The sequence below is a fragment of the Nelumbo lutea genome, chromosome 1 (genome assembly GCF_056320005.1).
Source record: "Nelumbo lutea isolate HS-2025 chromosome 1, American lotus-T2T, whole genome shotgun sequence".
NCBI classification, from domain to species: Eukaryota; Viridiplantae; Streptophyta; class Magnoliopsida; order Proteales; family Nelumbonaceae; genus Nelumbo; species Nelumbo lutea.
In genome coordinates, this window is record NC_142684.1 from 3,252,849 (window position 1) to 3,362,287 (window position 109,439).

At 39.2% G+C, this 109,439-nt stretch overlaps 2 protein-coding genes and 1 long non-coding RNA gene across 6 annotated transcripts; 2 read left to right on the forward strand and 1 right to left on the reverse strand.

Annotated features, from left to right (window-relative positions):
* The first annotated feature begins 13,775 nt into the window (after positions 1-13,775).
* LOC148873228 (clathrin interactor EPSIN 2-like) lies at positions 13,776-35,610 on the forward strand. Of its 4 annotated transcripts, none has more exons than XM_088964414.1 (14): positions 13,776-14,131; positions 15,489-15,608; positions 15,974-16,025; positions 16,161-16,240; positions 16,326-16,404; positions 16,556-16,639; positions 16,804-16,949; positions 17,279-17,650; positions 18,259-18,300; positions 18,441-18,536; positions 18,607-18,758; positions 33,367-33,554; positions 33,745-34,594; positions 34,726-35,610. In XM_088964414.1, the coding sequence occupies exons 2-14, from the start codon at positions 15,574-15,576 to the stop codon at positions 35,220-35,222; spliced, it is 2,673 nt and encodes an 890-aa protein (XP_088820540.1). In that variant the 5' UTR covers positions 13,776-14,131; positions 15,489-15,573; the 3' UTR covers positions 35,223-35,610. The 4 variants fall into 4 exon arrangements, with proteins under 4 accessions (XP_088820540.1, XP_088820542.1, XP_088820541.1 ...); XM_088964416.1 differs by having other exon boundaries at positions 13,792-14,104; XM_088964415.1 differs by having other exon boundaries at positions 13,796-14,131; positions 15,477-15,608.
* Positions 35,611-43,879: 8,269 nt separating this feature from the next.
* On the forward strand, positions 43,880-99,929 carry LOC148873229 (Phosphoenolpyruvate carboxylase family protein). Its single transcript, XM_088964418.1, has 8 exons — positions 43,880-44,451; positions 45,085-45,296; positions 50,095-50,376; positions 58,098-58,220; positions 88,782-88,932; positions 89,208-89,440; positions 99,553-99,589; positions 99,681-99,929. Exons 1-8 carry the CDS (start codon positions 44,088-44,090, stop codon positions 99,794-99,796), a joined length of 1,518 nt encoding a protein of 505 aa, XP_088820544.1. The 5' UTR covers positions 43,880-44,087; the 3' UTR covers positions 99,797-99,929.
* On the reverse strand, positions 98,109-105,575 carry LOC148873230 (uncharacterized). The gene is made up of 3 exons (XR_016104965.1): positions 105,417-105,575; positions 105,264-105,304; positions 98,109-98,731 (listed from the first exon to the last, which is right to left on the reverse strand). It is a non-coding gene; the product is annotated as an uncharacterized LOC148873230 (long non-coding RNA).
* Between the last annotated feature and the right edge of the window lie 3,864 nt (positions 105,576-109,439).

Below are 109,439 nucleotides of genomic sequence, written 5' to 3' on the forward strand. Positions count from 1 at the left end.
CTAAGAAAATATCTTTATTTACTTCAAAGATTTTTCAGGGAAATATTCTAACTAATGCAACCATTCAAAAGCTGGAAGTCTCTCTAGTCTCGACTTGCAACTGTTTTGGATCTTAGGCTATGGAGAATATAAACCATGTTATTGTTGATGGCCTAATAGCCACTAAATTCCGGACCCATTTTGCTGTAGTGCTAAATGTGCCTTTAATCTATTACCATTTGGCCCGGTCAAGGCTGAAACATTGGTTTCAACTCACAGGTAGCCTAAGTTATAGGAGTTACAACTATGTTGATTATATGGCAAGTGTGAAAGGAAAGATGCAGAAGGTGAATAGAGGATAGTGCCCATCCTACGGCTTCTATAATTTTTGCTATCAATACTTTGTTAAAGGAAATCCAGTGGAATTTGTTAGCCAACAATCCTTCACTGTTGGCTATGGACATCTAGGCAAATGAAAAAGATATCCACCTAAAGGTGGCCATTGATGAGGGCGGATTTGGCCCTCCAATGATATTGTGACATATGACACCTCGGAACAAATAGGTGGTACCCGAAACCACTATGACAATAACTTGTCTTAGCCAAGTTGATGGTGTCTCACCTGGCAGCCTGGCACAGGCACGAACTGGCAGCCTAGCACAGGCGTGACCTGGCGGTCTGGCCCTGGTGCGACCTAGCCCTGACGCGAATTGGCAGCTTGGCACAAGCGCCTAACTTGCCCAGCTTGGCCCAATTAACTCAGCACCTAATCTGCCCCCAGCTCAAACCAAATGACGAGGTACTTAGCACAAAAAATTGATACATCAGCCATAGACATTCTCAAGGGTAAATGTTTATATTTGTGGCATATGATGGAGATTTTTTACTCCATCCATAAGGATTCTTCTCAATTTGATATCACTTTCATTCATATTCTAAGAGAAGGAAACATGTGGGGAGATTCTCTTGCAAATTTTGGTTGCAGTGAAAAAAAAAATTGTTTTTCAATCGAGGCAAGAGCTTCCAAGAAGTACTAGTCTTGCACTCTACGTTGAAACTACTTATATTTGACGAGTATACTGATTCGTGGCCATACACTAGACAATATGGAGTTGCTTTTGTCCACTTGCCAATAGAGGTTATGTATGCCCATAGTGTAATAAAGAGTTTCTCTGCCCAATCTTGTCCATGTTCGTTCACCATGTTGCCTAGCAATCTTAATTATCTTTTGTTTGTGGCTCAACTTGCCACTCCCTAGGTTGTTGACATTCTAAGGAATGTTTCGTATTGTCCCGAGAGGTTTTTAACTTCTTATTTTTTGATAGATAGTGCATTATTAGTCAGGATTCTCACGAGTACCCCAAATGTGTTGGTACAAAAATTTGGTTGTGTTTGAGGTTTTTATTATTTTCAAGGGGATGGCATCGGCCCACTTTGTGAAATAATAAATGGTGATTATAATAAAGCAGTAACATCTAGAGGGTGGGTTTCTTTTGCCAATTAGGTATATTCTCCATGTATGAAAAGGCCAAAGTGCGATTACTGGGTGTTCATTGGCTAGTTGATGGATTTTTTTCGCGTGTATTTGATATATGTAACACTTTTTCACATGCTCAGTTGCATCATTAAGGTTTATCGGTTGATAGCACCTTAGATGGAGCTTGTGGTCGCACAAGGCACTCTAACCTTGGTGTGTTGTCGGCTCCCTATTGTGGGCTAGAATTTGTGGATTTTGTCCCCTTCTATGCACTTTAAGAGTCTGTCATTGAAAGATCCTCGATAAAGCAATCCATCCTATTGTGGGATTTTCTTGGAAGTCTTGTTTGCTAATAGGGCGCCTATTATTAAGCATGCAATGTAAGAGGCCCTACCGTCAGTCACTTCGACTGCCAAGCGTTCAAACTTGTTTGTCTTTGGTATGCATTTCTCGTACCTTCATTGCATCTAATTCCATATTTGGCTAGCATTACCCCATTCTTATACAATGTCACGATCACACTTCCCTAGCATGCTTCATGGGTTTCTCTCAAATACAACCTTACTTTCTTCAATGCCTAAGCAGCGAAAGCATACCCTGTCAGCCATATTATATTATAGTACCTCATTCACTAATTGACATCATAAGAAAACCTTATTATCTTGTGGTTAGGAGGTAGGGTTTTTAAGCTTCTAAAATATGGAATGTATCCAATCCTCTTTCTCGATTCCATCTTGTATTTCTACTTAATGGGATAATTTGTCTTTTGATGGTTCCCCTTGAATTTGGACATAAATCACAATCTTCTCTTAACAGGATTGGAACTTGAAGCCTAAAGTAGCTAAGGCATCTATGTAGCGATTCTTGGTACGATTTAGGTGTTGGTTGTTGATGGTTAGGTTTTGGGTTAGCTTTTGGATGAGGGTTTTATAAGGTAAAAGGGAAATTTCTTTCACTATGGTTCTTCCATCCATCTACCCAATGACTAGCTATGAGACACCTACTATCATAATTTTCTTTGTGCCCTATCTTGCTATGGTCAACCCTAGGATAAATGCCTCATATTATTGAATGTCATGTGAATAGGGGAACTAGAATTTGAGGGAATTGGTTGTAGTTGCTCTGGAGAGTGAGGTTAGGGTTATTCTTGCTCCTGTGCACTGGAATTAGCGCAACTCCCATCAAAGGCTAATTCCCACTCCCCATCTTCAACAACTACGATTAATCGCATGTCTCCTAGTATCTCTTCTAAATTACTAAGGGGTCTTCGGTGGGGAAGGTTGCGAGGAGGTCTACCATTACATAGCATTTGATGGATCTAGGTTGGTATTCTAAGCTGAATAGTCACTCAATCCAAGGCAATATTTAGAAAAGTGTAATAATAACTCTTAATGCTTAATATGTATAAATCTTAAGAACTTTGATTCTTTGAATTGTTAAGAGTCTAGATTTTATTTCAAGGATGTAACTCACTTGTGATTAGAATTCTTAAAAGCACCTGGAGGTCAAGTAGAACCTAGGAATGGTTAAGGATTTAGAATGATTGCTGCAAGCAGTCAACTACCAAAATTAATGTAGTAAGTTACTTGCGTGAAAGTTGTTACAAGCATTTGACTAGTAAGTCTTAGCATTCAGCCACTTGCATTAAATAACCTCAAGAGAAAAATGACTTTACCATTCTCTCTACAATGTGTTAAAATCCTAGGAAATGAAATCTTGAGTCAAATTGTTAGGTAGTTATGTCCTTAGCTCCAATCAGATTGATGTATCTTTTGATATTTATTATAAATGAATAAAGTACATAATTGATTCGTGTCATTGTGGTGTGTTTCTGTATAATACCCTTAAACTAGACACTTATGATATTCATGTTAGTTTAGAATCTTCACAACCGTTGGATAGATCTGGGAAGATTTATTTTGTCAAGGCTGAACTGATGTACTATCAAGTTGGTTGGGGTGGTTTGTCTTAGCTGTCAGGGTGAGACCTGAGATACATGTAGTGTGGGTTTTCTTGAAATCCTGAACCAGACCGAAATTCTAGAATTACCCTGGACCTTAGAGATAGATGGGCAAAACTGGAATGTTACACCTGACCCCTAGACTTGATTATGGTATTGCACTATGTGTCAGATTGGGTTGTCTTTGATATGACAATCAATGAGATCCTTAGAGGGGGTCAAAACCTAGGTATGTTGGGACAGTCCAGGAATTCATCTGAGTGGGTGATCATAGTGACAGGATCAACCCCTTTGTTGGACAAAGTGAATGATCGGGGATGCACTCTCTCTGATGAAAACCTAAATTGTCGGCAGTTGATTTCAACCGTTGAAATTTGTTTTTGTAAAATATATTTATATAAAGATATACATATATATTATGGTTTCAAAATGTTTGCAAATGGTTTTAATTCCCGGGATCCATGTGAGTAGAGAGTGCAGCATTGTTCATTGCAACCGAGGGAGAGGTCCTCTGTTGTCGGATAGTGTTTGATCATTATGTGCTGAGAGGTAAAGTGTAAGACCATTGAGGGTAATACCTGGTGGGCTAATCTTGCATTTGCCCACAATCCTTGGGTTTTCATAAGGTGACTGGACTCAATGATCATTTAGTGTAAATGTTGGGCCCATTAAGAGCTCATGGTGATGGACTCAGGGGTTCACTGTTTCCTACAGTGAATTCGGCCAGACCTTATAACAAAGGCTGGGCTGAACCCATGTGGCTGATGTGTAGATCAATGTTTGGGTCCCACGCACGCCATTTAAAGAGAACCAACTGGGCAGCTGGTTAAGAAGTTAAGTGAGCACATAAACTTAATGGGCCTAAAACCCAATTCAAACTGGGTTAATTAGATTAATTAAATAGGGGCAAATCTAGGTTTGAATCAGCGGATAAGGATAAGAGGATAAGTCTTATCCACTTAAAGAGTCCAGATCCAAATAAAGATTTGGATCAAGAAACTCCTAATTTGATTAGGATCAAGCTGATCTTAAACTACAGATAAGATAAGGGATTATCCTTATCACTTAAAGAGTCAAGATCCAAATAAAGATTTCGATTAGGAAACTCCTAATCAGATTAGGATATTGTCTCTTTAAGGCTATAAAATAAGAGAGCAAGCGGACATGCAAACACACACAACAGACATTACAACAGTATATAAAGTTCTTCCCTGTTCTTGTCGCCCTACCCAGTTCGATCTCCAATTGTGGAAGTAATCAAGAATTGTTCTTGATATTGCTTATTGGTAGAAGAAGCAATCTGAAGTCGTACTCACCAGCCCTCTACCCCATTCTTGCTAAAGAATTCGGTTATTGCTGAAGAGCTGTCCTATTTATTCTACTTCACCTCTCATTGTGTCATCTTCAGTGGAAGCAGTTTTTGGTTTTCTCCTTAGGTGTGAATACCTTCATTAGGAGTCACTGTTACTCCGTATCAAGTACATCCCTGTCCTCCCTTTTGGTTTCAGTTCTGGTCCAGTTTGGTTCAAGATTGATCATTGAAAATGCAGTTTTCTAAAATAGAGAAAACAATTCCCAGATGGGAGAGAGAGAATTTTTTGAAATTTCGCCCAACCTTCCTGCGGGGTTCGGCCATCCATACAATGGATCTCATCCCTTCACAAATACCCTTAGACTAACATTAAATCTATAAAATTCCCTTCCAACGATCACGATTGTGCCACCCTCCCACACCTATCACATGATCAGACTCCACCAAATCAAATGAAACATTTAAACATCTAGTCATATCATGTTTCACCCCTTAAATTCCAAGTTTTCATTATCCATCCATTAATGATTCTATTTTGACAAATATGACACTATGTCGGTTCTCAAGCTTAAATCCTATGATCCATACATCCCTGACATAATTGAACCCTTCCACTAGTCTGGTAACCCAAATCCTTGCAACTCTACCAAATTATAATCCAAAATTCCCTTATTTATTTCTCTATCAAACTAATATTTCAGTTCAAGCTCTCTCGCTAGTCGAAATACCCACGTCACTCATTCCCACGATTCCAACACCTCTAAATCCATTGAACACTCCCATTAAACTCCAAGTATCCTAAAATACTCATTGCCCAAATTTTAGACCCAAATACCCATTTTACACTTTCCTACAAAAAAATTTCAGTTCAATTACTTTCCTCATCCGCCACTTTCGAAATTATAGATCTTTATCACAACACACCTCCCAAGCACCCAAACCTTACCATCTTAATCCCCCCGATTGACCCCCTATTAAATTTCAAACTTAAAATACCCATTTTATCCCTTGTACACAAAGATTCCAAATTGACCATTCCCATTGGTCATAATTATCATAATTTCATATTGTTATTGTGACACACCTTCCAAGAAACCCAAACCTTACCATTACCTTTATAAACCTTTTGATTAATCACCCATCAAGTTCCTAACCTATGAATACCCATTTTACCCCTTATATAAAAAGATTATAAATCAACTTTCCTCGTTGGTCATAATTATCCAAATGCAAGATCTTCATTGCAACACACCTCTGAGGACCTGAATTTATCATTACCTTCCTAAACCTCCCAACAAATTTTAAACCCAAAAATCTCCATTTTTGTGTGTTTGCCCCCACTCATCCTACACATAATATAATATAATGTAGTTTTAAGTATACATTATATATTATATACTATATATTATTTCAGTCTATACAATTCAGTTTTTAATTGGATAAATCGAATGCCTCCTAGTCCTAATCCAAGACCTTCATAATGACACCCAAGACCTATAATTAACCACCCATGAATTTGAGACCCAAAAATACCCATTTGCCTTACATAAAAAAGATTCCAAATTAAGTGCTATAATTGGCCACCACTCTCCTAATTTAAGGTCTCCATGGCAATACACCTTCCAAGACCCCCAAACCTTACCTTTACCTTCCTAAACCTCCCGATCGACCCCCCATGGAATCTCAAAACAAAAAATATCCATTTTACCCCATATAAAAAGATTCTAAATCAAGCATTCTCATTGACCACCACTCTCCTAATTCAAGATCTCCATCGTGGAACAACTCACAAGACCACCAAACCGTACCACTGCCTTCCCAAACCTACCGATCGACCTCCATCAAATTTTAAACCAAAAAATTTCCATTGTACCCCTTATATACAAAGATTCAAAATCAAGTGCTCCCATTAGTTGCAACTATCGAAATTGAAGATCTTTATCGTGGCACATCACCTACTCCCAGGACACATATTCCATGACTCCAAAACTAGCAACACCCTTTTAAACCTCCTAACCGGCCATCGGCCAAAATTTGAACTTAAAATATCCATTTTACCACTCCATTAAGGAAATTTTTGATCTGTTAGCTTTCGTTGTTCGCTATCTTTGAATCACCTATTATTGCTTTAAGGCATCCTCAAAACTATTAAAACCCATTGACACCTCATTTGAACCCCGCAATACCCCAAGTCAAATCTTATCACAAAATTCCCTATTTTGCCCCTCTATCAACAGAAATTCTCATTTGCGCGTTCTTATTGGCCGAAATACCTGATGTTCACATTCCCCATGATTCCAACACCTTCTGCCCCTCCAAATGGCTTGACTACACCTAAGTACCCTTCCATAAAAATCTCGCATGAAAATACCCCTCGTACCCATGACAAAATTCAAGATTTTGTTTCCTTGAATCCTATTCTTCTACCCTCAAACCTAGATCACATATTAGCCATATGGGTTTAATTTTCCACCCTTGGATTTCCATGGAAATGGTTCTTCAGATCTTGGACGACCATTCTTTTTTGAACCCTTCAATATTCCCAAAATTCATTTTTAGACCCTCTCCATTAAGTCCCTCATATCTTTGGATTTCAAGTAGGCCCCCTACATATAGCACTGCCTTAGCCCTTTGGTTTCCCCAACTTAAGTCTCTTCCCTCTACTAATTCTCAATTCAAAAATAGTTCTCTCCGTAGGTTAAAAAGGTCCCTAACAAAACTAGCCTCATTCTCTTTCACCTCTCCTCATTAAGAGACTCCATTGTTAAACCCCCACCATCCTAACCGAATTTCTTCTTCCCATCTCCTCTCCTCTTTCATGTGACTTGTTTTTTTTTTCTGGGATTTTTTATCAATTTACATATTAAAATAACCTGGGCCAAATTTCTATAGGGTGCGCTTGCTCTATGTTGATGTACTTGTTGTATGCTTTCCCTGAGAATGCATGAAGATAGCATATAGACGTGCATGAAAATACATTGTTAGGACCTTGTATGGATTTGGTTTTAATTTGTTTACGTTAGTTCTCTTCCGTTTTTTTTCTTTCTAATTTCCCTTTGTCACATAGAGTGATGTAGGAAGTGATTCTTCGATATGTAGGGTAAGATTTTAGTTTGGCATTCACCGTGGCTGAATTAATTTGGATTAGAGTATCCATCTTTTCATTTGATGTTTCTATATCTTGTTTCCATTGGCCCCCTTCTTGCATGTGATTGGAAATGCTTTTTTCCATTTTGTTTCATATTGTTCACTCTATCCTAATTATTGTATGTTGGCGAATTCTCCAAGTGAGGCATGATGGTTGAAAATTACTCATCTGTGGACGCCTATGAGTAGAAAGCCTATAAGGCTGCGTTTGGAAATGATGCAAATGGTGCAGGGTAAATTTGTACTCTGGTTCACTTTTGCCTGTATTTGGCAACATTACATTTATGCATTGACAAATGACAGACCGATGCGTATTTACATTGATAATAAGATGTAAAAGTACATCAAATAAAATACAAGCAAATTTGCATTCAACTGGGCTTTTGATAAAAAGAAAAGCATATGCTTTATTGAAATTCATGTTTGCATCCATTACGGCTAAAAGTCTGTTTGGTAAGAAGGTAAATTTGTTAATGCAAAACTAACCCAATTTTGCAATTTATATGAACCGTTTTACACTCTACATATTTGCATTCACACTTATTTGCATCATTTCCAAAAACAACCTTAGGGAATAAAAAAGGATTGGGAGATCTCCCAATCACTTTGATTCCCTCTAGGAATTCCAAAAGGGGTGTTGCTTGTAGGAAACTCCTTGGATATAAAAGAGTAGGAGCAATAATTTTTAATAGATTGCCACTCATAACGAGAAAAATCCTAAGTATACTTGCTGGAATTGTTGGAGCTTTTCTTTATATTTCTTTAATTAGTATTTGAGGGGATTTGCATTATACACAAATTAAATTATGCGACAAGGGTGCTTAACACCTTCCCTCTCCCCTCCCATGTGGTGCCTAGAGATTCCATTAGGGTATGTCAGTCTTGTTTCTTAGTGTTTTTAAGCATGGAAGGCCCATCACTCCCATGCCTTTCAATAGATGAGTGGCAGCTCCATTAGTATTTAGCAATGGAGTGAGCCCCAAATCAATTAGGTGCTCAGAATTGGTGACTCAATTGGGGATGAGAGAAGGTGTGTGTATGCCATTCCCTTCTTCCCCTTGAGTGGAGAAAACACACACTCTTGAGCCTTCATAATGTTCTTGTCTTTCTCACAAAAAATTGCTTTCTATTGTATTTGGATTCTTGTTTATTGTTTTTTATATATATTTTTACCTTTTGGAAGGGAGAGATACATTATTGAGTTTCTTATTAACCCCCATGCTTTACACTAATTTGGATGCATGCACATTTACCCTCTTGTCTCTACCTCTTTACTTGTTTTTTCCGATTGGTTTCTCAATTGCAAGTTATGGATTTTATATTTATTTACTTTTTTCCCTCTTGTCTTCTTGAATTTGGGGTTGGGAACGTATTTTCAAGCATGAGAAAGATGCCGGTTGGACTGTCGACAACTAGCTGCATTGCTAACTCTTCCCTACCCTTTTTTGTTTTTTGCAATGCAATTACCTTTTTGGACTCCTTAAGTTGTTTTGTTTTTGTATTTCAATTTGCGGATGGATTGAATGTTAGGAGTGTTAATGGGTGGTTGAATTGAAGTGCCTTTCATAAGTTTGTTTTTTTTTTTTTTTCCTTTTGCTCTAAAGCTTGAATTGTGCTTAGAGTGCATAGTTGTCTCCTCCTTTCTAACTTTATTTGAACATTGCACTTGTTAGTGGCTGAATTCACTTATAGGAATGCTAGAATGTTGTCATGATGCATGTGTACTGTTAATGGATGATTTGAACCCCTCCTTTTTGCCCTTTGTTTCTCTTGAATGTGGATTTTGAGAAAAGAAACATGACTTCCCCTCTTGGTTTGGACATGCAAGCATGCATTGTGACAATATTATCAATGGGTGATTTAAATTGTGCATTCCTGTATTCCCAATAAGATATGATTAGCATAGTTTGTTTTCCCTATCCTCACTTGCATCTAATGAAGGGAAACTTGTTTTGGGAAAAGAATCAGTTGTTTTCTTGAATATATATTCCTTTTTGTTTCCAAACAAGATAGGCACTATCAGCAAAAGTGGTGTTTACATAGTATTTTCTAGTCAATAATGAGTCAATATTGCTTTGTAAAGCCTCACTTATATCTATATTGTTTTATGGCAATCCATTAAATATTTTTACTTAAGGAGGGCTGTTCATGTGTTTTTTTGGAACAATATCATGTTTCTTGAAGTGTTCTAGGAACTGTCAATATTTGAGGCTGAATTGCATATCGTTCTCTTCCATCATTTCTTTCCTTCTATTCCATATTCATGTTGTTATATCATCACAAGTTTCTCACATCTCTTCTTCAGCACATAATATGGGCATATTTTGAATTGCCAATGAGTGGCTGCATTGTGGACATTGTACATAGCATTTGGAGAGTTTTGGGTCTTCTTCACTTGTTGCTTTTTGCTAGTGCTTTAGGGCTGCTAGAAGGTAAGCTCATTTTCCCTCAATAGTTCTTCTGCAACTTGAAATTTTGAAGAAATATTGGTATGATATGAAACTCCTCACGCATCAAGTTAACATGGGTTTAGAGGGATAAATATCAATGGGAACGAGACATTCAATTGATGTTTTAGAATCTCAAATCCATGATGACTTGATGATTTGCAATGAAATTCCTCATTATTGCTGAAGTTCGATTCATGCTCAACTATGCAAGTGACGCATGCTTGTTTATTTGAAATGCTTGAATTGTCTGTATGGTATGGGGTTTTTCAAGCATTAAATTGGCATGGGTTTAGGACATACATGTCAATAGGAATGTTATATTCCATGAATGTTTTATGGTCTTAGATCCATGTTAGTTTAATTGCTTGCATTCCCTTATCATGGACAGGTCATTTACTCATGCTCAATTGTGCAAATAGCATGTTATCAAGGGTAGTTAAGAATTATGATTATGCTGAATTGAAGTTTGTTGGATAACATGTGAATGGTATGATGGCTTGATTGAATGTTTTTGTGTTGAAATTATGTATAATGTACAATCATTTGAAGTTAACATGTTAGAAAAAAAAGCATGACACTTGGTACTTAATACATGTTGAAGTGAGATGCTTTTTGTTTTCAAGACTCATAACATGAGAACCTAGTGACATATAGCATTGACTTGATCACCCTTAAGTCTAGCTTCCTTGGGAACATAATTTTGATACATATGGCTGAAATAATCCAAGAGAATGAGCAACTGAAGAAGGTTAAAATGAAACAAAAAACCAAAAAAAAAAAAAAAGAAAAGAGAAAAGATAGAAGGTAGAAATTAAGAATAAAATTGGATAGATTAGGAGTGAGTTTTAGATATTTAGTTAAGCAAAACTGTGAAGAAAGTAGGGGGTAGGTTAGGATGTTCTAGGTTTTTTTTAGTTCATTGATCAAGCTTGAGGCTATTAGGATGTTATTATGAGTGAGCTTTAGGGTGTTATTATCTAATTGATCAAGCTTGAGACTATATGCTCAATGTCGTAAGAATAAATCATTAAGAAAGATGTTATTAGGTTGCTTGAAGCAAGTAGTTGGCTTATGTTAGGATAGTATTTAACTTAATTTTTTGGTAGAAAATGCAAAAATAAATAAATAAATAAATAAATAAAAGGGAGGCTAATTCAAATTGGATTTGCTTAAAAAGAGAGAGAAAGAAAACAAAAATAATTTTTGGATCAATCATTGGTTTTGGGAGATAAGAGAGGCGTCTAGAGCTCATTTTCTCTTTGAAAATGGGTGAACTAAAGTGTTTGGGTATAAGGATTCCTAGATCGTGAGAAGGCCTTGGGAGCTTAATTTAATCAAATTTATTTTGGTCCTTATTTGCAGGACAAAGTCACATGATATGGACTGAAACCAATCCTAATTCTAACATTAAAAATAAAAGAAAGGAGTGAGAAAGGGAATAATGAGATGGCAAAGTAGGGAGGTAAGATAGGAAATTAGCTAGTGTGTGAGGTGGAAGAGTCATTAAAATTCTGCCATGATTAGTTCTTTAGGATTTCCGCCCCCCCCCCCCCCCCCCAAAAAAAAAAAAAAATACAAAATAGAGAAGAAAAACGAAGAAGCAAAGTAGAGGGTTAGAAGGTGAAGATCCAAATCTAGACCCAGGCCCATTTAAATTATGAGCCCATAGCATTATAGAAGCCTAACATAGGTCAAAACCAAATAGGCTTAGGCCCAAGCCCATTTCCCCTTATTGTCAAACTAAGCCTTGACCCAAACCTATAGCAACCTAGAAGCCTAACCTAGGCCAATGCCAAATAAGCTTAGGCCCAAGCCCATTCTGCCGTAGTATACAATTAAGCCTAGGCTCAAACCCATTACCACCTAGAAGTCCAATTCAGCCAAGGCCAAATGGTCCCAAGTCCAATCCCATCTCAACTTAGGGCCCAGCCCAAGACCAAAGCCAAGAAAGCTTACGCCCAAACCCATCTCAACCTAGTAACTCACTAAGGCCTGAATTCGTTCTAGCCCAAGCCCAATTCGAATATAACCCAATTTAAACATTGAACAAACTAAACTTAGGCCCACTGCCATTTCAACCTAGCATCCAAGCAAGGCAAGACCCTAAGCCCATCCCAACCTAGGGCCCAACTTAATCCCAAACCCAAACAAGTTTAGACCCAAGCCCATTTCAACCTAGCACCCAAGCCCATCTTAACCCAGGGCCCAACTTAGTCCCAAACCCAAATAGGCTTAGGCGCACGCCCATTCCAACCTAGCATCCAAGCATGCCAAGACCCAAGTCCATCCTAACCTAGGGCCCAACTTAATCCCAAACCCAAACAAGTTTAGACCCAAGTTCATTTCAACCTAGTATCTAGGCAAGCCAAGACCCAAGTACATCCTAATCTAGGGCCCAACTTAGTCTCAAACCCAAGCAAGTTTAGACCAAAGCTCATTTCAGCATAGCATCCAAGAAAGCTTAGGCCCAAGCCCATCCTAACTTGGAATTAACTTTGTCCCAAACTCAAACAAGTTTAAATCCAAACCCATTTCAACCTAGCATCCAAGCAAGCCTAGACCTAAGTCCATCCTAACTCAGGCCCAACTTTGTCCCCAGCCCAATCAATCTTTGACCCAAGTCCATCCTAACTTAGAACTCAACTTAATCCAAGTGCAAATAGATAGATAGATAGATATTGGTTTAGTTAGCCACCATTTTTTTTTTAGGTTAACCAAAAACCAAACTAGTTCATCAATTTTTCAAAATACTGAGATGATCAATTTGATTAACCGCATATTTCTGCTTGATTTTCTCGGTTCAATTTGGTTTTTGGTTTTTCAATTTTTTATGAAGACAAACAAACTCTTGACTGAGAGAAAGAGATATAGCAACAGAGAGGTGAGGGAAAGGGAAGGAGGGAGTGATTAAAATAACATGGCCGAATAGATAGTGCTAAGAATCTAGACATGACATTTATTTACCAAGAGTGTGAAAGAGATCCCACTTGCCTTTTCACAGTGAGAGGCCACATGTCAGCCTTTCCGAGCCCCCTTTCCCTAACTCTATGTTTGGTTTGAAGGAAAAAACAGGAAAAGGAAGGGAATTGTAGAAAAACCTTTACAACCCTATTTTCTTCCTTCAGCCTAATAGCGGTGGCTAAATTGTAAATAACCTATGAAATCATTATATGATGCCATTTGCTGGAAGAGCGCACCCCTCGTGCCGATGTATGGTTTCATATTAGGAGGGTGTTGGAACGTAATTTGTTGACAGGTAATATATAAGAATTACGTATCAACCAAACACTTTCTAACACCCTCCCAACATAATATGAAACTGCACATCTTGTCATGAAACTGGGACCGATCATAAAAGTGAAGATGTTAGGTGTTCGATTGTGTTGGGAGGGTGTTGGAATGGTATGTACTCTAGACTATATCTATCTACTAATGTATATATGTATATTTACATAACATCTCAATTAATCTTTTTTTTTTGGTAGAAAGCCTAATCAATCAAAAAATGAGATGTGCCCTGCTGCCCAAATCAGACCCCTAAAAAATTTGTCTTAATATTCCGCATTCACAGTGCGCTGTCTTGGTCGCGTCTAATACTTCATTCCATCTCCGAATTCTATGACAGAGGAGAGAAAAAAAAGCCCTTAACAATACGATTTGGAGAGCTCTTACGCGATTTTCGCTCACTCCTATTAGATTCTGTTTCATACGATCTCTCTTCGATCTCCACCGGCAGATCTGTCCTTCGATCCTCTAATCCCACCGACGCTTGTTTGCAGGTTTTGATTCTCGCAGTCTGGTCTTCTGTGAGTCCGAATTCGATCTCGTCTTCTTTTCTTTTTCTTTTTTTTTTTCGGCGTTGGGTTTGTTTTCTGCATTCGTACACTGAGAATTTCTAGGGTTTTGATTGGAAAAACAGCTTCTTGGAGGTTTAGCTCCTGATGTATTGCTTCTTGTTCGGGGTTTGGTACTTTGTTATGATTTCAATTCTTACTTTTTTGATAAAGATGTGTGCTGTTGTTCATCTCGCAACTGACTTGTTGTTGATTCAAGGGGTTTGTAATTACTTCTTTGATACGAATATTTCAAATTGCGGTTGAACATGATTTTCCTTTCGTGTTGCATTTCCCCAATGATATTTTGTAGATTTTGCTCTGGATTAGCTAGCTTTAGATATTTTATTCTTGATTTGTTATGATTTCAATTCCCATTTTTTTGATAAAGATTTTTTCTGTTGTCCATCTCGCAACTGATCTATTGTTGATTCGAGTGATTTGGAGTTCTTTATTTGATATAAATATTTCAAATTACAGATCGGACATGATTTTCCTTTTGTTTTGCATTTCCCCAATGATTTTTTGTAGATTTTGCTTTTGATTAGCTATTTTTAGATGGTTTTGATTCTTGATTTGACCTTTCTATTTACATTTTTGTTATTTCTACCATTTCATCTTTAATCTAGGTCGTGGATGGGTTTAAGTGCTTGCTTTTTATAGTTTGAGGTGGTTTGTTTTAAACATTTGGTAGATTTGGTTGGTATTGGGGTTTCTAAACTTGTGGTTACTGTAATTTTATGTAATTCAGCTAAGACTTATTGTCTGTGAGTTGGTTGCAGTAAAAACTATTCATAACCTTGAGACTTTGCTACTTTCCTTCAGGTGCTTGTTTGAGGATTGGTCAGAGTTGTATTGGTTTTCAATAGATATCAGTGTTTTAACGGGATCTAGATTTATTTGGATCAATATATTAACAAGGCTATCATGATTTTGGGCCGTTTTAAATTTACCTTATAATTTAGCTTCTATAATGATGTGGTTAAGATTAGGTATTTGTTTGTTTATTTTGTACAATATGCTTTCTTTCACTCCTCATTTGTTTTTTGATTGGAATTATTTTCATTTTGTTTATTCTTATCTAGGAGTTGTTTTTACCATATTTTCTTTTGTAGTTTCTTTTTCTTATGCTCTGTTGTAGATGAATTTGTCTGTCTGGGGATTTACTATATGTTTTTGTTTTCTTCAACAACACTTGTTTCATTTCTCTTTCTGCAGCTTTCTGTTCAACATTATGGTGCTTGTAGGAAAACCTTTTGTTGCTTGTTGCGTCTTTTAGTCACTTGGTAATTCTTTCTAGTTGCTTAATTGTAAATAGCTTCTATTACAGGTGATACTTTGAGATTGTATTGCAGCGCACAAAATTTCTGGTGATATTCAATTCAAGGGATTTGTGCAGTTAGATTGCAGTGACCATGAAGAAGGCATTTGATCAAACTGTTAGAGACCTGTAAGAAAATCTCCTCATAATGCTTACTTTCTTAGTCTCATTTGCTGCATGATATTGAATTTTGCCTTACATTGAGAATATGATATGTTTCATAACCCTAAAACTGGTGCTTAGACAGAAAAGTTGGAAATAGAGAAAGGAAAAAGCAAGGAAGAAATGTATCAGATGTGCACTGATAAAATAATGGATTTTTAACATGGAAATACCATGCTAACTAAATTTCTCATGGCTGGATTGGGGACCGTCCATTTTTTTTATTTATTTATTTTGCATGTATTTTCTTTCTTTCCATCTTGGTATGACTGTCTATGTGGTGTATAAATATGTCCAGCAACATTAGAACTAATGGTATTCTTTGTTTGCAGCAAGAGAGAGGTGAACAAGAAAGTTCTGAAAGTTCCTGGAATTGAACAGAAGGTAGAACCTTGAATTTTAATTGATCCATCTAAGTTTATTTATATTTCTGTCTAATCAACAACTTTTGCTTCTAAGTTATAGTTCTTCGAGGTCAAAGGCATAAAAGATGGATGTTTTTCTTGTTTTATTTTGCAGGTCCTTGATGCTACTAGCAATGAACCATGGGGTCCTCATGGATCTCACCTAGCAGATATTGCACAGGCTACCAGAAATTAGTAAGTTTCTGCAAGAAAATATTTGCCATTTGGCCTTTCTTATTGTTTCTTCCTAGAGGTGTTTATTTTCTGTGAATCTATGCAGTCATGAATACCAGATGATAATGGCAGTCATCTGGAAGAGGATAAATGACACTGGCAAGAATTGGCGGCATGTGTACAAGGTTTGCAACATTGGACTTTGTTAATCTGCATGGCCATTTAGTGAATTCTTGTTATTACTTAATCGTTTGTTAATTTGATTATACAATCAACAAGCACAAAAGATATATATTTTTTTGCTGGTGCTGAATAACTCTTCATATGGGGCTTCAGGCACTGACTGTTTTGGAATACCTAGTGGCTCATGGGTCAGAACGTGTCATAGATGAGATCAGGGAACATGCATACCAAATATCAGTAATTTCTAATTCTTTAATTCCTTTTATTGATAAATAATTCCTTAGCTCCTTTTTGATAACTTTAATCTTATAATTAGAGTTTTCTGCAACTTTTGCCTATTATATGGTGATAGTTGTCTACATACTTGAGGTAATAATGAGAAGTTATTCCTCATTTTGCAGACATTGTCTGATTTTCAATACATTGATTCTAGCGGGAGGGATCAAGGGAGCAATGTCAGAAAAAAATCTCAGAGTCTTGTCTTACTAGTGAATGATAAAGAAAGAATTCAAGAAGTTAGACAGAAGGCTTTTGCTAACAGGGACAAGTAAGTCCACTTTTATGGTTGACTTTGATGAATGTTTTTGTTTATATGCTTTATCAGAAGCTCCTACAAATTTCTAAACAATGTCTAATTTAAAAATGATAAAATACTTTCACAGGAGATTTGTCGAAGATATTGATTCTTCTCCCCATTAAGCATTCTATAGATATTAGGAACTGTTTGAATAATTTCCATGATTTTGGTGTCTATAATGTAATGAGTAAACTACCTATGTTTTTTATCTAATAAATGGCTTCTAAAGTGTTGCTTGAATTTACCTTACTGGCAGTTGTCTAGAGAGATATTTCTGACATTATGTTCATATTTCGTAGGTTTCGCAGTGTATCCTCAACAGGTGGAATGTATAGGCCCAGTTCATATTCGCCTACAGGAGGATATGGTGATCGTTATGATGATGACCGTTATGGAAGTAGAGATGATGACCGAAATGGCTATGGGAGAGAAAGAGAAAAAGAATGGGGCCATAGGGATGATGACCGTTATGGTAAAGGTGGGGACTCATATAGGGATGGAGATCGTTATAGCAAGGACTATGATGACCACTATAGTAGAGATGGTTACAGGGACGATGATTACAGGGGTCGAAGTCAAAACAATGATGACTATCAGTACGGCTCAAGAAGTAGGAGTTCTGATAGAGATAAAGAACGCACCTTTGATGATGATAATCGCTATTCATCTCGGTATAAATATACTTTCCATGATCAGTCTCCATTACTGTTCTGACAAAAAAAACATTTGCATTTATGTTTATAGAACTACTTAACTCTCATTTGCAGTGTCATTGTGGAGACCAATTCTTTTTTAATTCATTGATTGCAGCATAAGTATCTCATTAGATGTGTTTCATGTCATTATTAGATCTGTTCATGGGCCGGCTCGGGCCGGGCTTTCACTCTTAACAGATTTTTTTAAGGCCCGAGCCCGAGCCTGAAGTCTAAAGTTCATGCTGCTGTTATCGCTGAAGCGGCTGAACAGAGAGAGAGAGATTATAAAGAAAAAAATAAAAATTGTATATATTAAATTATTAATATATATTATGATAAATATTATATATTTTATATTATATAAATTAGTCGGGCTTGGTGTTTTGGGCCTGAGGTCAGGCCCACGGACCTAACTACATGACCAAGCCCAACCAGGGTGTGGACCGGGCCGTCGGGCTACCTGGCCCATGAACAGGTCTAGTCATTATGTTGTGGTTTCTTTGAGTCAATAATATGCTTACTGTTGCTATTTCTATTTTGTTGACTTTCATGGTCATTTCAATTGTTTTGTTTTCTTATTATAGAAGCAGTGGTGCCAGGGCTGAGGATTATTCTCAAGATGTAAGGTGAAGCTCTAACTAGAATTGCATGCCAACTACCATTTTGCCTACTTTCTTGGATGTTATGTTTCCAGTTTTCAAGGTAATTATAAATGCAATTAGATCTTTCAGCGCATATAATTTCTTTGTATTTTTTTCCTTAACAGGCGGCTTGAGAGGAAGTTCTCTGAACAAAATATCGGTGCTCCTCCTAGTTATGAAGAAGCAATAAATGATGCTCGTGGTCCTGTTCACACTGAAAGGTATGTTATCTTGCATTATCTTCTAATTTCAGCCATTCTTAATTATTTCTAATGTTCTTCTCAATTAAAGGGATGGAGAAACTGCAACAGCAGCCCTTCCTAAAACATCATCTCCACCTGGAAGCACAAGTCAGATTCAAACCAGTGCTGCTGTGCTGGGTACTTCTGCAGACCAGAAAGTTAGTGCTTTTGATGAATTTGATCCACGTGCTTCAGTTTCAGGTAGTGTTTTTTTTTTTTTCCTGGGTCCTTAAATTTACTACAGCTGGAGAATGGCCACCGTAAAATTTTAGTTATATGAGACAAAGGGATAATGGTTATCAGTGATTTAAAAGGCATGCCTAGGCCCAGGAGCAGCCCCTTTCAAAAGCTGTGAGCTTGGTGTGCCTAGGCATGTGTGTGGTGTGACTTGTGCCTCAGACCAGGCATGTGCCTTGGTCTAATTTTGCACTTTTTGCCACTTTTGTTAATGCTGTTCCTTCATCCTTTAATACAATAATTTTTTTTTTTCAAAAGATAAGGAACTATAGTTAAAATTACACAGTCAATGTTAAATGTGTGGGTTAAGAATTTTAAACTGTAGCATGAACTTGTTTGGGCTTGTCTTAAGGGGCTCAGTATAAAACAGCTTGTAGAATCAGGAGTACAAGATGTTTAACATCACATTAGCTATTTAAAGTAATGTGATTGGAAAAGAAATAAGGAGATTAAAAGTTTCACATGCTTGAAATTCTTTTTACATTTTCACTTTGAATATGTTTAATTTTGTAATGTTTATGTAATTTAATTTGAGGCAATAGGCTCATGGTTCAAAGAATCGATATGCCTCTGTGTATCGGCAGAGGCATATCGGTACTTTGAACCATGCAGAAATATTTTTTTTCAAAATTTAGTTTTTGGGTAGTTTAATACCCATATTTTTCATTATAAAATAGTGGGGTCCCAAAACACCTGTAAACAGGCGTATTGGGACCCCAAAGATACGATACGATACACCCAATATGGGGCGTATCATATTGATTTTTTGAACCTTGAATAGGCTTTTTAAAAGATTTAGTTCAAATTTAACTTTGCATTTTTCTTGATTAATACTATTTTAATATTTCTATTTATTTTATTTTTTGCAATTTTCTTGAATTTTTAAAAGAACTTTGTGCCTTGCTTCAAAAGGTGCATTCTCGCCATGTACCTTGTGCCTTGGGCATGAAAAACCCTTTGCGTCTTAACCCAATTTCCCATATGTGTTAACCTCAAAAATCTTCCCTTCCCCAAAGAGAAAAAAGTACATAAATGTTGAAAGAGGGCCATGGACCTTAAACCCAAGCCTGACTTGTTATAGAACGTAGAAAACCAATACTAAGAAGACATCTATCCCATATCAGGGAGACCTGAATTATCCATGAACATGGTTCCTTTTATTTTCTATGGCAAAAGTAACCAATTCCAGAAGGTTTCTTAATTTTGAGGTTCTGCCCCTTGCCTGGATAGACCATCTGCCACCATATCCCCATTGTCTGAAGTCATGTTAGTTACTCTACTTGATTCTGTTTGGGAGCATATATATCTTCCTCGTTTAGTGGGTATGTACTGTGTTTTTTTTGTCCCCTTCGCAAAATCTACCAAGAAGCTTTAGTCTGTTATGATGCTTTCTGTGTGCTGGGATTAGATTTGATAGCCCATCCAGGAATGCTCTGCATTTCAGTGACCTGGTTGGTAGTGTTACTGTAACCACTACTAGAGCTGCTATCACTCTTGATGCATTCTCCGACTAAACTTGGCCTGGTTTCCACTTGAAGCCTCAGCAACATTGGTGCATAACTTTCCTGTATGTAAAATCAAGGTTCAAAGTATCGATACAATACACATTTCGGCCATATCGTATCAGTACTTAGAAATGGCCGAAACACCTTTTTTTTAGCTTTTTTTCTAAGTTTGGTTTTTTGGGAAGCTTAAAACGTGCTTTTTATTATTAAAAAAAGTTGGGGGTCTAAAAACCTGGAAACAGGCATTTCAGACCGTATCGTTTTCAAAAGATATGATACGATATGCCCGATACGGGGCGTATTGTATCGATACTTTAAACCATGTGTACAATAACATGGTCATTGTGGTATGTGGGATTTGGTGAGGTTCTCTCTATAGAGGTTGCTCTAGGGTATCCATCAAAAGTACCTAGTTTCAGGCATTGATGTTTCTCTGTTTGCTTTTTGTTGGATGCTATGCCAATGTTCGTTATGCTGTCCATGTCTCCATGATTGATGTCTCATCTATGAATTGTCATCATGGAATTTATGCTATTTTTATGGAAAGGTGGAAAGCATTTTCTCTCTCTCTCTCTCTCCGTCTATATATATATATATATATATATATATATATATATATATATATATATCAGTAACAAAATCACTTTCATTTACTCATCAAAAAAATAAAATCACCTTCATTAATTAAGAAGAAATTCAGTACAATAAAAAAGAAAGGAAGAGGGAAGGGATAAACACTGTTAGCCCTCCCTAACATAAAATAGAGTTACAACACAACCCAAAATAAACTATTCCCATTTTTTAGCTAGTGTATCAGCAAAGGCATTTGCATCTCTTTTGACCCAATTGCAAGCCACCTCTGTTGTAACAATTTAATGGCTTTCTTCTTCTCACATGTATAGCACCACCATCCTGCCTCCTCTTCTTTTTGGAGCCAGCTTATTTAAAGCTTTAAACACCTTCAGTTAACAATTTCCTGATATTCAGCTCCTTAGCCTTTTGAATCTCTTCCATAACCACCACAATTTCAGCCCTTAAAAGAGTCCCCAATTCCAATTGGACCTGAGTAGAAGGGAATGACATTTCCCTCCTCTTTCCTAAACACTCCACCTATGCTAGACGGACCTGAATTGCCTTGATTGCTACCATCAAAGTTGAGCTTAATAAAACCTCTAGGGGGTGGGGACCACCTCCATAAAGAGTGCAGAAACAACTGCCTCTCCCCAGAGACATCCTTGAATAGACCCAAGGACTTCACCCAGTGGACCACCATGGTAATAGCTTTAATGATAGTTTCTCCACTTCTTTCTTTTTAAGAAATATTCTCTGGTCCCTCTCTTCCCAAATTGTCCAACAAACCACTGCCCTTGTACACCTGCAGAGCATTATTCCCCTCTTATTTGACCATCTTACAAACGTAGGAGCAAATAAGCTTTGTACATTAGGCGGAGGGTTCCACCTACACCCAAACAAAGAAAAGAACCATTCCTAAATTGAAGAAGAAAAGGGCCAGGAGATTAGTAAGTTATAGCAATTCTCACCATTAACTTTGCAGAGGGAGCACTAGTGGGGGGAAAAGGCACGAATTAGGTCTTTTTCTTTGCAGCATTTCATAAGTCATAAATATTAATTCTATCCAGGTGCCTTTCCCGGCACAAACCACCCACCCTATGCGGGGCAGGTTTACTCCAAATCTTTGTATGTTTGATAGCCGAAAGAAATATATCAACATACAAGGTACTTAGCCTAATGGTCTCTCCTAATGAAAATGCCAAGGTCCTTAATGAATAGTCTTTTTGTAGATTGAATTTATCTTTACAAGCACTCTTTTATGCTTTTCTTTTCAGTGGCTCAACTGGTTTCTCATTGTTCCTGCCAGTTATACCGGGGAATGTCTTGTGTAAACCTAGTAGACAACATTGTTGTGATTATCTATCTAAGAAACTTCAAGATTCTTGTTAAGGACATAATAATCAATATATCAGAGATCCATATGCCCAACTGAACATAGATCCTGGCAAAAACTATGTTGAGTTTGACTTTATGAATTTGAGATAATAGTGGCAATGCAGTCTTTAGTTTCTTCATTAGACAGGATAATGTTATTCTAGATGCGCTATTTTAGTAGGTTAGAGACAATTGCTGAGCCAAAGACTGCTGTTGCATAGTTATCCTATAAATGCATTGTCTAATACGCTATTTTGTTCCATAGGCTAAGTGTGATTTTGCAGAATTAACTGTCGATGAGGCAATTATTTCACTTTTTTTCCTACTATCTTGTCTAACACATGTTTGCACCACTTGTTACTGTAGCACTGCATGATTATGGGCCTTAACCTCAATTAAGAAAAACCATCTATCCTTTGCAGTTTTGACTGTAAAGCACAACAATTTTAGTTGTAAATATTTCCTCCATGTAGGAGACTGCCTGACCTTTGAAACTGTTAAGATAATTTCTCATTAAGGATCATGCTATCTTTCTTTATTCACTAGTGAGTATATAATTTGGAGCAAAATTGAGATGTCTTAGCTTTGATGTCTTTAATTGTAATTCTACACTGAAATAAGTTATGTGCAGAATATAGGGGTGGATTTGAGCTGAACTGAACCGAACATCTGGCCATTCAAGCTCAACTTGGTAGAAAAACATCAGGCTTGAATTTGGGCTCACGCTCAATTCGAGCTTGACATGAGCTTGAATTTGGCTTGACTCAAAAGCTTGTATGTTCGAGCTCAGCTTGGCTCAAGCATGATAGTAAGCCAAGTTTCATGTTATGATTCAGTCTGCCTTAGAATTCTATCTGTCTGAGATTGGTTAGGTAGAAAGAGGTAGAAAGGTGGAAGAAAGAGAAAGAGAGAAGGGGAAATTTTGGTTCGAACTGGAAGTCTCAACATGACCTTCGCCCAGTCGGCCAAACAGAACTTATATTATTAAAAATGATTGAAAAGACATATGTGCCCTTATTTAAGTTAGGAGCACTGGTTCCAATACAACAGTACAAATCAACAACATTAATTTAGGTATAAAGACAGAAATACCCCTACGCTAACACTCCCCCTCAAGCTGGTGAGTATATATCATATACTTCTAGCTTGTTACATATGTAGTCCACTCTTCTCCGACTCAAGCCTTTTGTAAATAAGTCAGCCCACTGATTTCCTGTATTAACATATGTAGTGTCTAGTTCTCCATTCAACACCTTCTCTCCCTCACAAAGTGGCAGTCAACTTCAATGTGCTTGGTTCTTTCATGAAACACCGGATTAGAGGAAATATGAACTGCAGCCTGATTATCACAATAGAGCTTCATTGGAGTGTTGGTGTTGTACCCTACTTCCTTTAGAAGGTTCCTTAGCCACACTAATTTACAAGTGGTGTGCGCCATAGCTCTATATTCTGCTTTTGCACTGCTTCTTGCCACAATCGTCTGCTTCTTACTTTTCCATGTCACCAGGTTACCTCCCAGGAAAGTGCAATAGCCTGTAGTAGACCGCCTATCAGACATAGAACATGCCCAGTCAACAGCAGAATACCCTTCTATTTCAAGTTTTCCGCCACTCTTGTATATCAGACCGTGACCCGGAGCCCCTTTTAGATACTTCACAATTCTCAGAACTATATTCCAATGAGGAATCAGAGGTTTTTGCATGAACTGGCTTACCACACTAACCGCAAATGAGATGTCTGGTCTTGTAATGGTTAGGTAGTTCAGTTTACCCACAAGTCGTCGGTATCTGCCAGGGTCTTCAAACACTTCACCCATATCATTGCTTAGCTTGGTATTTGTGTCCATGGATGTTTCAGCTGGTTTGGCACCCAACAAGCTCGTTTCTTCCAGCAAATCAAGCACATATTTTCTCTGGCACAGGTTAGTACCATATTTGGATCTTGCTACCTCTATCCCCAAGAAGTATTTCAGCTTACCAAGATCCTTTGTCTGAAAATGATCCTGCAGATAAGTCTTTAGCCTGTCAATACCCATGTTATCATTTTCAATAATAACAATATCATCTACATACACCACCAGCAGTATTTTTCCTCTCGGAGAGTCATGATTAAATACAGAATGGTCAACTTTGCACTGTTTCATACCAAATTTCTTTACCACCTCACTGAACCTACCAAACCATGCTCGAGGAAACTGTTTAAGCCCATATATAGCCTTCCTTAGTCTGCACACCTTACCATCCTCCCCCTGAGCAACAAACCCTGGAGGTTGCTCCATGTAAACCTCCTCGAGTAAGTCACCATGCAAAATGGCATTCTTGATATCAAGCTAATATAGTGGCCACTCATACATGGCTGCAAGAGAGATCACAACACGAACTGACCCTATCTTAGCAACTGGTGAGAAGGTCTCTGTGTAGTCAATACCATAGGTTTGGGAGTACCCTTTTGCAACCAATCGCGCTTTCAGGCGTTCAACACTACCATCAGGCAATTACTTAACCGTATAAACCCATTTACAACCAACAATTTGCTTCCCAGGAGGAAGAGCAGTGAGGTCCCAAGTATGATTATGATGAAGGGCAGAGAGTTCTTCTTCCATGGCTCGGCACCACCCTGGAGAGGCAAGGGCTTCCTGGACATCCTTAGGGACAACAACTGATGATAACAAGGTGACAAACTGGCGATGGGAAGCGGAAAGGTGAGTAAGTGAGACATAATTAGAAATAGGATGAAGGGTGCAAGTGTGTTTACCTTTCCGCAAAGCAATGGGGGGTCAAGCTTAGATGCTAAGTGCGGGTCTGGTGCCGGATCTGTTGACGGAGATGTAGCCGGAGTAGTAGCTGGTACGCGTGGGCGATGTGTATACACATTGACGGATAGATGGGTGTTCAACAGGTGGTGGTATCGGAGGCAAGGGTTTGGTCATGGTTGGAACCAAGGGAAGAGGGTCGACAACGGGAAGTGGAAGAGGAGGTGATGAGAAGGAAGAAGCATCACCGGACCCCAAAAAGAACGGAGTAGACTCAAAGAATGTGACATCAGCACACACAAAGGACTGTCGAGAACTAGGATGGTAACACTTATACCCTTTCTAGGTCCGAGAATAGCCAAGGAAGATGCACTTAAGAGAACGAGCATCGAACTTGTCATTCCCGGGACCCAGATTATGAACGAAGCAGACACACCCAAATACCCTCGGTGTAAGAGGAAACGGAGACAAAGCGAGAAACAAGACCTGAAACGGAGAATGACCATCAAGGATGAACGTGGGCATCCGATTAATTAGAAAGCATGAGGTAAGCACTACATCACTCCAAAAGGGTTTGGGAACATGCATGTGATGCATGAGGGATCTTGCTGTTTCCAGGAGATGGCAATTCTTTCTCTCAGCCACCCTGTTTTGTTGTGGGGTGTAGGTACATGAGGTCTGATGTATAATGCCGTGTTGGTCCAGGTATTCCTGAAATGATGAGGATAAATATTCGCGGCCATTATCAGAACGGAAAACTTTGATGTGGGTACCAAATTGGTTACGAATCTCAGCATAGAATTTTGAAAAATGGTAAACAATTCACTTCTTTCTTTCATTAGATAGAGCCACGTCATCCTTGAAAAATCATCTACAAAAAAGACAAAGTATATGTATCCATTATATGACATCACTTTATAAGGACCCCAAACATCTGAATGAATTAAAGAAAAAGGACTTGACACACGGCTATCAACCTTAGAACTAAAGGGAACACGATGGTGTTTCCCAAATTTACACGACTCACAATCCAAAACAGACAATTGACTCAATGACGGAACCAAAGACTTCAAGACTTTTAGCGACGGATGACCAAATCGGCAGTGCCACTGGAGAGGAGAAAGGGATGACTAGAGAGCTGTTGAAGTTCTACCACCACTACCGTCAAGATAATACAGTCCACCAGCTTCATGCCCTCCACCAATCTTCATCCCCGTCTTGAGATCTTGAAAAACACACATAGAAGGATAGAAGGTAATGGAACAGTTAAGTGATTTGGTCAGCTTACTGATAGACATAAGATTAAAAGGCAATTTAGGAACCTACAAAACTGAGGAGAGGGATACATGATCTAGGTCAACATTACCAACACCACAAATTGAGGATGTGGAACCATTAGCAAGGGTGACAGATTGTGATGTTGAGCAATGAGATAAGGAAGAAAACACACCTGGAGTTCCAGTCATGTGATCGGAGGCTCTAGAGTCAATGATCCAGGGATTGGGTGTGGATGCCAGACAAGCCATACCTGAGTGAGTGAAAGTTGTCGTGTTCTGCTGTGATTGGATAAACCTCTCATATTCATCACAGGGAACACTCACCATCTCCTTCACGGGACCATTTGTGGGTGTAGGAGGTATCTGATCAGATGAATGATTCTCTTGTCTAAAGCTGGAACTTGAGTCACCAGTCACGACATGATTGGCCCAGGTTGAGGGTGGACCATGTAGATCATAACAATAGTTAATGGTATGTCCATCCATACCACAATGAGTGCACTTCCTCGGGATCCCCCCTGAATCTCTGCCCCAGTATGACCACCACCACAATTATAAGTAGGCCCACCATTGCCACTTCGCCCATACACAGAACCACTACCACCACCACGGCCAGACTGAGCTCTTCTAGCTCCACCTCTAGTATCACGGCCTCTTGATACAACAAAGGCAGATCTATCTGAGATATTAGAGTTCTCAGTAGATCCGATAGAAATCCTCCGGAGTCGAGCAAATACCTCTTCTAAGGAGGGAAGAGAGGATCCTCCTAATATCTGAGCCCGTACTGGTTCATATTCAAACTTCAGTCCCACCAAAAATCTAGTCACATCAAGTTGTTCTCTCTGTTTCTGTTGAATCTTGACATCAGAAGTGAGAGGGGGATAGACATTCAACTCGTTACGTATGTTTCTCATGTTGGCATAATACTCCTCAAGACTCCGATTGCCCTGTTGCATGTTAAAGTACTCCAGATACAGCTAATACACTCTGGTTGTATTGTCCTGACCCGAATACAATTTCTTTGCATGGTCCCACACATCTTTGGTCGTGTCAAGAAACATGAAGTTTACAGTAATCCTGGGTTCCATACTATTCCACAACCATGTGATAATCTGAGCATCATCTTGCTCCCAGTCTTCATACTCGTGAGAGTCAGAGTCAGTGGAGGGTTTCTCCTCTCTTATGTGTTTTACCTTCTTCTTTGCCTTCAGAAAGACTTTGACGGATTTAGCCCAAGGCACATAATTCTCTCCATTTAGTTTAATAGAGATCATCTGAACATTCAGGTAGTCTGTAGGCACCATCACACTAGGTTTACAATCACTGTTATCTCCCATTATGTTATTACCGATTCTGCACACTTGTTGAATTCTATTACCACTGAATTCTGCACACTGCACACAACTAGATCACACCTGTCACACTGGTTTCAGCACTTGTTGCTGAAAAGTGTGCTCTTTACACCACAAACCCTACTCCTACGACTACCTGAAATCTCACAACTATATGATAATAACTCTTTCTTCGAAATACACAAAAACTAGCATAAGCCCTAGCACATTACTGTCTAAAACCCTAGCATATGGTCTGAAACACACTTCATATTTGATCCATAACAGATATCATGCACTGAGATCTCTTACCTTATCACTGAAGTAACAACCACACGAACAGGAAATCAGTCCACACACGACAGCCACTGCACCACACAGATTTGCCCTCTATTCTTCTTCATCGTTCAGGGGAGGGCGATTTTAGAAACCACAGCAACCGACCACACACGACCTGACTAGAGGCATAGAAACTTCCAAGGGAAGAGGGCGATCACTCCTTTTCAGCCCTTTCCCTTATCTCCAGTCGAATGCAGAAAAAAAGGGAGAAACCCTAGATAGGGTGTGCAGAGAATAGAAATCTAGGCAGATTCAATCAGCTCTGATACCATGTTATGATTCAGCCTGCCTTAGAATTATATTTGTCTGAGATCAGTTAGGTAGAAAGAGGTAGAAAGGTGGAAGAAAGAGAGAAAGAGAGAAGGGGAAATTCTGGTTCGAACTGGAAGTCTCAACATGACCTTCTCCCAGTCGACCAGATAGAACTTATATTATTAAAAATGATTGAAAACACATATGTGCCCTTATTTAAGTTAGGAGCACTGGTTCCAACATAACATTACAGATCAGCAACATTAATCTAGGTATAAAGACAGAAATACCCTTACGCTAACACTTCATATAAAAGATAACAAAGTATAATTGTAAAAAATTATACATATAAAAATTTGAAAATTATATATATGTATATATATACATATAAAAATTATTTCTTGTTATACATATAAAAAAGTAAAAAATATACATATATTTTTTTTGTTATTATATATATATATATATATATATATATAAATTAAAAATGTTATATATAATATAAGCTCAGTTAGGTTTGTAAACCTCATGTGCAGAGCTTCATTAGGCTTGAGCTTGGCTCGATTAGCAAACAAGCCTACATATTGGGCTTGGTTTTGGCTCGAAGCTCGACTTAAATCGAGCCAAATCGTGCTTTTGACGAGTTGAGCTCGATTAACTTGTGAAAAGCTCGATTCGTGTCCCCTAACAGAATATATTTTAAACTAATAAAATAATTATGCCTTCAAATTGACATTCTGAATAGGATTTATTATTGAACTTCTTTCTTTCTACATAGGAATCGAACCTCCATTCCTTTTTCTTTTTTGTATGTTATATTACACTCTTCATAATGGTATGTGGTCTACTGGTCCTCGATACCAGAGCGATGGGAATGCTTTTTTTTCATTTTCTTATTTTACTTTAAACAATTAAAGGAGAATGAAAAACACTTGTAAAATTGACCGCAGGGTGTTTAGTATAGTCCCTATTTTTTGTTGACTAGTCAAAGATCTACATTGCATCACCCCACCCTGTGATGCTCTTGTGAGGATGAAGTGGGTAAGTTCTAAGTAGTGTTACTAATGTGGTAAGGCGATGACTAGTTGTTTTGGTCTCTCTAGTTGATGTGATGGCTAGTCATCACTTAGAATCAAAACATTGATACCCCTTCGGGTCAAACTTCACACAATTAGGACTAGAATTGTGGACTAAACATACACAACCAAAACTCTTAGAAGCAAATGGAAAGGATGATCATCTGGATGCAAAAGCTGATGCGGGAACTATAGCTACAAAACTCATGATGGCAATTTGTTGATTAAGAGGTGTTTGACAAGTCTTTTTAGTTAGACCTTTGAAGAGCCCAGTAGACCAAAAGATTTACTGATCTTTTTGGAACTTGTCTTTAAAGACCAAGACTGTTTTTTAAGTATCCTGGTCTACCAGGCAATTAAAAATGGAGTTGAAGGATATTTGAAGTGCGGAAAGACCATAATGCTTCATTTTAAGCTTCTTGATTTTCAGTTGTTTTTGGCTTCCACAAGCTTTCTAGGGAGCAGGTCTTTCTGGCTTTCTGTCTTTTATTGCCAAATGGATAATGACCAAATTGTGGTCTTCCAAGGTTTGAAAAGCTTGAAAGACCCCACGGGAAGACTTGCCAAATGCCCTTTAAGTAAACTGCAGTTAGAATTGCATCCTCACAAAACCTTAATGTGTTAGAAAAGTAAACTCCTAGCAGCTTCCAGAACATGCCTATTCTTTCTGCCTGTTTTCTGAGTGTATGGCCAAATGAGGTCTGATGAAGAGTACCGTTATCCAACAAAAAAAGACTAACTGGCATTATCATATTCTTCTCCTTTTAAAGTGCATTTCCACCATATTATAAAAATTCCTAACAATTCTCCCTGCTCTTCATCAAATATAACATATATCTTGAGAAATCATCCATATTATAAAAATTTCTAAAATCCTTGGATAAATGGTACACTTCATATTGGGCATTCTGACTAGAATAAGACAAAAATAAACTGGAAAGAAAGACTTTAAGGAGTCAAAAGATATAATACCAAGAGAAACAGTGCCATAATTTTATTAGACCAAAAGGAAATGTCAAAATTGACACTAGGAGATTTAGACTGATGCCAAAATCTGTTGAAATGGTTGATTCAGAAGATAGACACCATTAAGTTCATGCTCACTTCTGATTGTCTTCCCCATGTTTAAGTCCTGAAAAACACACAGTTTGGAAAGAAAGTTACACAACAATTTAGATTTTTTGTAAGAGAATCATTAGATAAAAGATTACTGTGGAACTGTGGAACATGAAGAATGAAGCTAATAGAGACACCATCACTTGGCACTTCACCCAGACCTGATATTGGGGTATGAGATCCATCTGCCATAATGATTTTTCCCCTATTAGAGCATACTTATAAGAAACAAAATGAGAAGTCATAGTGGAGATATGGTCTGAAACACCGTAATCAATTATCTAAGGTTTAAGTGTAGAGGCATGAGAGTACACCCAATAATTACATTACCTGAGTTGGCAAAGGCAATTGGAAGAAGCACTAGGTCCAAAAGAGGTGGAAGCTCTCTGAGCTTCTCCAACAAATCTATAAATTTCCTATAACATACCAATTATGGAATGAGTAGAGGCAGTCTGAGGCCATAATTTTCAAGGCACCAAGGCGAGACCAGGCGACAGTGGGGGTGCCTACGTGATGGCTTTTTAAGTGAAAAAAATATATATCCTAGGGTAATTCCCTAGGCTCCATAACCATATTTCCTTAATAATTATCCATAATTTCCATAAGAAAAGTATAAACAAGAAAAGGAAGAAAGAAAAGAAAATTCAAAAAATATAGGGGCTGAACCCTTATTTTTGTTATAGGAAAAGAAGAAAAGATAAGATGGAAGAAATATGTTGATTAGACAAAATTTTAAGTTCTTCCTTATTGGTTCAGGTTTTTGAGTGTTCGATACAGCAGTTAGCAATGTCTTTGGTGATTAAACCCTAATAAATAAGAAAATAATAAAAAGAAATTAGTATATAAATACACAAAATGAATATTTTAGTTTACTAATGTCTATTTTATAATTATAATCTCAAAACTTAAAAATATAAGTATTTTATAACACAAGACAACATGCAAAACTGTTTGGTGATTAGGTGAGGCTAGCCTCCAAGGGTGTCTTGTCATCTAGGCGTCGCCTTGATAACTATTTCTGAAGCGTATCAATATTAGCACTAATTTCTTCCTACTTTTGAACGATTCTAGTTTCAAATGGGGATGAGGCTACCATGAACAATCTCTAATGTGCCAGGGCTTCTTTCAATGGTCCAACTCCTGCCTTCTTATTACTCTTTCCTCAAATTCTCAGATTGTATGTAGAAGTGGCAAGAGCAGGGTGATCTTTCTCAAGAAATTGGCTGATGGCAGCCTTATGGATTTCCTCCCCCTAAACTATAGAATAAGCTTAGTGCACTTAGAATATGTTGTGTAGTAAAATCAAACTTCGGTTTTACCCTCCCAAGAACTCAAATACATGGTTTTTATTCTTAATGTCTCACAGATACTGATCAATATCCACATCCTCCATTCAATAGCCTTTGAATGATCCACCTCCCAAATTGTCTGTAATGAAGAGAGCACATACTTGCAAATCTCTCCCCGTGTAATGCTACTTGCCTCCTTCCTTAGCTGATAAATCCAGGCAGTGTTATCATCCTGAGAATAGGTAGCACTAATCCTTATTATATGTATGGGGCTGCATACAACAAATCACACATAACATAACCAATAAATTTTCCTGCTCTCATCAGGAATATGCAGGATCATCCACCTGGTTGGGTTCCTTCCTGGTAAGATACCCCAACTTTCCTTGGCCTTCAACAGACAATTTAGCTGACTGTGTCCATTCCAAATAATTATTACCAATCTACCATTTAACTTCACGGTTGTATCTGGACAGTGGAACTCTTACCAGTTCCTACATGGCTACAGTTTCCTAACTTTATGTCTTTTGAGGCATCCATCTCCAAGAACCACAAGGACTATGAAACACAATAAAGGGAACACATAAGGAGGGTGTTTGGTAATGTGGGTGTTTTTTCATGAAACGTTTATGCCTTGGAAATCGTTAAAGTGATATTGGATGATGTGCACATTTTTTATTATTTGTTTAAGCCAGTTAGGCACCATTAGGTGCACTAGGTGCCGCATAGACAAAAAGGTAAAAAACGGTAACACCATTGCAAGAAACACCAAAATAATGTTTCTTGCAATGCTAGCTTCCACATAAACCAAGGTGTTTAAAGTAGGCATTTATTTTTACAAACACCCCAACCAAACAGAAAAGGTAGGTGGCGAAACCCCATGCTTACTTAGTGCTGATGTGGAGTGTTTATAAAAATAAACGCCCATGGTTCAAAACACCTATAAGATGAATTAGACCAATGCTGATGAGTAAGGAAACCAATTACAGCTACCAGAAACACATATGAACACCACCATTGTTGTCCAAATGACACAGTACCAAGTAGTGATTTTAATGCAATTAAAACAATACAGTAAACAGATCAGAAAATAAAGGTTTGAAGATGAGAAATAAGGAAAAAAATATGAGAAGGGTGAGAGACTGGGCTGTGAATCTGCCTTGGATCATGTGCCCCATCTATTTCACTTATATAAGGATGGTGAAAATTACAAAAGAACTCCTATAACTCCAGCATAATTGCATTTATCTAAAATGAAAGACTAATTTGATTGAATTGCTCCTAAACCTCTTTCTTAACACTAAAAGAAGCTAATTGATCAGTAATATGTTTAGTTTCACAGTACGAGTGAGTGATCTCCCAAAAAATCCAGCTGGTCCAAAGGTGTGTCTGCTTTTGCCAATGATCTCTTCTTCCCTCCAGGGGCATGACATATGGTTGGGGGGCACTTTTCAGCATGAATTGTGATTTCAGAGAACTCGATATTATTTGATTAGCTGATCATGTTGCAAGCTAGGATTTCATCAGTACAGGATTATTGCATTAATTATATATTAGGCTAATTTATTGTATTTAATTTGGTAAATGTTTCTGGTTTTCATCATTTTATGATATGCTATTTCAGCATGTATAATTGCACAAAAAGCATTCTGCAATTGGTAATTGATTTATTGTTTCTCTTTGCTTAGCTGTCACACCTACTGTAAGTAGTGCAGAGGTGGACTTACTTGGCTCCTTATCAGAGTCATTTTCATCAAACTCATTGGCCCTCGTGCCAGTAACTTCAACCACAATCTCTGAAGCTGATCAACACTTGAATTCAAATTCTGGATCCACATTTGTGGCATTGTCTTCTGCATCAACTGTCTTGAACCAGGTATTAACAATAGGTTTTTTAATATATGGGTTTAGACCTTTTATTGCTTTCTCCAAGATTCTCTGTGAGGTTTGAAATCCATTTCTGATGAGGAAAAATCCTACATTTTGTTGTCCTTGACCTATAATGATTTCCTTTCCTTTTTTTTTGTTGAGCTAAAATATGTTATCATCTTTCAACTTTGTTACAGCCTTTTGACGATCCATTTGGTGATTCTCCTTTCAAGGCTACACCATCTCCAAATGGTGTCCTAGAGCAGCAGCCGATCACCCATGTAAGTCCTGTCCAACCAATCACGAGTCAAGGTGCTGAACCTCTCAATCCAGTTGCTTCAAAGGTGGAAAATGCTTCAAACTTCAACTTTGGAGACACATTTCAAGGCATTACTTATGCACCTCCTGACATCTCTACCAATCAGCTCCCTTCAATAACTCCACAATTATTGCCCCCAGAGTTGCAACCTTCAAACCAGAATACTGATGTTTTGGCAAATATCCTTTCACTATCTGGACCTACAGCCCCAATAGCTCCACAGCCAGCTTTCACTGGTCCAATAGGACTACCTGCACAACCAAGCACTAATGTTGGAAGCTTCCTTCCACAGTCAGGACCCACACCACTAGCACCACAGGTAGCTCTTAATGTTCCAACCGGACCACCTGCATATCCAAGCAGTAACATTTCTGGGAACTTTGCCCCTCAGTTGGGATTTGTATCACCAGTAGCCTCACAAGCAGCTCTTCAAGCTCCAGCTGGACTGGTAGACTCACAAGCAGCTCTCCATGCTCCAACTGGACCAGTAGCCTCACAAGCAACTCTTCAAGCCCCAACTGGACTACCTTCACAGCAAAGCAGCAATCTTATGGGGAGTGTGCTACCACAGATGGGACCAACTGCCTCAACAAGTTCACAGGCATCTCTTTCTGTATCAACAGGACCGACAGCTAAGCCTCAACCATCCAAAGACAAGTTTGAGACCAAGTCTACAGTTTGGGCTGATACACTAAGCAGAGGGCTTGTCAATTTGAATATATCTGGACGTAAGTGCTTGCATCTTTACTTGGGCCAAATGTTGAATGTTTTCAATCTTTTTTGTTTCCTTTTCACAGCTTTCCCGTTTTTTAACATTTGTTTTGTCCACAATACTGAATTTCAAATTCTGTCACTGCAGCCAAAATTAATCCTTTGGCAGATATAGGGATCGATTTTGAGTCCATTAACCGGAAGGAGAAGTTAAAGGAGAAACCTGCTGCAAATCCTGTAACATCTACCATTACCATGGGTAAGGCCATGGGATCTGGCTCTGGGATCAGCCGAGCTGGTGTAAGTGTCCTTACGCCGCCTCTAAACCCTATGGTGAATTCGGGCATAGGCATGGGCATGGGTGGGGGTGCTGGAATGGGCGTAGGCATGGGCATGGGCATGGGCATGGGCATGGGCATGAATGGTCCTAGTGCTGGCATGGGAATGGGAGGCTATGGTGGTGGTGGCATAAATCAACCTATGGGAATGGGGATGAACATGGGCATGGGTATGGGGATGAATATGGGCATGGGACAGCCTATCCAAATGCGTCCTCCTACTGGATTACCAACCATGCCAGGTGGCTACAATCCAATGATGGGGACAGGTGGTTATACTCAACAACCATATGGTGGTTACAGATGAGTTCTTGTCATCTTACCCATACACCTAAAATGTTGGTTAAAGGAATCGATGTTGTTGACCCCTTGTGAGTTTATGATAACTTCATATCCTTTTTACGATGCTCCTCCAGTCGTCGGGCCTTGCAGCGCTCTTCCATTCCAAGCTGTAATTCTTAGATCGCTAGTTGAAGTTGTAGAGAGTTATTGTAAGAATGGCATATGCCGATATGTTTATTCATCTTTGTGCTTTCTTTTTCCTCGTAATAAACCATTTTGGTTTCCAAAGTTTGTAGGGTTGCTTGTTCCTTACAGCTGTTATTGTGTACGAACGACGATGGCTTTTCTCATTGTGACTATAAAAAATTATATTATGGCATACTTAAACAATAAAATCCGAGATTCTTTTGATACCTCCTTGCAAACAAACTTGGCGCTTTTTTCTTCTGTTATATGAATGAAATTTGCCACTTCCGATTATTGTCTCTGTCTGCATTCGCGGAAATCACGATAGAATACGTACCATTGATGGACGTACCGTCGCTAAACTCAAAGGAAGCGGATTTCTTTGTTCCGGTTTTGTCCCGTGTAACTATTAGTACAAAAAACAATGGGAGAAGTACAGCCCAATGCTGAATTCTGAAATTACAGCCCCCCTCCTATAAATTGCATCCTGCCCGTGGATTTGGCATCCATCTCCCTTACAGTGGGGCACTGGGGCTAAAGAATTTTGAACTGGACTGATCAGTCATTCTCTCAAAAACAATCTCATCATACATGGCTGAGGATTCACAAGCCGCGGAGGCATGACCGGTACCGTCCCCTCTCCAAATTAAGCTATTATTTGGCATTGTAAGGTGAGGGGAGGAGGGCGCATGCAACCCCATATTTGATCTTTCCATAAAAATGGTCAAGCCCATTTTAAATTTGGACGAAAAATCATAACATCTGATTACAATTCAGACAAGATCAAGAATCAGATGTTGCGGTTCTCGTTTGTTAACCGTTTTCTTATTTTAATGGCAATCATGAAGTGGGGGATTGTGTTCATTGCGGCCGTATGCTGATTCAAGGCGATTGTTTGACAATCATCAGCGTGAAGGGACCAATTACTTAAGATCCATCGCGGAGGAATCATTTATTAATGGATGGCTTTGTCTTTAGAGGTTAGGGATATGACTTTTTTTTATTCGTACATAATTCGATATCTCAGCTTATACTTTTACTGTTTGGTGTCATTGTTCTGGACTTGAAGGGGTTGGGTATCCACAACCCCTATTTGAAAGTAAAAAACAGGGTGTGTTGAATCAACCCACATTTGCTGTAATATTGTCGTAGCCCAATATTGAAACAAGTAAATCAAAGCCTTTGATTTGCTGATATTGCCCGTTCGCCCCACCTTGAATTAGATGGAGTGACTTCTTGGAGGGGCCACTGCAGTAGATCCTAAGTCATGATTTTTTGTTTGTCTTTCGCTACGACAGTGTCATAGCAAAAGTGGATTCGTGTTGAATGGGATGAATGGTGTTGATCTGAACAACTCATGGGTACTATCTCTTGGACTTTTATCTCATTAGAGATTAAATCGATTGGGAGTTTGCTTGATTAATTATATGGCAAAGGACAACTATACATCTATTTAAAGAATTGTTCTAATGTTGCAACCAAAATTCTTTATTTTAACTTGCTTTCTCTTCTTTTAAGATTTTTCTCTTCTTGGATCTTAAGCCAAGTGGAGGTGACTTACAGTCTATCCACCCATGCCAAAGGGTGGGCTGGTCTTCATATGTTGCCGAGGTTCATGTCAGCTCAGTGTTTCGGTCCTTGGGCTCTGAGTGACCCGTGGTCTGCTCAGTGACTACAGGTAATACTCCCTTAGATTGACAATATTCCATGCCTGATGTACTCGTTTCCCTTCAAGGGTTTTGAGCCCATACGTTCCCTCCCCGAGCACTCGTTTCACTCAGTAAGGTCCTTCCCAATTAGGCCCGAGCTTGCCAACGCCGGGCTCAAGTACCATAACTTTACGAAGGACCAGGTCACCAACGCGGAGGTTCCACTTCTTGACCCTGGCGTTATAGTACCGAGCTACTCTTTGCTGGTAAGTTGCGGTCCTGATGTACGCAAGGTCACTTACTTCGTCGAGTAGGTCGAGATTGGCACGTAGCTCATCTTCATTTGTCTTGTCATTGTATGCTTCCAGTTGCAGCGTAGGTACTACGATATCTGTCGGGATAACTACTTCAGTGTCGTAGGTGAGGTTGAAGAGAGTCTCTCCTGTGGCAGTTTTCTCCGTGGTTCAGTAAGCTCATAGAATACTAGGTAGCTCGTCTGCCCACAATCCTTTAGCTCAGCCCAAACGTGCCTTTAGTCTGCGGAGGATGGCTCTGTTCGTGACTTCTGCTTGATCGTTTGCTTGAGGGTGTGCGACTGAAGTGAAATTTTGTCGGATCCCCATGTCTTGGCACCAGTTCCAGAATTTGATGTTCTCGAACTACTTGCCATTGTCAGAAATTAGTACCCGAGGTAACCCAAAGTGGCACACAATGTTCTTCCAAATGAAGTTTTGGACGTTCCAAGCTGTGATTGTTATGAGAGGTTCAGCTTCTATCCACTTGGTGAAGTAATACAATGCTACTACTTGGAACTTCCTTTGGCCTGTCACTGACGGGAACGGTCCAAGTATGTCGATGCCCCATTACGCGAAAGGCCACAGGCTGGTGAGATACTTGAGGTCAATAGAGGGCTGATGGTGGATATTGGCGTGCTTCTAGCATTTGTCACACTTTCTGACGAACTCAACAGCGTCCGCTTTCATCGTTGGCCAGTAGTACCCCCGTCGCGGTGCTTTTTGGGCAAGGGCCCTGCCCCCCAAGTGTCCGCCGCACAGACCCTCATGAATGTCGCGAAATACAAGCTCGGCTTTGGAAGGCCGCAAGCAGCGCAGGTAGGGGAGCGTATAGGATCTTCGGTACAACTGTCCATCTATTATGGCGTATTTGTCCGCTTGGCGCGCTACCCTTCTAGTCGCATTGGGATCTGCAGGGAGGGTCCCGTGTAGCAAGAAGCTCGAGAATGGGTCAATCCAACTCGGCTCTGCTTGGATGATAGGAGCGACCTCCTCTACCCCCCCGAGAATGCTAGGCCAAGGCAGATCCTCTATGTACACGGTTCTCATCGTGATATCGCTGGTGCTGGCTAACCGGGACAGAGCGTCGGTCTCAGCATTCTCTGACCTCGGGACTTGCCTGATGAAGTGTGACTGGAAGTTGAGCAGAGCCTCTCTTACTTTGGCTAAGTAGGCAATCATGGTTGGTTCGCGAGCTTCGTAATCTCCTGTGACTTGGTTGACTACGAGCTGGGAACCGCTGCAGATGACGATATGCTTGGCTTTTACTTCTCTGGCTAAAGTTAGCCCGGCTATCAACGCTTCATACTCTGCTTCATTGTTGGATACTGCGAACTCGAAACGTAGTGCGTACTCCAGTTTTGTGCCACTTGGACCGTGTAGAACTATTCCGGCTCCTCTACCCTACTGGTTTGAGGAGACATCTACGTGAAGGATCCAATGCTCCTCATCTGAGTTCGCACTTGGCCTAACTAGGAGAGATGTCGCACTGGCTGCTACCTCACGAGGCTCGGACTCAACTGGCCTTGGAGCTCCCGACTTGCCTGAACTTGGGGCCTCGTGCTCAACCGGCCTGGGGACTTCGGAGCTGAAAGTGCACTCCGCAATGAAATCGGCTAAGGCTAGGGCCTTAATAGCGGTTCGTGGCTTGTATTGGAGGTCGTACTCGCTGAGCTCAATGGCCCACTTCGGCAGTCGACCAGAGACCTTGGGCTTAAGTAAGACTTGTCTGAATTGTTTGTTGGTGAAGACGATAATAGTATGAGCTTGGAAGTACGGGCAGAGCTTTCGAGCTGTGATGACCAGTGCGTAGGCTAGCTTCTCTATCTCAGGGTATCTCGTCACTACTCCCTACAATACTTTACTAACATAGTAGATGGGTCATTGGACCCGATCTACTTCCTTTATCAGTACCGAGCTAACCACTTCGTCACTTGCCGAGAGGTACTACTCTAAAGCATCGCCCTCTTCGGGCCGGGTTAAGATTGGTACACTAGCGAGGTATTTCTTGAGCTCGTCAAACGCGAGTTGGCAGTCTTGGGTCCACTCAAACCCTTTGCTTTTAATTGCCTTAAAGAAAGGTAGGCAGCGGTCCACTGACTTGGACATAAAGCGGCTCAGGGCGACTATGCGACCATTCTACCTCTGGACCTCCTTCAATTTTCGGGGTGGTCTCATATCTAGGATGGCCTTAATTTTATCCGGGTTGGCCTCAATGCCACGCCGGTTGACGATGTACCCTAGGAATTTACCTGAGGTAACACCTAAGACACACTTGGTTGGATTTAACTTCATATTAAATTGTCGCAGAATTTGAAAGACAAAAAGTAAGTCTTGTATTAATTCATGTGAGAATTGGGTTTTAATGACCATGTTTTCTACATAACACTCTATTTTTCTACTAATTAATGGCTCAAATAATTTATTTATAAGCCTTTGATAGGTTGCCCCAACATTTTTCAATCCGTTGGGTCCATCCTGATCTGGTTGTAGCCCTAATAGGCGTCTAAGAAACTCAGCAACTCATGCCCCGAGGTCACGTCCACTAGGCGGTCGATTCTGGGGAGGGGGAAGCAGTCTTTTGGGCAAGCTCGGTTCAGGTCGGTGTAGTCGACACACATGCACCACTTGCCGTTAGCCTTCTTTACCAGAACGGGGTTGGCTACCCAACTCGGGTAGTGGACTTCTCTTATGAAGTCGGCTACGAGGAGCTTCCTGACCTCTTTGTCGGCTGCTTTCCATCGCTTTGGGGCTAGGTTGCATTTTTCTGTCTAACGGGCCTAATAGTTCGGATCACAGGGGTTCCTGGACTGAGACACTGATCTGAAGTGTCCGAGCTGGGTCTTCTGCTGAAGTCGGAATAGCAACTATTTATTTTGTGGGTGCAGCTCATTCCTCGCCTTGCTCCGTAGGTCGCTCCAGTTCGAGGTTGTCGGCCACTTGGTCTTTCCTTTGAGTGTGGGGACATAGCACTTGCGAGACTCAAGCTGGTCGCCTTGCGCTACCTCCACTCCAAAGTCTGTAGGGAACTTCATCGCCAAATAATAAGTGGAGACCACCGCCCGTAGGGCATGGGTAATCGGTCGGCCTATTGTTGCATTGTACGGGGAGGGGTTGCGACCACTAAGAAGTCATGGTTGAGCCTTACTATGCTGGGCCATGTGCCGACTTCCACAGGTACTGTTATTTTCTCCAGGGGCCTGACTTCTTCTCCGTTGAAGCCTACCAAGGGAGTATTCACCGGCCTCAAGTCACTTCCCTGCAGCTGAAACTGGTCAAACGTAGCTTTGAAGAGGATATCCGCCAAGCTACCTAAGTCAACGAGGACGTGCTTGACCTCGAAATCATTGATCCTTTCTTTTATGATGAGTGCATCATCGGGGGGGGGGGGGTAGTAGACCCCGCGCGTATCGTCATTCGTGAAGAAGATTGGTTCCTTTGTATTCGGCCACTTTGGAGGATTCTGTTATTCTCTGGTAGCTTTGCGAACTGATGTTCGAGCTGCCGCCGAGGTACAACCCACAATGATCGAGCCTCCAACTATCATGTGGATGGTGCCCCAAACTGGCCTTTCTTCCGGGGGGCTGCCTCTATGACTGCTCTGCCGGCCTGCTGCTAGACTTGGGAGCATCCTTACCGTGCTCCCCTTGCCGACCTGCTTTATTATTATTATTGTTATTATTAATATTATTTTGTACAAAATTCCTTAGATATCCGTGACGAATGAGTTCCTCTATCTCGTCGCGGAGATTCTTACAGTTCTCGGTACTATGATCGTGGTCTCTGTGAAAGCTACAATATAAATTTTTATTCCTTTCATTAGGATTCCCCCTCAGGCGGGGTGGCCACTTCACGTACGGGGCATCCTTGATTGCCATCAGGATTTCGGCCCGCTTAGCATTCAGTGGGGTATAGTCAGTTCGGTCCACTATAGGGGCTCGAAATGGCTGACTCGGCTTTGCCCCCCCGAGCTGAGTCCTTCTTCTTTCGGCTGTCTCCTTGGCTGGAAAGTTCCCCTTCTCTCTTTCTCTCTTCGGGCGTGCTCTCTCCCTTCTGGTTTATCTCCTCTTCCGTGGCTATGAATTTGTCTGTGAGCTTGAGGAATTCAGTTATGGTCGCTGGCTGGTTAACAACCATGTGCCACTTGAATTCCTTGTGCATCACGCCCTTCTTGGCTACTGCAAGGCGCACTGTGGGGTCTAGGCGCGGTATCTGCATGCATGCATCGTTGAACCGCTTGATGTAGCCCCGGATGAACTCTCCCTCTCTCTGAACTTTACTGAGAAGGCTTTCCTCAGTTTGCAGACACCGCTTGCTGGTGACAAAGTGGGACGTGAAGATTTGCACGAACTGTGCCCAGCTTCTCATCGATCCGGGTGCAAGGTTTCGATACCATGTGCGGACCACTCCTCTGAAAGTGGTGGAGAAGGCCACGCACATGCAAGACTCACTGGCCCTTGCCAGGTGCATCTGTGACTCGAAAGCGTCTACATGATCATTTGGGTCGAACGACCCGTCATACTTATCAAGAGGGGGGAACTTGAAGTCATTGGGCATTGGAACAGCCAGGAGCTCGGGAGATAAGGGGGATGGAACAGAAAGGAGAGGAGCTTTTACTTCACCCGAGCTTACCTCTTCCCTGTCTCTGAGCTCGGGCAGGTTGTAGGTGACAGTTCGGCGAGCTCTGCGGTGGCGTCTTTGCTTCTTGGTGGGCTCCGCGTTGGTACTGCTCGCCTCCGTACTGTCAGGGATAGTTTTCACAGGAAGCGACTCAGGCTGCTGGTGATAGCTGCGGACGAAGGGGTCCTGCTTAGAGTCTGCAGGCAGGATCTCGAACCGGTTCTCCAGAAGTGGGGCTTCGAACTTCGATTGTTGGGGTGACGTAGGCCTGGCAAATTGGGATCATCTTGACCTGACTGCCCGCAGCGAGACCGGAGTGGCTGGTCTTTCCTTCCTGCAGTGGGAGGAGGCTTGGCTCTTAGGGAGGTTCTGGCAAGCCTCTTCTTGGCGAGAAGGGCGCTCATTCTGGCGATGAGGCCTAGTTTGTCGCGAGGCCAGGTGCCGAGGAGGGAGCTGAGGCTGAGGCTGAGGTAGTTGAGGGAACTGCTGCTGATAGTGATATTGAGAGAGTTGGTGCAGCACCTGCTGCTGTTAGAGCTGAAATTGCTCAAACTGCTGCATCTGGGCTTGCATGGCCCGCATGGACTGCTGCTGATAGTGATATTGAGAGACTTGGTGCAACACCTGCTGCTGGTAGAGCTGAAATTGCTCAAATTGATGCATCTGGGCTTGCATGGCCCGCATGGATTGCACCAGGTTGTCGAGTTGGCTCTGGCCTATCATCGGGGGGACGATAGAAGGCTCAATGTAGGTTGTCCCGATTGAGAAAGGTAGGGGGACGCTCAAGGGTGCCGTTACGTGCGGCACGTTCAGGTTGGGGACTCCATCCGCAGAGAGGGGAATAGTGAGCTGCCCAATGTAGACCACAAGAACCTAGAGTTGTTCCCCGGCGATGTCCATCTCCATGTTGCGTCTGACGTTGCCTGAAGAAGCCATGGGTGCTAAGTCTTAAAAAGGAGTTGCAGAAACTAAGGGGAGGCTTTTGAAGCGTATCCCACAGACGGCGCCAAATGATGGTGTGCGATCTGGTCACTCTTACTAGCGGTTGCGTGGCTCCTGGGTGGCACCTGAGATGGAGAAGATGAGGAATTCCCGGGGGACTTGCCCGGCAGGAACACTCCGATGCTTAAGTTAGAGCTTTTGTGAAAAATGCAAGAAGAGTAAAGGGGACTAAGAGTGCAGATAGCATGGGTGTCAAGAGATCACTTGCCCTTTGGGATTGGGACTACTTATAATAGAACTTTGCCAAATCAGGCTCACCTGCCTCTGTCAGCGCAGGTATAACCGCCACTATTGTCCTGCCGTAGCCGTTATAGCCAGGGCTGAGGTGGCACGTACGAGGCTGTCGCTGCAGGGTACGTACTTGTCAGATGTAGGACATCTTCCAGAGGTGACGGACACGACACCGTCTGACAAAAGACGTGGTCGCAGTCTCTAGGTTTGCCAGATACAGTTGTCAGGCAGGAAATCTTCCTGTGATAGGCCGGACTGATTTTCTGTGAGCTACCCTGTACCAAGCTACCCTGCGAGCGACGAGATGCCTGTGGCGAGCTACACCAATGGCGCTGACCCGAGGTGTCGCTACCTCGGGGTGCTCCTTTTTGGGAATGGCCTAGAACCCATTGGGAGGAGCTCGGGCATTAGGAAAAGTCAGGGGCCCCGAGCTCAGAGGTAGCTCGGAGCGCCTCGGCCTTGGGAAGAAGGTGCAAGCCAGACGACTCTCGACGAATAGCCTAACCCACCAAGTTGCCAGATTAAACTCGGTGAGCCTTTCCCACCGAGTTGCGGCTACGCTTGCTATGCTATCACGCTGAGTCATTGCTTAAGCAAGGTCACACTCACATGTCCCTGTACTACGAGGTCGGGTCAAATCACCCTCCATCAAAGCGGTTTATCTTTATCGTACAAATTGATTAAAAACTTAAATTTCCAATGGAGATGCTTAAAAAAATAGGGAGAAGTACGGACATGCCCAATGCATATTTTTCATTTTCAATGCAGAGTTATAAACATCCAAAATGTAAAAACCCCCTATTCTATTAGCATCAATTCCGAGCCGACACGTATCGGAGCTTACCAATAACAGAGGCAGTGTCATTTGCTTTACTGATCTCTCTTTCGTTTTCCTTCCTGGTATGGAGGATGATGGAACTTTCAGTACTCAATCAGTTTATCATCTCTACTCACATGGGTCCCTTCTCTTCTCCCCATAAGACCTACCGATTAACAGCAGCTCCGGTTTCATATTTTAGAGCTGGTTCACCGTTCCAACGGTTGGTATCATTTCCAAATCCCTCAAGAGAACAACCTAACAGGAGTTCTGCGAGATGGGGCATCAAAACCACCGTAGCTTGTTTTGGGGAAAAGATGGCTGATGGTTATTCTCCAGCAAAAGAACTCCGACGGATTCTTGAGTCTCCAGGGGTTCATCAGGGCCCAGCTTGTTTCGATGCTCTCAGCGCGAAGCTGGTGGAAAGAGCAGGATTTGAGTTCTGTTTTACAAGTGGTATGTGTTTGGTTATACATTTTAGTGCTCTTCCAGCCTTGTTTAGACAAGGAACGGAAAGACTTTTATTCCGGTTGTTTCCTAAGATAAAGTTTTGTGCTTGATTTTTATTCTAGTTTGATATTTTAGTAACTTTTACGCATGACATCGCGGTTCAGGGATTTGTTTTTTTAGTTTCGTTGTTTATTTTTGAAAATCTTGGGGCTTCATTTATTTCCTTGTATTTTTATACTGTATTTGATGAACTTTCTTGACTTCTCTCTAAATTTTTACCACCATTTCCCAAAAGGAGGGACTGTATTTTTTATGTATTTTGGATTCTCTTTTAGCGATATAAGGGGTTAGACCCAGAAGAAATGTGATCACGTGAAGAAGCAGAAGAGAAAGTAGGGGTAGAATTTCTATTAGAAGAAACTACCAAAAGCAATAATTTGGAACATTTAAGTTTGAAAATGATATTGTTAGGGAAATGAAATGTCTTCCTCCTAATGGTACTTGGACGAGATTTATATTTACTAGAAATTTTCATCTTCATCTTGTTTGCGCTCTCTCTCTCTCTCTTGAGGAGAATAAAAAAAGAAATAGCACAAAGTTGAAGCTCAAGTTTCTTATTCTGGCTCTTGTTTACTTCAGGATTTTCGGTCTCTGCTGCTAGGTTGGGATTACCAGACGTGGGCCTTATTTCCTACGGAGAAATGGTTGATCAGGGGCATCAGATCACACAAGCTGTGTCTATCCCTGTAATTGGAGATGGAGATAATGGATACGGGAATGCAATGAATGTCAAGAGAACTGTCAAAGGATTCATAAAGGCTGGCTTTTCAGGGATTATTCTCGAAGATCAGGTTCATATTCTGTAACTTGCATTTCTTTTCTTTGAGTAGCTATTGTAGGCTATGTTTAGTGTCGGAGTGTGAAGTTTGTTTTAATCTGAGCCAGTGGTATCGACCTAATTGTTCCAATGCACCTACTGTAACCTGCTTTTCATTTTCATTTTCCTTTTTTTAATATAAATGTGGTGTTCAATCTCTTTAGAGGCAGATATGCAGTTTTTCATGTTGTATTGAAGGTATTTTGGCAGGTGTTTACCAGTGGTTCGTTTCATATGGATTATGGGATTGTTTAGTAGTTTTGGACTCCACTACAGTGTAAGAGTTATATTTGGGAGTTGGTGAAATTTCCATTTTAATTTTATCAACTAGGATGATGGTTTTGTTAAGGGCTTTCTTTGGTGCATGAGTGAAGTGGTAGGCAAAGACTGAGGGAAAAGATTATGGGATGAGTGAAAAGGACAGAGCATAGATATATGTTTCCATTTATGGAACATATGACAAAATTTCAATGTGGTCTCTCTTTATCTCTATATCTCTTGGGGGGAGGGATGAGGCAGGTTTTCTTCTAGTATGCGTGAATTCTCTGCTTCTTGGACAATTTTCTGGAAGGGCCACATTTTATGTAAAAACAAGAATCTGTCAGTAATGAGAATATTGGTGAGTGTTGTAATTTTGCCATTTTTCTGGGGCAGGAGCGTCCATCACCACAAGCCATTTTGAGGGTTATGATTCTGTCTACCCTCTCTCTAACTAACATCCCTTCATTATGGGCCATTTCTTTTTTCTTGAGAATATGTGGTTGGAGGAATAGGAGTTTGTGACCCTATTTGAAGGTTCAACGGTTGGCTCCTATCTTGCATTTCGAAAAGAAATATGAGAATAAACTAAAGGTCACTAAGGAGAGTTTGAATGCATAGAGTTTGGTGTCATTTGGAAATTTTAACTGAATGAAAATAAAGATTTCAAGGAGATTGAAGAACTTAATGGGAAAGTAAGTGGAAGAGCAATTTTCTGCGACTGAAAAGGAGCATATGGTTAAGGTTGTGCAAAGGTAGAGACAATATCTGAAAGGGTGGAGGAATGAATTAAGGTGTTAGGGATTTTGCATAGGGCTTAAATCTCATGAATCTAATTTTTTCTAGAAAGAAAATATGAAGTACAGAATTAAGGACCATATTAAGTACAAAAAAGGTATATAGTTGCATTAGTCATCATATAAATTAAGGACCATATTTAAATACAAAAACAGTGTATAGTTGCATTTATCATCATATAAACAAGGAATGCAGTGATTTTTTATTCTTCTAAGTCCATTAAGGAGAGTTTGAATGCATAGAGTTTGGTGTCATTTGGAAATTTTAACTGAATGAAAATAAAGATTTCAAGGAGATTGAAGAACTTAATGGGAAAGTAAGTGGAACAGCAATTTTCTGCAACTGAAAAGGAGCATATGGTTAAGGTTGTGCAAAGGTAGAGACAATATCTTAAAAGGTGGAGGAATGAATTAAGGTGTTAGGGATTTTGCATAGGGTTTAAATCTCACGAATCTAATTTTTTTCTAGAAAGAAAATATGAAGTACAGAATTAAGGACCATATTAAGTACAAAAAAGGTATATAGTTGCATTAGTCATCATATAAATTAAGGACCATATTTAAATACAAAAACAGTGTATAGTTGCATTTATCATCATATAAACAAGGAATGCAGTGATTTTTTATTCTTCTAAGTCCATTAGAAAACTCTTGGTTTGTAAATCAGAGCATCAAATGGGTGATAAAAACCCCATGTATTTAAACAAGTTACAACATTATCGTAAAACTTAAATTGGTATTTAACTTGATTTTGTGATGAGAAAAAACATGTTCTTGACATATGATTTCTCAAGGTGTGAACTTCAAGATTAAGCCTCAGGTTTTTTCCTTAAGCTGTATACTTTTTTAAAGAAGGCTGACTGAGAGTAAAAATTGGAAATAAGAATTTCAAGTTCTTCAATGTGTATAAAGACATGTAGACTCTGTGAGGGCTGAACTCCTAGCTGTGGCACAGGGGGTACGGATTGCTTATCAACTTGGAGTGCAGAACTTAATAATTGAAGGAGACTCCAAGGTGGTAGTAGGATTGTTGGCTGACCCGGGTACTGTCACTTGGAACTTTAAGGATATTTTAAAAAAGGTCAAATGGCTATTGAGGGGCATGACAGTTAGATTTCAGTGGTTGGGTAGATCGGCTAATGCCTTGGCTGATTACATCTCCTCTCCTTAAAGGGGAGGTAGCATCTCGTGCCTCTCCCTAAATTGTACTATCTTTGGCTTTCATTTAATAAATCTGACAATTCACTGATAAAAAAAAATGTGTATAAAGACATGTAGGAATGTTCAAGCTTAATCACTGTTTTACATGTTGGCAAATGGGTAGGGAAAGAATGAAAGAGCATATTGTCAAGGCAACAAGCATCCTTGAGCCATGAAAAAAGAAGAAAAAGAAAATTGGCTATTCTTAGCTGGGTTGAACCTTGAAAATATGTTAAGGAGTGTTAGATGTCTTAGATTTCTGTTTTTGTGGTGTTATCTATTACTCTTTGAGCGGCAGAGTAGTTTTGTCTTTTTGATGTATTTAATAAGGAAACATCAGTCCTTAATTCCTTATTTCGTCATAAAAAGGGATGTTAATGTAAAAAGGTCTCTACTGAACTTGGGGCTTGGGAGATTTTGTTTATCTCAGCTTTGGTTCTCCCTCTTCTCTTTTCTCGTGTTCAGATCTACTTAGAGGTGTTTGTCCCTACCCCTTCTTTGTACTGAATTACTTCTTGTAATAAAATTGGTTCTGTTATTGATAAAAAAGGTCTACTTACAGGTGTTTTTTTCGGTATCAGAGCCTGATCGAGTGGCCTGACAACATCTTTTTTTTTTTCAGTCTCTTTCCTCTCTTCTTCTTTTTTTTTTTTTGATCATTGAGTGGCTCTCTTTCTTCTATTAGCTCTTCCTCTTATGTTACTTTATAAAAGGGGGGCAAGTGACCAATAGGAGCTTAAACAGGAGGGGTTTGACTCTTGACAATTCCGCATGCCCTCTATGTGAAGAGCAACAGGAGTGAGCAAGTCGTCTTGCATTGTCCTTTCTCCATCAAAATTTGGCATCATTATTGGAAAGCTTTTCAGCTTTGGGGGTGCTTTCCTCGGATGTTGGACTTCTTAGAGGGTGGCAGGTATTGGGTATGAGTAAGAAGGGTAGCATGGTGATTCCAGTGCCTGTTATTTTGCAGTTTAGTTAGAAATATCAGAATTTCTGAACAGAAAAAAATTCCTGTATTGACTTTTGACTTTATTAGGGCTCGGCTCTCCATGTTTAGAGATTTCTGTGGAGACATAGGACAGCCTTTTTTGGGCATCCCATGTAGCCAATTGGGCATTGGCGTTGATGTGCAGAATCTCTTTGTATTCTGAAGTGTACTTTTCAGTTAAGGGCCTGTTCCAGAGGGATGAGCTGAAGATTCAGCTATGCTGGTTCAGATGCTTTGAAGCACTCCAAATAAACTATTCAAAGAGGCTGAAGAGGAAAGTCCTTCAAATGACCGACTGACATCAAATTTGGGTTCTCCAGATTTTCACTAAACATACTTATAGGCTGTCCGTGTGGGCCCACCTCTGAAAGCCAGAAACCGCTGTGCTTCAGCCCTCCCAAACGAGCATTAAACTTGTTCAGACTCCAGATGCATAAATAACATAAGCTATGTTTGTTGACAACTGGCTTAGCTACCTAGGAAGTTTGATATTCGTCAGAGAAGTCAGATAATCTTGGCAAGTTTCTTCCGTTAAGCTATTAAAAGAGGTTGAGGCAATGGCTCTTCAGCTAGCTAATTGTCATTTGATTTGTCTCTCTGGATTTTTCACCAAACATAGCTTATAGTATGTCTGTAGGCCCCACACACGGACAGCCAGAAGCTGCTGTGCTTCAGCTCTCCCAAATGGGCACTTAACATGGACCGGCTATCAAAGGTTGGGTAAATCTTCTTTCGGTTCTCTTACCTTAGTACAAGTTTAATTATATTAAAAAGAAAAGAAAGGTACAAGATGGCTTAAAAGAAATCAAGAAGGCCCTTGGAGGTATAGACTATAGACATGTGATAAGGGAGGCAAAGGAAAGATTGAATTCTCTTGGTGCCACAGTGGCTTGGGTACCAAGATCTGCAAATGCTCTAGCAGACTCGTTAACTAAGCAAGGGGCTTCAAGAAATCATTTATATTGGGGAACTATTCCCCAAGGGAGTGAACTATAAACTTTTAAACTTTTCTTTTGTTTAGGGGACTATTTCCGCAAGGGGGAGTTGTTAATTTTTCTTTGACCATTATAGTGTTGGTTAACTGTGGTTAACTAGGCCCCTTCTCTTGTAATTAAAGTTTCTCATTCTTAATAAATTCTGTTATTACTGATAAAAAAAAACTGTGGTTAACTAGGGGTGCAACGTAGGCAGGCCCAACCCGAGCCCGAACCGGCCCAGCCTGAAATTTTACACGGGCTGGGCTTGGATTTTTGGTCCTTAGGTTGGGCTTGGGCCGAAGAAGTCGGGCTTTTTAATTTTTTGGGCTGGGCTTGGGCCTAGCTCTTACGTTAGCCTAAGCCCGGCCCAAATATATATATATATATATATATAGGCGGGAAATTACTAATATTCCTTAGTATATGCATGCATGTATGGAAAATGATTCTTTTATGTGACCTAAGGGGTTTATTGACATGCTTTTTGAAGCCTAAACAAGTGGTCTCTGTCATGATAGTTCATTGATGCTTATAATTCTCTCGTCTTAAAAGGTATCTCCAAAAGCTTGTGGCCACACTCGTGGTAGGAAAGTGGTATCCAGGGAGGAAGCGATAATGCGGATAAAAGCAGCTCTTGATGCTCGAAAAGAGAGTGGAAGTGACATTGTTATAATAGCAAGGACTGATTCTCGTCAGGCAATATCCTTCGAGGAATCCCTTTGGAGATCACAAGCCTTTGCTGATGCTGGAGCAGATGTTCTCTTCATTGATGCACTGGATTCAAGAGAAGAGATGAAGATCTTTTGTGAAGGTTCACCTTTTGTTCCAAAAATGGTATGACATCGTTTTCTATCTGCATTCATAAAGTATATATTTGGATTAAATCTTGGTATTTTCAAATTTCAAGATAAAAGTTCTCTTCTCTACATTAATCAGATATAAAGTTTCTAAAAATTTTTACATGTGGCTGTTAGCAATTCATTGTGGATATGGTTAATAGTTTTACTTTATTATAAACAAGGATCAAAGTATTGGTATTAGGTATTGTATCAGACAACTTGGATACTGATACGCACATGAATACGGACAAAAGCTATGGAAATGCTTGGATACGTTAGGGAAATGCACAAATCACATAAATATATTAATAACACTAAATTTAATGTCAAAATAGCCACAAATAATGTATAAATGCATAGAAATGTACATTTTAATGGTATATATGTAGAAATACGTTACAATTAATATAGTGGAATGCATAGATATCTTGTAATTTTATTGATAATGCATCAATCAAGAGTTCAAGACACATAGTAGATAGATTTTTACAAATTACTACATGCACAAATCCATTATTTCTCAAATGTTTGGTAAACAATATTTTTATTATTGTAAGCAATAATAAAAATATATGCAACTATTATATTTGAATTATTATATCAATTATTTTCTATTTTACTATATTTAATTTTTAACATTAACAAAAAATTCAACTAAAAATTATTTCTCAAATGTCTGGTAAACAATATTTTTATTATTGTAAGCAATAAATATGTTATTATAAAATGTAAATTAAAACATCAATTAATAATTTATAACAAACATATAATCTTAATTTAAAATATATCATTATCTATTAAAGCTTCTAAGATATATATCACATGTAAATTCATAATTTTTAATTACTAAAATAATTGTTCCATTATTAATATTTTTATTTCTATAAATTTTCTAAAATATCATTTTTTTTGTTATAAATATAGATTAGTGGATTTGATAGATTCATTTTATATTATATTCTTGGATATTTTGTAAACAATACTTTTATTTTTGTAAATAAAAAATATGTTATTCTATTATTAATATTTTCCTTTGTATAAATCTCTTGAGATTTTTTTTGATATAATGTGGATTTCATAGATTGTTTATTCAATTAGTTTATAAAATACTAATTTTGAATATTATTTTTATTTTGGTAGAAAAAGAATGTTATTCTGTTTAATCATTTGTTGGAGTTTCTTGACAGTATGGCCGGCCATAAATAAGAGGAGGAGAAGAGGAGAGAAGAGGAGAAGAGAAGAGAGGAGGGAAGGAAGAAAGGTTTTGCAATGTAACAGTACTTGCGGCGCCAACCTTTATTTTAATATATATAGGGCGCCAGAAATAACAAGGGAAAAGACCCTTGTGCCCCTGAGTACAATAACAGACATAACAGAAAGAAAAACGAAATAAAAAAACACTTTAATTAGCCAAACAGGCTCTAACATCTGCAACTAAATTATTTTAACATTATTCTAACACTCCCCCTCAAGTTGGAGCATAGATGTCAATCATGCCCAACTTGTCACACAAATCTTTGTGCCGCACATGATGGAGACCTTTGGTGAAGATATCTGCAAGTTGTTCTTCTGAGCTGACGTATGGTGTACACACACCAGGAAACTTCTTGAGATATCTCAAGATCCTCTCTGCAATCTCAAAGTGAGTTGTCCTAGGGCTGTGCATGAATTGACAAAGGACACCCACTGCATAGGCAATATCAGGCCTGGTCATAGACAAATACAAAAGTCTCTCCACGAGTATCTGGAACATCTTTACATCTTTCAAAAACTCTCCCTGATTGTCTCCCAGATGGTGATTAGGTTCAATAGGTGAATCAAATGGTTTTACCCCCAACTTGCCTGTATCTTCTAGTAGATCTAGTACATACATCCGTTGGGAAATAAAGATGCCCTTGTGAGAGCGGGCAACTTCAATTCCAAGAAAGTATCGTAAGAGGCCTGGATCCTTCACCTCAAATTTAGTGGCTAATAATTTTTTTTGTCTCTGGATTTCAGCCTCCCAATCTCCTGTGATCATTATGTCATCCACACACAATAAGAGCTGCAATTTTACCTTCACCTCTTTTCACAAACAGAGTATGATCTGACTGGCATTGTTTGAACCCCATCTGTTGGACTGCTAAATGGAGCTTACTAAACCAAGCCCGAGGTGATTGTTTCAACCCATATTGGGATTTTTTTAACCTGCACACCTTTTGTTCACTGCCTTTGGCACAGAACCCTGGGGGTTGGGTTATGCACACTTCCTCTTCCAAGTCATCATTCAAGAAGGCATTCTTGATGTCCAATTGGTGAAGATCCCAGTCAAGATTTGCTGCTAAGGAAAGGAGAATCCGGATAGAGTTCATCTTGGCTACTGGAGCAAAAGTCTCTACATAGTCCACTCCATATACCTGTGTGAAGCCTCTTGCCAGTCTAGCCTTGTACCTTTCAACAATTCCATCAGCCTTGTGTTTCACTGTGAACACTCACTTGCACCCCATTGGTTCCTTCCCTTTAGGAAGGTCTACCAACTCCCAAGTGCCATTTTTGTGTAAGGCATTAATTTCTTCCTACATTGCATCTGTCCATTCAGGTTTTGACAACGCTTCTGCCATAGTCTTAGGAACGGGGGCACTATCCACAGAAGAGAGAAATGCACGGTACGAAGGCGAAACATGCTCATAGGACACAAAATTAGAGATAGGATGATTAGTGGTACAAGATCTAACACCATTTCCCTTAGCAATAGGAATATTAAGATCATTGGTGACAGGGGAATCAACATTTAAAGGAGCAGATATACCTGGTTGATGAGACGGATCTGCCTCGGGTGAATTTGATGATGTTGGTCGCATAGTGTCTGGCTCCACGGCTCTTGAACTCTGCTGGCTCTTATGGCGACGATGAAAAACCCGGAATGGAGGAGGATCGGGTAAAGGAGGTAGTTGAATTTGAGTCGTCACCTGTTTCTCCTCAACCCTACTCTCCCCCTGAGGAGAAACCGAGAAAAATGGTTGACTCTCAAAGAATGAGACATCAATGGAAACATAGTACTTGTGGGCAATGGGATCATAACAATGATACCCCTTTTGAGATAAAGGGCAACCAAGAAAAACACAAGGAATAGCCCGAGTATCAAGCTTACCACGAGTAGGGGACAGGTTATGGACAAAACAACGACACCCAAAAACATGCATCGGAATGGACAGCGGGGCTATAGGGAACAAGAGCTGATGTGGGGCCTTATACTCTAGTAGCCGAGAGGGCATGCGATTGATGATATATGTCGCACACAAGACTGCATCCATCCAGAGCTGTTTTGGCACATTCATATGAATCAACAAGCCACAAGCAACTTCGAGAAGGTGATGGATTTTCCGTTCAGCCACACCATTTTGTTGTGGTGTCCTGGCACAAGAGCTTTGCTGAAGTGACCCCACTCGAAGCAAAGAACTTCGTGAGATCACTATGGAAATATTCCTTGGCATTGTCCGACTGGAAGATATGGATTTCCGTTTGGAATTGAGTGAACACCATGCATTGAAAATCTTTCACAATTTGTGGCACTTCATCTTGAGATCGCATAGGGTAAACCCAAGTATCTAGAATAATCATCAATCAAAGTAACAAAATACTTATAGCCAGCCGTAGTAGGTAGAGTAACAGGGCCCCAAACATCAGAATAAACAATATGACATGGAATTCAGATCTTTTATTTCGTAAAGGTAAATAACTTCTACAATGCTTACTCAACTGACAAGTTTGGTATTGTAACTGACTCACTGACAAGGACTCAAACAACCTTGGGAACATAACTTTTAACGACTCAAAAGAAAGGTGACCTAAATGACTATGCCATAAATAGGCTTGACACTCACTTGACGAACTTGTGGATTCTGTCGCCACTAGACCAGCATTATTCTCCAAAACGTAGAGGTCATCCACCATGCTTCCTCTACCAATCGTCTTCCCCGAGGTCAAATCCTGAAACACACATGAAGACGGAAAAAAAGTGACTGAGCAGTTCAAAGAGCGAGTAAGACTACTAATGGATAACAAATTAATAGGTAATTTTGGAACGTGCAGTACATTAGAAAGAGTAAGGCCAAGTGGGAGAGGTATGGTGCCTCGGCCAGCTATGGTAGAAAAAGAACCATCATCCAGTCTTACCTTATCTCTCCTAGAGAGAAGGTTATATGTCTGAAACAAATTAGTCTTACCGGTCATGTGATTTGAGGCTCCGAAGTCAATAATCCAAGGAGAATCAGTAGTATGAGATGACACATGGAAGGCTATGGCATTACCTGATGTAGACGCAAATGAAGTAGAAGGAGTAGGCCCAGAATCCATCTGGCGGAGAGTCCTACCATACAATTCCAAATGTTCACGGAAGGAGTTGATAGTATCTTCCTTAGGGTCAGAACTGGGATGTCTCTCCTGAGTTACTGAAGGACTAGTCTCTGTCGATGCCACATTAGCTGAATTATACCTTTTTTTATTCTGCTGGCCTGGTTTCTTGCCCTGATCAGGTGCTGACTTCTTACCCAAATCCTGTGCCCATTTAGGTTTTCCATGGAGATCCCAACATGTATCTTTCGTGTGTCGTGTCTTCTGGCAGTGAGTGCACCAAAGCTTGCTCTTATCATCTGATTTTTTCTTAGTGTCACCCTTTTTAAAGCCACCTCCGACATTTGTATCTGAATTTCCCCGAACAACTAGGGCAATTGACTCCCCTTCTACACCATTCATCACACTTCTTATGCTTTCTTCTGATTGCACCAAGGCATACACCTTCTGGATTGATGGCAACTCTTTACTACCCAAGATCTGCACCCTGGTGGACTCATATGACGGATTCAGCCCTAGGAGGAAGGCAAACACTCGTTGCTGTGATACCAGTGACTTATAGGCCTTTGCATCTTTATCACACTTCTAATTCACATTCTGATAGTGATCAAGTTCTTTCCATATTGATGTCAAATCAGAATAGTACGTCGAGAGACTCCTCTCCCCCTGCTTGCAAGTAGAGGATTCAGCTTGTAGTTGATATATCTTGGCATAGTGTCTCTGCTCTGAATAGGTGGACTTCGCTTGTTCTCATATCTCACAAGCAGTTTCAGCCCACATAAAAGTCTTCCTTACTTGTGGCAGCATTGAAACCAAGAGCTAAGATTTCACCATACTGTTCTCTTGGTTCCACCTATCATGCTCAGCACTTCCATACTTAGACTCCTTCACTTTCCCATTGATGTATCCTATTTTCCCCCTAGCAGTGATGTAGAGTTTTATTCTCCTAAACCTCTCAAGGTAATTCAGACCATCAAAGGGAATAATAGCCATGGAAAAGCTCATATCCATTCCCCTACTCACTCCATTGTGACTCCTTGAAATCTCTGAAGTAGCAGAATTCTCAGTCGACATGGTCAAACAGTAAATCAGTCCCAACCACCGGACTTAGGATCCCTCCTTACTCCACAAAACAATGCTCCACTCAGTTCACACCCACACACTTTGGTTTAACAACCAGGTTGAGCACAATGAGTACCAAATTTTGGACAAAAACAGAGGTACTATTCGGCAGATTTTAGACCTGTATAGTTTTAACAGTCCCAACCTACCAGAATTCCAGAATGTCTAACAGTCACTAATCAGCAGGAGAGATCCTTCTTACTTATAGTCAAATCAAACCATTGAGAAGACCGGTCATTCTTGACCTACTGTTGTCTTAACACATGAACAGGATCACACGATCCAAAAAAACAGGGGTACACAGATTTGACAGCATTCAGCCGCCCAGACTCATAGGGTTTCCACTCGGCACATGACCAAGAAGGGTAAAGAAGAGAAAAACAGGGAGAACTGTATCGGTTGTAGCTGTTTTTTTCAGTTCCGAATCAAATTTCTGTTCTGCCCAGGTTCTGCTAGTCTGTTCGATCTGTTCTCTCAGTAAGGTTGTCCGATCTGCTCTCTTCAATCAGTATTCCCACTCTGATACCATCTTGACAGTATGGCCGGCCAGAAATAAGAGGAGGAGAAGAGGAGAAGAGGAGAGGAGGGAAGGAAGAAGGGTTTTGCAATGTAACAGTACTGGCGGTGCCAGCCTTTATTTTAATATATATAGGGCCACAGAAGTAACCAGGGAAAAAGGCCCTTGTGCCCCTGAGTACAATAACAGATATAACAGAAAGAAAAACGAAATAAAAAAACACTTTAATTAGCCAAACAGGCCCTAACATCTGCAACTAAATTATTTTAACATTATTCTAACAGAGTTGTTGAAACATATGTTATTTTTTTGGATTGCATGTGAACATCAAAGTTAATAAAGTTATTTTATTTCATTTACATCATAAGATGAAAGGTGTCTTAGTGGTTTAAGGATGCATTTAAGTTTTGGGCATTCAACTTGAGTTCAAATCATGCAAACTGCACCTACCCATATGACACCACAACTGTACATTGGGAACATCTTCCCATGAATGGTAACATGCAAGTACGGGAGATGTTCTCAATGTACAACTGGAGTGAGGCGTGGGCAGGTGTGGGTAGGGTTCTTGTGAGCAGGAGATTCGAACTCCAATACACACAACTCAGTGGATATACTGTAAGTTGTAGTGTATCTCGTATCGGTGTTACCCAATACTGATACATTATGCCCCTTATTGGGTGTATCATATCGATATTTGAATCTTTTTTTTTTGAGTGCTGGATATTTGAATCTTTGATTATAAACTTTTAGTGCTTTTATGTTACAATCTCTTCATGCTGCTTATGAATTTATATCTTATCTTGTGGTAAAAAAATCATATCAAAGCAACATTTTCATCAGTTTAATGGAAGACATCTGCTTTTGAATTTGGAGCTGTTAACAATCTAAGAATTGAAAACAGATGATGAAATTTAGCAACTGGCACTAAAAGAAAAAAAAAAGGAGTTTTCAAAAATATCTCACTTATTGAGTTTTTGTCTACTAGTTACATTGATCAAAATGCCCTAGAGGATGGCTGAGGTAGCTGTGGGCATCACCATTGGGTATTGCTAATTTTTCTCCCATGAACCTCTTGTGAGATGGGAATGAGGCTAGAAGACTTTTTTAGGCCTTTTCTTCCTTTCAGATTTGGTAGATTCTTTTTCGCTTCCGATTCCAAAGAGGATCAAATTGATCCAACCAAGAGCATGTTGTTTTATCATGGTGTCCACGCAACACTACTTGTGGATAAAATAAAAACTTCCAAACAGATGTTCATCTGATTATATGTTTCAAAAAAATAAAAAAAGAAAGGAAACTGGAGTTATTTAGATTTTCTTAGAAAAAGAATCCAGAACAAATAAAAATCAATTCAATTTAGATTGAGTACATCACCTAAGAAACTAAAACTGAGTTGGATTAGAATCTATGCCTATATTTTAGGTGAATGCTAAAGAAAGATAAGACTACAAATACATCCATCTACTTTATGCCTTAATACTACTACTAAGTTATGCAAATTCATTGTCATTGATGGGGGTCTTGCAGTTAAATTAGTGCAAGATTTGGGTACAGTTGGAACTTTGGAAAGGGGTTTAACAACTATTGTCTCTCTTCTGCTACTTGTGGGTTTTTTGCCTTTCTTTTAATTTGATAGCCTAATTAACTTTTTCTAATGGCAACACTTTTAGAATATAGAAGTAGTTTGGTACTTATGTTGTAGAAACGATACATATTAATGATCCTTTTCGTTTATTGCATAGGCCAATATGCTTGAAGGAGGTGGAAAAACACCAATACTAAATCCTGTTGAACTTGAGGAGATGGGGTTTAAAATCGTGAGCTACCCGTTGTCCTTGATTGGGGTTTCTATTCGAGCCATGCAGGTCAAAGTTCATATCTTTGTTTTTTTTTTTTTTTTCTAACTAGTTTATGTATGATTTATTTGAACAGAATGGTTCATGGTAGCTATTAGTATATTGACCAAAAAAGGTAACTATTAATTTATTGGGTTTCCTTGTGTTTCTGATCCCACAAGTAAGACATGGTGTTGGATTACCATTACTTGTTATATTTCTTACCATGCATTTTTTTGAGAAATGATGTATTGGTCCAATAACTTTACCATTACTAGTTTGTCTTGCACTGCTGGTCCCAAACTTGGTTAAGGGATGAGAGTTTGGTTAGCAGCTGACAAAAAAACCATTTGCCAATCCAATGTGATATGTTCCCTGAATCATGTAATGCAACACTAGGTCATTCTACATATGAGCAAGGTTCAATGTAAATTACACACTGCAACAACACCTGGTTGTAGTGATTAGTTAGAAAGAATTATTGTACTTTAATGGACAAGTGTGGATAAAGAAATTAATCAAAGAGACTTGAAATAATTTAATTATTTGTGTTAGGGTCTGTTTGGCTAGTTAAAGCTTTTTTATTTTCTTGTACTCACTTGCAGCAGGGGCACAAGAGTCTTTTCCCTTCTTATTTCTGCCGCCCTATATTATATAATAGAAGCTGGCACCGCCAGCACTGTTCCATTGCTCCAAACCTTTTCTTCTTCCTTTTCCTTTCTTTCTTCTGCTCTTCTCTCTTCTTCCCTTCTCTTCTCTACTTCCTCATATTTCAGTTGGATTTATTGCCAAGATGGTATCAGAGCAAGGCTGTTGAACCTGGGAGACCAAGTTTTCTCTTCAGGTTGCTGAATCTGGGCGAAACAGAGGATTGAATCTGGGCTGATCAAATCAGATCTGCAACTGGTACAACCCTAAAGTTTTCTTTCTTCTTTTATTTCTTTCTTTGGTCGTGTACCAAGTGGTGAACAAATGAATCCAAACCATTGAATGTCGGCAGACTTTTGTGAGGGTTACTGGAAAACCAGTAGGCTGGGACTGTTCTTCATGCATATCAGAAAATCAGTCTTGTCATAGTTCTTTAGAAATTGGTGCTGTTTTTTGTGCTCAGATTAAGTCCAGACTTGAATTGTTGTGTGTGGAGCTTTTGTCGATATAAGGAGGGATCCTAAGTTGAGAGTTTAGATAAAAAAAAAAACTGTGTCTACCATGTCGTCTAAGAATTCTGCTACTTTAGAGATTTCAGAGAGCCACAATGAAGTGAGTGGGGGAATGAATATGAATTTCCCCATGGCTGTTGTTCCCTTTGATGGTCTGGACTACCTTGAGTGGTCTAGGGGAATAAAACTCTACATCACTGTTAGGGGGAAAATAGGATACATCAATGGGATACATTAAAAATTTAGTTTCGGAGATTCTTCCTTTTGCAACCATTCCACTACTAACTTTGAGTCACCTTATTATGAAAGAAGCAGTACAATCAGGTCTCTGTGGCCCAATGCTATGAAGTAAGTGGTGATAAGGTGGTTTGGAGTCCTAAGTTCGGAAGACCCCCGCGCGACCAAGAACTGGAGGAATGTGTTTTGCTGCTGGATAGGTTGGAGCAGATTCAGATTTCTACTGCTTATGAAGATGGTCTGTGGTGGAAAGAGAGCAGGGATGGAAGATTTATGGTGAGATCTTTCTATTTGAAGGTAAGTGATATCTATTTGCAAAGCCAAAAACCATGGGAGAGGAGAGGAAGTTCAAGCTGGCGGGGATATGGAGATTGGAGTTGATCATTGAAGCCAAATCTTTCCTGTTCGAGCAGGGAAGGACAAAGGGGAAGGTTCACTTGAAAATCAAAGAAGGGAGCAGGGCGACGATTCTCCTACCGGAGGAGGCATGTGTGTGGTTGAAAGGTTTTGTAGATGGAACTGTTAATTCTTTATGGGAAGAAGGTTGGGGAAACTCGTTGACCTGTGAGAGTAAGAGGTTCGAAACTGTGCTAAAGAGTAATGGAAATGGGTGGTTTATAATGGTTATCGAACTCTTTGGTAATAACAAAAGGCAAGTGTTGTGTATTCCGGAAGGCCAGAAGTAGAGAGGGTGGGATTCCTTCACTTTTAATCTTCAGGCTTTTCTTCTGGAGGTCGAAGGGAGAGTGGAAGAAGTCCTTGGCTTGAAGGATTGTAATCCTTCTGTCCTGTGTAATCAGGTGTCCTGCTTTAAGCATTACCCTGAAGTTTTGGTGTCTATTTCGACTGTCCTCCAACGAGTAGCTTTGGAAGAAGGGAGTGGGAGCTGGGAGAAGAGGATGGTCCTAGTGGTAGACAGGGTGATAGAAGATCGAACGGAGGTTTTAGAAGTAGTTGCAGAGAGGTTAGGCTTAGATGAAGATGTAGTGTTGTTGCCTTTTGCTGAAAAGAAAGCTTTTTTAGATACTGGCGATAAGAAACTGAATTTCAGTACATTCCTTGTAGAGGGAAGTTTGATTCGGGTCCAAAACTGGGCTCCAGTTTGCAATGAAGTTGAATCTAGAGTTGACAGCTTCTTGATAAACTTCTCGGTCTTCCTTTCAACCTTTGGAATGATCAAATACTAAGGAAAATTGTCAGAGCGTTGGGTGGAGTTCTGTTGGAGGTTAACCTAAGAAACTTGAGAGCTGTGGAACTTAAGGTTGCTGGGATCAAGATAGAGTACTTGTCGTGTGCCTTCGAAGTTCTCTCAAAAGATGCCTGGTACAAGGTCTGGTTAGCTTCAGAAGATGAAGCCTCACTCTGGGGAAGACGAATAGAGGTTGAAGGAGCTGGCGAGTCTGCAGGTTGGTGTAGACATGGCCTTCAAGGGCTAGCAGGAAAGCCTGGTGCGTGTGGACGAACTACAGAGGAAGGGGAACAATTGCGGGGGTGCCCCAAGTCTCGAGGCTTTCCTATTAAGGCTTCTAATTCAATTTTTTTTGAAGTTGGGTTGTTTAAAGAGGGTGGCCTGTCCTACGCTGACGTGGCTAAAATGGGTAAGGTTCGATTGTGCTCAAAGTCATTGTCTGAACCGACTTTAAGGAAGGTTGGGCCGGACGGGTCAGTGGGTGAGCCTTCACGTGGGGCAAGGCAGGCATGGGGTGGTTTTTTTAAAAGCCCACGTGACAACTTAAGTCATCACGTGGGGCGGGGCAGGCATGGAGCGATGATAGATGGCAACATTCATCTATCATCGTCTAGGTCTCGCCCTCTCGACTGTGGAGGGGCTCAGATGGCGAGCAAGGCAGAAGGACGTCGTCCTTTGTGCTAGGTCCGATGGACAGCTGGTGATGCGCAAAAACACAATGTTCCTGATCGCTCGAACCCGCACTATTTGAGAGTTAGAACAACAGAGAATGAAGAGGCTGACCAAGGTTGTATAAGATGTGGCTCAGATTCTGACTATGATGATAAATCGGAAGCCTGTGGGAGTTTAGGCAATGCGGCAGACGAAGCTCTATTTGAAGAACAGAACAAGGATTCTTTCAGCCTGGATTGTTTGTTCGTAGGGGATTCGGGGGGGAGGGAAAGTAGGAGGGGGAGGAGCGGGTGAATGATCTTAACCCAAATTTAGCCGAGCCCTTCCCTAGTTCTAGCGCTTTGCAAGAGGTCGAAAAGGAGGTAGCTCGGGTCTTCTCAGAGCTGAACAAGGGTACCTCATAGAGAGGTATATACTTGGGTATAGAAAGGGGTCTTTGTGTTGATACAGCAACATGGATTTTCTTCCCCCAACTTGGGGAGACAGAGTGCTCTAATTTCTCAAAAAAGAAAGTGACTACCACTCCTTCGCCTATGCTCTCTTCTCACATCTCTGCCTCAAGTAAATCCCTTAACTCTGTCAATTCAGTTTTGGCTACTGATGAGCGCTCTGTGTCCCTTGTTCTAGATTCTCTTCCCAACCAAGAGTCGGAAGCCCTTGGTCTGAAAGCCACTGTGCGTCTATAAGGGGGGAAGTGGGTGAGAAAACTTGCAGAGAGACAAAAATATGGGAAATCTTAGAGAGCCTTTTGGGTGAAGTGGAGAGGAAGGAATTGCAGAGAGGGAGCATGGAGGGGACAGAAAGGGCTGTAGTTGGAGGTAATATGAGTAGGAACAAGAAGTTTCCTAGGAGTGAGGAGAGTGCAACTTTAGAAAAAGAGGAAACTAGTGGGGAAGAGTCAGTTGCAGAGTTTGAGAAAAAGTTGGGGTGCAAGCTGAAGAACCCGAATGATCTAAAAGCCTACATGCAAGGTTTTTCCATTTAGATGGAGGACATCTTGGTTAAGGAGGAAATTAGTTGGAGGCAAAAATCCAGGTGTATGTGGCTAAAGGAGGGAGACAGAAACACAAGGTTTTTCCATTCAGTGGCAAATGGGAGGAGAAAGAAGAATTTCATCTCTAATTTGGAAGTTGATGGAGTAGTGTTGTCCCACCCGACATAAATTGCAGAGGCTCTAGTAAACCACTTCAAATATATTTTTAGAAGGCCTATGAATGGGAGAATGTGGTTGGAGGGATTTGATTGGCCGACTCTAAGTGTAGAGAAGAGAGAGTGGTTAGAAAAAAGTTTTGATATGGAGGAGGTAAAGGAAGCAGTATTCTCAATGGATAGGACAAAAGCTTCGGGTCTAGATGGGTTCACAATGGCCTTTTACTAGGACTATTGGGTTATTTTGGAGAATGATCTTAGATCAGTTTTTGAGGAGTTCCATAGGAGGGGTGTAATAAATCCGGGCTTGAACTCAACTTTCATTGCTTTAGTCCCAAAGAAGAAAGATGCATCTCAACCAAAGGATTTTAGACCTATTAGTCTGGTGACTAGCTTGTACAAAATCATTGCAAAGGTGCTGTCTCTCAGGATAAAGAAGGCGCTTTCCTCTATTATTGCACCCTACCAAGGTGCTTTTGTGGAGGGAAGACAGATCATCGATCAGATTCTCATTGCAAATGAGAGCTTGGAGAGCTTTAGGAAGTCAAAGAAGAAGGGAGTGGTTTGCAAATTGGATTTGGAGAAGGCTTATGACTTGGTTGATTGTCTTTCTTGATGGAGGTGTTGAGGAGTTTTGGTTTTGGAGACATGTGGTGTAAGTGGATTTGGGCTGTGTTAGGACTTGTCATTAGTCTATCCTGGTGAATGGGATTGTGGTTGACTTCTTTCCTGCGTTGAGAGGTCTAAGACAAGGAAATCCTCTTTCCCCATTTCTTTTCACCCTGATTGTTGATGTGCTTGGGAGATTGATCCATAGAGCAGACTCGAGGAATTTGATAAGAGGGTGGAGAGTAGGAAGGGAGGAGGTACTAAGGGAACTCTTTGAGCAGTTATCTAACCTCAAGGTGAACTTTGATAAGAGTTGTGTGGCGGGAGTGAATGTGAATGAAAGGGACCTAAGGGAATTTGTAGGTGAGCTAGGTTGTGCAATTTCAGACTGGCCCCTGACATACTTGGGCCTCCCTTTAGGAGATAATCCTAAGAGTGTTAGCTTTTGGGCTCCGGTAGTGGAGAGGTTTGAGAAGAGGCTGGCGGCCTAGAATAGAAATTGTCTTTCTTTAGGTGAGAAAGTCACGCTCATTAGGTCTACCCTATCTAATCTACCTGTCTACTATCTGTCAGTGTTTAAGATCCCCTCAAAGGTTTCCAATCTTTTGGAAAAATTAATAAGGAACTTTCTGTGGGAGCTTGGAGAGGAGAAGAGAGATCATAGGGTGAGTTGGGAGGTGGCCAGTAGGTGTAAAAAACTAGGTCTTGGGATTGGTAATTTCAAGAAAAGGAATATGGCTCTACTGGGGAAGTGGTTGTGGAGGTTTTCATTGGAAAGGGATAAATTGTGGACTAAGATTGTGGCTAGCATTCATGGGCTAGAAGACAATGGTTGGGATCCTGGAATCTTGGCAAGGGCTTCAGTTGCTTCTCCTTGGAAATCCATTCACAATCTGCTTCCAGTTTTCTCCCCTTGGATCAGGTATGGTCTAAACTCTGGTAACCGAATAAAATTCTGGGAACAACTTTGGGTCGGGTATTCTCCTCTGAAGGACCAATTTGCTTCCTTGTATGCTCTATCAAACTTGAAAAATGAACCCATATCTTCTTTCTTGGTCCCTTCAACCTCCACTTCTGGCTTTGGATGGAACCTAGGCCTGCGTAGGGCAATTAGGGATACAAACATGGATAGCTTGGTAACTTTGCTAGCCTCCCTTGAGATTGTCTTCCTAAACCCTGCTAAGGAAGACACCAGATTTTGGACCCCTTCTAGCTTTGGTACCTTTTCTTGTGCTTCATTCTTTGAAACCTTAACTCAGCCTCCTATCCCCTTTGGGTTGTCCTTTCCAGTTAAGGAAATTTGGAGCAGGCCTATTCCTTTTTGGGTTGTTTTTTTTTTGTTGGGAAATTTTCCTGGAAAGATTCAACACTTTAGACTTACTTCAGAGAAAGAGACCCAACTATTGTCTACTTCCTAATAGATGTGCTCTTTGTAAAGCTAATGGGGAATCTGGCTACCACCTCATGGTCTCTTGTAAGGCTGCTAAAACTGTTTGGGAGTGGGTTTTCTCCCGTTTTGGGTGTTCTTGGTATCCTCCGGAGACTGTCCAAGGTTTGTTTTCTCATTCTTTATTTTTAATTGGCCTAGGAAGCGAGGGAAGACTATGTGGAGGTGTATTAGGGCAGCGGTATGCTGGTCATTGTGGGAAGAAAGAAATTCGCACATTTTTTGCGACAAGGAAAGAACATTGGAAGAATTGTTAGATCGAATCTTTTAAGGGCTGTCCACTGGCTAAAATCTTTGGAGTTGTTTTCAGATTTTCTTGTGGATGACTTGCTAAGAAACTGGAAAGAGATTGCTTCCAATGCTAGATGCAAGAGGACTCATTGTCTGTTTTGGTCCCCTCCCCCCTCGGGCTTTATAAAGCTGAATTTTGATGGTAGCAGTGTAAGGAATCCAGGGCCCTCTGGGATTGGAGGAGTCTTCAGGAATGAGGAAGGGATTATTATTGCTTTATTCTCTGGCCCTATTGGAGAAGGTGACTCTCTTAGGGCTAAGATCCTTGCAACGCTTGAAGGAATTCGAAGAGCAAAGGAATTAAATATCAGTCGTTTGATCCTGGAAGGTGATTCGAAGGTGGTGGTTAGTTGGTTGAAGACAAAGGACAGTGGTTTGTGGAACTTTAACAATGAAAAAAAACAGTTCTTATGGCTGGGTAGGGACATTGAGATTCTGTACAACTGGGTGAAGAGGAGTGCCAACTCATTTGCGGATGGGTTGGCCAAGCAAGGAGTGAATAGGGAGTCTGTTTTTTGGGCTAGTTTTTAATCTTTTCTCTTTGCACTCCCTTTGTTTTTTGTTTTTGGGGAGCTAAGATATTTTATCTACCCTTTTGTATCCATATTCCCTCTTTTCTTTTAATTTAATGAAGCCGGTGTTATTGATAAAAAAATGGGAGAGAAGGAACCGAAGAACGTGCTGAATATGATAGGTGGAACCAATAGAATAGTATGGTGATGTCATGGCTCTTGGTTTTCATGCTGCCACAGGTAAGGAAGATTTATATGTGGGCTGAAACTGCTTGTGAGATATGGGAACAAGCAAAGTCCACCTATTTAGAGTAGAGACACTATGCCAAGATATACCAACTGCAAGCTGAATCCTCTACTTGCAAGCAGGGGGGAGAGGAGTCTCTCGATGTACTATTCTGATTTGACATCGATATGGAAAGAACTGGAACACTACCAGAATGTGAATTGGAAGTGTGATGAAGATGCAAAGGCGTATAAGTCACTTGTATCTCAGCAACGGGTCTTTACCTTCCTCCTAGGGCTGAATCCTTCATATGAGTCCATTAGGGTGCAGATCTTGGGTAGTAAAGACTTGCCATCAGTTCAGGAGGTGTATGCCTTAGTGCAGTCAGAAGAGAGTAGAAGAAGTGTGATGAATTGTGTAGAGGGGGAGTCAGTTGCCCTAGCTGTCTGGGGAAAGTCAGATACAAATGTCGGAGGTGCTTTTAAGAAATGTGACTTTCAGAAGAGAACAAATGATAAGAGTAAACTTTGGTGCGCTCACTGCCAGAAGACAATATACACTAGAGATACATGTTGGGGTCTCCATGGAAAACCTAAATGGACACAAGATTTGGGTAAGAAGTCAACACCTGATCAGAGCAAGAAACCAAGTCAATAGAATCAGAAAAAGTATAACTCAACTAATATGGCATCTCCAGAGAATAGTCCATTGGTAACTCAGGAGAGGCATCCCAATTCTGACCCTAAGGAAGAAATTATCAACTTCTTTCGTGACCATTTGGAATTGTATGGTAGGACTCTCTGCTAGATGGATTCTGGTCCTGCTCCCTCTACCTCTTTCGTGTCTACATCAGGTAACACTGCCACTGCCTTCCATGTGTCATCTCATACCACTGATTCTCCTTGGGTTATTGACTCCGGAGCCTCAAACCACATGACCAATAAGTCAAATTTATTTCAGACATATAACCTTCTCTCTAGGAGATATAAGGTGAGACTAGCTGATGGTTCTTTCTCTACCATAACTGGCCAAGGTACCATTACCTCTCACACTCGGCCTTACCCTTTCTAATGTACTGCATGTTCTGAAATTACCTATAAATGTGCTGTCCATTAGTATTATAACTCACTACTTGAACTGTTTAGTCACTATCTTTCTGTCTTCATGTGTGTTTTAGGATTTGGCCTCGGGGAAGATGATTGGTAGAGGAAGCATGGTGGATGGTCTCTACGTGCTGGAGAATAAAGCTGGTATTGTGGCTACAAAGTCCATGAGTTTGTCCAGTGAGAGTCAAGCCTATTTATGACATAGTCGTCTTAGTCATTTTTCTTTTGAGTCATTAAAAGTTATGTTCCCAAAGTTGCTCGAGTCCTTGTCAGTGAGTTTGTTACAGTGTTAGACATGTCAATTGAGTAAACATTGTAGAAGTTCTTTTCCTTTGAGAAATAAAAGATCTGAATTTCCATTTCATATTATTTATTCTGATGTTTGGGGCCTTGTTACTCTACCTACTGAGGCTGGATATAAGTACTTCATTACCTTGATTGATGATTACTCTAGATACACTTGGGTTTACCCTATGCGATCTAGAGATGAAGTGCCAAAAATTGTAAAAGACTTTCAACGCATGGTGTTCACAGAGTTTTTTGCTTCAAGTGAGTCACTTCAACGAAGCTCTTGTGCTAGGACACCCCAACAAAACGGTATTGCTGAATGAAAGAACCGTCACCTTCTCGAAGTAGCTCGTGGCTTATTAATTCATATGAATGTGCCAAAACGTTTTTGGATGGATGCAGTTTTGTGTGCTACATACATCATCAACCGTATGCCATCTCGGTTACTAGAGTATAAGGCCCCACATCAGCTTCTGTTTCCTACAACTCTGTTGTCCACCATTCCGATTCGTGTTTTTGGGTGTCGTTGCTTTGTCCATAACTTGTCCTCTACTCGAGGTAAGCTTGATCATTGGGCTATTCCTTGTGTTTTCCTTGGTTACCCTTTATGTCAAAAGGGGTATCGTTGTTATTATCCTACCTCTCAAGTACTATGTCTCCATTGATGTGTCATTCTTTAAGAATCAACATTTCTTCTCGGTTTCTCCTCAGGGGGAGAATAGGGTTGAGGAGAAATTGGCGGCTCAAACTCAACTACATCCTTTACCCGATCCTGCTTCATTCCGTGTCTTTCATCGTTGCCATAAAAGTCAACAAAGTTCAAGAGCCGTGGAACCTGACACTATGCAACCAGCATCGTCGGATTCGCCAGATGTAGATCTTTCTCATCATTTAGGTACACTTGCTCCTATTGATATGCTTGTTCCTCTCAATGTTAATTCCCCTGTCATCAATGATCTTGATATTCCTATTGCTAAGAGAAAGGGGTGTTAGATCTTGTACCACTAATCATCTTATCTCTATTTTTGTGTCCTATGATCACATTTCATCTTCATTCCGTGCATTCCTCTCTTCTATGGACAGCGTCCCCGTTCCTAAGAATGTGGCAGAAGCTTTATCTAAACCTGAATGGATAGATGCAATGCAGGAAGAAATTGATGCATTACACAAAAATGGCACTTGGGAGTTAGTAGGTCTTCCTGAAACGAATGAACCAGTGGGTTGCAAGTGGGTGTTCATAGTGAAACACAAGGTTGATGGAACTGTTGAAAGGTACAAGGCTAGACTGGTAGCAAGAGGTTTTACATAGGTATATGGAGTGGACTATGTAGAGACTTTTGCTCCAGTAGCCAAGATGAAATCTATCAGGATTCTTCTTTCGTTGGCAGCAAATCTTGATTGGGAACTTCACCAATTGGACATCAAAAATGCTTTTTTGAATGGTGACTTGGAAGAGGAAGTGTACATGACCCAACCTCCAGGTTTTTGTGCCAAAGGCAGTGAACAAAAAGTGTGCAGGTTAAAAAAATCTTTATATGGGTTGAAACAATCACCTCGGGCTTGGTTTAGTAAGTTCCACTTAGCAGTTCAATAGATGGGGTTCAAACAATGCCAGTCAGATCACACTCTATTCATTAAAAAAGGTGAAGGGAAAATTGCAACTCTAATTGTGTATGTGGATGACATAGTTATCACAGGAGATTGGGAGGCTGAAATACGGAGACTAAAAAAATTCTTAGCCACTCAATTTGAGATGAAAGATCTAGGCCCCTTACATTATTTCCTTGGAATTGAAGTTGCCCGCTCTCACAAGGGCATCTTTATTTCCCAACGGAAATATGTACTAGATCTACTAGAAGATACAGGCAAGTTGGGGGTAAAACCAATTGACTCACCAATTGAATCTAATCATCAGCTGGGAGACAGTCAGGGAGAGTTTTTGAAAGATGTGAAGAAGTTCTAGAGACTTGTAGGGAGACTCTTGTATTTGTCTATGACCAGGCCTGATATTGCTGATGCAGTGGGTGTCCTTAGTCAGTTCATGCACAATCCTAGGACAACTCACTTTGAAGCTGCAGAGAGGATACTTAGATACCTCAAGAAGTTTCCCGGAGCTGGTTTGTTGTTTTAGAAACATGGACACTTAAAGGTGGAAGTATATACTGACGCTGATTGGGCAGGAGCAGTTGATGACCGAAAGTCTACCAGTGGTATTGTGCCTTTGTAGGAGGAAACCTGGTCACATGGAGAATTAAAAAACAAAGTGTGGTGGCTAGATCTAGTGTTGAAGCAGAATATAGAGCGGTGCCTCATGGGGTTGCTGAAATCATGTGGATAAGAAAATCTGTTAGGTGAACTGGATTTTGCAGTAAGCAACCCTATGTCACTCTACTGTGACAATAAAGCTGCCATCAATATTGCTACTAATCTAGTCCTGCATGATAGGACGAAACACATTGAAGTGGACAAGCATTTTATTTGAGAGAAACTTGTAAATGGAGAAGTGTGTACTCCATATGTCAGCTCAGAATAACAACTTGCAGATATCTTCACCAAAGGTCTTCATCATGTGCGGCACAGTGATTTGTGTGACAAGTTGGGCATGATTGACATCTATGCTCCAACTTGATGGGGAGTGTTGAAATAATTTAGTTATTTGTGTTAGGGTATGTTTGGATAGTTTTTTATTTTCTGTTATTGTACTCACTTACAGCAGGGGCACAAGAGTCTTGTCCCTTCTTATTTCCGCCGCCCTAAATAATATAATAGAAGCTGGCGCCGCCAGCACTGTTCCATTGCTCCCAACGTTTTCTTCCTTTCTTTCTTCTTCTCTTCTCTACTTCCTCATATTTCAATCGGATTTATTGCCAAGAGAGACAAAGATTTGTTTTAGCAACCAATGTTCTGAAAATCATAATCGTATTGTAAATTGTAGAGAAAGTTGAATTGAACTAAATCGTAAATCGTAAAATTATTTCTATTTATACAAACTTGTCAAAAAGTCAAATATAGATAATGCTAAAATGCTAAATACATATGGAAAAGTGTTCTACCCTATTTTTAAGTCATATCTACCATATCTGTACCTAAACCAATAGAAATTACCACTTGTACAATACTAGTGTAAGGGCACATGCTATGCATGTGTCAAAGTAAAGAGTAAAGATATAAATTGACATTATGCACTCAAATTTAACTTTTACGACCTGCACCAAAGCCAAGGCAAGTATCCACTTCATAATAGTATAGATAAATATGAGATAATATCGTTTTTTTTTTTTTATAGGAAACAGTAACTTTCATTAGCTTGAAAAACAGAAATACAACTGTCACCTACAGAAGTATAAAGGTGACCCCTGATTATAAAATCAAATTACAACACAGCCCAAAACAAAGACTCTCTATTCACTCCTTGCTTTGCTAGATGGTCACCTAAATCATTTGCTGACCTCCTAGTCCAGTTAACAAGTACACGTAGCTCCCTTGTGAGGCTTAATAATTCCCTTACAGGATGTCTAAGGGACCACGTTCCCAAACTATTTGTTTGCAACCAACCTACTTCTAATTTTGAGTCCCCCTCCACTTCTAGCTGTTGAATACCCAATTGCTTAGCCAATCTGAGCCCCTGGGGGAGGGCCAACACTCTGCTCTAAGCGAGTCCCCCAATCTTATTGGACCAGAATACATAGCTAGGATTCTTCCTCCCACATCTCTAAACACACCCCCAATTCTAGATGGTTTAGGGTTCCCCACAAAACTGCCATAACCGTTGTTTACATTACACTGCGAAGGAGGGGACCAAGCTGCTTGTATGGTAGAATCTGAAACAGAAGACTGAAGACCTTGCTATTTTTTTTGGGATTAGCAAAAGAAATTTTATTAATGAATTTCAAAAATTACATTCAGATTACAATCAGATTGTTTAAGATACATCCTGCAAGACAAGATTTCACAGAAGCGCCCAGAACAACTGCTGTCTTGATGCCCCTTGTTTTGCTAGAGTGTCTGCCATTCCATTTACCGTTCTTCTCACCCAATTGAAGAGACATTCAGTTCCCTTTTTAATTGCTCAATCTCCCTATATGTTTGCCGAAAAGCCCATAACCACCTGGGAAACCTCTTCAACTTCTAGATTGTGGAATCCAAACTGTTTTGCTAATTTTAAGCCCTGAAGTAAGCTAACCAATTCAACTGTCATCCCCATGGTCCAAAGGTCCTGAATATAAAGCCACTACCCCTTCTTCCGAGTTCCTGAAAGCTCCCCTTATCCCAGCCAAGTCATCTACAGAGACATCCTTGAACAAGTCTAGAGTTTTCAGCCAATGTATAGCCTCGATGGTGTGATCCCTTCTATAAGTTCAGGAACTGATTTTTCTTTCCCTTGGAAAATCCTATTATTTCTCTCTTCCCAAATTGCCCACAGGATAGCTGCCCTCTACACTTGAGGGAGGATTCCACCTGCAATCAAAGAGAGAGGAGAACCAATCCCAGAGAAGAGCAATGAAAGGAAAAGATGCATTGCAGAGTTCTTTAACAGGAAATGAGGTAACCAGGTTTGTAGGGAGCACCAGAACATTGAAGAAAGAAGAAAAAGAAAAACAATTTGAAATGGTTTCAGTCCAAATTCTACCACCAGGACAAGATTGATCCAAGAAAACTGAGCTGAGAAGAGAAAAAAGTTCATTTGCCAATCCCACTTCTGAGTCCCTCAAAGGCTCAAACTGCTCCTTAGTCCCAAATCCCAAGAATCCTCAGAGATCACGAAAAGAAGAAATATTTTCAAAGAGAGGGAATAGATGATATAATCAAGTTTGACTTGAAAGTCAATTAATCCACATACAATGGCTCTTTGATAGAAACTAAACTCAATATAAGGTCTTAAATAATGTAAATACATCGATTTCTAGTAAAGTACAAAATGACAAAGTAGAGAACTAATTCTTAATTGAATTGATTTGCGTCACAATGAATCGTAGGAATTGCATAAATTGTAAGGTTTATAAATCAAATTGTAGGATTCAAACAAAAATTGTAAGATTTTTGTAGAAAAGGATTCATAAGATTCGAGTCAAAACCCTTGGGATTCATGATTCAAATCGTAAATTGTATTGTAAATCAGCCAGGGGATTTCAGACCCATCAACCTTGTCACTATTATTTACAGGGTCATAGCAAAGGTGTTGTCTCTGAGGATTAAGAAAGTGATCCCCCCACTTGTCTTACAATCTCAAGGGCTTTTGCACAGAATAGGCGGTTATTAATCAAATTTTAATTGCAAATGAGTGTGTGGAGACCCAAAAGTGATTAAAGAGGAAAGGAGTGGCTATAAAATTGGATCTGAAAAAAGCTTATGATCTTGTTGATTGGAACTTTTTATTGGACATTATGAGGAGGTGTGGCTTTGGAGATTTATGGTGTAATTGGATTAAAGGTTGCTTACAATATAGTCATTACTCGGTCATTGTCAATGGGGCAGTGTATGATTTCTTCAAGGGCTTTTGTGGGCTAAGGCAGGGTGATCCCCTCTCCCCCTTTCTATTTACCTTGATTGCTGAAGTACTAAGCAAACTGATTTCAAGAGCAAATTGCTTGCAGCTTTTTAGAGGTTGGAGTTTGGACAGTTGGGAGAGATAATGTTGTGATATCCCATTTGCTGTTTGCAGACGGCATTCTGATCTTCTGTGATGGAGAATGTAGGGAGGGGATGTTGAACAACTAGAAGGAAGTGGCCTGTTCAGCTCCTGACAAGATTGCCACTTTACCATGGTGGACTCCAGATTCCGGCTGTATAAAGCTGAACTTTGACAGAAGTAGTGAAGAGAACCCTGGCCCTTCAGGCATTGGAGGGGTTTTTAGGAATGATATGGGTGAAATTATTGCTATGTTTTCAGGCTTAGTAGGGGAAGGAGATTCACTTCGAGCTGAAGTTTTGGCTGTCTTGGAAGGTGCCAAAAAGGCTAAGGAGCTTAATGTAGAAAGGTTAATAATTGAGGGAGACTCAAAGCTAGTAATAGATTGGCTACAAAAGTAGGAGAGCAGAATGTGGAACTACATGAATGAAAAAAGAACTTTCAAGAGGTTGATTTGGGATATGCCAATGAGATTACAATGGGTAAAGAGGTGCGCCAATTCCTTTGCAAACGCACTAGACAAACAAGGGGTGGGAAGAAATTAGTTGTTTTGGGCTAATTTGTAATCTTTCTTTTCCTTGGGGAAGTCAAGAGAGTTTAGAAGTATGACAGATTCTCTTGATAAATGAAATGTATATGTTATTGATAAAAAAAGAATGTAGGGAGGAGGTTGAAAACTTGAGATTGGTGGTGAAGCTCTTTGAGAAGATGTCTAATTTGAGGATTAATTGGTCAAAGAACTTATTGGTTGGAACCAACATTGAAGAGAAAGCGTTTAGAAGTATGACAGATTCTCTTGGATGTGAGAAAGGTGTGTGGCCTGGCCTATGAAATATTTAGGTTTACCCCTTGGTGATAACCCTAGATTCGTTAGCTTTTGGTCCCGGTGATGGAAAAGATTGAGAAGCGCGATGGAAAAGGAACTATATTTCGTGGGGGAGGGGATAACTCTTATTAAGCCTACCCTTGCAAATCTTCCAGTGTACATGTCACTTTTTAGGATGCCACAAGGAATAGTGAAGAAAATTGAAAAATTGATGAGAGATTTTCTTTGGGAGCTAGGGGGGAAAAAAGAAGGATCATTTGGTTGGTTGGGGAAAGGTGGTGAAGTTTAAGGAAGAAAAGGGGGGTTGGGAATCGACAATATTAGGTTGAAGAATCAGGCTCTGTTTAGCAAATGGCTTTGGAGGCTTCCTAAATGAAAATGAGAAATTATGGCACAAAGTAGTAGCAAGCATTCATGGTTTGTCAAACAATGGATGGGATGCTGAATGTAACCATAGAGCTACCTTGGCTGCTCCCTGGAAGGCCATTCATGACTTTCTTCTCATCTTTCTAACTCATACCAGGTATGACTTGGCTTCTAGTCAGAAAATCAAAATTTGGGAGGATGTGTGGATTGGGAATACCCCTTTGGGTGAGAGGTTCCCTCTCTTTTTGATCTTTCTAGGTTCAAGGGAAGACCTATTTCTGATTTCCTAAGTCAACACTCTTCCCTTGGGGCTAAATTGGAACTTTGGCTTCAATAGGAACCTTAGAGAGTCTGAACTTCCCAGTGTGTTTTGTAGTTAGTTAGCATGTTATTTATATTGCTGTTAGCATGTTAGTAGTGTTAGAAAGTTAGTTACTTCAGTTATTTTAGAAGTAGGAAAGAAGGTCTTCCGGCTGAATAAAGCCTTATATGGACTGGAACAGTTTCCAAGAGCATGGTTTGATAGATTTAGACATGCCCTTGAAAATTTTGGCTATGTTCAAGCCCAATCAGATCACACCCTTTCATTAAGAGAAAGGATTCCTCCTTAAACCTACTTGATATATATGTGGATGATATTGTGGTGATGGGGAGTGATACCTGTGAGATTGACTCTCTTAAGCAGTTGCTTCACCAAGAATTTGAGGTCAAAGATTTGGGGGAACTACGGTATTTCTTGGGCATTGAGGTAGCATGGTATAAACATGGGATTTTTGTTTCCTAAAGGAAGTATGTTCCCATCCTTATGCAAGAAACTGGGAAGCTAGGTGTTAAACTTGCTAACACACCTATTGAACAAAATCATAGGATCAGTGTAGAAGGGGGAGAGCCCCTTGAAGACAAGGTTATGTTTCAACGATTCGTTTGAAACTCCCTTATCTTTGCCTCACATGACCGGACACTTCTTATGCAGTCAATGTCATTAGCCAGTATATGCATTCCCCCAGAACCACTCATCTTCTTGCAGTTGAGAAGATCCTTGCTTATCTAAAAAGATGTCCAGGTAGAGACATACTCTTCAAAGATAATGGTCACATGAAAATAGAAGTCTACATAGATGCTGATTGGGCTTGGAGTGTTGATGATAGGAGATCCACCTCTAGGTATTGTATTGTGCTTTTGTAGGAGGAAATTTTGTCTCTTGGAGAAGTAAGAAGCAAACTGTTGTTGCTCGTTCCAGTGTTGAAACTGAATACATGGCTATGGCGAATGGTGTGGCAGAATTGTTATGGTTGAGATCCCTATTTGAGGAATTGGGCATTCCTTATGAGAGGCCCCTAATGCTATACTGTGATAATCAGGCCGCTATTAACACTGCCCATAATTCAGTTCTGCATGACAGAACTAAGCATATTGAAGTGGATTGACACTTTATCAGAGAGAGAGAGAGAGAGAGAGAGAGAGTTGCTTCTCAAGAAGTGTGTCTTCCCTTATATTGCCTCTAACATGCAACTTGCTGATCTCTTCACTAAGGCAGTGCCAAAGACCAAGTTGGAGACAAATATACGCAAGTTGGGAATGATTAATATCTACTCCCAACTTGAGGGGGAGTGTAGAGTTAGTTAGCATGCTATTTATGCTGCTATTAGCATGTTAGTAGTGGTAGAACGTTAGTTATTTCAGTTATGTTAGCCGTTGTTTATTTGTATTGACAATAGGGGCAATATTGCAAGTCTACCATGTTTTAAGTATTAATATAAATAACAACTAAGTGGGGTGGCAATCATTAACTGACCCACACTCTTTTTTTTGAAATCTCCTCTCCACGATTTCTCTCTCTCTCTCTTCTTCTTCTTCTTCTCTCTCTCTCTCTCTCTCTCTCCTATTTTTTGAACTTTCTTTTGTTGTGTTGAGTTGGTCCGGTTTGTTTTTATTTAGTTAGGAAGTTGTTGGGCTTTAAGCCCATTAGTTTATGTTTTTTTAAGTTGTGACTGTTCAGCTTTTAGTAGCCGCCCTACTAAGGGCATCCTTGTAATATCTCATCTTTTTAAGTTAAGTATAAATATAATGAGAGGGGGGCGGCTAGGGTTAAAATTCACAATCCTGGTTGACTTCCTACTCTCTTCTTCTTCTCCTTCTTCTCTACTGCTAAAATCTTCATCTTCCCCCTCTTTCCTTCACAAGAAACTCGACTAAATCTGCAATTAGTGATTTCTACTTGGTATCAGAGCAGGCCGAAGGTTCCTTGAAGTTGTTCTCTGATGCAACCCTAGATCGACCGACTGCATGGTGATTTAAGAGGCTGATCGAAGCTCTCAGGTAAGCCCAGTTTTTGGATTTTTTTGGTGGATCTGTGTGCCCTGTAGCTGGTCTAGGGTTTCTCATCAAAATCAGGAAAAACTAGAGAAAGGGGAAGAGTCCTGTTTCTGTTGGACTCTTCAATTTTGACCTAGGAAGTGGTGCCCTAATTTTTTAGGGTTCCTTGGAGTTTTGTAAGGGGCGATTCAAGTCCTGCCTGATTTGGAGGCTTCTAGAGAGGGCGCATGGAGGGCCACGGAGCTGAAAATAAGCCCGTGAGTGAAATGAGACCAGTGGGAGGAGGTGCTGGAGACCCTTTTGGGGCTGGGACCATTACTACAGTTAGGTTGGATGGTGCAAATTACTTAGAATGGTCACAATCTGCAAAAATGGCCATTGGTGCTCGTGGGAAATTTGGGTATATCACTGGTGAAGAGGTGAAACCCGAAACTAGCAACTCTCGGTGGGTACAAGAGAATTATATGGTGATGACTTAGTTATGTAATTCCATGTTGGCACATATAAGTAAAATTTTTTTATGGGCAAATACAACTAAGGAAATATGGGATGGGGTTTATTCACAAAGGGAGAATGTTGCTAGGGCTTATCAATTGAAAAATCAGATTATTGCTACAAGGCAGGGAGATAGATCTGTTGCAGCCTATTTTTCAGTCCTTAAAACCCTGTGGCAGGAGATTGACCATTTATAGACGTTTGCTTGGGAAACCACTAATGATGTAGTTACCTATCAGAAACATCTAGAGAAGTATAGGGTGTTTGAATTCCTTGTTGGCCTTAATCCTGATCAGTTTCCCATGGTAAGTGTTGTGAAACCTAAACAAAGTGGCAGTGACATCAAGAAGGAAGATAATTGAGATCTGATCAGTGACTACTGTAAGAAGCCTAAACATACAAGAGATACTTGCTGGAAGCTTCACCCACATCTTGTGCCGACTAGATTGAAAAATAAAAAGGGAAATGCGCACATGGCAGTTACTGTTGACATTTCGACCCCTCCTACTATAGCTGCTCTGGAGTCTGTTGCAGTTGCTACAGTAAGTGCCGAACTTGAGAGGTATGGGCTACTTCTAAACCAGCAGGATACAGCCAATTCCAGTTCAGCCGCAAGCGGACAACAAGATACAGGTGGCACTGGTAGAGTCCACTCTACTTCCTTTGCTCACACAGGTAGTTCACACGTCACTACAAATTATGTTTCCACTTCAGGTAAGGAGAGACCTCCTTGGATTATAGATTCTGGAGCCTCAGAGCACATAACCCAAATCTCTACTATTTTTTCAACTTTCCAACTCTGTTTTGGCAGAGATAGGGTCTCCATAGCTGATGGATCCCGTGTTCCTATTGTTGGGAAGGGATCTGTCAAGATTAGTGATTCTATTTCTCTACCCTCTGTCCTAGATGTACTTCCTTCTCATCAAAGTCATCATGGCAGCAGGGATAGTGAGTCAGGGTCTATGAGTCAAATTATGCTTTGTCATAATCGTTTGGGTCATTTATCGTTTTCTTCTTTGAGTTTTTTGTTTCCAAAACTTTTTGAGTTTGTTAGTTTGTCAAGTCTGGAGTGTGAAGGTTGTTAACTTGGAAAGCATTGTAGACATTCATTTAAACCTAGTAATAAAAGATGTTCTTCTTTTAATGTTATTCATTCGGATGTGTGGGGCCCTTACCATGTTCCTTCTATGGGAGGCTATCGCTATTTTTCTCTTATTTGTGGATGATTTCTCACGATACTCTTGGATTTACCTGATGAGATCCCACGATGAGGTACCATCCTTGGTGAGGCAATTTCATCAGATGGTACTAACACAGTTTGGAACAAGAATAAAGGTGTTCAGATATGACAATGCCGGGGAATATTTTGAAAGACATCTTGCCTTATATCTATTAGAATATGGTGTTGTCCATCAAAGCAGTTGCCCCTACAGTCCACAGTAGAATGGTGTTGCAGAAAGGAAGAACAGACACATTGTTGAGACTACAAGAAGCATGATGATCACATCTACTGTTCCAGTTTGGTTTTGGGGTGATGTAGTTCTCACAACAATATATTTGATTAACAGGGTGCCCTCTCGTATACTTGGATTCAACACCCCATTCAGTCTTCTTTTTCCTCACAGGGAGATGTTTCATATTCCTCTTAGGGTGTTTGGGTGTGTCTGCTTTGCACATATCCTTGGTCCTTACCGCTCGAAGCTTGATCCCAAGGCAAAGAAGTGTGTCTTCCTTGGATATGTAGAGAATCAGAAAGTGTACTGCTGCTATGATCCAGTCTCTGGGAGCCGGTATGTTACCATGGATGTCACCTTTTTTGAATCCATGTACTTCTCAAAGAATCCTTCTCAGGGGGGGTGTTTTGGAGAAGTGAGTCAACAATCTATTCCTCTCCCAATTCCAGTCCCTGTGTCTACTCTTGTGCTTGACCACCACCCTATGGCACCTGCCTTGCCACCTACCTTGCCACCTCTTTTGTGTTATGCTTCTCAGCATTACTTACGACAAAGACTTCACAAGGAGGTTGATTTCAATACAACAGAACACACATTGCTCTCAGAAAAATGGTAGAGAAAGTGTATTGCTCATTGTATTTCACAGTACTTATCCTATAGTGGACTTTCTCCTTCCTACTATGCCTTTCTCTCTTCTCTTGATTCAGTGTCTATACCCAAGGGTGTTAGTGAGGCTCTCTCCAAACCTGAGTGGAAGACAGTTATGCAGGAAGAGATGGCAGTTTTGATTAAGAATCAGACATGGGACATTGTGGATCTACCAGAAGGCAAGGAGATAGTTGGATGCAGATGGGTTTACACAGTGAAATATAAGGCAGATGGAAGTATAGAAAGGTACAAGGCAAAACTTGTTGCAAAAGGGTACACACAGACCTATGGCATTGATTACTTAGAGACCTTTGCACCAGTTGCAAAGATGACCCTCGTTCGGATACTTCTTTCTCTTGCTGCCTCATACACTTGGCTCTTGTTTCAACTTGATGTGAAGAATGCTTTCCTAAATGGGGATCTACAAGAAGTGTATATGGATCTTCCTGCTGGTTTTTACAATGATATTGAAAAGGGAAAGGTATGCAGGCTTAATAAGTCACTTTATGGCTTGAAACAATCTCCCAGAGCATGGTTTGACAGATTCAGACAGGCCTTGATTGCTTTTGGCTACACTCAGACTCAATCCGATCACAACTTGTTTGTGAAGCGAAGGGGATCTTTGGTGTCAGTCCTAATTGTTTGTGGATGATATTGTTGTCACTGAGAATGATCTGAGTGAGATTGATAGTCTGAAAAAGAACCTACATAAAGAATTTGAAATTAAGGATCTTGGAGAACTGAGATACTTCTTAGGCATTGAAGTTGCAAAATCAAAACATGGAATTTTTATCTCGCAAAGGAAGTATGTCTTAGATCTTCTTCAAGAGACAGGGAAGCTTGGAACAAAGGCAATCAACACCCCTATTGATCAGAACCATAAAATCAATGCATTAGAAGGTGAACCACTAAAGGACATTGGGAGATATCAGAGACTTGTGCGACGACTGCTATACTTGTGTATGATAAGACCAGACATCTCCTATGCAGTAAGTGTAGTAAGTCAATACATGCATGCTCCACGAGTCCAACATTGGGAGGTAGTTGACAGGATTCTTGCTTATCTGAAGGGACACCTGGGCAGAGGCATATTGTTTACTGATCATGGACAGTTGAAACTAGAGGCTTATACAGATGCAGATTGGGCAGGATGCCTTGATGACAGGAGATCAACTTCAGGAGTGTGCACCCTAGTTGGGGGTAACCTTGTCTTGTGGAAGAGTAAGAAACAAACAGTGGTGGCAAGATCAAGTGGTGAAGCCGAATACAGGGCCATGGCATATGGAGTTTAAGAACTTCTCTGGATCCGTTCCCTATTAGAAGAAATTGGTGTACAGGCAAAAGAACCTATGATGCTATACTGTGATAACCAGGCAGCAGTTAACATTGCCCATAACCCAGTCCAGCATGACCGAACTAAGCACATTGAAGTGGATAGACATTTTATCAGAGAAAGGGTAACTTCTGGAGAAGTTTGTCTTCCATACATTGCTTCTGATCTGCAGCTCGCTGATGTTCTCACAAAAGGCATTGCAAAGAACAAGCTGGAGCATGATCTACGCAAGTTGGGAATGTGACATTTACTCCCAACTTGAGGGGGAGTGTTGAGTTGGTCTAGTTTGTTTTTATTTAGTTAGGAAGTTGTTGGGATTTAAGCCCATTAGTTTATGTTTTTTTAAGTTGTGACTGTTCAGCTTTTAGTAGTTGCCCTACTAAGGGCATCTTTGTAATATATCTTCTTTTTAAGTTAAGTATAAATATAATGAGAGGGGGCGGCTAGGGTTAAAATTTCACAATCCTGGTTGACTTCCTACTCTCTCATTCTTCTCCTTTCTTCTCTACTTTTGAAATCTTCATCTTCCCCCTCTTTCCTTCACAAGAAACTTGACTAGATCTGCAATTAGTGATTTCTCTTTGTTGAATCCTCATCTATAGTAGGACTAATTACATTCTCTACAACACAAGTTGTCTAATTTGTTGAACTTGCTAAATTCAGTCTTCTTGGGAGAAGGGTGTTCGACTCTAGGGTTTGGAGCCCTAATTTGGCTGGGGTGTTCTCTTGTAAATCCTTCTTACACTCTTTGTTGCTCACCTCCTCTTCTTCTCCTTTCCCAATCAAGGAAATTTGGTGCTCTCCCATTCCCCTAAAGTCAGTGCTTTTTGTTGGGAAGTGTTTCATGGATGTATTAATACCTGTGACATACTTCAAAGGAAAAGTCCAAACAGGTGTTTGTCCCCTAACTGGTGTGTCCTATGTAAGTTGAATGGTGAAGCTGCAACTCATCTTATAATCTCTTGCCCTTTTGTTAGCTTTATATGGGATTGGTTTGCTTCCCTCTTTGGTTGCATGTGGTCTTCTCCAAACAGATTGGATGGCTTATTTAGCTCTATCGGCATTAGTTACACTAAAAGGAGCGGTAAGATCATGTGGAGGTGACTAGATCATCAATATTGTGGGCTGTTTGGGAGGAAAAAAATGCAAGAATATTTGAAGAAAGAGAAAATAGCAAGGAAGCATTGATTGAAACAATAACCTTGAGAGTGGCACACTGGGCAAAAAGCATGAAGTTGTTCTCATATTTCTAGGTAGAAGATTTTTTTCAGGGTTTGGGGTGTTATTGCTGCCTTCTCATCAACAAGACAAATTTGTTGAGAATTGGTCTCCCCCAATAGACGGTTGGAAGAAGCTAAACTTCGACGGGAGCTGTGGGGAATCCGGGCCCATCAGGCATAGGAGGGGTTATTAGAGATGAAGATGGAAATATCTTTGCTCTCTACTCCAATCCAGTGGGAGATGGTGATGTGGCAAGATCAGAGTTCATCTGCTGCAGTATTTGGGGTGGAAAAGCAAAAGAACTGGGTATTAACAAACTGGTTATTGAGGGAGATTCGAAGACAGTGATAAATTGGATGTGAAAGGGTGAAGGGTGACATGGCATATAAGAAATGAACTCAGAAAGGGTGAAGGGGATCTCAAAGGATATATCGATCCAAGTGAGATGGGTGAAGAGAACTGCCAATAGCTTGGCGGTTAGCTTAGCTAAGCAAGGGGTACAAAGAATACAACTGTTTTGGGCACAATTGTAATTTGGGTTGGGTCAGCTTTCTAAAGCTGGGTTTCACAACTTTTGTTGTATCTATATTTCTTCTAATTAATGAAATCTTTTCTCTGTCGCTAATAAAAAAAATTGTAAGATTTTAACAACAATGTTGGCAACATGGATCATTAGAACCTTGATTAGTAATAGCATGAACTAATAGATCAATTACCTTTGGTTACCACCTGATGAAGATTTTATTGAGCTTAATTTTGATGGGAGCAACCAGGGCAACCTAGGTCTTTTGGGTATAGGGGGTGCTTTTAGAAACAAAGGACATGTTCTAGCACTATTCTTGGAACCATCCAGTGTGGGGGATTCAATTGGATCTCAACTTTTTTTTCTCTATTTCAAGGGGTACTGTTAGCAAGATAGATGAATTTTGATAAGTTGATCATTGAAGGGGATTCTAAGGTGGTAATAGGATGGTTAAAGGATATGGAGACAGTAAATGGGTTTATAGATTGAAAATAGAGAGGTTTAAATGGCTTACTATCAATATGGCTTAAAAAATTCAATGGGACTGAAGATTGGGTAATTTTAGATAATCCATAAAAGCCCTATAGGTCACACTTTAACAGCCTTGGCTAAGGGAAAATCTCTCACAAATTAGCTACAACAAGCGATGTCCAATCTGATTTATTTATTTATTTATTTTGAATAAAGCTCAATTAAAATGATCTTCCTTTCACAACCATGTTCTGAACATTTTGTTTTTTTGGATAATTGAAAAAGGAATTTATTAAGAAAATATGAGAATTGTTACAAACATCCCACTCAAAGGCACAAGGTGTGACCTCCCTTAAAAATGTGAAAAACCACATAGCGCTATAAATAAAGATTAAAAGGTAGCCCAATACAAATGTTCCCTCATAACCCCTTGTTTAGCAAGGATAATCTGTCGTGGCATTAATAGACTCGCCAACCCAATGTACACTAACATTCATATTTCTGGCCTTCATTGAGAGGTTCTTGTAGCATTAAATGATTGAGAGTTTGGATCTGTTAACCAACCCACAATGATCTTGGAGTCTTCTTCAATTTGAAGGTTCTCAACACCAAGTTGATTAGCGATCTATGTTAGACAGTGCATGCCCTTAGATTCAATCAGATTGATGTACAAATACATTTATTATAAATGAATAAAATTACATTATTGTTCCATGTTGATATTGGTATGTTTTTGTGTAATTACCCCTTAAAATATACACTTATGAGACTCGTGTTAGTTTAGAGTGTTCTCAATCGTTGGATGCACTTGGGGAGTTTATCATGCCAAGATTGACACTGGTGTGTTGCCAAAGAAGTTGGGGCAACTTGTCTCAGCTGCTATGGTTAGACCCGAAGCACATGCAATGTGTGTTTGGATTAAACATTGAACCCGAACCATTTTCCAGTTATACCCTAGACCTTGGAGATTGATGGGTAAAACTAAAAAGTTACACATAACCTCTAAACTTGATTATGGTATTGCACTAGGTGTTGGATTGGGCTGTCTTTGATATGCCAATCAATGAGATCCATTTAGGGTCAAAACCTAGGTATGTTTGGACAGTCTGAGAATTCATCTAAGTGGATGATCATAGTGATAGGATCGGCCCCTTTATCGGACAAAGTGAATGGTAAATCAATGAGATCCATTTAGGGTCAAAACCTAGGTATGTTTGGGCAGTCTGAGAATTCATCTAAGTGGATGATCATAGTGATATCGGCCCCTTTATCGGACAAAGTGAATGGTAAGGTTTATACTCTCTCTGATAGAAACATAAACTGTCGGCAATGGATTTCAACTATGTTTGAGATTTAGTTTTGCAAATATATATATATATATATATTAATGTTTTACGAAAAATATTTGCAAAAGGTTTTAGTTCTCGGGATCCATCTGAGTAGAGAATGTGACATTGCACCTTGTAGTCAGGGAGAGGTCCTTCCCTGTCGGGGCAGTGCTGTAATCATTATGGGTCGAGAGGTTAAGTGTAAGAGACCATTACAAGGCTGATTACTTTATGGGTTTTATCTTACTTAAGTCCATTATCCTTGGATCTTCATAGGATGGATGAATCCAATGATCATTTAAGTGTAAATGTTGGGCACATATTGAGCCCATAGTAATGTGCTCAGGGGTTCACTGCACTTAGCAGTCAATTCGGTCAAGCCTTTTCACAGAGGCTAGGCTGAACCCATGTGGACTTATGTGAGGTCATTGTGGGGTCCCACACCATACAAATCAGGCCTAAGTTGGCCATGCAACACCCTTGGGTCGTGAGCCTTATAGCTGATGGGCCTAAAGCCCATAATTAATATGATTAATTCAGCTAGTGTGCCATGAGGAGAATCTAGGTATGGAGAACCTAATCTTATACAATGATTTAAAAGGCGCACCTCAGGCGCATAGGCGATGCACATTTCAGGGTAGGCACCTCGCCTAGGTCCTAGACACAACCCTTTCAAAAGGTGCATGCTTGGTGTGCGCCTGGTGCGCCTTGTGCCTTAGCCTAGGCGTGCACCTTTTGAAACTTTGATGCTTTTTTACTTTTTTTGTGTCTAGCGACAAGGCTGGGGGCTTTGCCCCTGGACCCCCGTGCCACCCCCCTTGAGGCAAGCCCAAACAAGTCCACATGAGGTCTTAAATTTTTAGTTCTTACACAAAAAATAATGTTTTTATAGTTTTAGTTGCTTTTTAAGAAGACATTTTATTAGGATGAATGAATGAACATTACCAAATAGGGGGTTCTCGAAGCTTTGGTGAGTGAGTGAAGCGAGCAAACCAGAGCGGAGTATAACTCCCTATTTGGTAATGTTCATTCATTCATCCTAATAAAATGTCTTCTTAAAAAGCAATTAAAATTATAAAATCGTTATTTTTTGTGTGAGAACTAAGAATTTAAGACCTAACGTGGACTTGTTTGGGCTTGCCTCGAGGGGCGTGGTACAAAGGTGGCTTGTAGAATTAGGAATGTAATATGTTTTACATCACATTAGCTACTTGAATTAGTGCAACTGAGAAAAAAAAAGAGATTGTGGGTTTTATATGCTTGAAAATGTTTTATATATTTGATTTTATTTTTAAATTCTCATTTGAATATGCTTTACATGTTATATTTATGTATTTTTATATTAGATAATAGGTTTTTTAAAACATTTATTTTAAAATTAACGTATATTTTTATTAATATTATATTTAATAATTTCTTGCATTTTTTTGAAAATTTTGGCATTTGTTTTTGATTTTTAGCCTTTTTTTTTATTTTTGCGCCTTGCTTAAAAAGGCACATGCCTCGCCTTGTGCCTTGCACCTCAAGCGCAAATTGACCCTTGCGCCTTTTTTGCGTCTTGCGCTTTTAAAACACCGATCTAATAAGAAGATAAGGTATATCTCTAATTAGAGTCCATATTTGATTTAGATCTGGATTATAGTTCCATACGAGATTATAAAAGAGGAGGGAGCGGACCATTCCAAGACAACTTCATATTATTGTAGTTTCTGTTTTGCACCCTTTTGTCTCCTTGTTTTTTCCCAGTTCGACATCATCTATCTGGGACTGATTTAGTTCATTTTTCCTCTGATTTTTGCAAGAAAAATGTAGGGAATGTCAGGCTCATCATCCTTAGTTCGATCCAAATAGTTGGATCTCAGTTTTGCTGAAAATTGTGTTGATAAATCAACTTCACCTAAACATTGCGCCATATTCAGTGGATGCTGGTTTTAGGACCGATTTGGGTGTGAACTTCCGCCTTGGAATCTACATGTGTGGTATGTGTATCATTTATACATCTCCCTCTTTGTTTGGTTTCAAATCTGGTCCTGTTCGGTGCAAGGCCGATCTCAAAAAATGCAGTTTTTCAAAACATAGGGAATTTGATTCCTTGAAAGACTAGGAAATGTTTGAAATTTCGCCCAACCATCTAGCATGGTTCAGCCATCCATATGATGGATCCTAACCCTTCCAACAATCTGAATACCTTGTAAAGCTGCCAACAACTCAACCCTATTTGAGTCTCCTATTCCCACTGGGCCCGAGTACAAGGCTAAAATATTACAGTCCTCATCTCAAAAAACCCCTCCTATTATTGGAGGGGCTTGGATTGCCTTGACTGCTTCCATCAAAATTCAGTTTTACACAACCTTTTGGTCATAGTTGTCAATGCGACACCTAGGTGACAAGGTGCCCTTGGAGGCTTGCCTCGCCCAGTTGCCTAGTAGTTCTGTGCACTATGTTATAAAATGTTTTTATATTTTTAATTTTTTGACATTATAATTATAAAATAGGCATTACTAAACTAGAATACTCATTTTATGTGTTTATGTACTAATTTCTTTTTATTATTTTCTTATTTGTTAGGGTTTAATCAACATAAACATTGTTAAATGTTGTATTGAACCCATGGTTCAAAGTATTGATACACCTTTGTGTATCGGCAGAGGTGCATCAATACTTATAACACCCAATGTTCAAAGTATCGGAAATGCCAAGTGTATCGTTAAGGCAATTTTAAGAGACGTATCGAGATACGCCTTGGATACACGTGTATCGGAGAAAAACTAAGATACGCATAGATACGCTTGGAAACACTATAAATACTTTAATAAATCATAAAAATACATCAACAACACTAAATATATGACCTCATTGAGGTGTATATACATTAAATTAATATATTTTAATGGTTTTATGAAGAAATAAATTATAGCTAATTATAATCTCATTAAAAATCCTATGCTTAACTATAATTCATAAATTATAATTGTTAAGTTTTAATGTTTTATGGGATGAGAAAAACCCAACTCTCCTATCCAACCATAAAACATGCATTGGCACAACTTCTATGTGAAAATATAATTAATAATTATTTATTATTCATTTCCAAAAGTTATAAAAAACAAATAAACATTATAAACTATATTCAAAAAAAGTTATTAAAGAAGAAATTTCAATTGCTTTGTGGATATGATAGATCATCCATAGAATTATGATATATTCAATCATTGTGATCAAATGATAAAATATAATTTATTAATTATTTATTTTTAATTCTAAAAACATAAATATAAAAAAAATATTAAAGAAGAAATTTCAGTTGGTCTATGCATATGATAGATCATCCATAGAATTATAATATATTCAATTGTTGTGATCAAATGATAATATATAATTAATTGTTATTTATTTTTTTAAATTTAAAAATAAAAAATAAAAAATATATATATTAAAGAAGAAATGTCAATTGCTCTATGGATATGATAAATAAATCCATAGATGTAAAACATATTTAGTCTTTATAGACTGAGAAAAAAATTACATTTTTTTTGTTAATTTATATTTTCCCCAAATATCTTCATGAAATTTCCATAAACCTACTGATAACACAAAAAAAAAAAAATTGTGATTTTGAATGTAAGAAATGTAGATCAACATAAATTTAAACATTCAACCAATGAATTGCTCTTGTTAAGATGCACCCTTTGATATTAGGGAGACTTGTTCATTTTTTTGAAAAATTCTTGCATTTCTTTCCTCCCAAATTGTCCAAAGTGCAACTGCTCTGATACATTTCCACATGATCCTTCCTCTTTTTGTGGGCCATACCAAGATTGAAGGATCGAAATGTAGACTTACATTAGTGGGCAAACTCCACCTGCATCCAAATAAGGCAAAAATCCAATACCATATAGCAACAACAAAGGAGCAGGAAATTAGTAAGTAGAAGCAGTCCTCACCATTAGCTTTGCAATGAATACACCAGTTAGGGGACAAACACATAAAAGGTTTCTTCTTCTGCAGAAACCTTTTGGATGGGGGGGGGGGGGGAAGAACAAAGGGCCTTCAAAAAGAAGGCTCAAGAGAACGAGCCTTTTGGATGGGGGGATCAAATCCTCTTGTCTGACTGTAAAGGATCCAAACAAGCATTATCAAGAACCAAAAGAAGTTGAGAAACATCACCAAATTCAGCATCCCTCAAGCCCCAATAGAACCCAAAATCCCAACTTAAAGACAAAGGCAAAAAGGGGGAGGGGAGAAAATTTGACACAACCTTATTCTTAAACAAGGAAATAGAGTAGAGAGAAGGGAAAAGGTCTCTCAGGGCCGAATTTCCCACCCAGACATCTTCCCAAAAGAGAACAGAATTCCCTGAGCAAACATTGTACCTGACAAAGTTTAGAAATTGGGGAAGGATGCTCTGAACATTTTGTTTTTGAACACCTAAAAGCTTCTTTGAAACTGTCGAAAGGAGAGAGCATTCTTACAGTTGCTGATGTTACAATGAAATTATACCAAGTTGAAATATAGTATGGTACCTATTAGATTAGATTGTAGGAGGAAGAAGGAAGAGGTGTGAAGAGAGGAGAGAAGGAAATTGGGGAAAACAGTGGAATAGGCTTAAATGCCAGCTTATTCCATATTCTTTACTATTTTAAGAACAGTATAATTACACTTGTTCCTTACTTTCTTTATGATCTAGTGTATCTTGAATTCATTATGTTATGTACTCTGAATACATTTACCTACATTTTCAAAAATCAGCTTGTACAAAAACTAAGGAATTTCATAAACAGCAAAAGAAAATATAGAAGATTTACATCTTGAAAAACTGGAGTTATCGATGGTGACCAAATCAATTGATTTTTGTACAATGTAGATGATGTTAATTTGGTACTAATTATGAAATGTATAAACTTGTGGGGTAAATTGTTAAAATCTCCATATAGAAGTAGCTAGCACAAAACTTGAATTGACTCAAATAAATTAAGCACATGCCTCTTCCTTTAGTATTGAATGAATTTTTCTGATGTTGCTCTTATTCTTTCTAGAGTTAAAACATGTCTTTTAACTGTGAATTAGCAATAGTGGTTTATTTTATTACTTGCAGGATGCACTTATAGCCATTAAAGGTGGTCGCATTCCTCCTCCTGGAAACTTGCCATCTTTTGAAGAAATTAAGGAAATTCTAGGTTTTAATGCTTACTCTGAAGAAGAAGAGCGTTATGTTACCAACATTGATAATCTTTCTCTGCAGAGAGGTTAGTCAACTTGTATCTTTTATTTCACAATACCCAAGTTATTGTTGAAGATCTTTGATCAATTTGGAATTTGGCTTCAGCAATTTGGTGTTGCTGGTGACCAAAATCATGGAAAAGTGATATGATCAACGAGGTGCATCATTTGATTTCATGGCATATTACCAGGTTAAACACAGATAGTCAGTCTGAAAAGCACAAATCCCAAATTAAAACCAACTATTTGAATATTAGCCCAAATGGATATGCTCTTCTCTTCCTAATTGTTTCAAGTATAGGTTCTTTACTATCAAGCAGCAATACATGCAATATACAGCAGAGCAAACCAGATGTTATTGGAGAAAGTGGTCAAAGTCGGCAGGATCCTGTCATTGAAGTGATAACTCCTGATGTGTACAATAACTATGGTGTAGATGGTCCAAGGGGTCCATTCTCTGGGATTTGGTCCCGCACATTAAGAGTGAAGATCACCGGAAGGGATGGATTTGAGAAACTTGATATCAGGATTCCTGTATGTTTTCCTATCCTCTTGGGTGAATTACATTCATAGCTTCATGACAGAACCATGAATGTTATACACATATTGATATTCTCTTTAAATTTAAATGGTTTAGGTATATGGTAAAACATCTGCATATGGTGACTTTTTGTCTAACTGATGCTAGTATATATGTTGAACAAAAAATAACCCAATCAAATGATCCAATATGATAGATGCACCTTTTTTTTGAATTACCTATTTTCTTTTAACTCCATAAATTATGCATTAAGGAAGGAGAAAAAGGAGTACATAGATGTAAATCAGTCTTCTAATATCAAGATTAAACTTAGTGATTAGCAGAATAGAACAGATCTGAATAACAGTATAAGAGAGGAAGATGGCAAAGAGAAGTGGTAAGAGAAGAAGTCAAAATTAATCACCCTTCTCCTCTAACCCTATTTTATTAATCTCTAAAAATTGATGATGACAAGTATACCCTTAAGTGGGCGGCCAGCTTGGCAGTTACATATAGAAAATAAAATAAGAACAAATAACATGCCCATTAAGTGAGGCCCATCAACATAAATAAAAGATAAAATAAAGGATATCACACAAAAGGCTGTTAGGGCCCATTCGGCCCGGTCTCTTTACACTCCCCCTCAAGCTGAGCATAGATGTCAATCATGCCCAACTTGCTTATATAGTGTGTCAATTTCTCCCTGGGAACTCCTTTGGTCAAGATATCAGCCAATTGCTCTTCTGATGTGATAAATGGTAAACAAACTTCTCTTGAAGAGACTCTTTCCCTTATGAAATGCCTATCAACCTCAATGTGCTTAGTTCTGTCATGTTGAACAGGATTATGTGCAATGTTGATAGCAGCTTGGTTGTCACAATAGAGCATCATTGGTTTCTCGTAGTCCACCCCCAATTCCTCTAGAAGGGATCGTAGCCATAGTAGTTCTGACACACCATGAGCCATTGCCCTGTATTCTACTTCAGTTGAGGATCTAGCAACTACTGATTGTTTCTTACTCCTCCAAGACACAATATTCCCAGCAACCAGAGTACAATAACCAGAGGTGGACCTTCTGTCATCAATACATCCTGCCCAATCTGCATCAGTAAAGGCTTCCAGATTCATGTGACCATGCTTAGCAAATAGAATACCTTTCCCTGGAGTACTTTTCAAGTAGCACAGAACCCTTTCTGCAGCAGCTAGATGAGTATCTCTGGGAGAATGCATAAACTAACTGATAACACCGATTGCATAGGAAATATCTGACCGAGTCATGCAAATGTATAACAACTTCCCAAGCAGTCTCTGAAACACTCCCTTATTAGACAAAAGTTCACCATCTGTGGCAAAAAGCTTATGATTAGGATCATAGGGAGTGGAGATGGGTTTAGCTCCAAGTTTACTAGTTTCAGCAAGAAGATCAAAGACATATTTGCGCTGAGATATGAATATACCATCCTTAAATCGAGCAACTTCAATGCCCAGGAAATACCGAAGATCTCCCAAATTTTTGATTTCAAATTCAGAGTTGATAAATGCTTTTAGTTTATTGACCTCTTCAATGTCATTACCCGTAACCACAATATCATCAACATAAACAATCAAGAAAGTCACCAGAGAGTCATTTCTCTTCAAGAACAGTGTATGATCATATTGTGTTTGAATGTAGCCAAAAGAGACAAGAGTAGTTCGAAATCTCTCAAACCAAGCCCGAGGAGATTGTTTGAGACCATAAATAGATTTGTGTAGTTTACACACCTTGCCTTTCATTTCTTTCCCATACACTCCTGGAGGTAGAGACATATAGACCTCTTCATGCAGTTCTTCATTCAAGAAGGCATTTTTAACATCAAACTGGTGTAGGGGTCAGTCAAAAGTAGCTGCTAGAGAAAGTAAAACCCTGACTGAAGTCATCTTAGCTACAGGAGCAAATGTCTCAAGATAGTCAATGCCATACATCTGGGTGTAACCCTAGCAACCAATCGAGCCTTAAACCTCTCAACAGAGCCATCATAGTGATATTTAATAGTAAACACCCATTTACAACCCACTGGTTCCTTCCCTTCTGGCAAGTCCACAATATCCCAGGTATGATTTTTATGCAATGCATCAAGTTCGGTCATCATAGCTTCCCTCCATTAAGCTTGAGATAAAGCTTCCGATACAGACCTGGGTAACACATGGGAAGAAACAGAGGCAAGAAAAAAGTAGTAGGAAGGGGAGAGAAGGTTGTAAGATAAGTGTTTGGAGATACACTTATCTCCTTGCCCTTACGAAGAGCAATAGGAAGGTCAAGATCTGGAACAGTCTGAGATGGGTCAGTAGTAGACCTGTTCATGGGCCAGGTGGCCCGACGGGCCAGCCGGCCCCCGGACAGGCTTGAGCATGTGTTTTAGCCCGCTGGCTTGACATCGGGCCTAAAAGCCCGAGCCCGACTATTTTACAGGCAGGGCTCGGGATTTGTTAAAAAAGCTCGACCCGACCCGACTTTTCCTAAACTACCTAACCCTAACCTTAAATACTTAAATTTTTTCTTTTCATTCTCCTTTCTCACTCACTCTCAGAAGCGACTCTCATTTCTCCCTCTCAACTCTCAGAACCGGTGAACCCAATTACACCTGTGAACTCAGTCACCGACGGCCGACTCCACCAGAACTAGTCATCTCTCTCTTTGGCGGTGATCTCTCTCTCTCTCTCCCTCTCCCTCTCTCTCTCTCTAGTTGGTACCGTTTTCATCTTTTTTCTTCTCATTCTCAGTTTTCTCTCTTCTTAGAACTAGGTCTTCTATCTTCTTAGTTCTCTCTTCAGTCGGTGCCACCAGAACTCAGGCGCACCGTTTTCATTCTGCTAACTCAGGCACCGCCGCACTGGCGGCTGGCACCACCAAATCTAGATCGTCTCTCTCTCTCTCTCTCTCGAGCGGTGAGCTCTCTTTCTCTCTCTCTCTCTCTCTCTAGACGGCATTGTTGTCATCTATTTTCTCACTTTCTGGGTTTCTATTCTCTCTAAGACTCCCAGGAATCGGTGAACTCAACAGGCACCATTCTCTCAGACGGCATCGGCGCTCAGACTCCTAGTTGGTACCGTTTTCATCTTTTTTCTTCTCATTCTCAGTTTTCTCTCTTCTTAGAACTAGGTCTTCTATCTTCTTAGTTCTCTCTTCAGTCGGTGCCACCAGAACTCAGGCACACCGTTTTCATTCTGCTAACTCAGGCACCGCCGCACTGGCGGCTGGCACCACCAAATCTAGATCGTCTCTCTCTCTCTCTCTCTCTCGAGCGGTGAGCTCTCTTTCTCTCTCTCTCTCTCTCTCTAGACGGCATTGTTGTCATCTATTTTCTCACTTTCTGGGTTTCTATTCTCTCTAAGACTCCCAGGAATCGGTGAACTCAACAGGCACCATTCTCTCAGACGGCATCGGCGCTCAGACTCCCAAGTCGGGCTTCGGGCTTGGGCCCAGACTTAGGGCTTTTTTGAGGGTCGGGCTCGGGCCCAAGTTTTAGGCCCGTTGGTCGGGTCGGGTCGGGCTCGGGCCTAAAAAGTTTATGTTAATAAAGAGCAAAAGCTCGGCCCGAGCCCAGCCCGACCCATGAACAGGTCTAGTCAGTAGAGGGCTGACCTATTTCCTCAGGAATGATGGGAGTGGCAAGATGTTCTTCTGAAGGAGTGGAAACAACCTACACATGTCTGAATCTCTGCCTTTGGTACCACCTTTGGAGAGCAGGAGCAAAAGCAAGAGGGGGAGAAGGGACATCAGGGGTAGGTCCAGTGGAAGAGGTGGACACCCCATGATCGGACTCACAAGGGATGGGAAGAGGAACAACTGGAGACATAGCAAAGTACTCATCAGATCTCTCCCCCTCAGGAGGAATACTAAAGAAGGGAGTCAACTCTGCAAAGGTGACATCTCGAAATACAAAGCGGGTGCCACGAACTGGATCAAAACAGCAATAACCCTTCTGTGTGGAAGCATATCCCAGAAACACGCACTTATGAGTCTTAGGTTCAAACTTGTGCCTTTGGTGACTATGAATATGCACATAGCAAGTACACCCAAACACACGGAGAGGAAGAGAAAAGAGATTCTCATCCGGGAAGAGAAGACTAAAATGGGTTTTAAAGCCAAGGACCCAGGAGGGCATACGGTTTATTAGAAAGGTAGCAGTAAGAACAACATCTCCCCAAAACTTTATAGGGACATGGGATGCAAATAAGAGGGATCTGGCAGCCTCAACCACATGTCTGTTCTTTCTTTCCGCCACCCCGTTTTGTTGTGGAGTGTATGAACAAGAACTTTGATGAGTAACCCCAAAAGTTTCAAGATAGGTGGAGAGGGTTCTCTCAAAATACTCCTTAGCATTGTCAGAGCGGAATATTTTGATACAAGTATTAAACTGGGTGAGGATGAGTTCATGAAAATTTTTCACAATAGCTGGTACTTCATCCCTGGATTTCATGAATCCAAGTGTAACGTGAATAATCATCAATAAAAAGGATAAAGTACTTGTAACCCCCCATGGTTGGCATGTGATATGGCCCCCACACATCAAAGTGAACAATATGGAAAGGAGAAAATGATCTTTTATTGCTAATTGAATAGGAATGTCTACAATGCTTTGCCAGCTCACATGATTCACAATGAAGACTCGATAAAGACACTCTTTTAAACATATCTGGGAACAGATGACTCAAAGCAAAAAATGACAAGTGACCAAACCAAAAATGACATAATAAAATTTTGTTAACAAACTCTGACACGACTGACTCTAAGGCCACTCCATGAGGTGGTCCCAAAGCTTGATTTGGTGTGTCCAGCAAGTATATTTTGTTCGCCTCATGGCCACTCCCAATCATCCTCCGAGATTGCAGGTCCTGAAAAACAAAATGAGTGGGAAAGAAAGTTATGCTGCAATTCATTGACTTCGTTAAGCTACTAACAGATAAGAGGTTTGTGTTAAGCTTAGGGACATGAAGAACAGAAGATAAGAACAGGGTGTCAAAGGTCTTTATATCACCTTTACCAGAGATGGGGGCAAGGGACCCATCGGCAAGGGATATTTTCTCTTTCCTAGAGAGGAGGTGATATGAGCAAAACAGGTTAGATGCTGGTCATATGGTTTGATGCACAAGTACCCGAGTGAGCAAAAGCCGATGAAGATGATGTACTGTTGGAAGGGTGAGTTGAAGAAATCGTAGCTTCCAGGTGATTTAGGAGCCTCCCATACTTCTCAAGATTCAGCTTCATTGCAGCCAACTGCTCAATAGTTGATTTTTCTTCACTTTCCTTACTTCCTCCTCCAGGCACTGTAGCAGCATTAGTAGTCTTGGATTTTCCCACCTGACTGCCCTTCTTAGGGTTATTATTGTTCTTAAACCTATTAGGAAGAAGTTCAGGATGAAGCTTCCAGCAAGTGTCTTTTGTATGTCGTGGTTTCTTGCAATATTCACACATCTGCTCTCTTTTCTCAGTAGGGCCCTTGGGTTTCATTCCCACAAGTGCAAAATGTTCTGTAGATGGACTCTACAACTGCACCTGCCGCCTACTCTCCTCACTACTTATCATAGCATATGCCTATGAAAGAGTAACCTCATCCCTGGCCAAAATGTTTTGTCTGATAATATCAAACTCAGGGTTGAGTGAGAAACTCTTATCTCCACTAGCTTTCTATACATTTCAGCATCCTTTTTACTCTCCCATACCACTGTCTCCATCACATCAATTTCTTGCCATAGGGATTTTAGTATAGAGTAGTAGATTGCCACTCTTCTCCCCCTGTCTCAGGTTCTTCACATCACTTTTCAATTTGTATGCTCTGGCTACATTCAGTTTTTGTGAATAGGTCTCAGTTACATTGTTCCATATCTCCTTAGCCGAAGACATCCAGAGATAGTGTTCGCTTATATGGGGTTGCATAGAGTTGACTAACCATCCTATAACAGTATAGTTCTCTTGCATCCATCTTTCAAATTTAGGGTCTGTCTCTTCAGGTTTCACCTTGCTGCCTGTGAGATACCCGAGTTTTCCTCTACTACAAACATAGATTTTTATAGATTGTGCCCAAACAAGATAGTTCGTCCCATCTAGCTTAATTGTGGTAACACCAGTCAAAATGGAATCTACTGAAGTGGGTCCAGAAACTGGCGCCTGCTTGAACTCACTTCCGTATGCCTCCATTAATCAAACGGAAATCATAGAACAGAAAATTTTGACTATGTAAACTTACTTGAAGTCAAACCAGAACTTGGGTGCTTCTAAAACTAGGGTTTTGCTCCGTCCAGCACAGAGCGCCACACTAACCCAAATTCTTCCAAACCTGAACCGCCCTCCTTTAGCAGTCACAAGACACCTTCCAAGCACAGAGTGCCACACCCAAGCTTCACTTTTCCTGGAAACCTTGAAAATCTCTAATTGGCTAGGGTTTTGGGCAGTAGCAAAACAACATCACTTCTTAGCAAAATCTGGTCAGAACTAAACTCTCCAAACCCTTCTACCAACTAGGCAAGTGATTCTCTATACTATAGAGAACCTATCTCTCCATACACTCCTGATTTTAGAGTGTACAGGAACAAAGAAAAAAGAAGGAAGAGGAATTGAACTCACTTCCGTATGCCTCCATTAATCAAATGGAAATCATAGAACAGAAAATTTTGACTATGTAAACTTACTTGAAGTCAAACCAGAACTTGGGTGCTTCTAAAACTAGGGTTTTGCTCCGTCCAGCACAGAGCGCCACACTAACCCAAATTCTTCCAAACCTGAACCGCCCTCCTTTAGCAGTCACAAGACACCTTCCAAGCACAGAGTGCCACACCCAAGCTTCACTTTTCCTGGAAACCTTGAAAATCTCTAATTGGCTAGGGTTTTGGGCAGCAGCAAAACAACATCACTTCTTAGCAAAATCTGGTCAGAACTAAACTCTCCAAACCCTTCTACCAACTAGGCAAGTGATTCTCTATACTATAGAGAACCTATCTCTCCATACACTCCTGATTTTAGAGTGTACAGGAACAAAGAAAAAAGAAGGAAGAGGAATTGAACCTGCTCTGATACCAAGATGTAAATCAGTCTTCTAATATCAAGATTAAACTTAGTGATTAGCAGAATAGAACAAATCTGAATAACTGTATAAGAGAGGAAGATGGCGAAGAGAAGTGGTAAGAGAAGAAGAAGTTGAAATTAATCACCCTTCTCCTCTAACCCTATTTTATTAATCTCTAAAAATTGATGATGACAAGTATACCCTTAAGTGGGCGGCCAGCTTGGCAGTTACATAAAGAAAATAAAATAAGAACAAATAACAGGCCCACTAAGTGAGGCCCATCAACATAAAATAAAAGATAAAATAAAAGATATCACACGAAAGGCTGTTAGGCCCCATTCGGCCCAGTCTCTTTACACTAGCAAAGCTGAGAGAATGAAAAGGTAGAAATTTAAACCATGTTAGTTGCATTATAGATTTTTTTTTATTGGAAACGGTAGCTTTCATTGATTTATGCTGCATTTGGCATTCTTTATTTTAAGGACTTATCTCCTTTTTGCAGTAAAAACGCCCCATGAACAATGAATTTTTAGCTACAAAAAGGAGGCAAGTCCTTAAAATAAGGAATGCCAAAGGTAGCCTTAGTAAAGGAAACATGCAATTCCAAACACTCTCAGCATGAGTGTTGACCATATTTTATCCCAAGATTTATAGTACAGCCCAAAAAAAATATTTCCCTTTAAGTCCCTTGCTTTGCCAAAGTATTGGCGACACTATTGGCTGACCTTGTCCAAATAAAGATTACTCAAGCTTCCCTTGCTAAGCAATAAATCTCCCTTATCTGCTGTCTAAACATCCATGCCCCATTAGTTGCATTAAAGATAAAGATCAAAAAGTCTTGGTAAATGATGAGGAAATCAAATAAAGATGGAAAAATTATTAGATGAACAATAAGGAAAGGGTGTTAATAGAGGAGAATATAGCAATATTGGTAGTTTAAAAATAATACGTACCTTTGTAGAGTTATACTTATTGAAGTAAAAGAGGCACTAAATAAGATAAAGAAGGGAAAGGTGTTAGGACTTGATGGGATTCCAATAGAAGTGTAGAAAGGTATGGGAGAAGTAGGCTTGTTATGGCTAACTAAGCTATTTAATAAGAAGTGAAAGAAAAGAAGATTTTATGATTGGAGAGACAACAGTATGGTGCCTATATTCAAGGAAAAAGGTGATGTACAAAGTCGTAATAACTGTAGGAGGATTGAACTCATGAGCCACACTATGAAACTTTGGAAGAGGATAATTGAAGGAAGATTATGACTTGAAACAAATGTAAAAGAGAATCATTTTGGCTTTATGAAATCAACCATGGATGCTATATTTCTTTTGAGATGATTGATAGAAAAGTTCAGAGAGAAGAAGAAGGGTCTTCATATGGTGTTCATTGATCTAGAAAAGGCATATGATAAAGTTCCTATAGTGTTAATATGGATGGTGGGTCTTAGAAAAGAAATGGGTGCAAAGTAGGTATGTAGACCTAATTAAGGATATGTATGAAGGGGTAACAACTAATGTTAGAACTCCAGTGGGAGAGACTTTAGAGAGTTTATAGTTACAATGGGTCTTCACCAAGATTCAACACATTCATATGTACAAGGACAAAACTTACAATTATCAAAAAAAAAAAAAAGATTCAGCACTGATCCGTTATTTTTTTTTGAAGATAACTAAATTAAATTAAAATAGAAAAAGGATACAAGAAAAGGTGATAAGCAATCACCCAAATGAAAAAGATAAAAACACCCATAGACTTCCGACTAAAGCTTAAGACACCCAGATAGGCCAAACCAGACACACAAAATCAAACCCCATACAATGCTGAAAGAAACAACACATAACAACAAACAAGCACAAATCGTACCCAAAACAAAACAAAAACCACCCCCACCCGATACCCAATACAAGCCCCAAAGAATGCCAGATCAGCAAATCTAAATTGTTAATTTTTTTATTGCCATCTTCCTGTTGTCTTCTGGCTGCACTTCTGGATTTCCTTACTTTCTTGTTAGGTCCAAGGCCAAACATTCCTCCTTTTATCCTTAAAAAAAACCTTTGAAACTGGTATTTGTTGTTGCGCTCTCTTGCTCTTCTGAGTTTTGAATCTTCTAGTTGTATTTAAGGTTCCAACGGCTTCTTCCACCTCCCCCTTAACATTTCTGTCCCTAACCATAATACCCTCCCTCTCCATATCCTCTTCCTCCTCCTTGATGTTATTCTCATCGCCTCCATCAGGCTTTTCCACCCCTTGATTTATTAAATTAGCCTGAAAGGACAGTAAACAGCATTTTTACAGCTGTTGAATTGGATCCTTAATCACACTTTTTGAACAGGCCTTCGGCTTACATCAAACTGAAAGAACTCTTACTCCATATCACTTAAATCCGGAAATACAATCTCATATCTATTTTCTTTATTGGCTCGATTGTGCAATTAAGAGTCAAAAGAGGAAAACCCGGGCTCATGCAAGGGATAAAGTATCCCATGTCCATTATTGGAAAAAAACGTGGATTTATAGTCTACCAGGGTCCACTCACGTAGTTCATTTTTTTACTTTTATAAGAGAGGAACATTTTGGGTTTAAATTGGACAACCATAAATTAGAAGATTCTTAAATTAAAACAAAAAGAAAAAAATATCTTTTTTCTTGTCAACTTCAGGTGATTTAAGGGCAGTTTTTTCCAAAAATATATGAGAAAATATACAAAATATCTAAAACATGGGGGTAGAAATGCCAAAATCCCTATATTAATTTGTTTCGCTCACAAAACATCCATAATGATAAAAAGATTCATACTAGATTCATGCAAAGCTAGTTAACTACATAAATAAATGAATGTAAATGCATTTCACTCTCAGATACATATATTAGTATTTTGTAAAATGCATCAATGTCACATGTACATGTGCACATCCAGAAATTATGAGACTTGGATTCAGCACCTGTTGGCCTTCATATTGCATATATAATAATTAGAATGCTTCTGCAGCCTTGTATGAAATCATATGCTCTGCATTCTCATGTTTAAGTGCAACTTTGTAATATAAAAACCATGTTATGGAAAAGGCATAATTTTGCTTTTACAGGCTGGGTTCTTGGATGGAATCACCAATATTGTTCCAGGTACTACTTTTTAACTGTAAAATGAATGCAAGTGATTGATTTTTCGTACTTCAGGAATTGAGGGAAAAAGTAACCTTTCTATGTTAAACAGCTTTGGGCGGTGTAAATATCAAGGCGTTATTAGATGATGCAGTTGGAGAAACCGGAGGAAAGTTGTTGGATTTTAATGACTCAGTAGGTGACAGGATTCAAGTTTTTCTGGAATGAATCATTACATTAATCTATTGTGAACTTTAGCTTAGCATGAAACAGGTAAGATCTCTAGGTTGCACAACTGTGTTAACTGATAACTGAATATATGCTTTGGAGCCAATAAAATGAGATAGCTGTTAAGTAACAATAGTCCATTTTAGTTCTGAAATTTACAGCTTCGATTCGTCTTTTAATCATTGTTTCTTGATTCCAATCCTATACAGACAAGATAAACCTTAATCTAACAGGAGGAATTGGAATTGGTCCAGAATCCTTTATTTGTGTCTATTATATCTGGAAATTTCAGGACGTTAAAGCGATAGGTTATGCGGATTTGAATTCCTTTTTTTTTCAAACACAGCCTGATGGTATTAATTATTAAGTATAATGTAAAGGTCAGTTTTGGAAGGGTTGGACTGGATACGAACCTGACCTTTGGCATTTTTTTGCACAACTGTGTTGTCACACTTGCCAGCTGGATATTTTACCATTACAGATGACATCAGTTTGGTGCATTCCATAATAAAGGATGAAAATGGCATTTTTCTTTTTAGTATAGTCATGCCACATAGAAGGGTGAGCAAATGGGTACATTCTACTTGAAGGCTAATGGAACCAACCTTGAACAGACCAAACCCAATTTCTTACCAGGTAGGATCTCCTTCCAAACTCTTTGAGCCAACCCCATTCAGGCCGGTTCTAGGGTCTTGGGGTTTACTCTACCCAAACTGACCCAGAGAACTGGTCCTGGTTGGCCTTGGTAAAGCAGGTCTTGGAATCGAATTTGCTTCACAAAATACTGTCTAATATGTAGAGAGTAGTATTTAAAAAATTTAAATCATAATGATAAGGTTTGAACTATAAATTACTCAATTTATTATTACTATTATTATTATTATTATTATTATTATTATTGAAAATAAAGTTTTTAGAGAACAAATTCCAATCTTGGAACCACCAAGGCTAACCAACCCTAGAACCAATCTTGATAGGGTAGGATACCGTTCCAAATTTCTGGAACCAACCCCACCCCTGCTCACCCCTACTGCTCTTTATATTATACTAAGTGTTTAGGAAATACTGTTTTAGATCATTAAGAACATGGAGGTTTGACCATAAAACTGATTCAGCAATTTTAGAAAATACTGTTAAGTGTTTTGCTTCCACCATGGAGTGGGTTAATTAGTAGCACTAGGGGTGACCATGGGCCAGTTTGGTTTGGTTTAATGGCAGAATCTAGAACCTACGTTGTAGGGGTTGAGCCTAGGTTTTTGGAATCAGAGCCTATCCTGTAAAGGTCGGTTTTGTCCTTGGCAGTTACAGGGTTGATTTTAAGGTCTACCAATGGAACCCGTTTTTTCTTTTAAAAAAAATGAAACATGTTTTTTAAAAACTTGATTTTCAATAAATATAATATATAGTTTAAAACTTATATTATCTTTATTGATAAAATTGAGTAATTTAATATGTAGATTTTCATAATACATTAATACATGATTCAAAACTATACCACTATAGTTTAAATTTTGTAAATATTAACTTTTGCATTACTTACTATACACATTCCAATATTAAAATGGAAAAAAAATGATTAAAACACTTAAGTAGATCAATGGTCAAGTGAAACTATGGCCTTTGTAACTAGACCTATTCACGGGCCGAGCTTTGGGCCCAACTTTACACTATCTTGGGCTCGGGCTTCAAGTTGGGCCCATTAGAATTTTGACAAAATACCAAGTTTGGTTCCACTATGACCAACCAAGGCTAGTTCATCGGGTTGGTTTAGATACGGTAAACCTTTAGACCTTGGAACCAGCTTGGTGGGGTCAGTTCCAAGAATTTAAAACCAGATCCTACCCTATAATAAATTGAGTGTTAGTGCAAGTTTAGTTGCATAAATGGAATCAATTTGCCCACAATAGTTGCATTCTGTATGGAATCGATTTCCATATATTTTGGTGTCATATTTTCAACAAATATCTTCTTCTTCCTTTTTTTGGGTACCTTGTCGAAGGGTTAAATGATCAAATTCTAAATCCCAACTCTTAAGTATCAATGTGTCATAATCTCACAGATTCAAAGTGTTACACTACCATAAAGCAGATGCACAAAAATTATTTAGAATTTAGAAATTTAATGTTAGAACCTATAAGTAACAATTAATCATAAATCTAACAAGTAATTAAATAAATTATATGATTTAAGAAATAGCAATCATTAATTACCCAAATAACCAATTATCCATCATATATACTTATTTAATCACAAATTTAAAATTATTTAATTTAACAAAAAAATTCATAAATTTACAAATAATTATCTATAATTATGTTCACATTCAAATTATAGATTATCATGTGAAATATATCATTTCCTTTTATTTTTTAACATATTTTAATATTGTTACAAATTCTTATTAATTGTTTTAAACACTTTGCCAAGTGTTATCCAATCCAATTAAACAATTAACAATTATTGAATCAAATAATTATGTAAAATTTGTAATTATTTAATCAAACACTTTTTCTATATATTTTTAAATATTTTTTTTTCAAATAATTATTTTGCATGTTTCATTCTAAAAATTAAACAAATATTTTTTGAATGGCTTCATTGACATCTATTATTTATATTCTAAAATTAATAATTATTTTAATAATTATTTTGCATGTTTCATTTTAAAAACTAATTAATTATTTATTTTATTCAAATATTATTTTTCATGTTTTATTCTAAAAATTAAATTAAAATTAAGAAAAGTAAATATGTAATAGAAAAAATTGAATGGACTTATGGACATAATAGATCAAGTAATTATTTTTCATGTTTCATTCTAATTTTTTAAAAACTAAATATTATTTATTTTTATTTAAATAATTATTTTGCATATTTTATTCTAAAAATTAAATTAAAATTAAGAAAAGTAAATGTATAGTAGAAAAATTGAATGGGTTTATGGACATAATAGATCAAGTAATTATTTTTCATGTTTCATTCTAATTTTTTAAAAACTAAATAATTATTTATTTTTATTTAAATAATTATTTTGCATATTTTATTCTAAAAATTAAATTAAAATTAAGAAAAGTAAATGTATAGTAGAAAAATTGAATGGGTTTATGAACATAATAGATCAAGTAATTATTTTGCATGTTTGATTCTAATTTTCTAAAAACTAAATAATTATTTATTTTTATTCAAATAATTATTTTGCATGTTTTATTCTAAAAATTAAACTAAAATTAAAAAGTAAATATGTAACAGAAAAATTGAATGGATTTATGGAATATGGATATAATAGATCATCCATATATTTACTGTAAATATTTATTATTAGAATTCATATCATAGCAAAAAATTAGAGAAATAAATAAATATTTATAATCTAAAAAAATAAATTAATTAAAATTTTCACATGATATTTGAATATATTGATGTATGGAATTATGGACTATGTTAGATCTACCTTATCTCTACAACATACTCAGCCTATAGGGTTATAAAATTAAAGAAATATATATATATATAATTATTCTGAAAATTAAAAATAAAAAAATTAATTATTTAGAAAAAAATTCAATTGATCTATGGACATTCTGCAAGTAGATCACAAAAAAACCTAAAATTTTCATTTTTTTTCTAGATTTTTTACTATTTTGGAATTTCTTCAAATATTCACAAAGATCTACATATAACATCAAAATAAGTGGGATTTTTTGCAGAAGAATAGTAGATCAACATACATAAAGATGTTTTTAAGCATCCAAACTAAAAAAAAAAACCCAAAAACATTGGCTGAAAGTGTAAAAGATTTTGAAAAAATATACCTATTTTCGCTCCTTTTTTTACAAACTTGAAAAACTTGTTGAATTTTTCAATTTTGTAGATGTTTTGATGGATTTTTGCTAGTCTCTAGGAAGGTTAAGAAGCTTTCTGGAGGGTTGGGAAAAGAAAGAGGACCTCTGGAATGGGTTTAGAAGCCCTCTTTCGAAGGTCATTTTTATTTGCGTTTCTGTAATAGTAAAATCGTCATGTACCAACCGATATACAACCGAAACTCATTGAAACATTCCGATACGTGGCCGATACGGGGTTGATACACCTTCAACATGACAAAAGAAAATGGTACCATTAATTTAGTACTGTTTCCCATGCCGGTAATCCGAAGAAACAATACATATTGACTGACACGTAACAAAATTTTGAACCATGTCCCATATTCCCAAGTATAGAGGATCCAAACACGGTCTTTACCTAAAAGATTGCCCTTTTTTGAATAAAAAAAAAAAAAAGGATTGGAAAGTCCACAACCATTTCATTTGTAAATTACTTTTGGCATCCTGCTAGTAGCCTAATGATGTTAGATAAAACACTGCTGCTGAGCAGTTACTGAGTTTAGATCTATTGTGGTGATTTTGTGTTTAGATCTATTGTGAGTCTGTGTGAACATAGTTGCAGTACATTCATGCGATTGCCCGGTGCCTAACGAGGCACACGCCAATGACAGAGACAAAATCCAAGACAGTTTTTTAGTGTCTCTCGGTCTAACCTTTTCTCTTATATGCACAATTGATTTGATTTTTTATTTTTTATTTTTTGCTCAAATTAGCTAAACTTGGGCTAGGTCAAACCAACTAGCCATTTTTTAACATGCCTTTTGTACTATCATATAAACCACATTAAATGAAGTACCAATTTGCAAGAGAAAAAAATGCCCTTTCTGTCCCATTTGGATAAGCCAACAGAGGCAATAAATGCATGTGATAACATGTTTAAAGCTTGGCAAGATGAGGGAATGTCTCCTCACTCCTGTGCCTCAAGGGATGTCTCTTGCTGCAAGGTGCCAACTGGCTGGTTGATAAGGCCTCTATAAATCCCGCCTGCACTAGGGTTTTGGATGTCTCCCCTCCCCGGACTACTGTATAACCCATGGAGAAAAAAAAGGATGTCTCTTGGTTTTTGGTTTGGCAATGTAATCAATATGTCTCTTGACTGCTACCCTAATGAGCTAGACTTACAGGAGATGTCTTCTACCCTAATGAGCTAGATTTACAGATGTCTTCTACCCTAACTAGCTAGATTTACATTTTCTTACTAACCTAGGCTGGTTCATTTGAGACTTTGATCCAATCAAAATTATTTTTTAAGCTTGATGAGAGAGAGAGAGAGAGGAATTCTGAAAACTAAGTGCTTTATATATAACATAAATATAGGGATGCAAATGAATCGGATCGGATTCAAATTGGGATAGATTCAAATTAGATTCGATAGATATGATTTGAATTCAAATTCTAATTCGTTGGATTTTATATTCATTGGTTCGAATTCGATTAAGATCATTTCATCGTATATCTTATACATATCTGATTCAATTTGATTGAGCATTTTCGATTCAAATATCATCAATTTAACCTATAACCTGTGCACTATCAGCAATTTAACACACTTCTAGAAATGAAGAAAATAAAAATCTCATACTCACTTTTATGTCTTTTCAAAAAAAATGATTATGGACTCTCAGATCTGGAAATGAAGAACAAAAAATAAGTGAGGTGTGACCATGCGAGGTGATCTTGGTGGATTTAGAAATGAAAAAAAAAAAAAAACAAATAGAATAAGGGAAACAAAGGATTACTGGCAGCGTTTAGATGGTTGACTGGTTGAGACGTGTATGCGAGGCAATTGGTGACTGGCGATGGTGAAGACTGAACGGCAAGTCGCAACTGACGACCGGTGATGGTGGCAGTCAGCAACATAGCAACATAGTGGCGGCTAGGGTTCTTCAGTTCTTCTCAGGTTTGGAAGTTAGAACAGATAGAAGAATAAGAGAATGGGTCTTGGATAAGGTTTATTTTCCCCACTGTTTTAAAAATCGGACCAGACTGGTCGGACCGGAAAAACCAGGAACCGGTCACCTATGTTTTTCTCTAAAATCATTTTTTCCCTCAAAACAGTTGATTTTGGTCAGCAAACTGCTGAACCAGCCTGTTAACCGTTCAAACGGTTTTGACCGTTTTCTAATTTTTTTATTTTTTTATTTTTTTGTCAGAACGGGCCACCCATTCGGGTCGAACGGTCAGACCATTCGAACGGTAACCGGACCCCTGACCGGTTCGATCACCAGTTCGTTTTTAAAAACCATGATTTTCCCAAATCCCATTGTACTTTTGCTCGGTGATAGGGTTTATTACTTTACTTTTAAATTTCTAATTTTAAACTTTTATAATTAATAAAATTATATTATATTATTTTTGAAACAAAATATTAAAATGGGGTACAAGTGCTATTTTACAATAATTATAAAAATAATATTATATATATAATATTATGTGTTGTGTGAAACGTCAAATTGGATCGGATTTTTTCGGATCAAATCAGGGGGTGATTGGAATTCGATCTGAATTCTAAACGGATCCAATTTCGCAAGACACACTTAAAAGCACAATATGTGAATTACGGGGAGACTTTTCTTCTTGATAGAATATACCAATCCAATGCTTGGTGCAAGACTATGATCAATCAACAGTTCATTGTAATTTGCTTGTTATCATCAAAACACATGCTTGTGGTGCAGATGTTTGGTTCTACATATTTTAAGGTAAGAAGAAAGTGGTTGAGCAAGAAATCAATTAAGCAAGTTGTACAAGAAGAAGACAATGTATTATCTAGGATTCTTGTATAAACAATTTATTTACATTTACTTGGGATGTGTTTGGTGAGAGTATAAAAACAAAAATTTGGATACAAATACAAATTTTGTTGGTTCAATTAAATGCAAAACCGATTAAGTTTTTCATGAAAAAATAATGTGCTGATTTCAGTTGGTTGGTTGTTTTGCACAAAAAGCAAAAAAGTGAACACTTGAACATCAAGCCTTTTATTAAGGGTGCAAATGGATCCGATCATCTGTTTTTGCCAGATTTGCTTATGTCAAAATTTCGGGTCAGATAAAAAACATGTATATATTAATATATTTGCTAATATATTTATTTACAAATATGTTTATATTGTATCTTTTGTAAACTTTTATAAAAAGGTAGTTGAAAAAATACTTATATTTTTTGTTTTTCTTTATATAAATTATATTTTTTCTTTTAATAATTTATTAAAATTTTCAGAAGTTAAATTGGATCAGATCATATTAAGTTATCCAACATCCTTTAATGGATTTAGATTCAAATCACCATTTGTGAGATTTGATCAGATCGGATTGGATCTTCAATACGTGCTATTGGATCAGTTTCGGATTCGATATGTGCTATTGAACGCAGATCCGCCCTCATCCCCTCTTTGCGTTTCTCATCCATTACCCCTATTTATCCTCACTCCTTTTTGTGTTTTTCCCCAATTTTCATTTGATCCAGTGTTAAGGATTTAGGTTGGAGAATGCCTCACTCGATCGGTGTCGTCTTCCATCCCTGACCATCAGAAGCTATAAGTTCCAAACAGCTTGGAGCTCCAAGGAGTGTTTCCTAGAGCCCTTCTAGACAAAGTAATCTCCAGCGTTGGTTTTCCCTTCTTGTCTATTACTTTGTTTATACTAATGGGAGCAACAAAAACTGGTCTACGTCATCCATGGGTCTGTGTCTCTTCTCCTCATATGTAGGAGGCTGGTCCGAAGAGAGGTGTGAGGGTTGGAACCTTGATGCCACCATGCTCATTGGGTCCAACTTGGAGAGGGATGATTTGAGCAAGATGATGAAACCCTACTCCCTATCTCTATTTGGTTGCTATTTGAACATATTAACTTGTTCATATATTTTCTTTGTTTTTACTCTAACCATATAAGAATGAGGTTTATGGGGTTCATTTGTCTTTGAGTTTGCAAACCTCCCTTCATTAGTAGAAGCTAGTCTCAAGAAAGCAAGGTTCAAAGTATCAATACGTATTGGCCCGTATCGGTCAATACGTATCGTTCCGGGACCCTTCTGATACATCACTACAGTGGGTGTATCAGAGGTCTGACCGGTTCAGGGGGTAGAGAAGATCTAACCCCCCTGAACCAGTTGCAAAAAAAATTAAAAAAAAAAACAACCAAAATGTGTATCGATTCGCCCATACGAATGTATCAATATTTTGAACTTTGCAAGAAAGGTGGGAGGGTGGAACTCCAGTAGCGGCAAGCGGCAGTACCCTTCATAAAGCGAGATCAGAGAATGACTTGAGCAAGGAGTTAAGTAGATCAGAGGTTGTCATTGGCTACAATGAGTCAATGACTAGATCGGAAGTCACCATGACCAACAAGCTTGTCTCTCAAGCCCTAGAGCAACTAGTTACCCAATAATGGCTTCAATGCGAGATTAATGGGCATATTTAATGAGCAATAAAGGAGATCATAAATTGTAGTGCAATATTGGAAGCCACCATTATGCTAGGACTCGATGTGAAATCTCGAGTTCTGCTAAAGAGAGCAAAAAGTTGGGATTGTTTATCTCGATCGGAAATGAATGCAAGTGTTATGTTGATTTTTTAGGAAGAACACTTTGCTCTCTTTTTCAATGCAAAGTACAATTAGTTTGTAAATCTTCACTCATTTTTTTATGTATATTTACTGTGTTACTAAACAACTACAGACCCGAACCGGAGAATGCGCACTAGTTTGTTATTTGTACTCGTACCAAATGTTGCCTCGGGATCAAGTCAACATAGTTTAGAGGTGAATACATCTGTATGAATCAATGCATGTTCCAATGTGCCCAGAAGGCCATCTTGGGGCAAAAGGGTCAATGAGCAAAGCTATTTTAAGGGTTAAAAGAGGATGAGGGAGAACCTTACTGTTGCTTCACACCTTAGGATGGGGGCCTAGTTTTGTAGGAACCCAAGGACTTTGGTATAGGACAAAATGGGGCCTTTGGTTCAGAGGGTAAGGAAAAAAAGGGGAATAGAAGGCTCAAATGTAACTGTCTAGGCTACTATGATGTCCTAGAGAACAGTCTCAAGGTCACACTCCTTATTCCTTCATACCTCTCAACATAGTGCACTCCACTTTTAATTTTTTGAGATCGGCAAGGGTTTTCTTATTGGACGAAACGTTGATTAGGTGAAGGAAGAGAAAAGTAGGTATTAAAAACATCGAATGGGGATAAGGTTTCAAAGCCTTTACCCTAGATAGATACCTTTGAACTCAACCAGCGAATTTCTACAAAACACCGTTTTCATTCATTGTTGGAAAATTTTAATGGGTGACTTGCCCCTTGCCTGAGGTACAAGCAACGGAAATGGCCAAGCTCTTGAATGGTGCTTCAAAGATGAACAAGCTTAGTTCAGGTTGGTGGGATTATGTATAGGCTAAGGGATTATTACTTACTAGTTGGCCAAACAGGTTACCACTCGGGGGCTTTGGGATGTAATCCACCTCTCATCGGGCGAGGGTTTTAGGCTCAATTCTTAGTGTTGAGCCTGGATTGAGCTAAAACCTGGCTTGCACCCCTACCCCTGTGCCTCGGACATACTACTCCCAAGTAGGGGTGTCCACAGTTTGGTTAACCGAACTATGAGCAATTTTTGCAAATCGAACCGATACCATCAATTTTTTTATTTCTCTTAATTGAAACCAAACCCCGATACCACCAATTAACTGGTCCATCAGTTTCAGTTTTTGACTGGTTTGGTTCTTTAGTTTTTATATTTATTATACTATATAAATATATGTATAATA

Excerpts from the sequence above, each read along its gene's own strand:
- LOC148873228 (XM_088964414.1), top strand. The coding sequence starts at position 15,574 with ATGAAGAAGGCATTTGATCAAACTGTTAGAGACCT. Across the intron at positions 16,405-16,555 it reads ATTGGCGGCATGTGTACAAG|GCACTGACTGTTTTGGAATA; the intron begins GTTTGCAACATT and ends ATGGGGCTTCAG. Across the intron at positions 18,759-33,366 it reads TCCACGTGCTTCAGTTTCAG|CTGTCACACCTACTGTAAGT; the intron begins GTAGTGTTTTTT and ends CTCTTTGCTTAG.
- LOC148873229 (XM_088964418.1), top strand. The coding sequence starts at position 44,088 with ATGATGGAACTTTCAGTACTCAATCAGTTTATCATCTCTACTCACATG. Across the intron at positions 58,221-88,781 it reads TTTCTATTCGAGCCATGCAG|GATGCACTTATAGCCATTAA; the intron begins GTCAAAGTTCAT and ends TATTACTTGCAG. Across the intron at positions 88,933-89,207 it reads TAATCTTTCTCTGCAGAGAG|GTTCTTTACTATCAAGCAGC; the intron begins GTTAGTCAACTT and ends TTTCAAGTATAG.